The 144,179-nt window shown below is 44.8% G+C and overlaps 3 protein-coding genes and 1 long non-coding RNA gene across 8 annotated transcripts; 1 reads left to right on the top strand and 3 right to left on the bottom strand.

The window, feature by feature from the left end:
* Positions 1-17,353: 17,353 nt before the first annotated feature.
* On the top strand, positions 17,354-18,649 carry LOC129021054 (zinc finger protein 302-like). Of its 2 annotated transcripts, none has more exons than XM_063657740.1 (3): positions 17,354-17,453; positions 17,710-17,793; positions 18,516-18,649. In XM_063657740.1, the coding sequence occupies exons 1-3, from the start codon at positions 17,354-17,356 to the stop codon at positions 18,647-18,649; spliced, it is 318 nt and encodes a 105-aa protein (XP_063513810.1). The 2 variants fall into 2 exon arrangements, with proteins under 2 accessions (XP_063513810.1, XP_063513808.1); XM_063657738.1 differs by having other exon boundaries at positions 17,707-17,793.
* A 46,305-nt stretch (positions 18,650-64,954) lies between these two features.
* On the bottom strand, positions 64,955-69,486 carry LOC134738815 (uncharacterized). Its single transcript, XR_010124898.1, has 2 exons — positions 66,036-69,486; positions 64,955-65,833 (listed from the first exon to the last, which is right to left on the bottom strand). It is a non-coding gene; the product is annotated as an uncharacterized LOC134738815 (long non-coding RNA).
* Positions 69,487-70,577: 1,091 nt separating this feature from the next.
* Positions 70,578-90,319, bottom strand: WTIP (WT1 interacting protein). 3 transcript variants are annotated; one of them, XR_008495714.2, is made up of 9 exons: positions 89,360-90,317; positions 81,316-81,417; positions 78,696-78,763; positions 78,475-78,537; positions 78,178-78,308; positions 77,134-77,185; positions 76,000-76,068; positions 71,215-71,620; positions 70,578-70,816 (listed from the first exon to the last, which is right to left on the bottom strand). XR_008495714.2 is itself a non-coding variant. In XM_063657525.1 (9 exons), exons 1-8 carry the CDS (start codon positions 90,021-90,023, stop codon positions 71,480-71,482), a joined length of 1,290 nt encoding a protein of 429 aa, XP_063513595.1. In that variant the 5' UTR covers positions 90,024-90,319; the 3' UTR covers positions 70,578-71,351; positions 71,452-71,479. The 3 variants fall into 3 exon arrangements, 2 of the variants coding, with proteins under 2 accessions (XP_063513595.1, XP_054318868.2); XM_063657525.1 differs by having other exon boundaries at positions 70,578-71,351; positions 71,452-71,620; positions 89,360-90,319; XM_054462893.2 differs by having other exon boundaries at positions 70,578-71,620.
* An 11,892-nt stretch (positions 90,320-102,211) lies between these two features.
* Positions 102,212-143,519, bottom strand: UBA2 (ubiquitin like modifier activating enzyme 2). Of its 2 annotated transcripts, XM_054462892.2 has the most exons (18): positions 143,293-143,506; positions 141,674-141,767; positions 141,200-141,283; positions 139,935-140,005; positions 138,437-138,501; positions 136,849-136,949; positions 133,030-133,151; positions 127,899-127,966; positions 126,705-126,826; positions 121,424-121,523; positions 119,661-119,827; positions 117,458-117,551; positions 117,252-117,364; positions 113,213-113,368; positions 111,554-111,650; positions 108,050-108,155; positions 105,086-105,222; positions 102,212-103,060 (listed from the first exon to the last, which is right to left on the bottom strand). In XM_054462892.2, the coding sequence occupies exons 4-18, from the start codon at positions 139,937-139,939 to the stop codon at positions 102,879-102,881; spliced, it is 1,635 nt and encodes a 544-aa protein (XP_054318867.1). In that variant the 5' UTR covers positions 139,940-140,005; positions 141,200-141,283; positions 141,674-141,767; positions 143,293-143,506; the 3' UTR covers positions 102,212-102,878. The 2 variants fall into 2 exon arrangements, with proteins under 2 accessions (XP_054318867.1, XP_054318866.1); XM_054462891.2 differs by lacking the exon at positions 141,674-141,767 and having other exon boundaries at positions 143,293-143,519.
* Positions 143,520-144,179: the final 660 nt, after the last annotated feature.

Below are 144,179 nucleotides of genomic sequence, written 5' to 3'. Positions count from 1 at the left end.
ATTTATGACAAACCCACAGCCAATATCATACTGAATGGGCAAAAACTGGAAGCATTCCCTTTGAAAACCAGCACAAGACAAGGATCTCCTCTCTCACCACTCCTATTCAACATAGTATTGGAAGTTCTGGCCACGGCAATCAGGCAAGAAGAAGAAATAAAGCGTATTCAATTAGGAAAAGAGGAAGTCAAACTGTCTCCGTTTGCAGATCACATGATTGTATGTTTAGAAAACCTCATCATCTCAGCCCCAAATCTCCTTAAGCTGATAAGCAACTTCAGCAGTCTCAGGATACAAAATCAATGTGCAAAAATCACAAGCATTTCTATATACCAATAATAGACAGCCAAATCATGAGTGAACTCCCATTCACAATTGTTACAAAGAGATTAAAATACCCAGGAATACAACTTACAAGGGATGTGAAGGACCTCTTCAAAAAGAACTACAAGCCTCTGCTCAAGGAAATAAGAGAGGACACAAGCAAATGGAAAAACACCCCATGCTCATGGATAGAAAGCACCAATATCATGAAAATGGCCATACTGCCCAAAGTAATTTATAGATTCAATGCTATCCCCATCCAGCTACCATTGAATTTCATCACAGAATTAGAAAAAACTACTTTAAATTTCATATGGAACCAAAACAGACCCTGCATAGTCAAGACAATCCTAAGCAAAAAGAACAAAGCTGGAGGCATCACGCTACCTGACTTCAAACTATACTACAAGGCTACAGTAACCAAAACAGCATGTTACTGGTACCAAAACAGATATATAGAACAATGGAACAGAATAGAGGCCTCAGAAATAATGCCACACATCTACAAACATCTGATCTTTCACAAACCTGACAAAAACAAGCAATAGGGAAAGGATTCCCTATTTAATAAATGGTGTTGGGAAAACTGGCTAGCCATATACAGAAAACTGAACCTGGGCCCCTTCCTTACACCTTATACAAAAATTAACTCAAGATGGATTAAAGACTTAAATGTAAGACCTAACACCAAAAAACCCTAAAAGAAAACCCAGGTAATACCATTCAGGACATAGGCATGGGCAAAGACTTCATGACTAAAACACCAAAAGCAATGGCAACAAAAGCCAAAATAGACAAACGGGATCTAATTAAACTAAAGAGCTTCTGCACAGCAAAATAAACTATCATCAGAGTGAACAGGCAACCTACAGAATGGTAGAAAATTTTTGCAATCTATCCATCTGACAAAGGGCTAATATCTGGAATCTACAAAGAACTTAAACAAATTTACAAGAAAAAAACAGACAACCCAATCAAAGTGGGTGAAGGATATGAACAGATACTTCTCAAAAGAAGATATTTATGCAGCCAAGAAACATATGAAAAAAAGCTCATCATCACTGGTCATTAGAGAAATGCAAATCAAAACCACAATGAGATACCATTTCATGCCAATTAGAATGATGATCATTAAAAAGTCAGGAAACAATAGATGCTGGAGAGGATATAGAGAAATAGGAATGCTTTTACACTGTTGGTGGGAGTGTAAATTAGTTCAACCATTGTGGAAGACAGTGTGGTGATTCCTCAAGGATCTAGAACCAGAAAAACCATTTGACCCAGCAATCCCATTCGTGGGTATAAACACAATGGATTATATATCATGCTACTATAAAGACACATGCACACGTATGTTTATTGTGGCACTGTTCACAATAGCAAAGACTTGGAACCAACCCAAATGCCCATCAATGATAGACTGGACAAAGAAAATGTGGCACATAATACAGCATGGAATACTATGCAGCCATGAAAAAGGATGAGTTCCTGTCCTTTGTTGGGGCATGGATGAAGCTGGAAACCATCATTCTCAGCAAACTAACACAAGAACAGAAAACCAAACACCACATGTTCTCACTCATAAGTGGGAGTTGAACAATGAGAACATATGGACACAGGAAGGGGAACATCACACACTGGGGCCTGTTGGGGGGTGGGGGGCTATGGGAGGGATAGCATTAGGAGAAATACCTAATGTGTAGATGGCATGTTGATGGGTACAGCAAACCCCCATGGCACGTGTATAGCTATGTAGCAAACCTGCACATTCTGCACATGTATCCCAGAACTTAAAGTATAATAAAAAAAATTTTAATCTAAAATCCCTCATGGCCCCAAGGGCCATTGTGTCTACCAATGGCTTTTGCTGTGGTCTGAATATTTGTACCCCCCCAAAATTCCTATGTTGAAATCTAATCATCAATATGATGGTTTTGAAAGGTGTGGGCCTTTGGGAGATGATTAAATCACCAAGTTGGAACTCCCATGAATGCGATGAGTGCCCTTATAAAAGAGGCCCCAGACAGCTGTCTTGACCCTTCAGCCACATGAGGACACAGCTAGAAGACACCCTCTAGGAACCAGAAAGCAGCCCTCACCAGACTCTGAGTGTTCTGGCATCTGGATCTTAGACTTCTCAGCCTTCAGAACTATGAGGAATAAATCTCTGTTGTTTATAAGCAACTCAGTTTATAGTTTTTGTCACAACAGCCTGAACAGACTAAGACACCTTTACCTGGCATAAGTGTCTAAACAACTGGTTCTGATCATATAGCCAGAGAAACATAAAAGACTTGCTAGAAACTTTTGCTCTGAGCTCTTCCAAAGCCAAGATTGATTGAACAGATCTTGTTGGCTCAACCAAGAAATGAAGCATGTCATGTGTGAACATGAATGTTGGGGGTATCTTTTCTGGAGAATTTGAGAATCTAAGTAAATATTAATAGAATTGATTATAAGCCATTTAACAAATTAAGAATGAGCCTGATTTCTGCCTCAGGCCATGATCTAATGAAATGACCAGAATTTTTTCTTGCTTTCAACAAGAAGAAAACCAGATGTAATATATGAAAACAGTAACACAATTTTCAGGCATTGGACAAGAGGCAATGAAGGACTGGGATCTCAATGAAGAAGATACAAAGTATGTGTGTGATACCTAACCTTGTTTTAACCTGAATTCACTCTCCCTTAGCTGAGAGAGCCAGACAGACTCCATCTTGGCTCCTTCACTTACAGCCCTTTACCCACCCCCTTCCTCAAGGACTTAACTTGTGCAAGCAGACTCCCAGCACATCCAAGGATGCAATTAACTGATAAGATACTGTGGAAAGCTATATCTGGAGTTCCTAGGAATTCATCTGGTTGATACACCCAAAGCCCCACGTCTATCACCTTGTGATAGATTTAAAGCCCCTGAACCTGGAACTGTTTGATTTCCTATAATCCTTTATTCTTTTAACTTTTTGCCTGCTTTACTTCTGTAAGATTGTTTTAACTAAACTCCTCCCCTCCCCTTTCTAAACCAAAGTATAAAAGAAAATCTAGCCCTTCTTCAGGGCTGAGAGAATTTTGAGCACTGGCCATCTCTCGGTCACTGGGTAATAAAGGACTCCTGGATTCATCTCAGAGTGTGGCATTTCTCTGTACCTCACTCAGTTACAACATTTGGAGGTCCAAGCGAGATTTTTTTGCCATCAGGTGAGAGCTGGACTCGTTCCAGCTCCCCCAGACAGATGGCAGACTTATAGGGGAGATGCCACCCGAAGACGTTCCAGGGCCCCATAAGGCCCTGTCTTCCAGACGGGAACAGATCAACCACCGGTATGTGCCCACAAAAATTCAACTCCTGAGTTTTCAGTTTCTGGTCCTGGGATGGTAAGTCAGATCTGACTCTGTTTCTCTGGGAGGAAAGCGGCTCTGACAAGGCCCTCCCTTTTGACTCTGCCCACATTCCATGAGGCTGGAGGAGAGAGTCCTGGTTTTCTGTTAGGCACCTCTGTGTCTCTCTGGGAGGGAAGCGGCCCTGATGAGGCCCTCCCTTGACTCTGCCCATGTTCCAGGACACTGGAAGACAGAGTCCTGGTTTTCTGTTAGGCCTCTCTGTTAAGACTAGTCTCTCTCTCCCTCTTTCTCTGTCTCTCTCTCTCTCCCTCCCTCCCACTTTCTCTCTCTCTTCTCCTTCTCTCATTCAGGTCTCCCAGAGACCTCTGTTTTGGAAAGGGAATAAGAAAACTGTTATAAACTCTGTGTGAATGAGTGCATGAATGTGGAGTTCAAGGGCTTGCACTTGAATTTCCAGTTCGTAGCTCCACAGCAAAAGCTACAGAGTTTGAATGGGCCCTCACCTGCAGTTCCGTGGTGACTTCATAAGGCTTAAGGCAGCATCAGGCATAGCTCGATCTCATCCAGGGGTTTATACTGGCCTGCCAATGCTAAGAGGAGCCTAAGTCCCCTCAGGTGGAGTGGCCAGGCAGGCATCTGACTGATCCCATCATGGGCCCCCCTTCCTTTGTCTGTCTATTTAAAAATTGTCATAATTGTCTGTATGCCCCAGGGTCTATTGTCTTGTTTGGTAAAATTTCATATGTCAGGTCATCAATACTGCCCTAAACCCCAAGTTCTGACCTCACTGACAGAGCCCATGCTCCAGACTCACCGGCCCACCTGATGTGATTGTCAGCAACTCCTTTTAACCCTCTTCATCTCTGAAGAGAGGGATCATATCCGAAGAGAAGTCAGAAAGTATTTCCTTACATCAACCGGTAGACCAGAGGGGGAAGCCCAAAACCTCCTTGAGGAGGTTTTTCCCTCTGCCCGGCCTAATTGGGATCCTAACTCCTCAGGTGGGAGGAGAGCTTTAGATGATTTTCACCAGTATCTCCTTGTGGGCATCAAGGGAGCCACTCAAAAACCCATGAATCTGTCTAAGACAACTGAAGTTGTCCAGGGGCCTGATGAACCTGGAGCATTTTTAGAATGCCTCCAGGAGGCCTATTGAACTTACACCCCTTTTGACCCAGCAGCTCCCAAGAATAGCCATGCTATTAATTTGGTGTTTGTGGCTCAGGCAGCTACTGATAGTAGAAGGAAATTACAAAAGCTGGAGGGATTTGCTGGAATGAACATTAGCTAGCTTTTAGAAGTAGCCCAGAAAGTTTTTGACAATAGAGAATTTGAAAAACAAAAACAGGCAGCTGAGGCAGCTGAAAAAGCTGCTGATAAAGCATCCAAAAGACAAGTGAAAATCTTAGTGGTGGCCATCCAGGAAGCCAAAAAGTAAGGGCCCCCATCACAGAGGAATGGCCAGGGAACCCCAGGTCTCAGCCAAAAAGGCAAGAAAGGCGAGCGGGTTCCCCTGGAGAAAAACTAATGTGCTTATTGCAAGCAGATAGGACACTGGAAGAAGGAATGCCCATTAAAGCCAGAGGAAAAACCAGAAAAGGAAAAGGTCTTCACCCTCCCTGCAGCGGAGGAGTCTGATGACTGATGGGACTGGGGCTCCCTTTCACTCGGCCCCCAGGGGCCCATAGTGACCACTACAATGGGGGGCCAGCATGTATACTTCCTAACATATACTGGGGTGGAACACTCGGTACTGCAGACACCCTTAGGCAGTGTCTCTAATAAAAGAGTGGCTGTACAAGGGGCAACTGGAGCTATTCAGGAATATCCTGTCACCCACTCACAATAAGTGAGTTTAGGACAGAAAAGAGTAACTCACTCATTTCTTGTAGTCCCAGAGTGCCCTTTTCCCCTTCTCAGATGAGACCTGCTCCACAAGTTACAGGCTTCTATCTCTTTCTCAGCCCAGGAGGCTCACCTCATGTTAGGTGACACAATGCCCCCTACTGCCCAACTCCTACTAACTACCCCCCTGTCGGAGGAATATCTTTTGGTTTCACCATCACAACCACTGGAAAATAAAACTAATTCTCTCCTATTAGACCTACAGACTCTCTTTCCTCAAGTCTGGGCTGAGTCAAACCCCATGGGACTAGCAAAGCATCATCTGCCAGTAGTTGTAGAACTTCTGGCCACTGCCCTGCCAGTCCAGATAAAACAGTATCCTATGAGTCAGCGGGCTAGAGAGGGGATCAATCTCCATATTCAGCGACTGTTACAAGCTGGCATAGTCATACCATGTCAATCCACCTGGAATACTCCATTTTAGCTGGTCCAGAAACCTGGAACAAATGATTACCACCCTGTGCAGGACTTGAGGGAGGTTAACAAGTGGACAATTACCATCCATCAAACTGTCCCCAACCCTCATACTTTACTCAGCCTGCTCCCACCAGAACATACAGTATACACTGTCCTTGACTTAAAGAATGCCTTCTTTGCTGTTCCTCTGGCCCCCAAAAGCCAACCTATCTTTGCTTTTGAATGGACAGATCCTTGCTCAAGAGACACCACCCAATTAACTTGGACTTGGTTACCTCAAGGCTTTAAAAATTCCCCCATCCTTTTTGGGGAAGCCCTCCAACAGGATCTTATACTATTCTGAGCCAGTCACCCCAATTGTACTCTTCTTCAGTATGTAGATGACCTTTTATTGGCTATGAAACTACTGACAGCTGCCTGCAACATACTAGGGACCTACTTTACCTCCTTCAGGAGCTCAGGTATTGGATCTCAGCCAAAAAGGCCCAGCTTTGTCTTCCTAGAGTGTCCTACCTAAGGTACAAGATAAAGAAAGGAAAAAGGGCACTCACCAGTGTGAAGCCATCCTGTGAATCCCCACTCCCACCACCAAGAGGCAGACCTTACCACACCTGTCCATGACTGCCAAGAACTGTTGGAGACTATGGAAACTGGCCGAACTGATCCCCAAGAGGTGCCTTTAAAGGAGGCAGATGCCACCATGTTTACAGATGGTAGCAGCTTCCTTGAGCAGGGAGTTCAAATGGCTGGTGCTGCCATCACTACACAGATGAATATACTGTAGGCCCAAGCACTGCCAGCAGGTGGCTGTAATTCACTGCAAAGGACATCAAAAAGAAGACATGGCCATTGCCCATGGTAACCAAAAGGCAGACTCTACAGCATAGGAGGCAGCTTGTCTCCCTGTTGCACCTCTGACCCTGCTGCCTGCAGTGTCCTTTCTGCAACCTGACTTGCCAGATCACCCAAAATATTCCCCAGAGGAGGAAAAACAGGCTTCAGATCTTCAGGCCAGTAAAAATCAGGAAGTCTCTCCAACAGGCACAAGACATCATCCAGCCACTTGTCCGGGGAGCTCACCCCAATCCAGTTCCTGACCAGATGGGGCCCTGCCACTCTTTCCAGCTGGGTGTCCTCGTGTATGTTAAAAAGTTCCAGAAAGGACTCATTCCTGCCTGGAAAGGACTTCATACTATCATCCTCACCACACCGATGGCTCTGAAAGTGGATGGCATCCCAGCTTGGATTCATCACTCTCACATCAAAAAGGCCAACAGAGCCCAAAAAGAAATATGGGTCCCCAAGCCTGGGCCAGGTCCCTTAAAACTGCCCCTAAGTCAAGTGAAGCCATCAGATTAATTCTTTTTATTTACCTCTATTGTTTGTTTCTGCCTATTATGCCTTCTGCCCCATCCTACTCTTTCCTCTTCACTTCTTTCACAGCAGGATGTGTGTTTGCAAACACTACTTGGAAGGCAGGAACCTCCAAGGAATCTCTTTTGCAGTCAATTTATGTACTTTGCTCCCGGAGCCTGCCCATACCCATGAAGAACAATGCAATCTGCCAGTCATAGGAGCAGGTATCGTCGACCTTGCTGTGGGATTTGGACACTCCAGAAGCCAGACTGGATGTGGAAACTCCAAAGGTGCAGAAAAAGGACTTCAGAATGTTGACTTTTACCTCTGTCCTGGAAATCACCCTAACTCTAGTTGTTGAGATTCTTACTAGTTTTTCTGCCCTGACTGGACATGTGTAACTTTGGCCACCTACTCTGGGGGATCAACCCGATCTTCAACCCTTTCCATAGCTCGTGCTTCCCATCCCAAACTGTTGACTAGGAGAAATTGCAATCCTTTCACTATAAACATCCATAATCCTAATTTATCTCAATGGTATTATGTCATGTCTAGGGATTAAGGCTTTATATCCTGGGATTTGATGTTGGAACTATGTTCACCATCCAAAAAAAATCCTGGTCTCATGGAGCCCTCCTAAGCCAATCGGGCCTTTAACTGATTTAGGTGACCCTATGTTCCAGAAACACCCAGACAAGGTTGATTTAATTGTCCCACCGCCATTCCTGGTCCCCAAACCTCAGCTACAATGACAGCACCTCCAACCCAGCCTGATGTCCATTCTAGGCAGGGTACATCACCTCCTCAATCTCACCCAGCCTAAACTAGCCCAAGATTGTTGGTTGTGCCTAAAGAACAAACCCCCATATTATATTGGATTAGGAGTAGAAGCCACACTTAAAATTGGCTCTCTTTCTTGTCGTACATGCCCCCATGCCCTCCCATTAGGAGACGTGTCCGGAAATGCTTCTTGTCTAATTAGCACCGGATATAACTTATCTGCTTCTCCCTTTCAGGCTACCTATAATCAGTCTATACTTACCTCCTTAAGCACCTCAGTCTCCTACCAGGCACCTAACAATACTTGGTTAGCCTGCACTTCAGGCCTCACTCGCCACATCAATGGGACTGAACCAGGACCTCTCCTATGTGTGTTGGTTCATGTACTCCCCCAGGTCTATGTGTATAGTGGGCCAGAAGGACAACTTCTCATTGCTCCCCCTGAATTACATCCCAGGTTTCGCCGAGCCACCCCACTCCTTGTACCCCTCCTGGCTGGCCTTAGCATAGCCAGATCAGCAGCCATCAGCATGGCTGCCCTGGTTCAGGGAGAAACTGGACTAATGTCCCTGTCTTAACAAGTAGATGTTGATTTAAGCAACCTCCAATCAGCCATAAATATACTACATACCCAAGTAAAGTCTCTGGCTGAAGTAGTTCTTCAAAACCGCCGAGGCTTAGATCTGCTATTTCTCTCCCAAGGAGGGTTATGTGCCACTCTAGGAGAGAGTTGTTGCTTCTATGCCAATCAGTCTGGAGTAATAAAAGATAGTCTCCAAAAAGTTCGAGAAAACCTAGACAGACACCAGCAAGAATGAGAAAATAACCCCCCCTTGTACAAAAGCATGTTTAACTGGAATCCATGGCTAACTACTCTAATCACTGGGTTAGCTGGACCCTTTCTCCTCCTATTGTTAGGCTTAGTCTTTGAGCCTTGTATGTTAAATTGGTTTCTTAACTTTGTAAAACAACACATAGCTTCTGTCATGCTTATGTACCTTAAAACCCAATATAACCGCCTTGTTATAACTGAGGAATCAATGATTTGATTCCCCAAAAACACAAGTGGGGAATGTGATACCCAACCTTGTTTTAACTTGAATTGACTCTCCCTTAGCTGAGAGAGCCAGACAGACTCCATCTTGGCTCCTTCACTTACAGCCCCTTACCCACCCCCTTCCTCAAGGATTCAACTTGTGCAAGCAGACTCCCAGCACATCCAAGGATGCAATTAACTGATAAGATACTGTGGAAAGCTATATCTGCAGTTCCTAGGAATTCATCTGGTTGAAAACACCCAAAGCCCTGCATCTATCACCTTGTGATAGATTTAAAGCCCCTGAACCTGGAACTGTTTGCTTTCCTGTAACCATTTATCCTTATAACTTTTTGCCTGCTTTACTTCTGTAAGATTATTTTAACTAGACTCCCCCCTCTCCTTTCTAAACCAAAGTATAAAAGAAAATTTAGCCCCTTCTTTGGGGCCTAGGGAATTTTGAGCACTAGCCATCTCTCAGTTGCCAGCTAATAAAGGACACCTGAATTCATCTCAAAGTGTGGTTTTCTCTGTAACTCACTCGGTTACAACATGTGAGCCCTACAATTATTCCTGCTTACAGTGTAGAAGAAAAATAAGTATATATGGTGACCACCATGGGTATAATTTAGGTGGGATAATAGGAGAGAGGAGAGAGGCAAAGATTTGCAGAAGTATCCATGTAAATCTTTGGCTAAGTCCCGATCTGCACAAGCATGACCAGACACTACCTGAGGTTTAGAAAGGAACCTCTACAAATCAATATCCCAAACAATTATTTGATCTTATCCAGGGCTGGGAATTGTGTGTTCACCTGCCAGTGTGGAACACCTATTAGTATAGAAAACACCAGATAGAAAGGTATCACCTAAAGAATGGGGCTGACAGACTCAAGGCTGCTCTGGTCTTATACTAAAAAAGTTTAAAACAGAAAGACCTAGTGTCAAGCAGGCAAGAGGAAAATATGCTGCTAAGTAATTTTATTGAATGGCATACCAAGGTCCAACATTGTTTAAAGCAATACAAACAAATACAACATTCAACAATGTAAAATTCAGTGTTTATTTATTATCCAATAAATAATAACCATGCACACAAAGAAGTAGTGACATAAAAATCATTAACCAGAAGAGTGAATTGAGAAGCCCAAAAATGATGAAAATGATGAAATTAATCCACAAATATGCAGTATAGCTTTTATAACTATCCAGCATTTGTTTTGACAAAAGAATGTGGAAAATAAAACTTGATAATGAGAAATAGTACATATATATATATACATTTGTGGCTTCCACTCCAACATCTGAAGAGCTTGTTACTCCCATCCTCACAACAACAAAAAGTTGGACAAAATCAGTAACTCTTCTTAGATCCATCAGAGAATTGAGGCCATAAGGCAAAGCAATGTCCCCCCAAACTGGAGACACAGCAAATATAGGGGATCAGATTTTGAGGACAGAATCCTCTGGAGCCAGCAACTGACAGGTGAACAGTGATTAACAAATTGCTGGAGGCTAACGGTGGACAAGCCTTAGTCTTAAAAACTCCTGGGAGCCCAGTCTTATCATGGGAGCAGCACCTATATTTTCATGATATTTACCCCCAGGAGACCCACCAGATTCTCCTGATGAAGACTGGAGAACAATTATCTCATGCCTCAGGCAGGAGGAGGGGGGAAATAATCATTCTAAGACACACCCAAGGAAACTTAAGCATTTTGAAATAAGCCCAGAGTATTCTGTGCTACATAACAAAAGCCTGCCCTCAGGAAACAACCTTACCAAATCGTGTGTGACCTGTGAGAAGAACTATCAGTCGGTTCCATCTAGCCTTCCTATCTCAAATAAAAGAAGAAAAGAAAGCTAGGAAATTTTTCTGAAGGTCAGCCCAGGGACTCAGTCTCACTAATAAAACTCAGATGTAATTGTGAGATTAAAAAATGCTGCCTCGGCCAGGCATGGTGGCTCACCCCTGTAATACCAGCACTTTGGGAGGCTGAGGCAGGCAGATCATGAGGTCAGGAGATCAAGACCATCCTAGCTAGCACAGTGAAACCTCGTCTCTGCTAAAAATACAAAAAATTAGCCGGGCGTGGTGGCAGGCGCCTGTAGTCCCAGCTACTCAGGCGGCTAAGGCAGGAGAATGGTGTGAACCCGGGAGGCAGAGGTTGCAGTGAGCTGAGATTGCTCCACTGCACCCTAGCCTGGGTGACAGAGCGAGACACCGTCTCAAAAAAAAAAAAAAAAATGCTGCCTCTCCACAATACCTTATCACCACATCAACAGATCTGCAGTATAATAACAGCAGATGGGCCAGGCTCGGTGGCCCATGCCTATAATCCCAGCACTTTGGGAGGCTGAGGTGGGTGGATCACTTGAGGTCAGGAGTTCGAGACCAGCCTGGCCAACACGCTGAAACGCTGTCTCTACTAAAAATACAAAAATTAGCTGGGCATAGTGGCATGCATCTGTAATTCCAGCTACTTGGAAAACTGAGGCAAGAGAATCGCTTGATCCTGGGAGGCAGAGGTTGCAGTGAGCTGAGATTGCATCACTGTACTCCAGCCTGGGTGATGGAGGGGTACTTTGTTTCAAAAAATAATAAAACAAATAAAAATAATAATAAACAAAAAACAGTAGGTGGTAACTGATAGAGCTGCAAGAGACAGACAGGAATTTCTAGGGAAACCCACAGACAACAGCAGAGATACCAACAAGGATATTAGAAGAAATTTAATCCCCTGAAATCTACTGCTACAGCAAATAATAAACAGCCAAAATTCTAGCCAGATAAACATAAAACCTCACAGTAAAGTCCTGTTAACCTTAGTTCATATTACACAATACATCATGTCTGGCTATCAACAAAAATTGCATAACATGATAAAAGGTAAATGCTCTAGACCCACCAAATTCATATTAAAACCCTAATCCCCAGTGTGATTGCACTGGAGACAGAGACCTTAAAGAGGTAATTAAGGTTAAATGAGGTGTAAGGATGGATCCCTAAACAAATAAGACTAGATTCCTTATAGGAAAAGGAAGAGACACCCAGGGTGTGTGCTCACAGGCTGAAGGCCATGTCAGGACACAGCAAGAAGGCAGCTGCCTGCATGCCTGCAAGAGAGTCCTCACCAAAACCGACTCTGCTGACAACTTGATCTAGGCATTCCATCCTCCAGGATTGTGAGCAAATAAATTTCTCTTGTTTATGTCATTCAGTCTGTGGCTTTCTGTTAAGAAGAATAACCCAGGAAGACTAATGCAGCAGGAAGAAACACATTATGAAGAGACAAAGCAGCTATCACAACTAGACACTGGGGCAGAGAGGTTGGAATTATCACACCAGGATTTTAAACTATGGTTAATATGCTAAGGATTCTAATGGAAAAAGTGGCCAACATGTGAGAACACATGTGTAATGTAGGCAGAGAGATGCAAACACACACACACACACACACACAAATCAAAAGGAAATGCTAGAAATAAAAAACACTGTAACAGAAATGAAGAATGTCTTTGATGGGCTTATCAACAGAATACAGAAGGTCAAGGAAAGAATCTGTGAGTGTGAAACATGTTGATAGAAACTTCCCAAATTGGAAAGCTAAAAGAGAGAGAAAAGGAGAGAGAGAGGGAGGGAACTGAAGCAGAACATCCAAGAACTATGGACGTTATAAAAGATGTAACATGGGCATAATGAGAATGATCCTAGAGGAGGAGAGAAAGGAACAGAAAACCTATTTGAAGTGATAATGACTGAAAGTTTCCCAAACTTACTGACAGACATCAAAAAGCACAGATCAAGGAAGTTGAGAGAAGATCAAGCAAGACTGTGGTATGACATATATTTGGTCTTTGTCACCAGTTCCTCTCAGAGTGCTGAAACCCCTGGAATGTCCTGAGTGATAGGAGTGTCTTTTGTTATTAATAGTGAGCCCCACTGATGACACCTGAGTTTATGCTAATGAGGTACTTAAGTTAGAGCAACTGGATAGCTTCAGGATGGGCTATAAGATATTGATGCTTCACGTAGTTGAATTTCTATTTATAATGGTCTATTGCATTATTCATCACACAATTTAACAATGAAAGTACATGTTCACTTTTCCTTGTTCATGGTCTCTGCATTAATTCAACTCTCCCTCTTCCAACTCTCATACTTTGGGCATTAATTAATATGATACATTTTGCCCAGCTGTATATTTTAGTTTATTTTTTCATTTAGTTTATTTACTATCTTTTAAGTTTTTATTCTTCTCTAAACAGCATAAAATTCCTGATGGATTACTACACTTTCATGCCGTGGTCCCATCCATTGAGGCCTCCATAGCCAATAGCCAATATTATTAACATTGCTGATTCTATTCAGTCAACAACTGGTATATATTTTGCTCTTATAGACTTGGCTAACATGAGCTGTTTGGTGCCAATTTCAACAGCCTCTCTACTGCAATTTATCTCCACCTCTGAAGGCATGCAACACACTTTTCCCAGGCTACCCAGAGGGTAACTTGTTAGCTTTGGCATCATATACAATATCTGCAGACAAGATCTGAACTGCATCCATCATTCTTTCTCTAAGAGCACAGGTATGACATGATATTAATAACATCCTCCTCCCATGAATTAATAACATGCTCCTCCTCCTTAATGAATGTGAATTTGACACATTCATTAAGGACATATAAGTCCAATCTTTTAGTACATTTTGGGTTCTGGTGGTTACTTTCTCAGAAAAGCTTCCCTGAACGCCTAGCACTTTCACTCCTCCATCACTGCTTTCTTGTTTTCCACAGCGCATGTCACTCACTAGCTAATGTACTGTATGTTCAGTATATGCACGTGCTCATTGTCTTTTCCTGGTGGGAGGAATGTTTTTCCTTTTTTGTTGTCTATTATAGCTTCAGTACCCAGAGTGGTACCTGGCACCAAATAGATGCTTAGTAAGTAACTGTGGAGTTAATAAAATGAGTAATGAAGAACTGTTGGGGCAGAATCATAGCATGGAAGGTGAAGCTTGCATAGGAGGGGATGTGAGTAGCAGATGTACATGTTGAGTGAAGTATATTTTCTTGGAAAAAATAGATAATTAGAATTGAAAAAACTGGCATGGTGGTACATGTCTGTTGTCCCAGCTACTCGGGAGGCTGATGAGGTGGGAAGATTGCTTGAGCCCAGGGGTGTGAGGCTGCAGTGGGCTATGATTATGTCACTGTACTCCAGCTTAGCAACAGAGCAAGACCCTGTCTCTTAAAAAAAAAAAAAGTAAAGGCTAAAGTGAACTAATGCCAAAAACATTCATTGGCTCATCTTCTAAACACTTATGAAGTACCTGGTAGAAAGAGTTGTACATGGATTGTGGTGTACACTGACACACAGAACTTCATGATCTAGTGCAGTATTGTCTAAGAGAACTTTCTGCAGTGGTGGAAGTACTCTGCATGTGTACTGGTCAGTACAGTAGCCACCAGCCCCATATGACTATTGAGTACTTGAACTGTGGCTTAAGCAACTGAGGAACTGAATTTTAAATTTTATTTTTACATTTTAATTAATTAAAATGTAGGTAGCCAAATTGACTAGTGGCCCCTCTATTGAGGATTGCAGCACTGTAGAAAAGTAAGAAAGCATAAGAAATTAAAATAAGTGCTAGGACAGATAGCCTATGTTCTTTTGAGGACAGAGATAGGTGAACATTTCAAGCTGCCCAGGCAACTGCAGGGAAAGAAAGAAGCATTCCTGGCTCTAAGTTGTAATGACTTGTTTGTCATAAAGATATGAGAAATGTGATTTTTATTTAGGATAAAGGCAATTAACTAAGTGTCAACTCCAATTAATGGGTGAATTTAGGATAAATTATGTGTAGCAAATTGAACTGTCAGGTCTTACTTGGATAAGTTATTGTTTATTTGGAAAATGTATGTATTGGATTGTATCTGCTTGGTGATATAAAAGGATGAGAGAGATTTCTTCCTGTCCTTTTAATCTCATTAGTGGACTGCCTGTGAAGTGCATCAAGGTCTTATTTAATGCTTATTCAGTAATAAAACTGTTTTCTTTCTTTTCTATATTTGTGGAAAGCATTTTCTACCATTGGCAGGAGATTTGCATTTTAATTATTTTCCCAACACCTGACAAAAGTAAATTCTGCCTTTAAAACCAGAGACCAGTGTCACTGGTGAACCTGCATGCAAAAGATCCAAATAAAGTAATACAATTCTGAATTAACTCTCAGAGCCAAAAAATTACCACAGTAGAGCAGTCTTTCACAAATCAAAGACAGTAATAATGCTATATTAAATGGATGTATTTTTGCACATATAATTTGACTAGCCAATAAGCTATTATTGAATATTTAAGCTTTAAAGTTTTACAATTTTAAATAATACTTTGAAATGAGTACTACTGAGAGGAATTTCTAAGTACATCTGTGAGCATTTCCTTAGAATATTTTCTTTGAAATATACCCTTTTTTACCCCCTTAGTTTCAGGTCCTAGTTAAGGACTGTCTGTGGCAGGGGTGCCCAATGTTTTTGGCACCAGGGGTCAGTTTCATGGAAGACAATTTTTCCACGGAAGTGGGAGGTGGTGGTTTGGGGATGAAACTGTTCCACCTCAGATCCTCAGACCTTAGTTACATTCTCATAAGGGGTGTGCAGCCTCGATCCCTTGCATGCATATTTCACAGGAGGGGTTGCACTCCTATAAGAATGTAATGCCACGGCTGATCTGACAGGAGGCGGAGCTCAGGTGGTAATGCTAACTTGCACACCACACACCTCCTGCTGTGTGGCCCAGTTCCTAACAGGCCACAGACCAGTACCAGCCCATGGCCTTGGGGTTAGGGACCCCTGATCTATGACATGAAACCAGCCTTCAGTCTTTTCACCCAGGGGTCTCCTATTTTAGTTATTAAATGTCTATCAGTACAAAGTTTAAGTATACACCATAAATATATTTTTCTTTTTTATGAATCAGTTATGTGTATGTTTTAGTCCATTTGTGCTGCTATAACAGAATACCACAGACTGAGTAATTTAAAAACAATAGAAATTGACTTCTTGGCTGGGCACGGTGGCTCACACCTGTAATCCCAGCACTTTGGGAGGCTGGGGTGGGTGGATCACTTGAGATCAGGAGTTCAAGACCAGCCTGGCCAACATGTTGAAACCCTGTCTCTACTAAAAATACAAAAATTAGCCTGGCATGGTGGTGGGCACCTGTAATCCCAGCTGCTTGGGAGGCTGAGACAGGAGAATCACTTGAATCCAGGAGATGGAGGTTGCAGTGAGCTAAGATCACACCATTGCACTCTAGCCTGGGCAATAGAGTGAGACTCCATCTCAAAAAAAAAAAAAGAAATAAAATGAAATTGACTTCTCATGATTTTGGAGCCTGGGAAGTCCAAGATCAAGGGGAAGGTGTCTGGCAAGAGCCGTGTTGCTGTGTCCTTTTATGGTCGATGGGCAAAGAGAAGAGAGAGAGGTAAAAGGGACCCCAGACTCATTTTCTAAATAAGGAACACACTCCCTCGATGATGACATTAATCCATTCATGAGGGCAGATCCCTCAAGGCCTCATCATCTCCTAAAGTTCTCACCTCTCAATACTGTTAGAATGGAGATTAAATTCAATACATGCTTTTTGGGAGATACAATCAAACTGTAACAGTGTATGTCTATCAGTCTTTAATATAAAGATGTCTTTTTTCTGAACCCATTTTCTGTGAGCCTTAGTTGATCATCCTGAGTGTCCCATTTGAGAGACAACTGCTTTATCCTCATTTTTTAATTACTTACCTAGTACTTAAGCTATAAAAGATATAACCAAATACTTGACTCTGTGCTATCAAATGTTAAATGCTGATTTTTTTAAATTCATATAATTCTATAACTTTTAACAAAAAGTTAACTCTACTGAAGCAAAGCTCTCATATTTGTCTCTCACCCTTATTGTATAATAATTCTAAGCACATAACTGTCCCCCTTATTATGTAATAATTTCATCTACATAACTGTCCTATTATTACTTACCTGACATCACATTCCCAATCTTTGTCACAACTCCTGAATCTTGTTCCATTTCTTCCACAACCAGGCTAATTTTACCCTTCAGTGACAGAAGAGGCCTGGGCAATGGCTGAGCCTAAATATATTTGCTATTTCTGGTGACATTTAGTGATGTGGCTATGGACTTCTTTCACAAAGAGTGGGGATGGCTGGATTCTGCTCAGAGGGACTTATACAAGGATGTGATGGTCCAGAATTACAAGAACCTGGTCTCTGTAGGTAAGCATATCACCCCATCCACTCCAATAGGGGACACTTTCTTTTGCCACCTTGAATTGCTGGAGATCCTCCTAAGTAAATGGCTGAATTTCTGTAGCATGTTCCCAAGGAAATGTGCAGCTCTGTTGTGCCCTGCCTGAAGCTTATCTTTCCATTTCAATGAACACCCTTCATCCCTTCCTGTGGTCCCTCTTGTGATGGCCTCTCATAATAGAGGACCACGGCTTAAACAATTCTATATTCTTCCTGTAAGCAGGTCTTTCCATAACTAAGCCACATGTGATCACGTTGTTGGAGGATGGGAAAGAGCCCTGGATGATGGAGAAAAAACTATCAAAAGGTATGATTCCAGGTGAGTCATGGTGAATGAGACAAAGGGAGATTTGGTTAAAGATGTTTATAATGAGTGTGGAGGCATTTTAGGAATACTATTTTCAAATACCTCAAATATAAATGAAAAATTGAGGGATATTTAGCTTAGATTTTCAAAATAATTTTTCCTCTATCCCAAATTATTATCTGTATCACTCATGTCATCTAATCAAGGTTAGAGTTTTTTGCCATTATAATAATTCAAATTGTTACTCTATCATGACAAAGTAAGGCAAATTATTCTTTCTTAAATCTACATAAGGAAAAACATACTGATACTTTTAGGCTAAGAAAAACTGTCAATTAGATGGAAAATCACTTTTCTAAAGCTGAACTTTGTAGATGAAATATGAACATATTAGAGGAAGTAAGGAACATATAAAATACGTTCCTATGAATAATATTTTCTAATGTCCAATAAGTGATATGATTCACAGTTTCTTCATAACCTCAGAAGGCCTAAATCTTTGTCAGCTATAAAGAGCACTTAGATTATTTTGTTTTTACCACAACTGTTTAATGCAGTAGTATCAATTCTGTGTTTTAAGCATGTTAATCTGGCAGCAAATTGAGATTAATGGAAGGTTAGAGAAAAAAGCTATGAGACAAAATGCAATCTTTCACATATGAATATAGGCACAAAGAGATGGCTTGGAATCCAGAATGCCTTCCACATTTTATTTCTGATAGTTTCCTTCTTTTCACATACTGTTTTATCTATTATGTCTATTTTACCCATTTCTGTTATCACTCCTGCTGCTTCCGTGAACTCTGTATTCTCTGCTCCATTTGAGCATTGTTCAGAAATCATTGAAATATTTTAGTTGTCAGACTATGTGTTTTCTGGGGGCTTCATTTCTTATCCATTTCTCCTAATTCCACCATAGAAGGTTCTTTTCAAGAAGTAAAAAAAAGAAAAAAGCCATGCTGTGCTTTCTTGATATATTTTAGAATGGGAATCAAGATGGGAAAAAAAGGAATTATCAACAAAAAAGGATATTTATAAGGAAGATTCACCCCAAACAGTAATAATAGAAAAAGTTTTTAAACAAAGTTATGAATTTTCAAATTCTAATAAGAATTTGTAACATATAGAGAAGTTGGAAGGGAAGCATGGAATTCATGTAGAACATTTCAGACCAGCAACTCTCATCTCTAGAGAAAGCCCCACTGGGGACAGTTACAAATATGACACATTTAGAATCACCTTTCATTCAAAATCTACTCTTTCTGGAGCACAAAAAAATTCTGCTAAAGGGAATTCACACAAATATGATATATTAAAGAAGAATTTACCAAAAAAGTCAGTTGCAAAAAATCAGAGACTCAATGGTGGAAAGAAACTTTTGAATTCTAATGAAAGTGGAGCAGCCATTAACCAGAGCACATCTCCTCACCAGACTCATAATAGAGAGAAAATCTATACATGCAGTGAATGTGGGAAAGCCTTTGGAAAACAGTCAATCCTCAATCACCATTGGAGAATTCATACAGGAGAGAAGCCCTATGAATGTCGTGAATGTGGGAAGATGTTTAGCTATGGCTCATCTCTTACACAACATCTGATAAGCCATAGTGGAGAGAAACCTTACAAATGTATTGAATGTGGGAAGGCCTTTAGCCATGGCTCATCACTTACTAACCATCAGAGCACCCACACTGGAGAGAAACCATATGAATGTATGAACTGTGGAAAGTATTTTAGTTGTGTGTCCCTTCTCATTCAACATCTAAGAATTCATACTCAAGAAAAATGCTATGAGTGTCATATATGTGGAAAGGCCTTCATTCATAGGTCATCTCTCATTCACCATCAGAAAATCCATACTGGAGAGAAACCTTATGAATGTAGTGAATGTGGGAAAGATTTCTGCTGTAGCTCACACCTTACTCGACATCAAAGAATTCACACTATGGAGAAACAATATGAATGCAACAAATGCCTGAAAGTCTTTAGCAGCCTCTCATTTCTTGTTAGCATCAGAGTATTCATACTGAAGAAAAACCCTTTGAAGTTTAGAAATGCAGGAAATCCTTCAACCAGTTTGAACCACTGAATATGCATTTGAGAAATCACATTAGATTGAAACCCTATGAATGCAGTATATGTGGGAAAGCCTTCAGTCATAGGTCATCCCTGCTTCAACATCACAGAATTCATACTGGAGACAAAACTTATGAATGCATTAAATGTGGGAAGACCTTCAGCTGTAGTTCAAACTTTACTGTACATCAGAGAATTCATACTGGAGAAAAGCCATATAAATGTAATGAGTGTGGGAAAGCTTTTAGCAAAGGCTCAAATCTTACTGCCCATCAAAGAGTACATAATGGAGAGAAACCCAGTAGTGTGGTAAGTGTGGAAGAGCCTCTAGACCATATGAATCACTATACATGTGAGAAATTTTACAGAAGAGAATGTATATGAAGCAGTGTTTATCATGGTAAACTTCATTCATAGATCCTCATTTAACATCAGAAAAATTTATACTGGGGAAAAGTCTTATGAATGTAGCGAATATGGGAAGACTTTTAGCAATGATGCAGATGTTTTTATTTGTCAGAGTTTATACCATAGAGAAATCATATGAAGACCATAAATGTGGGAAAGGCTTTGTCAGTATTAGTCCCTTAATTGACCTAAGTATACTCACACTAGGATAAAACCCTGTACATGTAGCAAATATGGGAAAGACTATAGGCAATGAGAATCTCCAACAAACTCCTACAGGAGAGACACTGTATGAATGTAGAAAATTTAGAAATTGAGGCCGGGCACAGTGGCTCATGCCTGTAATCCCAGCACTTTGGGAGGCCGAGGCAGGTGGATCACGAGGTCAAGAGATCAAGACCATCCTGGCTAATGCATTGAAACCCTGTCTCAACTAAAAATACAAAAACAAAAAAATTAGCCGGGTGTGGTGGTGGGTGCCTGTAGTCCCAGCTACTCAGGAGGCTGAGGCAGGAGAATGGTGTGAACCCAGGAGGTGGAGCTTGCAGTGAGCTGAGATTGTGCCACTGCACTCCACCCTGGGTGACTGAGCAAGACTCCATCTCAAAAAAAAAAAAAAAAAAAAAGAAAAGAAAATTTAGAAATTGAGGGAAGTCTTCAGTTCCAAGTGCATCCCTTATTTTACAAAGAACTCAAACTGGAGAGAAATCTCATTTCAGAGATGTAGCAAAGTGTTCACTAAGAGTATTTATCTTGCTACACATCAGAAGATTAATGGTAGAACAACCTGAAGGATTTAGGAATTATGTGTAAATCTTTGCAGTGATGCTATTTGTAAACTGGATTCTACAGGAGAGCAAATAAGCATAATTATGCATTTCTTACAACAGTAGCTTGCAGTTTTACTTGAGTTCTACTTAGAAATTATTTTTAGCTAATGGGCATCTTCATATTTAGTCACCCAGAGGAGCCAGTAAATGTTATAATGTTAAAAATTAAAGCTGCAAAAGAAATAAAATGGTGTGAATGAAGGTTTTGGTATCTAATAAAATCATTTTGTATATCATGAACTCTTTCTCTGTGACTATTTCTGGCAAAAAATTTCACTAAGATGAGCCTTAGTGTAGCCTTTAGTGGGAGACCAGCAAACCTAGAGAAAAATGCCTGCTCTTTGTACTAAGAATAGCAGTATTTTGGTGAGGATTATTCAGAGTCCATTTCCAGTGGGCTTAAAACGTTTCAAGAAAATTTACTGAGCATCACTCATGTATATTACACAGTGATGGGATATAGGAATCCAGTAGTTCTGAGTTTTAGTGGTGCTCAGATACGTCAGAATCACTAGGAGGGCTTGTTAAAGCACAGATTGCTTTAGCCTCAAACTAGCCTTAGTTCTAGTTTCTGTATGAGTTGATATGAATTTGCATTTTTCACATGTTCTTAGGTGACACTAACACTGTTTTGTCCAGAAAGCACATTTTGATAACCATTGTAATAATTAACAACTGTGGTCTTTTTCTCACAGAGATGTTATCTGACAAGAGAAATGGATAGCAAATAAATTTGAAATAATCCTTTACAAGTGCTATGAGAAAATAACTAAGAAACAACATAATACAGGAGATCAGAGCAGGCTTAGCTGGATGTGATTTTTGAAATGAATCCTAAATGATGAACACTATGTAATGAGTACTACTCATGTAGCTGTGTGCATCCCTGCATGTGCCTGTGCGTGTGTGTATGTGGTGTGCTGGGTGTTAATCTAGGTAAAGCAGACAGTCGAGTTCTGTCATACTTGCTGCAGCTGGATTCCATGTTCCCATGTCTAGTTTCAGATTCTGTGGCTTTGAGGTAGTGCTGCCGGCAGCATCATTGGTTTCAGCAACTGTCATTTCTCCATCTCTGGGTCATAGTTATAGGAGTTTACCTTGAAGTCACTAGTCCAGAAGTGTTCTCATTACTTTTACAGCCCACCTACCAATTTTGAAAGCACTGATTTACTGCAATATATGTCTTGAAATAGTTAAGAGAGTTTTTGTTCTCTGCACTGAAACTTGACAGATAGTTATGGTTTGTAAGGAGGGAGGATGGCTTCAAATATTCTAAGTTCTAGATAAGAAATGGGGCCGGCAGCGGTGGCTCATGCCTGTAATCCCAGCACTTTGGGAGGCCGAGGCAGGTGGATCACCTGAGGTCAGGAGTTCGAGACCAGCCTGGCCAACATGGAGAAACCCTGTCTCTACTAAAAATACAAAATTAGCCAGGGATGGTGGTGCATGCCTGTAATCCCAGCTACTCAGGAGGCTGAGGCAGGAGAATGGCATGAACCCAGGAGGTGGAGCTTGCAGTGAGCCAAGATCGCACCACTGCACTCCAGCCTGGGTGACAGAGTGAGACTCCATCTCAAAAAAAAAAAAAAAGAAATAGAACAGTCTCACTGGCCCTGTGATTAGAATCCTATCTTGTGATTAGAAGGGTAATGCAGATCAATTTGATTTGGAGTGTATGGACACTGATGTAAGTGAAGCGCTGTGATATGGATTATGCTTCAGATTTTGTTCACTACGGCAGGTGAGAATCATAAGATATGTTATTATTTTTAAAAGGAACATTATATTATACATACAATAATTCTGATGTGGAATGAGTGATAAAGTTTCTGACTTTCAACAAAACGTACCTCCTCTGATACATGTACTACCTTAACTGAAAGCTAAAAGCATAGAGGCATATTCCAATAGCACTTTGGAATAGAGACGGTAGGTTTGGAATGGGGTGGTAAATTTTTACTATTTGGCAGGGATTTTATCTTTCATTTGATTTAATTTTAATCATGAAATTTATATTGAAATTCTATGAAACATTGAGGGATCTTAGACTTATAAGTAAGGAAAGGTCAGGCGCAATGGCACATATCTGTAATCCCAGAAATTTGGGAGGCTGGGGCAGGAGGATTGCTTGGAGCCAGGAGTTCAAGACCAGCCTGGGCAACACAGCAAGACTCAGTCTCTAAAACAAATATTTTTTAATTACCCAGGTGTAGGCACATGCCTGCAGTCCTAGCTATTCAGGAGGCTGAATGGGGAGGGATTGCTTGAGTACAGGAGTTTAAGGTCACAGTGAGCCATCATCACACCACTGCTTTCCAGCCTGGCAGCAGGACAACAATCTGACTCTAAAGTAAATATAATTAAGGAAGCATGATGTGGTATCAAACAGCTGTAATTATGGACAGTCTGGCTACCACATATATACTTATGGGATAATGACAGTAGCTTTCTTTTCTCTCATTCTCTGTCCTTCTTCAGCTCTCCCAAGGAACTGGTACCACAAAGATGAAGTAGTCCTATAATGCCCAGATTTTGTTTCCACTACATATAGTTTTATGCCACCATGTCACTTTGTTATGAGAAGATTCCTCCAAATACTTTGTCATTTAAAAAGCATGAGCATACACATATTAATGCTTTACATTTCTGGAATTAAAGTGCCTTCACAATAACAGAATTAGGAAAAAGAAGGCCATCTTTTTTTTTTTTTTTGAGATGGAGTTTCACTCTTGTTGCCCAAGCTAGAGTGAAATGGTGCAATCTCAGCTCACTACAACATCCACCTCTCAGGTTCAAGCAATTTTCCTGCCTCAGCCTCCTGAGTAACTGGGATTACAGGCACGTGCAACCACACCCAGCTAATTTTTTGTATTTTTAGTAGAGACAGGGTTTCACCATGTTGGCCAGGCTAGTCTTGATCTCCTGACCTCAAGTGATCTGCCTGCCTCGGCCTCCCAAAGTGCTGGGATTACAGGCATGAGCCACCACACCCAGCCAGAAGGCTATATTTTTAAATTAAGATAGTGAAGCTTTTAAGAGCAAAAATAAGAGACTATTACTTTGTTATGATAGAAGATTGGGCTGAGGTCATAATGATGTTACGATGTCACTGACATCATATTGTCTCCTCAGTCATACTTATTAACCATTTCTTGAGCATCCACTGTGGACCTAATAGATAAACATTCCATACCCTTTAATAGCTCCAAGGTGCATGTGTGTGAAGAGCATTAAGCTTTGGAGTCATGTTACCTGGGTTTAAATCCAAGTTGCATGTATACTGGCTTTGTGTGACCTTGGACAAACTACTTCACTATGTCATGTCTCAGTTTCTCCATCTATAAAATGGTAATAAAGCTATCTCACAGCATTATTATGAAAATTAGATGAGTTAATTGATGCAAAGTGTTTACAACAATGCCTGGCCTCTCAATAGCGTTCAATAAATATTAGCTATTGATTTCATCATCATTGTCTTCTCATGGTTGCTTCATCATTCTGGTTTCAGATGTCACATCTAATCACTTGTCACTCTTATGTATTTACTATTTCACATTTTTGAGGGACAGCTCTTACAAAATGCCCCCATTTCCTTACAACAAATCCTTTAGTATCTGAGCCATTTTGAGGGAATGTTTCTTGCCCAAAATAACCTGAGGAGAAACAAAGAGACCAGGTAGGAGATGAGATGAGAATTCAGCAGGTCTGTGAGAAGGAAGGAGGGTGCCCTACAGAGCTGGAAAAAGGGCAGAGTGAAGGAGGCTCTCAGGCTTCACATGGAGGAAAGGGGAGGCTTTACCCACGGAGACCAGAGGACTACAGGTCTTCAGCATCATCTCTGAGTACAGAGTTCCATGGGCTGGGTGCCACTGCCCTCACTCTTCCTGAGTGGAGGTTACAGCCTGTCATTGAAGATCACCAATGCCTGGAAAGTCAAAGTTTCCTTGTTAGCCTTGGGTTAGTCAGATATGATTAGAGCTCAGTTGTTGGTAAACATCTAGAAAGAACCAAGGCACATATCACTGAGCACTTCCTGGAATCTTAATTCTTTGCTGTTGAGGGGGAGTCAGTCTTTAAACAAATTGCAGTTGTGTTAGAGGAAAAAAGCTGTATATGCAGAAGTAATTGATGCAAGATACAAGACAATGACAAGATCGTATGGCCCAAGAGGTGCAGAGTGTAAGCACTCTGGCATTAAAGATAAACAGGGAAAAATTATAATGATCATAATACAATATTATTAATAGCAGCAGCAACCGAGGCTTGTGTTTGCACTGTGTGCTGCATTCAATTAAATGTTCTCAGCTCTGGACCCAAATTCCCAGGTGTGAATTCAGCCTATGGGGACTATCACTTGCTTACTATATAACCTTGGAGAAGTCACTTCATTTCCCGATTTCTCCATCAAAACAAAGACAATTCCCATCTTACCAGGTGGTTGTGAGAATTGAAAGATTTATAAAGCAAGCTACAAAGTACCTGCACATGGAAGTTTGTTGCTGTGCTTTTCCTGCTTTTAATCTTCCCAAATACTGTGAGATACATGTCATAATCATCTTCATGCTAGTGACCTGAGACTCAGGCAGTTCTAGCACGTCTCTTAGAGTCACACATCTTAGGAATATAGGCTAGATTTGAACATTCAGTAAAAGACCACACAATATTGCCCTCCTAGGACAAATCTCAGAAGACTGAGGTTTATCTTGGCAACCATACAGGCTCTCTTGCCTCCCTGAACAAAAAACATTTCCTTTGGCCATGCCGTTTCTTCTGCCTAGAATTTGTCCCATACTGCATTTACTACCATGCTTACCTAATGCTGAGGGAGGCCTGCCTACCTTGCAAAGCTCACTAGGTGTGTCAAAAATGAACAAAGCTGGACATTAATGACAGTGGTGAGAACGGACTTTAATTGGTAATAACTACTGCAATGGGGAAAGGAATTTGGCATGAACTGAACTCAGCTTCGATTTGTACAGAAGTGAATGAGTATGTTAAAGGGAGGGTGAGGAAATAGAGAGGGGGTGGAGAGCAGGGGCTCAGTAGAGTCAGAAAAATGAAAAATTACAAAACACAGGAAGGGAGGGGGCTGGTCTATGTGCAGTCTATCTGGGTTTGCTACTGGCACTTGAGTTAGGCTCCTATCCTCCCACAGAGGCTGGGAGGTAGGGACCTTATCTTCAGGTGCTAGCTGGAAGAAATCCTTTGGGCAGCCTTGAGTTTTTCAGGCCAGCACTTTAAGAGTCATTAGAAACTTTACTGTTGTTCAAGTCTTAATAGGCAAAACTTGACAGGCCTATTCAAGAAGGCTCAGAGGGGCCTGGCTACAGTTTGGTCAAAGAAAGAGAAAATCTTTGTCAGGTGTCACCCCAGGCTTCCCCAGCCCACTGAGGAGGAATGGTGGTGAAGAAGAAAGAACATAGGCTCAAGGGATCAACATACAGGGTGTAAGTTTCTGCCAAGAGTTGTGTGACCCTGAGAAGGTAATTTAATTTTTCCAAACCTCAGATCCTTTTTCTGTAAAGCAGGAATAATAGAACCTAACTGAGGAAACTGGAATTAAATGAAGTGCTACATAATAACTTACCCTCAGAGCTCAATAAAGGCAGCTATTATATTATTGTTATTGTTAGTGTTATTGTATTTTTCCTCTTTGCTTCCACACTATCCTGGAAAACCCAACAAAGTCCTGATCTCAACTTTTATAAGTGTGCCACATTCCCTGCACAAAGATTCCAGAAGATAAGAAATACTTAATGTAGAACTAGCAAGGCCAAAGGAAAAAAAAAATGTCTCTCCTAAGTCTCTTCTAGTAGGTGACATTGGTGCAGAACAGGAAAAGATGCAAGGGAGAGGAGAGAGAGAGACACTGCAGAGATCTGGACTCAGTGTCCCAGGCAGAAGGAAAGACTGGGAAGTGGGAAAGAGCTTGGAATGATCAGTACAGGTTGGCAGGAGAACAGTGAGCAAAGGAAGATGGAGTACAGGACAGATTTATAGGCTTAGAAATGTATCTCTCTAGAAATAACATCCAGAGGGATGGTCCCTGCATGGTGCTGGGCACTGGGAACACACATCACACATTAGCCATCTCTGATACTCTCCCCTTTAAGGCTTCCTTGAAAATGGAGGAGAAGGGTAGCAAGGTAGCTTGCACAAGGCCACAGCCCTGAGATAGGGTGCAGCATGATCCAAACATGTCTCTGGATTCTGCAGGCCATGCTGTCCCAAGGATCTGCACATGCCACTGTACACGAATGGAGGGTACTAAGAAGTTATGGTTCATACTTCCCCACCACATACCACTGATTTCCAGAAAGATGAATTTTCTCTTGTCTAGGACTCTGGACTGAGAGTAACCCTATCAGCAGGAAGAGAAGGCCTGAAGAAACCCAGGATTCCATGATCCTCCATGTCAGTGTGCCACAGCCATGTGGTTGAGAGTCCAAGAATGTGAGACTGGGGGATAGTTAACACACCTGTGCTAGGAGGGAAGTGACTGTATCAGTACTTCAGACTCAGCTGAACTCTCTCCCAGGCCCTACAAAGGTGTCTAGATGGTTCATATCCTCCTGACTGGCCTTCCTAGCTTGGTCCCAAAGAGTCATCTGCTTCCCCTGGGTGGTGTGAGCAGATAGGTCATGTGACAAATGAAAGTCCACCCTAGCAGTGCCAAAAGTCCAGCCCATGGCAATGCAGGCTGCAGGAAACACTCCTATCCTAGGCTGTCATTTGGGCCTATGAAGCACATCCTTCTGGGTAATGTAGCTCTTCACATTCTCTGAGGCAATGGCTAAGTAGCACCCAGAGAGGTGCTAGGAAGGAGCATCAAAAGACTCTTATGATCACATCTTAAAAATGAGTACCCAGTTTTCCATATTTTACTGTCTGCAACAGATCACATAAATATTTAGAGATATATTATTTCAGATGCTATGAAAGGCTACAAAACCAAATATGTGGAATGTGATGTCAGGGAAAATGACCAAGTAGGAAGTGATGTGAATCTGCCACTGTACCTGAACAACCATTCTGGCAGCTCTCTGAAGTGACTATTTTGGAACTCCAGAGTTTATTTGAATGCTTGTAATTTCCAGCTTGCCTAATAAATTACAATTGTGTTGATTGCAACCATCAGAGTGGTATTGGCTACCCATTCCTCACTCCCAGCTCCATGAAGCAGCTTTGGGGATGGGAATGTGATTCTGGTGCAGATTTCTGGAGCCAGGGTGGGCGATAAGTACCTAATCCCACAGATACTGAGGTTCTGTGTTCTGACTGTGGATTGGTGCTTCTGATCTTGTGGGCTTGTAGGCTAGTCATCATTGTTTCAACCCCCACAGGATGAAGTGACTTTCAGGGGATTTTAAAGACTTGTACCTATTTTTTTAAATTCAAAAACAACTACATATACAGAAGAATTCATAAAGCCACCTCATATGCTCATGGAAAGATACAAGCACTGAAAAAACCTTCTTCAGCTTTTACTTTAGGCTGATCTCTGGTGCAGTTATCTCATAATAATAAAAACAAAGGCAAAAGTGCAGCAAATCCAGGGGAAGAGGGGAAATATGATTTCCAGAGATATCATATTGTAAGATTCAAATGTCCAGTATTCAACAACAACAAAAACCTGAAGGCATGCCAAAAAACAGAAAAGTATGGCCCAATTAAAGGAACAAAATGAATTGACAGAAAACACACTTGAGGCAGCCAAATGTCAGACTCACTATAAAAAGACAACTGTCTTAAAGATGCTTTAAAAGCTAAAGAAATACATGAACAAAGGAAAAAGATGTATGAGCAAACTGAGGATAGAAATAATGAGATGAAATGATTTTTTAAAAGAATCAAAAAATCTGGTTAAAAAATTACAGTAACAGAAACAAAAAATATGAATACAATAGAGGGATTCAAAAGATAAGCAATTAGAGGAGAGATTCAGCAAACTTAAAAATAGGACAAATATAAATTATCAACATAAAAAAGAAGAGTGAACAGAGCTTAGTGGAACTGTAGCACAAACATCAATTTGGGAATCCTTGAAGGGGAAAAGAGAGAAAGGGGCAGAGAAACTATTTGAAGACATAATGGCTGAAAAACCTCCAAATTTGATGAAAGACATGAATTTGCAATCCAGCAAGCAGAATGAACTCTTAAGTAGGAGAACTGCAAAGAGACCCATACTGAGACACATAATCAAATGTCAAAAGCCAAAGACAGATAATCTTGAAAATAGCAAAAGAGAAGTAACTCCTGTCATACAAGGGATCCTCAAGACTATCAAGCAGGGTCTCATCAGAAACCCTGGAAGCCAAAAGGAAGCTGATCAACAAACATAAAATGCTGAAGAAAAAAAGCTGTCAATAGAGAGTTTATATCAGCAAAATGCTCTTGAAAAATTATGGAGAAATTCACATATTCCCAGATAAACAAAAGCTGAGGGAGTTGATTATCACTAGACCTTCCCTGAAAAAAAAAAAATGCTGAAGGAAGTCTATCAGGTTGAAATTAAAAGAAGTCAGACTGTAACTCAAAGCCATATGGAAAAGTAAAGTTCTCTAGTAAAGGTAAATACATGAGGAATTATAAAATGTAATACTATTATAGTTTTGGTTTGTAATTCCACTTTTTTATCTTCTACAGGATTGAAAAGACAAATGCATAAAAATAGTTAGCCTGTTATTGGTAACACAATGTATAAAGATCTAATTTGTAGCATCAATAATGGGGAGTGGTGGGGGTAGACTGGCAGAGTCAGAAGGACTGGCCTCTACCTCACCTAATTCAGATCTCAGACAGCAAGAAGCATCAAATACTACTTGGGAAAGCTGCAAGGACACTAAGACCTGTAGACACATAGAGTAAAAGAATACAGGTGGAGATACATATACACCATCTAAGTCTCCAAGACAACCCGGGGGGAGACTCTTTGGAAAAATAAGACATTTAAAATCAGCTGTGTATACAGAAGGATTGAAAAAAACACACACAGACCCAACCAAGAGATATGCTCAGAAAATACCCAAGAACCTTAAGCTTTTTCCTCATACTGATCCCAAGGCACAGAACATTCCTAGCTAATTATTAAAGGACTTTACTGAAACAGACCCAGTATGCAAAGACTGAGAGATGTGGCTGTTGTTTTCAAATGCCCAATTTTCACTTAAACAATCACAAGGCAATCAAAGAAATAGAAAAAACATGGTCCATTCAAAGGATGAATACAAAGTGGCACAAATCATCTCTGAAGACAGGCATTGGGTTTACTGGACAAAGACAACTGTGTTAAATATGCTCAGATATTAAAGTAACTGTATTAAATGGGCTCAGATACATAAAAAAACACAAAGAACTAAATGATATCAGGGAAATGATTTAAAACAAAATGAGAATGTTAACAAAAAGATATAGATACTATAGAAAGAAACCAAACAAATATTGTGAAGCTGAAAAATATATTTATCTATTAGTCAAGATGAAAAAATTAGGAGTTCAACAGCAGACTTCAGCAGCCAACTTGAAGACAAGACATTTTAAATGATCAGATCTCAGCAACAGAAAGTAAAAAGAATGAAGAATAGTGAATAAAACCTAAGAAACTTATGGGAAACCATCACTGGACCAATATATGTATTATGGGATTCCCAGGAAAATAGAGAGAGAAGGTAGTAGAATTACTTTAAGAAATGTTGACTGAAAACTCCTCAAATTTGAGGGAACACATGAATGTGTAGATTCAATACATTAGTGAACTCCAAGTAAGATAAACCCACTGAGATACATAATAGTGAAATGCCAAATGACAGAATCTCGAAAGCAGTAAAAGTAACATATCACCTGTAAAGGATCCTCAATAAGATCATCAAATCATTTCTCAGCAGAAACCCTGCACTCCAGAAGGAAGTGGTATGATATATTTAAAGTGATGTAAGGAAAAACCTGTTAATTAAAAATACTATGTCTAGCACAATGGTCCTGCAAAAGTGGGGAAAAATGAAGACATTCTCAGATAAGCAAAAGCCATGAATGTTCATTACCAGTAGACTTACCCTATGAGAAATACTAAGGGTCATTCAGATTGAAATGAAAAGACACTAGACAGTAATTCAAACCTATGTGAAGAAATAAAGTTCTCTGGTAAGTACATGGACAGATATAAAAACCAATATTATTGGCTGGGTGCAGTGGTTCACACCTGTAAATATATCTATATGCAAATATATAAATAAATATATATTCATTTATATATAAATATAAATGAATATATATACATATATATGTAAATATATATATAATTTAATTTTGCTTTGTAACTCCAGTTTTTATTTTTGACACAACTTAAAAAGACAAATGCATAAAAATAATTATAAACCACAGAAAGACAAATACCATATAATCTCACTTATATGTGGAATCTAAAAAAGTCAAACTCATGAAAATAGAGAGTAAAATGATGGTTAATAGGGACTAAGGGGTCCCAAGTTGGTTAAAGGATACACAACCTCAGTTAGATGGGAGAAATAAAAGAGAGTTATTGCACAACATGATGACTATAGTTAATGTATTATATTCTTGAACATTTCTGAGAGTAAATTTTAAGTGTTCTTACCACAAAAAAGGATAAGTATATGAGGTAGTACAATATCTCTCAAGATATTCCCTAATTTACCTTGTGATTTCTTCATTGACCTATATGTGATTTGAGTGTGCCATTTAGTTGCCATATATTTGTGAATTTTACTGTTTTCTGTCTGCTATTTGTTTCTGGTGTTTCATTACATTGTGATCAGAAGACACACTGTAGGATTTCAATCTTTAAAGTTATTAAGACTACCTCTCCCCAGTCACCCTGCCTCCAAGATGACAAAGAAAAGAAAGAACAACAGTCATGCCAAAAAGGGACACGGCCACAGCGGCCTATTCACTGCACGAACTGTGCCCGATGCATGCCCAAGGACAAAGCCATTAAGAAACTCGTCATTGGGGCCGGGCCCAGTGGCTCATGCCTGTAATCCCAGCACTTTGGGAGCCCAAGGTGGGTGGATCACAAGGTCAGGAGTTTGAGACCAGCCTGCCCAACATGGTAAAACCCCATCTTTACTAAAACTACAAAAAATTAACCCAGCATGGTGGCAGGCACCTGTAATCTCAGCTACTTGGGAGGCTGAGGCAGGAGAATCGCTTCAACCTGGGAGACGGAGGTTGCAGTGAACTGAGATCGTGCCACTGCACTCCAGCCTGGGTGACAAGAGCGAAACTCCATCTCAAAACAAAAAAAAATCGTCATGTGAAACATAGTGGAGGCCGCGGCAGTCAGGGACATTTCTGAAGCAAGCACCTTCGATGCCTATGTGCTTCCCAAGCTGTATGTGAAACTACATTACTGTGTGAGTTGTACAATTCACAGCAAAGTAGTCAGGAATCAGTCTCGTGAAGCCTGCAAGGACCCAACACTCCTCCCCGATTTAGACCTGCGGGTGCTTCCCCGTGGCCCCTACCAAGCCCATGTAAGGAGCTGAGTCCTTAAAGACTGAAGACAGACTATTCTCTGGGGAAAAATTAAATGGAAATTGTACTTAAAAAATAAAATTATTAAGACTTGTTTTGTGGCCTAATATGGTCTATCCTAGAATAGGCAAATTCATAGAGACAAAAATTAGAAGTTACCAGAGGCTAGAGGCAGAGAGGAAGGAAGAATTTTTGTTTATTAGATATAGACGTTTGGTTGGGGATGATTAAAAGTTCAGGAAATGGATAGTGCTAGTGGATCCACAAGCTTGTGAACGTACGTAATGCTACTGAATTGTACACTTGAAAATAAAGTGGTAACATTTATGTTATGCATATTTTATTACAATAAAAAATGAAATGAAAAAACCCTATACACTGCCTTTCTTTTTATTGGGAAATTAGATGCCTCATCTTTTGTTCTAATAGCAGTTTGGCAAGAGGGAGGGCCCCAACCATGTAAGTTCATGTATTTCTCAGGGTAATTTTCAGAGTGCCTCAAACCATACCTGCTAAGCTTAATCTCCCTTGAAGCTGAGATAACCTATTTCTATTAGAAGCCACTAGATAGAAAGTCAATGGAAATTACATGGCAAGATTGGAATATGTCAAGAAAAATGTAGACAGGACAAAGTTTGCAAGCGGTCACCACTTACACCGAGAAGAATGTGACTTTCTGGAAGGTGGTGGATCCCAATGTATAAACAAATTGCTTAATTGTTTGCAGCTTTATTTCTCCCTTAAAAATTTATTTTAGTAAAAATAATAGTATTATACAAAATTACTCATTGACAGTTAGTCATTATTTATGTGAGAAAATAACCAAACCTGCAATTATCTGTCACTGACCTTGGTTTGCTAATTTTGTAGTTATTTAAATCAGTTTAATATGAAATATACCAACCCATTTCCGGGTCGTAAAGCTTGGGAGAATTGAAGCAATGAAATAAAGTCCAAGACATAAACACAGGAAATGTTCAGAGAATATGTAAATTTTTATAGTAAGTGAATAAATCACTTATTACATTAAAATGTGTGGTCTCTATACCAGCAACATCAGCAGCACCTGGAAACCTGGAAGAAATGCAAATTCCTTGGAGGTTGTTCCTGGCAGAGAAGACATCTGAACAAAGGCCTGGCAGCTGAACGGACAAGGCTTTAGGGAGATCTGTTGGGTGGAGGTAGTTTGGGGTATAGTTGGAGAAGCATTCATCATGGCAGACAGGGGAAGGGTTGGAACCTAAGGAATCTTTCCAGACACACTAGGAGTTTGGATTTCGTACTGAGAGTAAAAGGGAACATGGAAACAAAGGGGCATCCTCTTCTTGCCCTAGGGAGAGATTGGGTCATAAATAAGGGAACCAGTATTGGTCATAGCTATGGCATACTGAAGGGTGGGTCTCCCCTACAGGGGACACTGTTGCAGGCATCCGGCCACTACTGCAGAGTCTTCCAGTCTCTGTAGGAGCCATGCCTGGAGCTATTATAAAATTGCCCAGATTCACCATGGTGGAAACTGATTCATACTTTTAGGTACAAACCCTTAGAGGAGCCTTAACCCACACCTCTAGGCTGGAGGTAGATGCCCAGGAAGTACCTGGTTAGAAACAGAACTCAAGGGGCTTGGAAGGGTAAAATCCTGAAGTCAAAGGACAGCCTGTTTTACAAGATGTAAAGGTTCTTTTTATGGTGGGATATAACATGCTGACACTCAGATACATGAAAAGCAGAATGCTTGGTTACTTACAGCTCCAAAGGGGAGAAGGCTGTCAGGCAAGGGTATGCAGGGGGTTGCACCCAGGGATGGGGTAACAGTAAGGAATAACTGTAGAGGGCTGCTTATGTATGGCAAGCAGGGTTAGTGGAGCTAGTTAGGCTTCAGGCTCCCTGTGAATTGGTGAGTTTGAATAATTTCACAGGCTTCGGGGAATAGGGGTCATCCCTAGCTGTCTGGTACCTGGCCCTGGAGTGATTAGAGCTTGTGCATAGTGACCCAGAGTGTGAGAGCCCATTAAAGGGAACTCACCAGCCTCTTGCCAGGGCTTCAAATACAGATTAAGATAGCATTAAAAAAAAAAAAAAGGTCATGCATGGTGGCACATGCCTATAATCTCAGCACATTGGGAGGCCAGGGAAAATTACCTTAGGACTGGAGTTCAAGACCAGCCTGGGCAAAAAAAGGAGATTGTGTCTCTACAAAAAAATAAAAATAAACAAACTAAGCTATATTATGTAGCCCTGGGATAGAAGCTCCAGCTTTGTCTTGTGAAGGCTTCTGATAATTTCCACATGAAAAGGAGATGTTGACAAAAGTATAGGGGAAAGAGAACTTGATAACAAGAAATAGAAAATATATATCTAGACTTCTGGTTTCCATTCCAGCATGTAAAGAGCTTGCTACTCCCATCCTCACAACAACAAAAGGTTGAACAAACTGAAAATCAATAGCCCTTCTTAAATCCATCAGATAATTGAGTTCGTAGGGCAAAGCAATGCCCCCCAAACTGGACAGATAGCAAATATAGAGGATCAGATTTTGATGAGTGGAAGCCTTGGGAGCTAGCAACTGATAGGAACAGGCGAACAGGAATTAAATTGTCAGAGGCTAAGGGTGGACAAGCTTGAGAATTAAAACCTGGGAACCCAGTCTCATAATGGAGGCAGCACCCATACTTTCATGAGATTTACCTCCAGGAGACACACAAAATTCTCATGATGAAGACTGGAGAAAAATTATCTCATGCTTCAGACAGGAGGAGGGGTGAAAATAATCATTCTGAAACACACCCAAGGAAACAAGCATTTTGAAATAAGCCCAAAGTATCCTGTGTTACATAACAAAAGCCTGCTCTCAAGGGAAACTACTTTACCAAATCACGTGTGATCTGTGAGGACAACTAGTCAGTCAGTCCCATCTAGCCTTCCTGTCTCAAACAAATTGAATCTGTAATAAAATGTGTCCTATCAAAGAAAAGCCTAGATGCCAGTGGCTTTACTGCAGAATTCTACCCAACATTCAGGAGAAAAACTCTCCCAGAAAACTGAAGAAATTCATTTTACAAGACCAGCATTATCCTGATACCAAAACCAGGGAAGCCACAGCAACAAACAGAAAACTATAGGCCAATATCCCTGATAAACATAGATGTAAACATCCTCCACAAAATACTAGCCAACCAAATTCAGCAGCACACCAAAGTGATCATTCCCACGACCAAGTGAGATTTAACCCAGGATGCAGGGATGGTTCCGGATCCACAAATCAATAAGTGGGACATACCACATCAACAGAGTGAGTACAAGAACCATATGATCATCTTGATAGGTGCAGAAAAAGCATGATAAAATTCAACAGCCCTTCATAGTAAAAGCTCTTAACAAACTGGGTATAGAAGGAATGTAGTCCAAAACAATAAATCAAGGTATGGCAAACCCACAGCCAATATCATAGTGAATAATGAAAAGTACAAAGCTCTTCCTCTAAGATCTGGAACAAGCCAAGGATGTCCATTTTCACCACTTTTGTTCAACGTAGTGCTGGAAGTCCTAGCCAGAGCAATTAGGCAAGAGAAAGAAATAAAGGGCATCCAGACTGGAAAGGAGGATGTCAAATTGTCTCTGCTTGCAGAGGACATCATCTTATATACAGAAAACCCCAAAAGCACCACCAAAATACTCTTAAAACTGACCAATGAATTTATTAAAGGGGCAGGATACAAAATCAACATACTAAAACCAGTACCATTCCTGAACATCAACAACAAATTAGAAAAGAAAGAAATTAAAGAGCAATCTCATATAAAATAGCTACCAAAAAAAGCTTCAGAATAACTGTAACAAAGGAGGTGGAAGACTTCTACCAAAAAAAAATTATAAAATACTGAGGAAACCAATTGAAGAGGACAGCAAAAAATGAAAAGATATTCCATGTTCAAAATTGGAAGGATCACTATTGTGAAAATGACCATGTTACCAAAAATGATCTGCAGATTCAATGCAATCCCTATCAAAATATCAATGATGTTGTCACAGAAATAGAAAAAATAATCCTGAAATTTATATGAAACCACAAATGACTCTGAGTATCCAAAGCAATCCTGAGCAAAAAGAACAAAGCTGGAGGCATAGCATGACTTTACTTAAAAATAGGCTACAAAGCTATAGTAAACAAAACAGCATAGTACTTGCATAAAAACAGACACACAGACCAGTGAAACTAAATAGACAACTCAGAAGTACATCCAAGCAATTACAACCAACTGATTTTCAACAAAGGCAGCAAGAACATTTACTGGTTCTTTAAATTTCCTGGAAGAGCTTTGTATTTTTCCCTGTTCACTATGATGTTGGCTGTGGGTTTGCCATACACTGATTTATTGTATTGGGCTGCATTCCTTCTATACCCAGTTTGTTAAGAGTTTTTATTATAAAGGGGTGTTGAATTTATCACACTTTCTCTGCACCTACTGAGATAATCATATGGTTCTTGTGCTCATTCTGTTGATGTGATGTGTCACATGTATTGATTTGAAACAAGACAAGAACGTCCATTATCACCACTTTTTTTTATTATTTATTTATTTATTTTTGAGATGTGTCTCACTCTGTCACCCAGGCCAGAGTGCAGTGGCATGATCTCAGCTCACTGCAACCTCCGCCTCCCAGGTTCAAGCGATTCTCCTGCCTCAGCCTCCAGAGTAGCTGGGATTACAGGCACGTGCCACCACACCCAGCTAATTTTTTGTATTTTTAGTAGAGATGGGGTTTCACCATGTTAGCCAGGATGATCTCGATCACCTGACATCGTGATCTGCCCACCTTGGCCTCCCAAAGTGCTGGGATTACAGGTGTGAGCCACCGTGCCTGGACTATCACCACTTTTATTTGACATAGTACTGGAAGTCCTAGCCGGAGCAATTAGGCAAGAGAAAAATAAAACTTCAATGAATGATGCCTGGAACATTAGATATCTGTATGCCAAAAAATGAAACTAGACCCCTATATCTCACCATATTAATAAAATCAACTCAAAATAGCTTACAGACTTAAATTAAGAGCTGAAACTATGGAACTACTCGAAGAAAGCAGGGGAAATGCTTCAAGACATTGATCTGGGCAAAGATTTTGTGGTGAAGAACTTGAAAGCACAGGCAATAAAAGCAAAAATAGGCTAATTGGATTACATTAAAGTAAAAAGCTCCTGCACAGCAAAGAAAACAATCAACAGAGACAAGAGACAACTTGCAGAATGGGAAGAAAACTGCAAACTATTCATTCAACAAGGGATTAATATCCACAATATATGAGAAACTCGAACAATTCAACATCAAAAAAATACAAATAATCTGATGTAAAAATGGACAAATTGGCCAGGTGCGGTGGCTCATGCTTGTAATCCCAGCACTTTGGGAGGCTGAGGTGGAAGGATCACCTGAGGTCAGGAGTTCAAGACCAGCCTGGCCAACATAGTGAAACCATGCCTCTACTAAAAATATAAAATTAGCTGGGCATGGTGGCCTGTGCCTGTAATCCCAGCTACTCTGGAGGCTGAGGCAGGAGAATCACTTGAACCCGGGAGGCAGAGGTTGCAGTGAGCCAAGATTGCACCACTGCACTCCAACCTGGGCAACAAGAGTGAAACTCCATCTCAAAAAAAAAAAAAAAAAGAAAAAGAAATGGACAAATTACCTGAATAAACATCTCTCAAAAGATGACATACATATGGCCAACTAGTATTTTTAAAATGCTCAACATCACTTATCATCCAGGATATGCACATCAAAATCACATTCAGATATCATCTCATCCCAGTTAAAATGGCTACTATGACAAAGACAAAAGATACCAAATGCTAGTGAGAAATCGAAGAAAAGAGAACTCTTGTATGCTGTTTGTGGGAACGTAAATTATTACAGCCATTAGGAAAAACACTATGGGGGTTCCTCAAAAAACTAAAAATAGATTGACCATATGGTCAAGGAATCCCATTACTGGGTACACATCCAGACAAAAGGAAGTCAGTATATCAAAGCAGTATCTGCACTCTCATGTTTATTGCAGCACTGTTCACAACGGACAAAACATGGAATCAACCTAAGTGTCCATGAACACACGAACAGATGAAGAACATATGGTATAAATACACAATGGAATATGATTTAGCTATGAAAAAGAATAAAATGCTGTCATTTGCAGCAACATAAATGAGCTTGGAGTCATTGTGTTAAGCAAAAGAAGCCAAGACACAGAAAGATAAATACTATATGTTCTAACTCACATGTGGAAGGTTAAAAAGTTGCTCTCATAGAAGGAGAGTGTAGACTAATGGTTACTGGAGGCAAGAAAGAGTTGGGGGAGGTGGGAGTACAGCCAAAGAGTGATGGATGGATACAAAAGTGCAGCTAGATAGGAGGAATAAGTTCTAGTGTTCTATAGGATTGTAGGGTGACTGTATTACACAATTTACTGTATATTTTCTTTTTTTTTTTTTTTTGAGAAGTCTCGCTCTGTGGCCCAGGCTGGAGTGCAGTGGCACAATCTCAGCTCACTGCAAGCTCCACCTCCCAGGTTCATGCCATTCTCCTGCCTCAGCCTCCTGAGTAGCTGGGATTACAGGTGCCCGCCACCACACCCTGCTAATTTTTTGTATTTTTAGTAGAGACAGGGTTTCACCGTGTTAGCCAGGACGGTCTCGATCTCCTGACCTCGTGATCCTCCCACCTCAGCCTCCCAAAGTGCTGGGATTACAGGCATGAGCCACTGCACCTGGCTTACTGTATATTTTCAAATACCTAGAAAAGCAGATACTGCATGTTCCCAACACAAAGTAATGATCAATGTTTGAGGTGTATATGCTAATCATCCTGCTTTGATCATTACACATTGTATACATATATTGAAATATCATACTGTACCCCATAAATATATACAATTATTATTGTGTCCATCTAAAATGATAAAAGCAAAAGAAGAAAAGAAAAAAAGCTACAATCTAATATCCACAATGAACATAGATTTTTTAAATCTTCAATAACATAGTAGAAAACCAAGTTCAAACACACATGAAGAGAATTACACAATATGACCAAGTAGAATTTATCCCTGAAATGAAAGATGTTTCAAAATATGCAAATCCATCAACATGGCACACCACATTAACAGAATGAAGAATAAAAACCACAGGATCATTTTAAAAGATGCAGAAAAACACCTGACATTACCCAACATCCATTCATATTAAAACCACCACCAAAATAGGTATTGAAGGAACTTACCTCAACACAAATATGGTCATATATAAAAATCCCATGCTACCATCATAATCAATAAAGAGAAACCAAAATTCTTTCTCTAAGAACAGGAACAAGATAAGGATGCCCACTCTTACCACTTGTATTTGACATGGAACTGTAAGTCCTACCCAGAGCAATGCAGCAAGAAAAGAAAAGACATCTAAATCAGAAAAAAATGAAGTAAAACTATATCTCTTACAAGATCACATGATGTTGACCAGGCGTGGTGACTCACGCCTGTAATGCCAGCACTTTGGGAGGCCAAGGCAGGTGAATCACTTGAGGTCAGGTGTTTGAGACCAGCCTGGCCAACATGGTTAGACCTGTCTCCACTAAAAATACAAAAATTATCCAGGTGAGATTGTGTGCACCTGTAATTCCAGCTACTTGGGAAGCTGACCAAGATCATGCCACTGCACTCTAGCCTGGGCAACAGAGCAAGATCCTGTCTCAAAAAAAAAAAAAAAGGCAGAGCCGGGAGCCAAGACGGCTGAATAGGAACAGCTCCAGTCTACAACTCCCAGCGTGAGTGATGCATAAGATGGGTGATTTCTGCATTTCCATCTGAGGTACCAGGTTCATCTCACTAGGGAGTGCCAGACAGTGGGTGCAGGACAGTGGGTGCAGTGCACCGTGCGTGAGCCGAAGCAGGGTGGGGCATTGCCTCACTCAGGAAGCACAATGGGTCAGGCAGTTCCCTTTCCTAGTCAAAGAAAAGGGTGACAGACGGCACCTGGAAAATCGGATCACTTCCACCCTAATATTGCACTTTTCTGACGGGCTTAAAAAATGGCATACCAGGACATTATATCCCGCACCTGGCTTGGAGGGTCCTACGCCCATGGAGTCTCACTGATTGCTAGCACAGCAGTCTGAGATCAAACTGCAAGGCGGCAGCGAGGCTGGGGGAGGGGTACCCGCCATTGCCCAGGCTTGCTTAGGTAAACAAAGCAGCCAGGAAGCTCGAACTGGGTGGAGCCCACCACAGCTCGAGGTGGCCTGCCTGCCTCTGTAGGCTCCACTTCTGGGGGCAGGGCACAGACAAACAAAAAGACAGCAGTAACCTCTGCAGACTTAAATGTCCCTGTCTGACAGCTTTGAAGAGAGCAGTGGTTCTCTCAGCACACAGCTGGAGATCTGAGAACAGGCAGACTGCCTCCTCAAGTGGGTCCCTGACCCCTGACCCCCGAGCAGCCTAACTGGGAGGCACCCCTGAGTAGGGGCAGACTGACACCTCACATGGCCAGGTACTCCTCTGAGACAAAATTACAGAGGAACGGTCAGACAGCAGCATTCGCGGTTCATGAAAATCCGCTGTTCTGCAGACACCGCTGCTGGTACCCAGGCAAACAGGGTCTGGAGTGGACCTCTTGCAAACTCCAACAGACCTGCAGCTGAGGGTCCTGTCTGTTAGAAGGAAAATTAACAAACAGAAAGGACATCCACACCAAAAACCCATCTGTACATCACCATCATCAAAGACCAAAAGTAGATAAAACCACAAAGATAGGGAAAAAACAGAGCAGAAAAACTGGAAACTCTAAAAAGCAGAGCATCTCTCCTCCTCCAAAGGAATGCAGCTTCTCACCAGCAAAGGAACAAAGCTGGATGGAGAATGACTTTCACGAGTTGAGAGAAGAAGGCTTCAGATGATCAAACTACTCTGAGCTACAGGAGAAAATTCAAACCAAAAGCAAAGAAGTTGAAAACTTTGAAAAAAATTTAGACGAATGTATAGCTAGAATAACCAATACAGAGAAGTGCTTAAAGGAGCTGATGGAGCTGAAAGCCAAGGCTTGAGAACAACGTGAAGAATGCAGAAGCCTCAGGAGCTGATGTGATCAACTGGAAGAAAGGGTATCAGTGATGGAAGATGAAATGAATGAAATGAAGCAAGAAGGGAAGTTTAGAGAAAAAAGAATAAAAAGAAATGAACAAAGCCTCCAAGAAACATGGGACTATGTGAAAAGAACAAATCTACGTCTGATTGGTGTACCTGAAAGTGATGGGGAGAATGGAACCAAGTTGGAAAACACTCTGCAGGATATTGTCCAGGAGAACTTCCCCAATCTAGCAAGACAGGCCAACATTCAGATTCAGGAAATACAGATAACACCACAAAGATACTCCTCGAGAAGAGCAACTCCAAGACACATAATTGTCAGATTCACCAAAGTTGAAATGAAGGAAAAAATGTTAAGGGCAGCCAGAGAGAAAGGTTGGGTTACCCACAAAGGGAAGCCCATCAGACTAACAGCGGATCTCTTGGCAGAAACTCTACAAGCCAGAAGAGAGTGGGGGCCAATATTCAACATGCTTAATGAAAAGAATTTTCAACCCAGAATTTCATATCCAGCCAAACTAAGCTTCATAAGTGAAGGAGAAATAAAATACTTTACAGACAAGCAAATGCTGAGAGATTTTGTCACCACCAGGCCTGCCCTAAAAGAGCTCCTGAAGGAAGCACTAAACATGGAAAGGAACAACTGGTACCAGCCACTGCAAAATCATGCCAAATTGTAAAGACCATCGAGGCTAGGAAGAAACTGCATCAACTAATGAGCAAAATAACCAGCTAACATCATAATGACAGGATCAAATTCACACAAAACAATATTAACTTTAAATGTAAATGGACTAAATGCTCCAATTAAAAGACACAGACTGGCAAATTGGATAAAGAGTCAAGACCCATCAGTGTGCTGTATTCAGGAAACCCATCTCATGTGCAGAGACACACATAGGCTCAAAATAAAAGGATGGAGGAAGATCTACCAAGCAAATGGAAAACAAAAAAAGGCAGGAGTTGCAATCTTAGTCTCTGATAAAACAGACTTTAAACCAACAAAGATCAAAAGAGACAAAGAAGGCCATTATATAATGGTAAAGGGATCAATTCAACAAGAAGAGCTAACTATCCTAAATATATATGCACCCAATACAGGAGAACCCAGATTCATAAAGCAAGTCCTGAGTGACCTACAAAGATACTTAGACTTCCACACAATAATAATGGGAGACTTTAACACCCCACTGTCAACATTAGACAGATCAATGAGACAGAAAGTTAACAAGGATACCCAGGAATTGAACTCAGCTCTGCATCAAGCAGACCTAATAGACATCTACAGAATTCTCCACCCCAAATCAACAGAATATACATTTTTTTCAGCACCACACCACACCTATTCCAAAATTGGCCACATAGTTGGAAGTAAAGCTCTCCTCAGCAAGTGTAAAAGATCAGAAATTATAACAAACTGTCTCTCAGACCACAGTGCAATCAAACTAGAACTCAGGATTAACAAACTCACTCAAAACTGCTCAACTACATGGAAACTGAACAACCTGCTCCTGAATGACTACTGGGTACATAACGAAATAAAGATGTTCTTTGAAACCAATGAGAACAAAGATACAACATACCAGAATCTCTGGGACATATTCAAAGCAGTGTGTAGAGGGAAATTTACAGCACTAAATGCCCACAAGAGAAAGCAGGAAAGATCCAAAATTGGCACCCTAACATCACAATTAAAAGAACTAGAAAAGCAAGAGCAAACACATTCAAAAGCTAGCAGAAGACAAGAAATAACGAAAATCAGAGCAGAACTGAAGGAAATAGAGACAAAAAAAAACCCTTCAAAAAGTTAATGAATCCAGGAGCTGGTTTTTTGAAAGGATCAACAAAATTGATAGACCACTAGCAAGACTAATAAAGAAAAAAAGAGAGAAGAATCCAATAGATGCAATAAAAAATGATAAAGGGGATATCACCACCGATCCCACAGAAATGCAAACTACCATCAGAGAATACTACAAACACCTTTACGCAAATAAACTAGAAAATCTAGAAGAAATGGATAAATTTCTCAACACATACACCCTCCCAAGACTAAACCAGGAAGAAGTTTTATCTCTGAATAGACCAATAGCAGGCTCTGAAATTGTGGCAATAATCAATAGCTTACCAACTAAAAAGAGTCCATGACCAGATGGATTCACAGCCGAATTCTACCAGAGGTACAAGGAGGAACTCGTACCATTTCTTCTGAAACTATTCCAATCAATAGAAAAAGAGGAAATCCTCCCTAACTCATTTTATGAGGCCAGCATCATCCTGACACCAAAGCCAGGTAGAGACACAACCAAAAAAGAGAATTTTAGACCAATATCCTTGATGAATATTGATGCAAAAATCCTCAATAAAATACTGGCAAACCAAATCCAGCAGCACATCAAAAAGCTTATCCACCATGATCAAGTAGGCTTCATCCCTGGGATGCAAGGCTGGTTCAATATGCACAAATCAATAAATGTAATCTAGCATATAAACAGAAACAAAGACAAAAACCACATGATTATCTCAATAGATGCAGAAAAGGCCTTTGACAAAATTCAACAACCATTCATGCTAAAAACTCTCAATAAATTAGGTATTGATGGGACATATCTCAAAATGATAAGAGCTATCTATGACAAACCCACAGCCAATATCATACTGAATGGGCAAAAACTGGAAGCATTCCCTTTGAAAACTGGCACAAGACAGGGATACCCTCTCTCACCACTCCTATTCAACATAGTGTTGGATGTTCTGGCCAGGGCAATTAGGCTGGAGAAGGAAACAAAGGGTATTCAATTAGGAAAAGAGGAAGTCAAATTGTCCCTGTTTGCAGATGACATGATTGTATATCTAGAAAACCCCATTGTCTCAGCCCCAAACCTCCTTAAGTTGATGAGCAACTTCAGCAAAGTCTCAGGATACAAAATCAATGTACAAAAATCACAAGCATTCTTGTACACCAATAACAGACAAACAGAGAGCCAAATCATGAGTGAACTCCCATTCACAATTGCTTCAAAGAGAATAAAATACTTAGGAATCCAACTTACAAGGGATGTGAAGGACCTCTTCAAGGAGAACTACAAACCACTGCTCAAGGAAATAAAAGAGGATACAAACAAATGGAAGAACATTCCATGCTCATGGGTAGGAAGAATCAATCTCATGAAAATGGCCATACTGCCCAAGGTAATTTATAGATTCAATGCCATCCCCATCAAGCTACCAATGACTTTCTTCACAGAATTGGAAAAAACTACTTTAAAGTTCATATGGAAGCAAAAAAGAGCCTGCATCGCCAAGTCAATCCTAAGCCTAAGCAAAGCTGGAGGCATCACGCTACCTGACTTCAAACTATACTACAAGGCTACAGTAACCAAAACAGCGTGGTACTGGTACCAAAACAGAGATATAGATGAATGGAACAGAACAGAACCCTCAGAAATAATGCTGCATATCTACAACTATCTGATCTTTGACAAACCTGAGAAAAACAAGCAATGGGGAAAGGATTCCCTTTTTAATAAATGGTGCTGGGAAAACTGGCTAGCCATATGTAGACAGCTGAAACTGGATCCCTTCCTTATACCTTATACAAAAATTAATTCAAGATGGATTAAAGACTTAAACGTTAGACCTAAAACCATAAAAACCCTGGAAGAAAACCTGGGCATTACCATTCAGGACATAGGCATGGGCAAGGACTTCATGTCTAAAACACCAAAAGCAATGGCAACAAAAGCCAAAATTGACAAATGCAATCTAATTAAACTAAAGAGCTTCTGCACGCAAAAGAAACTACCATCAGAGTGAACAGGCAACCTACAAAATGGGAGAAAATTTTTACAACCTACTCATCTGACAAAGGGCTAATATCCAGAATCTACAATGAACTCAAACAAATTTGCAAGAAAAAAACAAACAACCCCATCAAAAAGTGGGTGAAGGATATGAACAGACACTTCTCAAAAGAAGACATTTATGCAGCCAAAAGACACATGAAAAAATGCTCACCATCACTGGCCATCAGAGAAATGCAAATCAAAACCACAATGAGATACCATCTCACACCAGTTAGAATGGCAATCATTAAAAAGTCAGGAAACAACAGGTGCTGGAGAGGATGTGGAGAAATAGGAACACTTTTACACTGTTGGTGGGACTGTAAACTAGTTCAACCATTGTGGAAGTCAGTGTGGTGATTCCTCAGGGATCTAGAACTAGAAATACCATTTGACCTAGCCATCCCATTACTGGGTATATACCCAAAGGACTATAAATCATGCTGCTATAAAGACACATGCACACGTATGTTTATTGTGGCACTATTCACAATAGCAAAGACTTGGAACCAACCCAAATGTCCAACAATGATAGACCGGATTAAGAAAATGTGGCACATATACACCATGGAATACTATGCAGCCATAAAAAATGAGGCGTTCATGTCCTTTGTAGGGACATGGATGAAATTGGAAATCATCATTCTCAGTAAACTATTGCAAGAACAAAAAACCAAACACCACATATTCTCACTCATAGGTGGGAACTTAACAATGAGAACACATGGACACAGGAAGGGGAACATCACACTCTGGGTACTGTTGTGGGGTGGGGGGAGGAGGGAGGGATAGCTTTAGGAGATATACCTAATGCTAAATGATGAGTTAATGGGTGCAGCACACCAGCATGACACATGTATACATATGTAATTAACCTGCACATTGTGCATATGTACCCTAAAACTTAAAGTATAATAATAATAAAATTTAATTTAAAAAAAGACAATTACGTGATGTTATATGTAGAAAACCCTAAAGACTTAATATGCACACATAAAATTATAAACTAATAAACAAATCCAGTAATGTTGCAAAATACAAAATAAACCTACAAAAATCGGAGGTATTTCTGTATACTAACAAAGAACTACCCAATAAGGAAAATATGGCAACAATTACGTTTGCAATAATAACAAAAAGAATAAAATTATTAGGATAAACTCAGCCAAAGAAGTAAAAGACTTGTACACTGAAAACTATAAAACATTGATGAAGAAAATTAAAGAAGACACAGAAAAATGGAAAGACCTCTTACATTCACAGATTTGAATAATTAATAATGTTAAAATATCCACACTACCAAAGAATCTACAGATTCAAGTCAATCCCTAGGAAAATCCCAATGGCATTTTCTACAGAAATAGGAAAAAACAATGCTAAAGTGTTTATGGAATCACAAAAAAAGCCAAAATAGACAAACCAATCCTGAACAAGAAGACAAAGCTGGAGACATCAACCTACAGACCAGAGAAAGTATTTGAGAACCATGTATTTAATAAGAAGTTGATATCCAAAATATGTAATTAATTCATACAACTCAATAGCAAAAAAAAAATAAATAAACAATCCAATTGAAAATGAACAAAGGACCTGCATAGATATTTTTCCTAAAAGGACATACAAATGGCCAATAGATGCTTGAAAAGGTGTTCAACATCACTGATCATCAGAAAAAATGCAAACCAAAACCACGAGCTATCATCTCACACCCATTATCATAGCTACTATCAAAAAGGCAAAAAATAACAAGCATTCATGATGATGTGAAGAAATTGAAAACCTTGTGCACTGTTGATGGAAATGTAAAATTTTGCAGCCTCTATGAAAAGCAGTATAGAGTTGGAATTACCATATGACACAGCAATCCCACATTTGAATATACATTCAATGGAAATAAAATCAGTATCTCAAACAGGCATCTGCACTCCCCTGTTCATTGTAGCATTATTCACAATCACCAAGATATGGAAACAACCAAACTTTCTGTTAAAGGATGAATGGATCAAGAAAATGTGATACATACATTTTTCCATTCTATAAAAGATATGATGGACTACTGTTCAGTTTAAAAAAAAAAAAAGAAGGAAACCCTGCCATTTACAATAAAATGGATGAATCTGGAGGACACTATGCTAAGAAAAATAAGGTAGACACAGAAAGACAAATCAATGGGGCACTAATTAGAGAAAATGAGTCAGGCTGGTGGGAGCAGGGGAAAGCAAAAAGAGAAAGCAGATAAATTATCAGTCTGCCCTTCCTTACAGTCTGGAACATATAGCCCTCCTGCACAAATAATTCAAAATCCTCCTGCACCTGAATTATCATCAGACCCTCGGCTGATTGATAGGAAAATGCACGTTAGATCACTGCAACCTTGGCAATAGAGTACTGCACGTAGCCCTCTCCAGCACACAGTACAAGCACCACCCTATAAAATCCCCAGCAAGCCTTTATCTCCTGGCAGTCAGCACCTCTCTTGCTGACTTGCCCATTGCTTTCTTGCAACATAGTTTTATACATTTTCTAATAAGTCTGCCTTTCTTTACCTACAACTGTCTTGGTAAATTCTTTTTACCACCTGTGCACCAGCCCCACATACTCATGACTCATGACAAAAATCCTGTATGATCTGACTTCTATGTGGTATGTAAAATACTCAAACTCATAGAATCAGAGAGTAGAATGGTGGTTTCCAGGGGGCCCAGAAGAAGCAGGAGAGAGGATTGAGAAGTTACTGATCAAGGATACAAAGTTTCAGCTATGCAAGATGAATGAACTCTGGAGATTTAACAGACAGTATGACGACCATGATTCGTAATACTCTATAGTGTAGAGTAGCCCCCCATTATCTGCAAGGGATACATTCCAAGACCCCCAATGAGTACATTAAACCATTCATAGTACCAAACCTTATACACGATGTGTTATTTTTTCTATACATCCACACATATGATAAAGTTTAATTTCTAAATTAAACACAAGAAGAGATTAGCAACAAAGGCTAATAATAAAACAAAAATGTATACCAATATGCTGTAACAAAAGTTGTGTGAATGTGGTTTATCTCTCTTTCTCTCTCTCTCTCTCTCTCTCTCATATATCTTATATATCTTATTGTACTGCCTCATCTGTTTTCAGACCCCAGTTGACCATGAGTAAATGAAACTTTAAAAAACTTTTAACAGCTTTGCCTTTTCTGGAACTGCCTATAAATGAAATCATGCAATATGTAGCCTTCTGAGTCTGGCTTCCTTCAATACTTCCTTAATTTTAAGATACTAAATATGATGTTAAATCTATGATGCATATGTTCATAAGCTTGAGTATGATGATTATTTCACAATGTAAATGTATATCAAAGTATCTACTTGTGCACTTTATATATACAGAATTCCTATTTGTCAATTATACCAATAAAGCTGGAGGGGGAAAACAAATCTTATCTAGTAACTAAACAAAAATGTATATTAAATATATTGGCTCATAAGATTCAGATTTTTAAGAAATAAGATGAGTAATCTTATTTCCAGTAATTAAAACATCTGAAAAAATGAATATTCATAATGATATGTGATACCTTTAAAAATGTAAGATCCTAGTTAGAATGTGTAAATGATAAAATTATTGAAAGAAGACAGACTCAACAAGCTACTTATTGTATGACTGCATTGATAAGCAGTTCTAGAGAAGGCAAAGTTATTGGAATAAAGAACAAACCAGTGGCCACTCAGAATTAGATTAAGGGTGAAGAGAATATTTCACTACAAAAGCACAACACAAGAAATGTTTGAAAGTAAGAAAATAGCATCTCTATTGTGATGGTAGTATTTGAGATTCTAGACACCAATACAAAACCTACATAAGACATAGCTGTCAAAACTCATGGAAATGTACATCATAAATACTGAGTTTTGCCATCTGTAATTTTTTTAAATTTAACACTCAAAAAAGATATAAAGTATTCATACACATGACACAGATTAACCTAAAAGACCTCTCTTTGAGGAAACAATAACATTTCATGCTGTATGATTGAATTTACATAAAGCAAACTAATCTATACTGACATAAAACTGATCAGCAGTTGCCTAGAGAGGAGGAAGGGGTTGGCTGGGCACGGTGGCTCACGCCTGTAATTCCAGCACTTTGGGAGGCCAAGGCAGGTGGATCACCTGTGGTCAGGAGTTTGAGACCAGCCTGGCCAACATGGTGAAACCCCATCTCTACTAAAAATACAAAAATTCATCTGGCTTGGTGGCACATGCCTATAATCCCAGCTACTCGGGAGGCTGAGGCAGGAGAATTTCATAACCTGGGAGGCAGAAGTTGCAGTGAGCCAAGACTGTGCCACAGCACTCCAGCCTAGGTGACAGAGCAAGACTCTGTCTCAAAAAAAAAAAAAAGAGAAAGAGAGAGGAGGAAGGGGTTAAGGAGATACAAGAGAGAGTGTTACACACAGGCACAACAAAACTTTTGGAAGTGAGGGATGTGTTCATTATTTTGATCATTATGGCAGTTGTTCTGATTTTTACCACTGTCAAAAGTTACAAATTATATACTTTAGATTTACATACTTGTTATATGTCAATTATAATTCAGTGAAGGTATTATGACAAAAAAATTTAGTGAACATATACAAGATTTTTAAATACAATTAGAATTGACTTAATAGATTAGTGAAAAGAGGAACATTGAAAAGAAACATTTAGTTCATACTTTAAATCATAAGAGCCCTTCTCCAAAACTCAACTGTCTTTGTAAAGCTAATGAGAGACCATCAGGCTAGGAGGATAGAGGAGCCTTAACTTGGCCAAAGTACAGACACAAACAAAACTTACAAATTATATACTTTAGATATACATACTTGTTATATGTCAATTATACTTTAACAAAGCTATTAAAATAAAAAAATTAAATGTAATAAACATATTAAATAATTGCCAGCAATTATTCTGGAATTCACAGATATGCAACTTCCCCAATTACTCCTGCAGATACCATCGCTGTGGTAGAACCTGAGATTGGCCTTTTGAGATGCCTTCTTAGGTGTTTTTTTTTTTTAATGTCTAACACCAATGGCTTCACCTGGACCCACCAACTGTTCCTGTGGCCTCTAGAAGCAACTCCATGCAAAAAGACGGCTTCACTCCCTATGATTTAACCTCCAACCCAACCACTCAGCACTCATCATACCTGAGCTCCCTGTACATTAAGCATATTTGAAAAACACCTAGCCTCTGAGCTTTGGATGAGATTGCCTTGATGATAACTCTGTCACTGGTGTGGTTTGACCAGCCTCGCATCAATTAAACTCTTTCTTCACTGCAATGCCATGGTCTCCATGAATTGATTTGCTTGTGCAGCAGGCAGGAAGAACCTGTCAGGCACTTACACCACTCCAATCTTATACAAATTCTTCCAAAGCATAAACTATCAGGGTGCATTCCCTATACCAGTCAGTGTCCCTGTAGGAAGGAAATGACACACTCACATAGGATACGTGACAAGAGTTTAATAAATGGCCATAAACAAAAAATAAAATTCTAAGGCCCCTAACCATCTGAATGGACCTCTCCTCTTGGCCAAGGGCATTCCAAAGCTAACCTAAAAAACTAGTTCAGGTCATAATGGAAGGAGGGGTCAGATATGCCTCATTATACCCATCTCCCTTTTGGAATTCAGGAAAAGCCAACCAGGATTTAACATCAACACAGACCTTAAGTCTGATAAGAAACACTTACAATCTATTATTTCTGAAGCCTGCTACCTGGACGCTTCATCAGCATGATAAAACCTTGGTCTCCACAATCCCTTATCACAACCCAGACATTCTTTTCTATTGACAATCACTCTTTGAACCCACTGCCAATCAGAAAAATTTTAAACCCACCTAAGAACTGGAAGCCCCCCCAACCCCACTTCAAGTCATTCTGCTCTTCCAGATCAAAGCATTGTAAATCTTACATGCATGGATTGATGTATTATGTCTCCCTAAAATGTATAAAAGCAAGCTGTACTCTGACCACCTTGGGCACATGTCCTCAGGACCTACTGAATCTGTGTCATGGGCACATCCCTAGCCTTGGCAAAACAAACTTTCTAAATTGATCAAGACCTGTCTCAGATACTTTTGGGTTCACAGGCTTATGGTTCTGCTGTGAGAAAAGTTAAGGGAAACCAATAACAAAATGCCCAAGGCAAGTGAGAGCAAAATATCTAATGGGAGGCAAGGAAAGGAGCTGTTGCTATGATCCAGTGAGACTTGTACTTGTGGGAGGGTGAGCTCGCAGGACCTTTGGCCACCAGGAGAGGAACACAGCCATGGCCAATTTGTAGCCCTAAAGAAAGGCAGCTGGGAGTGAATCCCCCCATCTCACTCTTGTCTTCCCTCCCATGTCCTGCCCTATCTCCAATGTGTCAACCCACAGAAAACCAAAGGGCAACATAGCCCAATGATGTCATCCAGAAAATGCCAGGTCCTAGGTACAAAGCAGGCTATGAAAAGAAGAAGACTAGCTCTGTTGGAATAAATAGAAATCACCTCTACATCCCCCAATTCATAATGAGCTAGTATCCTGACACCAAAATCCAACCACTCAAAGACATAGACAAAATGTTCCATGCAAGATATTGGCAAAGTGAATGAAATTACAGGTAAAGAATACTATATGCTGATTAAGGAGAATTTACACCAGAAATGCAAGGTAGGTTTCAAATTACAAAATTATTTAATGTAATTTAACACATTCACAGAACTAAGGGAAAAAAAATTGCATGCACATTTCATTAAATGCAAGTGAGATGTGTTATAAAATTCATCTTTTCTGGATTTAAAAAATTATTTTACACAGGGGTCAGTGGCTCACATCTATAGTCCCAGTGCTTTGGGAGACTGGATGGGCAGATAGCTTGAGCCAGAAGTTTGACACTACATTGGGCAACATGGAGAAACCCTGTCTCTAAAAAATTACAAAAATTAGCTAGGTGTGGTGGTGCCCACCTGTAGTCCCAGCTACTCAGGAGGCTAAGGTGGGAGGATCACTTAAGCCCCAGAGGTTGAGGCTGCAGTGAGCCAAGACCACACCACTGCACTCCAGCCCAGGTGACAAAGCAAGACCCTGTCTCCAAAAAAAAAATTTAATTCTCTTAAAAATAGAAATAGAATAATATATCTTTTTTTTTTTTTTGAGACGGAGTCTTGCTCTGTCACCCAGGCTGGAGAGCAGCGGCACAGTCTCGGCTCACTGCAAGCTTCACCTCCTGGGTTCACACCATTCTCCTGCCTCAGCCTCCCAAGTAGCTGGGACTTCAGGCACCCACCACCATGCCGGGCTAATTTTTTGTATTTTTGGTAGAGACAGGGTTTCACCATGTTAGCCAAGATGGTCTCGATCTCCTGACCTTGTGATCTGCCTGCCTCAGCCTCCCAAAGTGCTGGGATTACAGGCATGAGCCACCATGCCTGGCCTAGAATAATATATCTTTAATCTAATAAAGAGCATCTACCAAAAAATCTTATATTAAACTTTCTATTTAATGGTGTTTAATGGTGAAATATCAAAAGCTATCCTTTTGAATCTGGATGAAGGGTATCCAGAAATACTTATAAAATGTTGCACAGCTTTCTTATAAGCCTAAAATTATGTGAAATTTAAAAATTTATATAAAACACAATGCTATCAAGAGCAAAAACAAAAAAAAAATCCTCTTGAGTTTAGAATAAAAATGCTTTCCTTCACCATTGCTATCCAACATTGTGCTAGAGATTCTACAAATGCAATAAAGCAAGACCAGTAAAATATATGAAGATTGAAGAGGAAGAAACAAATATGCATTAGATATATTTATATAAATAGTCTTAGAGAATCTACAGAGACTAAAGTGTTTTTGAATGTTAAATACAAAACAATATAAAATAATTAAAATGTTCTATACGGCAGCACAAACATTTATAAACTTACACTTTAAAGAATGTAACATTTACAATGGCATTAAAAATAAAAGATGCCTTGGAATAAATCAATTACTACATGTATAAGAGCCCCATAGAAATATATATGTAAAAAGTTATAGACAGAAAATAGGAAAGACCAAAATAAATGGCACCATGTACCAGCGTTATGGAGAGGAATACTCAATATTATCAAAACTTCAATTCTCTCCAGGTTGAATTCAAAAAGCTGTTTCTAAACTTATATGGGAATGCAGAGGACCAAAACCAGCAAAGACACTCTAGGAACAATGCCGAGACCAGCTCAGTCGGGGAGACCCTAACCCAGTGGCGCTAGAGGAATTAAAGACACACAGAAATATAGAGGTGTGAGGTGGGAAATCAGGGATCTCACAGCCTTCAGAGCTGAGAGCCTCGAACAGAGATTTACCTACGTATTGATTAACAGCAAATGAGTCATTAGCATTGTTTCTATAGATATTAAATTAACTAAAAGTATCCCTTATGGGAAATAAAGGGATGGGCCAAATTAAAGGAATAGATTGGGCTAGTTAACTGCAGCAGGAGCATGGTGGTGCAGGGTATGGAAGGCATATTGACAGTCAGTATAAATACTGATGCATAGTCCCTTTGCAAGAGTGAGGGCCTGAGTTAAGGCAATGAGTTTGGCTTGCTGAGAGGTGTTAGGGTCTGTCGGGTCAGCTAGGTTTGCTTTTGTGAGGATGGCAAAACTAGGTATCCAAAGGCGGAAGTACCTAACCATGCCTAGGAAGGAAAGGAGCTGCTGTTTTGGAGAAGGGATTGGGGTTTGGGAGATTAGCCAGACACGATCAGCAGGGAGAGCACGTGTGTTTTTATGAGAATTATGCTGAGATAGGTAACAGATGAGAATGAAATTTGGGCTTGACTGAAGTAATGGGGGCTGTCTGTGAAGGCTTGCAGCAGTACAGCTGAGGTAATTTGCTGAGGCTGATGGTTGTCAGGGTCAGTCCAAGTGAAAGCAAAGAGAGGCTGGGATGAAGTGTGCAAAGGAATAGTAAAGAAAGCGTGTTTGAGATCCAGAACAGAATAATGGGTTATGGAGGGGTTGGGGAGGGAGGTATTGAGAATAGAAGAGTATATGGCTTTGGCACCATGAGGTGGATAGGCAAGACAATTTGGTTGATAAGGTGCAGATCCTGAACTAACCTGTAAGGCTTTTCCAGTTTTTGGACAGGTGAAATGGGGGAATTGTAAGGAGAGTTTATGAGCTTTAAAAGGCCATGCTGTAATAGGCAAGTGATAAAGGTTTTAATCCTTTTAAAGCATGCTGTGGGATGGGACATTGGTGTTGAGCAGGGTAAGGGTGATTCGGTTTTAATGGTATGGTAAGGGGTGCATGATCAGTCACCAAGGAGGCAGTAGAGGTGTCCTATACTTGTGGATTAAGGTGCAGAGATACAAGGGGAAGATGTGAAGGAGGCTTTGAACTGGGGAAAAGGGTGGCAATGAGGTGCGGCCATAGCCTAGGAATAGTCAGGGAAGCAGATAATTCAGTTAAAATGCCTAGACCTAATAAGGGAACTAGGCAGGTGGGGATAACTAAAAAGGAGTGCATAAAAGAGTATTGTCCAAGTTGGCACCAGAGTGGGGGAGATTTAAGGGGTCTAGAAGCCTGGCCATCAATACCCACAACAGTTATGGAGGCAAAAGAAACAGGCCCTTGAAAAGAAGGTAATGTGGAGGGGGTAGCTTCTGTATTGATTAAGAAGGGGACGGACTTACCCTCCACCATGAGAGTTACCAGAAGCTCAGCATCCTGGATGGTCCAGGGGGCTTCCAAGGTGATCAGGCTGCATCAGTCTTCAGCTACTAAGCTGAGAAGATCTGAGAAGGAGTCAGTCAGAGAGCCTTGGTCCAGAGTTCCAGGGGCTCTGGGAGTGGCTGCCGGGTTGGGCAGTCTGATTTCCAGTGGGGTCCCACACAGATGGGACATGGCTTAGGAGGAATCCCAGGCTGCAGGCATTCCTTGGCCCAGCGGCCAGATTTCTGGCACTTGAAGCAAAATCCTGGGGCAGGCAGTCCTGAAGGAATATCTGGCCACTGCAGTTCAGGTGTTTGGAGTTCTTGTGTGCTGGAGATGTGGCTGGGGTTTCTCTCACAGTGGAGGCAAGGAATTGCAACTCAGAAATATGTTGCTACTTGGCTGCCTCTAGTCTATTACTGTACATCTTGAAGGTGAGGTTAATTAGTCCTGTTGTGGGGTTTGAGGGCTGGAGTTTAATTTTTGGAGTTTTATTTAATGTTGGGAGCAGATTAGGTAATAAAATGTATATTGAGAATAAGACAGCTTTTTGACCTTTTAGGGTCTAGGGCTGTAAAGTGTCTCAGGGTTGCTGCCAAATGAGCCATGAACTGGGCTGGGTTTTTATATTTGAGGAAAAAGAGCCTAAACTCTAACTGATTTGGGAGAGGTCAGATAAAGAAAAAGGAGCATTAACCTTAACTATGCCTTTAGCTCCAGCCACCTCTTTAAGAGGAAATTGTTGGGCAGGTGGGGGAGAGCTAGTCGTGGAATGAAACGGTAAGCTGGACCAGGTGTGAAGAGGGGACGTGATGAAAGGATTATAGGGTGGGGGAGCGGAGGCTGAGGAAGAATTGGGACCTGGCTTGGCCTGGCGAGGAGCAGCCTGGGGAGGAGGGGAGATGTCAGATAGGTCTGTAAAAAAGAAAGATTGGAAAGACGCAGCAACACTTGGGGTTGGGACTGAGGGGACAGGCAGGAGGGAAAGAAGGAAGATTTGGGATGAGTTGCATTGGGAACAGAGACTAGGGAGGGACCAGTGTGTAAAAGAATGCCTGGACATCAGGCACCTCAGACCATTTGCCCATATTATGACAAGAATTATCTAGATCTTGTAGGATGGAGAAATCAAAAGTGCCATTTTCTGGCTATTTGGAACCATTGTCAAGTTTGTATTGAGGTTAAGTGGCATTGCAGAAGAAAATGAGGCATTTAGGCTTTAGGTCAGGTGTGAGTTGAAGAGGTTTTAAGTTCTTGAGAACACAGGCTAAGGGATAAGAAGGAGGAATGGAGGGTGGAAATTTGCCTATAGTGAAGGAGGCAAGTCCAGAGAAGAGAGGGTAGAGACACGGAGAGAAGGGGAGGGGGTGCTTGTCCCCCTGGAAAGTGGAGAGAAAAGAGAGGGTAGAGACAGGGAGAGAAGGGGTGGGGGATGCTTGCCCCCCAGGAAAGTGGAGAAGGAGTGGGGAGTGCTTGCCCCCCAAAAAAGTGGAGAAAAGAGAGGGTAGAGACACAGAAGGGGTGGGGGGTTGCTTGCCCCCCAGAAAGTGGTGCTTGCCACTAAGGGTGAAGGATCAAGGCAGGCATCCCCACAGTGATCAGACACCTCTGAAACGTGGGTGAATAATCAAGCAGGCATCCTCACAGTGATTAAACACAAGGGAAGGCTGTCTTCCCGAGTCCTTGACTGGCACCGGAGTTTTGGGCTCACGGATAATACGCATCTTCTCTGTCTCTACCAGAAAAGGAAAGGAACTGAAATTAACGGAAGGGAGAGATTGAAGTGTGGCACCAAGACTGAAAGGAGAAAAAGGTTGAGGGATAGTGAGAGAGGTTGGAGAAGAGAGTAAAGAGAGGCCACCTACCCAATTTAAAATTGGCGAGATGTTCCTTGGGCTGGTTGGTCTGAGGACCAGAGGTCATAGGTGGATCTTTCTCATGGAGCAAAGAGCAGGAGGACAGGGGATTGATCTCCCAAGGGAGGTCCCCCCATCCAAGTCACGGCACCAAATTTCACGCGCGTATGTGTGAAGAGACCACCAAACAGGCTTTGTGTGAGCAACAAGGCTGTTTATTTCACTTGGGTACAGGCAGGCTGAGTCCGAAAAGAGAGTCAGCGAAGGGAGATAGGGGCTGTTTTATAGGACTTGGGTAGGTAGTGGAAAATTACAGTCAAAGGGGGTTGTTCTCTGGCTGGCAAGGGAGCTTTTGAGCCAGGATGAGCCAGGAGAAGGAATTTCACAAGGTAATGTCATCAGTTAGGCAGAAACAAGCCATTTTCACTTCTTTTGTGATTCTTCAGTTACTTCAGGCCATCTGGATGTATACGTGCAGGTCACAGGGGATATGATGGCTTAGCTTAGGCTCAGAGGCTTCACAGCTCTGACATACCCACCAACCCCAGTCCACCTCCTGCCAATGTGTTTGGCACAGGGGACACCCCCACACTGGCCCCATGGTGTGCCCTGGTGGCCCCGAGGCTGCAGCACAGACTTCCTGTCTGGCCCTGGACCTGCCCTGGGCCCTGCTCTCTGCCGCCACTCACAGGACAAACCTAAACAATTGCTGTCCTCCCTCTGAAATGGTGGCCATGGGGGTGCAGGGAAGGCCTCGCATCCCTCCTGTGCCCAGGCCCCTCACCCACACACTCTGGCTGGCTGCATCTGCTGTCCAGAGCCCTTGGTCACAAGGCATGCAGCCCGGACCACACTGATGACAAGGGAGGCCCTTCCTAAGCCTAGAGATGGTCTAAAGCTTCATGGAACTGCTGGTACCAGTGCCAGCCAGAGTCCCAGGTGAGGCTGAGGTGGCTCAAAGTGGTGCATGAGAGATGTGTGATATCAACCCTCTCCTGGAGGTAGATGATGTCTCCAGCCTGGTGACTTCCCTGGCCTCCAGCCACCACCACCCCCAGTGTCCCCAAGGCTGAAGGTGCAAGCTTGCCCTGGCACTGGCCCTGGCATAGGAAGTGCACGATCTGGTCATGTCATGCAGATGAGGATACCTGTGTGCCAGGTAACCTCAGGTGGGCATGGTGGTGTTTGTGGGACAGTCCTGTAACCTGCAGTATAGTGGGTGGGATGGAGGCATGTGACACAGGCAGGAACTTCCCCTCATGGTAGTTGAGGAACCATGTGTGTATCGGGTGGGGGGCAATGGGAAAGACAGGTGAGTGGCTGGGCACAGGCAGGTGAGTTAGTGACAGCTACACAAACCCCACCACTGAGCACATTCCTCCCAGGGCAAAACAGATCAGACCACAGGCCCAGCCCTGGGAGGCCCAGAGGGGCCTCAGGTCCTCAGGAAGCCTTCTGGCCCTCTCTGCCCTCAGAGGACCCCACTCCATCTAGAAAGCCCCCCGGTTGGCACCACCTGCAGCTGTGCAGGTGGCAGGGGGACACATTGCTATAGGGTCCAGAGAAAGAAGGATGATGGAGGAAGGGTGGCCCTCTGCTCCCAGGCCCTCTATTCCCTGACCCTGATGCTCAGCCCCCTGTGGCCCTCCTGGAGCCCACACCTTTCAGCTGCAGTCTCCCAGCCTCTCTCCCCAGGATGAAGCCCACTCTACCAGTGCTTTTCCACTGTAACTGGCTTTTCCCCTTGGGGAGGGTCCTCAGATGGTGTAAAGTGAGGAAGGGCCCCTGGCCCTGCCCTGCAGGGCCCCCACACCAGGCCTCCCCCATCTCTTCCTGTCTCTATCAGAGACAGAGGCAGCCACGTGCCCAGTCCCAGCAACAATCACACCCTCATATTCATATAATCACAGATCCCCACCCTACACAGTCACACACCCCAACAGCAGGTGCCACACACACACCCCACACGCTCCCACCAGTGCATTCCACTCACACACACACAATCCCATTCTCACATATGTGCTCCCAAGCCTCTTGCCCCACACACAACAGGACAGGCCACAGAGCAGGCTGAGAGTCTCAGAGGGCATGGACGCCTGCACCACACAGGGACCCACACAGGACCACGCCCAGCCAGGGGTCCTCGCCTGTACCGCAGCTGCCTGGATCCCGTGCCACAGGATGGGCTGGGGGTGGTCCTGAAATCACCTATGTGCCAGGGCTCTCTCTCACATGTGAAGTTTTTTCCACAGGAAGGTGCATGCTACACACAACACATAAGGCATTCTTGAGTTAAAGGAGAATTCCATTTATTCACTTTATCAAAGTACAATACCTGGGGTCCTCATGATGCCAACAGCCAATGCCAGACTCAAGGTGGAGTCTGGCCCTGACCCGCCTCTTGGCCTTCCCATTAGAGCCAGGAGAAAGGCAGCATGCCCAGCACCTCCACTACTGTCTCTTTAGCACAGTGGTGGAGTTTCTGGACAAGAAAACAGAGCCAGAAAAACAAGTAAGCCTTCTGAGGACCCTAATCCATAAAGCTCTACTGAGAGATGTAAAATAAAACTTCAGTGAATGGAGGAAACGCACCAGACCCTCAAAGCCAGGACTCAATATTAAAGGGTGTCAGCTCCAAATTAACATAGAATTTGAAAGCACTTCAAATCAGAATTCTAGCAAGTATTTTTTTCTTTCGTAATTTGAAATAAAAGTTCTTCACCAAATAAATGTGTAAGAATATTCAGTCCCAAACTAGTAAACTGGGAAAAGGACATTCACAGGCAACTCACAAAAGGGAAGCCCATGGCCAATGCATGCAAAAGATGCTGATTCTCACAGCTCATCAAATGCACACATTCAAATTATTTTCATCAAATTGATACAGACTTTGTTTTCTTATTGGCAATACCTAGGGTTGGTAAGGATGTGGGAAACGGTATTTTCCTATGATTGATGGGAACACTGCTTGGCACAGATGTTCTAGTGGGCAAGATGGCCATGTGCATCCAAAGGCAGGAACCCTTGGCCTGCCATTTTCACGTTCAGGTCTTGATCCTTGGTAAATAATGCAAGCCAGACCCAAACACTTAGCTACTTTTTTTTTTTTTTTTTTTTTTTTTTTTTGTAGAGACGGGGTCGGATATGGTTTGGCTCTGTGTCCCCACCGAAATCTCATCTTGAATTGTACTCCCATAATTCCCACGTGTTGTGGGAGGGACCCAATGGGAAATATTTTGACTCATGGGGGCAGTTTCCCCCATATTGTTCTCATGGTAGTGAATATGTCTCACGAGATCTCATGGTTTTATCGAGGGTTTCCGCTTTTGCACCTTTCATTTTCTCTTGCTGCTACCATGTACCTTTTGCCTCAAGCCATGATTCTGAGGCCTCCCAACCATGTGGAACTGCAAGTCCCATTAAACCTCTTTTTCTTCCCAGTCACAGGTATGTCTTTATCAGCAGCATGAAAACAAATATAGTAAATTGGTACTGGGAGTAGGGTGTTGCTGAAAACATACCCGAAAATGTGGAAGCGACTTTGGAACTGGGTAACAGGCAGAGGTTGAAACAGTTTGGAGGGCTCAGAAGAAGATAGGAAAATGTGGGAAAGTTTGGAACCTCCTAGAAATTTGTTTAATATTTGATAAAAATGCTGATAGTGATATGAATACTAAGGTCCAGGCTGATGTGGTCTCAGATGGAGATAAGGAACTTGTTGGGAACTGGAGCAAAGGTGACTCTTGTTATGTTTAAGCAAAGAGTGGTGGCATTTTGCCCCTGCCCTAGAGATTTGTGGAACTTTGAACTTGAGAGAGATAATTTAGGGTATCTGGTGGAAGAAATTTCTAAGCAGAAAAGCATTCAAGAGGTGACTTGGGTTTAAAAACATTCCATTTTAAAAGGGAAACAGAGCATAAAAAATTGGAAAATTTGCAGCCTGATGATGCAGTAGAAAAGAAACACCCATTTTTTGAGGAGAAATTCAAGCTGGCTACAGAAATTTGCATAACTAACAAGGAGGGGAATGTTTAACCCCAAGACAATGGGGAAAATGTCTCCAGGGCATGTCATTGGTCTCCCATCACAGACCCCGAAGCCTAGGAGGAAAAAATGGTTTTGTGGGCTGGACCCAAGGTCCCCATGCTGTGTACAGCCTAGGACTTGCTGCCTTGTGTCCCAGCCACTCCAGCCATTGCTAAAAGGGGCCAAAGTACAGCTCAGCCCATGGTTTCATAGTGCAAACCCCAAACCTTGTCAGCTACCATGTGGTGTTGAGCCTGCGGGTGCACAGAAGTCAAGAATTGAGGTTTGGGAACCTCCATGTAGATTTCAGAAGATGTATGAAAATGCCTGGATGCCCAGGCAAAAGTTTGCTGCAGGGGAGGGGCCCTCTTGGGGAACCTCTGCTAGGGTAGTGCAGAAGGCAAATGTGGGGTCGGAGCCCAAACACAGTATCCCTACTGGGGTACCGCCTAGTAGAGCTGTGAGAAGAAGGCCACCATCCTCCAAACACCAGAATGGTAGATCCACTGACAGCTTGCACAAGGTGCCTGGAAAAGCTGCAGACACTCAATGCCAGCCCGTGAAAGAAGCCAGGAGGGGAGCTATACCCTGCAAAGCCACAGGTGTGGAGCTGCCTAAGACAATGGGAACACACCTCTTGCATCACTGTGACATGGATATGAGACATGGAGTCAAAGGAAATCACTTTGGAGCTTCAAAATTTGACTGCCCCACTGGATTTTGGACTTGCATGGGTCCTGTAACCCCTTTGTTTTGGTCAATTTCTCCCATTTGGAATGGCCATATTTACCCAATACCTGTACCCCCATTGTATCTAGGAAGTAACTAACTTGCTTTTGATTTTACAGGCTCATAGGCGGAAGGGGCTTGCCTTGTCTCAGATTAGACTTTGGACTGTGGACTTTTGGGTTAATGCTGAAATGAGTTAAGAATTTGGGGGACTGTTGGGAAGGCATGATTGGTTTTGAAATGTGAGGACATGAGATTTGAAGGGGCCAGGGGCGGAATGATATGGTTTGGCTCTGTGACCCCACCCAAATCTCATCTTGAACTGTACTCCCTTAATTCCCACGTTTTGTGAGAGGGACCCAGTGGGAGAGAATCTGAATCATGGGGGCAGTTTCCCCTACACTGTTCTTATGGTAGTGAACAAGTCTCACAAGATCTGATGGTTTTATCATGGGTTTCTGCTTTTGCATCTCTGTCATTTTTCTCTTGCCGCCACCGTGAAAGTGCCTTTTGCCTCCCACCATGATTCTGAGGCCTCCCCAGCCATGTGGAACTGTAAATCCAATTAAACCTCTTTTTCTTCCCAGTCTTGGGGATGTCTTTATCAGCAGCGTGAAAACAGACTAACACAGGGTCTCACTGTGTTACCCCGGCTTGAGTGCACTGGCACAGTCATAGCTCACTGCAGCCTGGAATCCTGGCCTCAAGCAATCCTCCTGCCTCTGCCTCCCAGGTAGCTGAGACCACAGGCAGGAGCCAACCGCACCCAGATCTAACTGCCATATTGTTTATCACCACATGATTTATAAAAGCCAGGTCCAGTAGAAAAACAGATGATGTTTTGTAACAAATAAATCATTTAAATTTCCTAAATGTACCACAATGAGCGTATGTCATAGAAGAAAATTTTCACGTGGGAGTCATACTTACTTTTTTGAAAAGGAGAGCAAGGTCCTTGCACAGAAAATGTTTATACACCACCGTCACAGAGCAGATTTTACTAGAGGCGTCTCTCTAGATAACATCTCAATACAGATGGGTTGATGGGTGTTTCCTGGGGCCATGAGAAGCCTCCTGCAGCTCGGCGCTTCAGGACTCCTAGGAATTTCCAGTCCCAGAAGGCAGGGGGAGAGGCCTGGCGGGAGCGGAGGGACATAGCTGCTCCTGCATCCCAGGCTGAGCTGCTCCATACAGGGCAAGGAAGCAGCTACGGGGTTGGAGTCGGCCATCCTGGCCTCATCTCCAGGGTCCCGGCCACACAAAGTCAACACAAAGGTAACCTCAAATAAGAACATGTCCATGCAAAGGTACATGGGTCAACACACCTTTAAAAATAAAACCAAAGAGGCTTCTGCTTGCATAGGGTGGACTGGGACCTTCACTCATGTCCCCTCCTTCTGGTGACCAAACCAAGGCTAAGGGAGTATTGAAACTTCCCACCTCACAGGCCAGGTGCAGTGGCTCACACCTATAATCCTAGCACTTTAGGAGGCTGAGGCAGGCAGATCACTTAAGGTCAGGAGTTAGAGACCAGCCTGGCCAACATGATGAAACCCTGTATTCACTAAAAATATAAAAAATTAGCTGGGCGTGATGGCAGGTGCCTGTAGTCCCAGCTACTCGGGAGGCTGAGGCCGGAGAGTGACTTGAACCTGGGAGGCCGAGGCTGTAGTGAGCTGAGATCCTGCCACTGAACTCCAGCCTGGGCAACAGAGCAAGACTCCATCTCAAAAAAAAAAAAAAAAAAAAAAAAAAAAGTCCCACCTCACACTAACAAAGAGAATGAGGAGTGATCCTTAGAGGACCTGAGATTTCAACCACATGGAACAGGAGGAAGATGCTGTGACTGAAAGGGAGCTTGGTGGGTCTCAAGGGAAGGTGCTCCAAGGTGGAGTCAGGAAGAGGAAATCTATTTGCTCCTCAACCACCTACAGAGGCTGGGAATCAGGCTCTGCTCCAGGGGATGTGTGGGACCAGGACTGGAGGCTGAAGCCGTAGGATGGATTGAAATCTGTGCATCATTTATCATCTTCAGCAGGGAGCTCGGGCTTCCTCTGTGAAATAACCCAACAGCTTCTCCCATCACCACCACCATGAAAAATATCATCTGCCTAGTCCAAGTCTATAATGCAATGACTCACTCCTTACCCCATCCCCCTATGCAAAAGCCCATCCACTGACAAGCACTGTCCCAGACACCAGGGCTCCCCTCCAGGTCTCCAGCTCCCTGGTGACAAGACTGACAGACAAAACTAATGGAACCTGGTACCTAGAAGAGGATGAGAAGGATCCCCGTGAACCCTAGAGAAGACAAGGGGATGTGACCGGGCAGACCCTCAGGGGGCACAACACACAGATTCAACTGGCATCCAAAGGGGACAGTCAGGAATATTTTTTTTTTTTTTTTTGGTTTATGTTTGCTCTTTTGGACATCAAACACTGCATCCAAATATGAGCCATTCATCTTAAGACAACAGCTTTTGTCATAAGAATCCTGTTCTGATGTTTACAATTAACTCTGGACAACTTAAAACTTATTAGTGACACTGCTGTCTAATAATCAAATATTTCATTATAGGCTGAACATAATTTTTTTTTTTTTTTTTGAGACGGAGTTCACTCTTGTTGCCCAGGAGTGCAATGGCACGATCTCGGCTCGCCGCAACCTCCACCTCCCGGGTTCAAGTGCTTCTCCTGCTTCAGCCTCCGGAGTAGCTGGGATTACAGGCATGCGCCACCATGCCCAGCTAATTTTGTATTTTTAGTAGAGACAGGGTTTCTCCATATTGGTAAGGTTGGTCTCAAACTCCCAACCTCGGTGATCCACCCACCTCGGCCTCCCAAAGTGCTGGGATTACAGGCATGAGCCACCGCGCCTGGCCAGGCTGAACACAATTATTAAATGAAAAGAGCAAAGTTTCTCCCGCTCTTTCTTACCTTCAAACCAAACCAAAAAAGGAGTTTTCACGTGGAAAGAGCACCTACTTCAGGGAGACTCAATTTTTAACCAGTTTTATTTTTATTTATCTATTTATTTATTTATTTTTGAGATAGCATCTAGCTCTGTCACTCAAGCTGGAGTGCAATGGCACTCCAGCTCGGCTCACTGCAACCTCAGTCTCCCCAGTTCAAGCAATTCTCGTGTCTCAGCCTCCCCAGGACCACAGGTGCCCACCACCACACCTGGCTAGTTTTTGTATTTTTAGTAGAGACGGGGTTTCGCCATGTTGGCCAGGATGGTCTCGAACTCCTGACCTCAAGTGACCTATCTGCCGCGGCCTCCCAAAGTGCTGGAATTACAGGCATGAACCACCATGCCTGGCTGTTAACTAGTTTTATTAAACCCTACAAGCTCTAAAACACGAGACAAGGCTTTCCAGAGTAAATAGGATGATAAAAAGTTAAAATTCCCCGGAAGAGTCTGTTTTCACCAACTTCCAAAATGTGAGAGAGCCGATTTCTTTCTGTTTATTCTTTAAAAGGTTTGGCCTGCACCCTCAGTGCACACTGTGGAAGGACAGCCCCATAGTCACAAGGGCTGTTCAGGGACAGAGCTTCCCAGCCATCCAATCCACAGCCAGGAATCTTGACGGCAGCAAAAGAAAAGTCACTCATCACCTTCGAGAGAGGCTCCATGAGAGACACAGCCAACTTCTCATCAGAAACCATGAGCATCTAAACACGCGGAGTGCACATTCAGAGCACAGAAGAGAAAGGGAACTAGGCTGGGCAAGCTGATGGCAGGGCTGGTCCAGGGACAGGCTGGGACTCCCAGCCCCAATCTGTTCTCAGGGACAAGAAGTCCTGGCTGAGATCCACACAGCTCAGGAAGGTGGCGACCCCAGGCCATGGGTCCCGCTGAGGATGCCTGGAAATCCACATCAGCCCAGCTGGCTCAGGTGGAGATGGAGGCTCCGGGACAGTGTGGGATGGGAGGAGGGTGAGTAAACGCCAGGCCCGGTCCAGCGCCTCTCCCTGGCCTCCAGCCTGCAGCCCACCCTAACCCTTCCTCAGCAGGGCTGATAGTGGATGGGGGCACGGATGGCCCAGGTGCTGTCAGAGAAGAGGGTGAGCCAGATGTGTCCTGCATACCTGTGACAGGTCCCAGTGGCAGGAACTTCAGGCAGGAAGGCAGAGATCCCACACAGTCCCGTCACCATGGCAGGGCAGGTGCGTGACCCGGGCGGGTTCACGTGCGCAGCGTGGAGGGGAGTGTGTGCTGGGTGTAGGACAATGGGCGTGGCAGGTTGGGGGAGGCACAGGTGGGCGGGTGTGACAGGCACACAACCATCACTGCTGAGCACCTCCCTACAAAGCGCCAGGGGGCCCAGGGCGACCAGTCCTGAGGGCCCACAGGGGGCCTGGCATCCCTGGGGAATCCTTGGGCCCTGTGCCCTCCTGGCAGCCCTGTGACACATGCCCCAGGTCTGGGATGGTGGCCCAGCAATGCCCTCAGGGCCGGGGAAGTGGGTGGAAGGAGAGGAGCCGTGTCCACACTCCTCCTGAGTTTCCCGTGCACTCTCCAGGATCCCAGGCCATCCTGGGGTATCCGGCCAGGTACTAGGAACCTGGCGAGGGCCAGGGCTTGAGATAGGTGAGCTCCTTCCGCCACCTCAGGCCTCAGGGCCCCTCCCACCTCTGAGCCCCCATCCAGGCTGGCTCCCAGAATCCCCCACTATCCCCATGAAATGTGTGCACATGCCCCTCTCCCAGGTCCCCACCAGCCTCTAGGGAGCACGTCTGCCATGGGGGCGGGGTGGGGGCAAAGCCTCCAGAGCTGGGCTGGGTGGAGGCTGCAGGTGGCCCTGGTGCTCCCCCTTCTCTCAGACCTGTTCTTGTTCCCCACCCCAGGGCTCTCCTGGGCCCCACAGGCTGCACCTACTCCTAACCCTGCAGCCAGCAAAGCCCTCACCCCTCCCGTGTGTGACACCGGAAGTCCTTGCTGGCCGCCTGGCTAGATGAGGGCTGCCAGACACGGAGGAGACAGGACCCCATGATCAGGAAGGGCCTTCTCTCGGCCTCTGCTCACGAGCTGGAGACCAGCCTCAGGGTGGGGCTGGGTGGGAGGGGTGAGCACAGCCGCACCCCACCCCACTCACCCCAATCCCCAGTCACCCTCTGGCCCACACTGCTCCCCACACCTCTGCCTAGCCCTGCCCAGGTCCCATAAATCCTGCCCAGTGGCCCCTCCCCACCCAGCTCCCCAAGAGCAGTTCCACTTGGGATTGTCATGGTACCTGCAGCTCAGCAAGCTGACATCTGTGCTTCTCACCCCAACAGGGGCAGGGAGCCTAGATGAAGAAAGAATGAGGGCAGAGGGCACTACATGCCCAAGACCCACCCGCCCCAGGACCCTCCAAGAGGCCATCAGGGCGACGCCAACACACACACAGACACACACACACACACAAACACACACACAATTACACCCCACAGTCTGGTCACTTACAGGAGGTGAGCCTTTTCCACTTGTGGGTCAGGCCTCAGTGGGGTCACTGAGAACCCACCAAATCCTCCCAAATCATCCAGCATCAGGGCTCTGTTGGTCTCACTCCAGTTCAATCCCTCTCTCTCTCTCTCTCCCTGCAGCTTATCCTGTCTCCGTATCTTTCCCCCTCATTCTCGGAGTCACTCAGTCTCCCTCTTAAACAACAGGTCTCTCTCCCACTCCACCTCCCACCATCTCTCCCAATCTCTCTCATTCATTTTCTGAAATATTCAATCCCTTTCACACACAACTTTCTCCATCTCTCTCATTGATACACACACTCCCCCCATCCGTCTCTCTCTCTCTCGCTCTGTCTCACACACACACACACACGCACACACACACAGGCAGACTCAGCCCTCCAGGGTCTATGCCTCTGAGCTGAGCCCCACTGAGAGGCAGGCTTGTCTGGGGATTCCAGGGAGCACTCACGCCCACATGGGATGTGCCCATGTGGACAGCACTTGGCCCTTTATGTACCCACTGTGGATCCTTCACTAGGCAACCAGGCTGGACTTGGACCAGTGCGGGTGGAACGAAGCCAAGACCCTGAAGGCCAGGGCAGGGTCAGCTCCAGCCTCAGCACTCGCCCTAAACCAGGCACAGTGGAGAGGAGCGTGAGCTACCAGGCGGGCCCAGGCTGGAGAGCTCACTGCATAGCGGGGACAGGGATGGCAGGAGACTTGCCACTCAGACCAGGGAAGGATGACAGGGACCCCAGGCACAGGCGCAGGTGTCAGCAGAGACCACATCAGTGGGGGTCCCCTAGGGCAGGTGGGGGGTGGCACCCAGGGCTGGAGGGTCACAGGCCACTGGCATGGCTCAGCCCAGTTCTCACACAGCATCGTCCATCTCTATAACCATGGGGTCAGTGTCACCCCTGGGCATGAAATGGAGATACTGCTGTTGGCAAATGAGCTTAGAGAGCAGGGGCCAAGACTTGTGGGTGTCAAGTGAGGTGTCACAACTGGGGCCTGACTTCACAGTGACCAAGATGAGAAGGTTCTGAGGAGAAACAAACCCCGGGAGAGAGTGGCTCCCACGGAGGGAACTGCCATGCACAGCTCCCGGGGGAGAAGGTGGAGCAGCGGCCACCAGCCCTGATAGAAGGCAATGCAGGGCCCAGGGGCCCAGAAAGAAAGGGCAGAGTGTGGCCTGGTGAGGCCACTGCGCCAAGGGCCATGCAGTCCCTTGACTGTGACCTTTGACAAAGTGTGTTCCTTGGGTGGGGTTGGGGGGACTCCAAGCTGTGATGACTGAGGCCAGCTGGCAGGAGCATGCATGGTGACCGGGATGGAGCAGGGTTCAGTGAAGCAACCCCATGGATGTAAGCACAGGGCCCACCATGGCACACTCAAAGGAAGGGGAGGAGAAGGACCGGGTTGGCAACAAGGAGAAACCCGCTCAAAGCAGGTTTGAGGGAGGAGGCAGAGAGGACAGTTCAGAGGACAGCTTTGCAACTGACCAGTTTGAAGGCAAAGCAGCCCAGGCCAGGCGCGGTGGTTCATGCCTGTAATCCCAACACTCTGGGAGGCCAAGGTGGGCTTGCTTGAGGTCAGGAGTTTGAGACCAACCTGGCCAACATGCTGAAACCCTGTCTCGACTAAAAATACAAAAAGTAAGGCCAGGCGCAGGGGCTCACGCCTGTAATCCCAGAACTTTGGAAGGTTGAGGCGGATGGATCGCTTGAGGCCAGGAGTTCCAGACCAGTCTGGCCAACATGGTGAAGCCCCGATTCTACTAAAAATACAAAAATTAGCCAGGCCTGGTGGTGCACACTTGTAATCCCAGCACTTGGGAGGCTGAGGCAGGAGAACGCTTGAACGTGGGAGGAAAAGGTTGCAGTCAGCCCAGATCACGCCACTGCACTCCAGCCTGGGCGACAGAGCTAGATTCTGTCTTAAAAAAAAAAATAGCTGGGCGTCATGGGGCACACCTGTAGTCTCAGCTACTCGGGAGGCTGAGGCATCAGAATTACTTGAACCCTGGAGGCAGAGGTTGCAGTAGGCCCAGATCGTGCCAATGCACTCCAGCCTGGGCGACAGAACGAGACCCTGTCTCAAAAAAAAAAAAAAAAAAAAAAAAAAAAGCCGGGCGCGGTGGCACACACCTGTAATCCCAGCACTATGGGGAGGCTGAGGTGGGTGGATCGCCTGAGGTCAGCAGTTGGAGACCAGCCTGACCAACATGGTGAAACCCCGTCTCTACTAAAAATACAAAATTAGCCGGGCGTGGTGGCGTGCACCTGTAGTCCCGGCTACTCGGGAGACTGAGGCAGGAGAATTGCTTGAACCCGGGAGGCGGAGGTTGCAGTGAGCCAAGATTGCGCCACTGCACTCCAGCCTGGGTGACAGAATGACACTCCGTCTCAAAAAAAAAAAAACAGCTCAGCTCGCAGGAGAGAGCCAGCACCAGAGCCTCCACGCCTGGACTTTACTCTCTGGCCCCAGTGGGATCACCTCCTCCAAGAAGTGGCTCCTGGTCCTGCTGAAGGCCCCACTCTGAGATGCAGCGCTCTCCACGCTGTGGAAGTCCCTGGTTAAGGTTCCCTGACCGTCCCTGTACTTGCCGGCTCAGCCCACCAGGTGGCGCCCGCGCCATGCTTCGGCCCTGCTGGACTCCGGAGCCGCCACTTCCCTGCGGGCGCCTCCTGGTGTTCCCTTGGGCTCGGCCTGGACAAGCCAGCTGGTTCCCGGCGTGTGGCCCAGCCCCGCGAGTGATTCACAGACCTCACACCTGACGGTGGGGAAGGAAGGGGAGAGCAGCAGCCAAGAGGCGGGTCCAGGCTCTCCCAGGGGCGAGTGACTTCAGTCCAGATGTCCCCTGAACCCGTGGGGATTCCGCATCAGGACCAGGGCCCCCTACTTCCAGACCCCACATTCCCGTTAGTGTGTCCCGGGGAACACGGAGGGACCTCCACACTGCATTTCATGGGGCGGCCGCCCGTAACACCCGGACACACACGGAACCCCATACTACTCTAAAGTCTGAAAGGTGGACACACGTGGCGAGGTTTTAGAGGAATTTATACAAAAGTCCTGAAACCACAAGGTTCTTACCACCTGAAAACCAGCTCCATAACAGACAAATTAGACACTTGTGAGTTTGCTGGAATTTGCTTTAAAAATAACAAGGCTGGTCCAAGATATTGGAAGAAAATTATATTCTTTTAAAGAAAATGAAAATATCCTCAAGGGAAAAACTTAATTTAAGTCAAATCCTGTCCTTTTGTCGTGGAGCCCCGTGCCCCGCGCGTAGACACAGGCTTTCCTGAAGCGCGGCCAGGGCGCCCCTCTCATCGCTCCTGAGCGAGACCTGGGGCTGGACCCGCACGGGGATTTTCCCGAGCTGAGCAGGGGGTTGGGGGGGGCCCAAGCCAGGAGCCCTGTAAGAGGGAGCAGGGCAACAACTGGGGCCGCAAACACCCATCAAAGTCCCCAGGACCAATTCCCACAGAGACCACGTGGCCACAGGCAGTGCCGTTTGCAAGCCCCCTCCCCAAGGGTGTCATTCCTCATCCCCTCCTGGGACCCCGCCTAAGCCAGGCACCCTTCCACCCACCAGCAGGCACTGCGCTAGGAGATGCAGGAACACCCATGTCCCCACCAGCCCCGCCTTCCAGACCACACCCTGCCTGGGAGTGCGCTTTGCGAGGTGGGGGCGGGGGGCGGGTCCCAGGCCCCTGAACAACGGACAGCAGCTCCCACCCAGGAATGCAGCCAGGTCACCTCGCACCCCTGGCCAGGGAAGGGGCCATCTCCAGCCTGGTGACCCACAGCCTACCCTGAGGCTGCAGGGCGCAGGGGGCCTCCAAGTGGAAAGCTGGTGATGGGGTGGGTAGGAGGCAGGGCCCGCAGGGAAGTGACTTGAGCAGGCACAGACGGTGAATAAATAGAAGCTTCCACGCGGGGATCCGGCCCCTGCAGACAGCAGCTCGGTGGGAAAGTGGGATTGGAGGGAGCTCCCCCGACACTGACCGGGGCCACCCACGCGGGGCCGTCCCTCCACACCCACACCCACCCCGGCCCAAGGACGGGTTTTCCCCTGCTCAGAGCTCAGTGACGTGCACAGTGGGTGAGGGAAGAGGCCCAGGTTGGAGGCGCCGCAGGTGGCAACGACGACACAGCAGGTGGCCTGCCAGGGGGTAGCAACGGCGTCCCTCCTCCCCGCTCAGCTGCAGCCCGCAGTCCTAGGGAAGAACACAGCCCCCAGCCCCAGAGTCAGCAGACAAGCACACATCAGAGGTCACGAGGAGGGGGGAGGGACGGGGGAGGTGGGGGGCACAGATCTGCAGGGTGCCGCATGACAACATAAAGACTCTTCCGCCGGGCGCAGGGGTTCACACCTGTAATCCCAGCAATTTGGGAGGCTGAGGCGGCTGGATCATCGATTCGGTCAGGAGTTCGAGACCAGCCCAGCCAACGTGGTGAAACCCTGTCTCTACTAAAAATACAAAATTAGCCGGGCATAGTGGCACATGACTGTAATCCCAGCTACTTGGGAGGCTGAGGCTGGAGAATCGCTTGAACCCGGGAGACAAAGGTTGCAGAGAGTAGAGAGCCTGCCATTGCATTCCAGCCTGGGTGACAACAGCGAAACTCCGTCTCAAAAAAAAAAAAAAAAAAAAAGACTCTTCCTCTGCCAGAGAGGGGATGGGAAGCCCGGCGTGGAGCACTGGAGACTGCTGGAGCTGCCTCTCAGGCATCCAAGAGGAAGTCACTGGATATAAGTCAGACTGCGGGGAGAGGGCTGGGCAGTCAACGTGGGTGTCAGCATAAAAACCTGATGGTTTGGGTGTTTTTTGTTTATTCGTTTGTTGTTGTTTGTTTGAGACAGGGTCTCTCACTGTCGCCCAGGCTGGAATGCAGTGTCTGGATCCCGGCTCACTGCAGCCTCGACCTCCAGGGCTCAAGTGATCCTCCCACCTCAGCCTCCTGAGTAGCTGGGACCACTGGCGCACCCTGCCATGCCCTGTGAATTTTGTTTATTTTTTGTAGTGATGGGGTTTCATGTTGCTCAGGCTGGTCTAGAACTCCTGACCTCAAGTGATCCTTCACCTCGGCCTCCCAAAATGCTAGGATTACAGGCATGAGCCACCGTGCCTGGCCTGTTTTTTCTTTATTAGACAGGGTCTCACTCTGTCGCCCAGGCTGGAGTGCAGTGGTGCGATCTCAGCTCACTGCAGCCTCAAACTCCTGGGCTCAAGCAGTCCTCCCACCTCAGCCTACCAAGTAGCTGGGACTACAGACACGTGCCACCACGCCCGGCTAATTTTTTTTCCCTTGTATTTTGTAGACATGGCGTCTTGCTATGCTGATCAGGCTGATCTTGAACCCCTGGCTTCACAACCATCCTCCCACCTCGGCCTCCCAAAGTGCTGGGATTGTAGGCGTGAGCCACCGCACCCAGCCAAACGTGTTTTTTTTTTCTTTTTTTTTTGAGACGGAGTCTTGCTCTGCTGCCCAGGCTGCAGTGCAGTGGCACAATCTCAGCTCACTGCAAGCTCCACCTCCCGGGTTCACGCCATTCTCCTGCCTCAGCCTCCGGAGTAACTGGGACTACAGGCGCCCGCTACCACGCCCGGCTAATTTTTTGTATCTTTAGCAGAGACGGGGTTTCACCATGTTAGCCAGGATAGTCTCCATCTCCTGACCTCGTGATCCACCCGCCTTGGCCTCCCAAAGTGCTGGGATTACAGGCGGGAGCCACCGCGCCCGGTCACGTGATGGTTTTTAAAAACAAAACAGGAGACTACCTCTTCCAGGAGGTGCAGATCACTAGAAAAGAGAAGAGGGCAAACAGCAGAACCTTCCATGAGGAGGTGGGAAGAGAAGAGGCCTGGGCAGAAGAGATTCAAGGAGAAACGAAAGTGAAGAAAACCACAACCTGGCAGCCCCCAGGGCAAAGTGAAGCAAGTGCATGGAGGAGGGAGCGGCCCTGTGCTCGAAGCTGCTGGGGGGCCCAGAAGGAAGTGTCCACCAGTTCCCGCCACACAGGGGTCCCTGGAGCAGGGTGAAGGGATGAATGCCACCCCCAGGTGGTCTGAAGAGGCAATGGTGAGAGGACCTGGAGACACCAGGGGAAGCAGGGGGCTGGCTTCAAGTACCTTATCTCACAGTTTTTACCTTTGTGGGCTCGGGGCTGGAATGCTGGCAGCTTTGACCCGTTACCCAGAGCCCCTGACACCAACACCTGGCCCGCCCTGCACAGGGAAGGGAGCTGGGCTGCTGCAGTGGCACCACATCACTCCTTTCCCTGGTCTCGTGTCTGTCCCACCACAGGCCACTGGCTGGGCCCTGCTACCAACCGCTGCACACCAGGCCAGGGACGAGTGTGGGTCCCGGAGGTATCAGTCCCCATCCAACAGCCTCGCCGCAGCACAGCAACGCCACCAGCCGCCTGCCCTGCTCTGACTCTCAGCGTCAACCTTTTGCTGCGCTCGGTACTGGACAATCCCCAGGGAACCGCACAGTCTACAGAACGGCCCAGCAAGTGGAGGGACGCAGAGGTCCTGTTAGTGCTGGAGGGGAGCCCTAGCCCCTCTGCAAACCATCCCTGCTCCTTGTCCTCCTTCCTGGGTACCCTGACACAATCGGTGCTCCCATGGGGCCACTCGCCTGCACCCAGCAGACCTTGTCACCCAAGGGATCCCTGATTGCTACTGCAGATTCCCCACTGCCACTTGCTCTGCTCTTCCTGGGGCACGGTTGCTGGCAGCCTTCTGGTTCTCCTACCCAGGCCTCCTCAGCCTCCCTTTGTGGCCACTTCACCTGTGTGTGTCCTTAAGTGACGGCGCTCCCTGAGCTATCCTGACCCCCACTCCTTCTTTTCCCCTGGCTTCAGCTGCCATCCCTGCGTCCATCATGGGACCCTTGCTTCCCGCCAGAATGGAGGAACAGAAATTGGATTTCCCCTCCCACCTTCAACAACGAGAGCAACAGGCTAAACAGATGACAGTGACTCTCAGACCCCGGACAACAGACCAGGGAGGCCCATAATCTCTCAGAGAAGAGAAATCTGGCAAGTGTACCCCACAACACCCGACTGACCGCCTGGAGACTGCTCCGGCTGCCCAGGGGAGCCCCGTGGTCTCCTTGAGTTGAGAATCTGGGGAGACCAAGGCAACTGGAATTCCCAGGGCCAAGATTCAGAGAAGGCCTGGTGTGTGGCTCAAGCCTGTAATCCCAGCACTTTGGGAGGCCAAGGCGGGTGGATCACTTGAAGTCAGGAGTTTGAGACCAACCCAGCCAACATGGTGAAACCCTGTCTCTACTAAAAACACAAAAACTAGCCGGGTGTGGTGGTGGGTGCCTGTAGTCCCAGCTACTCAGGAGGCTGAGGCAGCAGAATTGCTTGAACCCAGGAGGCGGAGCTTGCAGTGAGCTGAGATAGTGCCACTGCACTGCAGCCTGGGCAACAGAGTGAGACTCGTCTCAAAAAAAAAAAAAAAAAAAAGATTCAGAGAAGACAGCGCCACACACCAGTGACCCCAAATTCCCACAGCTGTTGGCAGGGTCGCTGAACCCCTGCCCACTTACAGGTCTACTGGACATCTCCAGCTACCAAAAACGAGAGCATCTCATCCCCTCTTCCCCCCGCCCTCACTCTTTGCTGAGGTTCTCATGAACACCTCCCAACCCCCAACCCCCAACCCCCAACCCCCAACCCCCCACATCCAGACACTTGGCAAATCCCATCCTTTCTATGGCCTAACCATCACTCAACTCAGCCCACTTCCGTGAACCTAGGCCCCAACCCTGACTCCTCCAGCTGCTCAGGGAGCACCTGCCTTCACTCCCTCCCCCGGTTCACTCGCTACAGGGCAGGAAAAGGACAGGTAGAATGGGGTAGACGCCATAAAATAGGTGAGGCCGGCACGGTGGCTCACGTTGCAGTCCCAGCACTTTGGGAGGCCAAGGCAGGTGGATCGCTTGAGCCCAGGAGTTCAAGACCAGCCTGAGTAACATGATGAAACCCCATCTCTACTAAAATTAACTAAATTAGCTCAATGTGGTGGTGCGAGCCTGTGGTGATAGCTACTCAGGAGGCTGAGGTAAGAAGATAGCGTGAGCCAGGAGGTTGAGGCTCCAGTGAGCTATGATCATGACATTGCACTCCAGTCTGAGTAACAGAGTCAGATCTTGTCTCTAATAAATAAAAATTAAAAAAAAAATTTTTTTTTGAGACAGAGTCTCACTCTTGTTGCCCAGGCTAGAGTGCAATGGCACAATCTCGGCTCACTGCAACCTCTGCCTCCCAGGTTCAAGCGATTCTCCGACCTCAGCCTCCTGAGTAGCTGGGACTACAGATGCCCGCCACCATGCCTAGCTAATTTTTGTATTTTTAGTAGAGATGGGGTTTCACCATGTTGGCCAGGCTGGTCTCAAACTCCTGACCTCAGGTGATCCACCCGCCTCAGCCTCCCAAAGTGCTGGGATTACAGGTGTGAACCACCGAGCCCGGCAAAACTAAAATTTTGATAAGGTGAGCCCACAGAACACCCGGAGAGGAGAGCCCTGTGGGAGGAGGCCCGCCCCAGTTGCCAGCCTCCTGGGGGCCCAGGCTCACCTCACAGTGGTAACACGCCACGTGGTAGTCTCTGTCCATGGACACCACACGGATGGTTGTCTCGCAGCCCTGGAGGAAGAGAAGTTCACACACGATGAGCATGCGGGGACTGGAGGCAAACTGTGTGAGTGTGCGCTCCCACATACCACGCTCCTGTCCCAGCAGAGGCGCACGCCTGCCCCAGGGAGCACTGCCACGCTGCTTCCATGGGGCGGGACAGGCACCAGCAGGTGCACACACACAGACACATCCGGGCCTTAGGCGTCCTCCACGGCCACAGCCACAGCACACACAAAGGCCCACAAGAGTGTCACGTGGATGTCAATGGATGTGGACATTATTTTCACCTCATTGATTCTTTTCTTTTTTTTTTTTGAGACAGGGTCTCTCTCTGTTGCCCAGGCTGGAGTGCGGCAGTGCAATCACAGCTCACTGCGGCCTCAAACTCCTGGGCTCAAGCAATCCTCCTGCCTTAGCCTCCCAAGTAGCTGGGACTACAGGCGTACACAACCACACCCAGCTAATTTTTTATTTTCTTTGTAGAGATGTGGTCTCACTAGGCGGCCCAGGCTGGTCTCAAACTCCTGGCTTCAGGCAATCATCCCACCTCGGCCTCCCAAAGTGCTGGGCATTACAGGCGTGGGCCCCTGTGCCTGGCCTGTTTTCACTTCCTTGGAGTCTCGAAAGGGTACTGCCAGTTCTGCTTCACCAGGCACACCAGCCTGGGACAGAGCCAGCACTGTGGGAAGACCCCAGGCCAGGAGAGCTGCAGCACCCATGGGTGGCTCCGCACAGACCATGTCCATCTCTCATCTGCTCCCCCAGCACCCCCATCTCAGCCTGCAGAGCTGAGAAGACCCAGGGAACAGCCCTTCCATCAGTGAAGAATGGAGCGGAGGCTGGCAGTGGGGCAGCCGAGCAGCAGGGGCCACCACTTCCCTCGACCTCATGCCAGGGGACAGCTGTACCTCACGTGCACAAGCACGACACACATCCCTCAGCCCTGAAGGATCTGCAGAGAAGCACCTGCTCATCCCTCCCACTGTGGCCCAAGACCTGGGCTAGACTCAGGCTGGACATGGAAGCAGCCAGCTGGGCCAGGCACCTGATCATCTCTGGGTGAGTGGCTCCTACCTGTGCAGGGAGGATAGGACGGGCACAGGAGGCGCATTTTGGTGCAAAAACCCTAGAGAAATAAAGGAAACCAGAAGTGATCAGCTGAGTGACCAGAGGCCAAGGGCACAAGCACAGGTGCTCCTACAGGAACCCCCTGACGTGGCCCAAGCATCAGGCCCTCTCTCCCTATGTGCACACCTCGGGGCAGACAGGGAACAGCTTCTGCCATGCCTTCCTGTACTGACCTCTTCTTTTTTTTTTTAATAGAAATGGGGTCTTACTATGTTGCCCAGGTGAACTCAAACTCCTGAGTTCAAGCGATCCACCCACCTGGACCTCCCAAAGTGCTGGGATTACAGGCATGAGCCACCACGCCCGGCCCTGGCCTCTTATCCGACTGCCTATTTCATCTCCACCCAATCACCTCCTCCAGGATGGCTTCAGGTTCTGCTCTGCCATCCGCCCCCATATTTCCTGTGAGTTCCCCCTTCTCCCTAATGTCCACGTCTGGGACACCACTAGCTAGGACCACTGTGAGACCTGGCTTCACCCTGAGTACCAGGGATCTCTGCCCAGGACTCCAATCCCATGGAAGGCCCCGCTCAGAACCAGAGCTCCCAGGAATAAACCTGGAGTAGCTCCCAGGAATAAACCTGGAGTCACAGTAGGAGGAAACAGATCGGGGATCAGACAGGCAGGAAAAGGGGGCTGCAGAGATCCCAAGCCCCTGCCCCAGCCGGAAGAGGCCTGGCCTGGCAGGAGATGGAGGGAGGAGGGGGAGAGACGGTGGCTACTGCAGCCAGGAGGGTCCCCTGTGCCAGGAGTAGAGAAGCACGCAGGCCACGATAGGGAGAGAAGAGGCAAAAGACAGCTGGTGGCCGGACCACCGGGAGAGGGGATGCAGGCAGAGACACATGCCTGCCCCAAGCCCGGGTGCACAAGGGGAGGTGGAGGGCAAAAGGCCAAGAATGAAGGGCAGTCAGTCCAGCAGGAAAAAATGCTTCCAGAGGAGCCAGGGAGGACAGCCCGAGTCCCGCCTGCTCCACAGCGCCAGCAACTTACGTGTGATAGTCTCGCACGCAGTAGATATTGTTCTCCACGTCCACGGTGAAGGGAACCCCATCCAGGCACTCATTGCACACAGAGCACCGGAAGCAGCCTGGGTGGTAGGACTTGCCCAGGGCCTGCAGGATCTGCGGGTGGGGCGCACTGAGGGATCAGCACGGGCAGCAGGCTCAGCACCACCCCAGGAGAGGCTCTGGCTCTGAACCCCTGGCAGGTCTGGAGCAGGGGAGAGGGCAGGGTCCTCAGACTCCACCCACGTCAGAGGGGCTCCAGGAGGCTAGGGCAGGGACTCACCATTTCCATGATGAGATGTCCACACACGCTGCACTTGTCAGCCGTCTGCTGGAACCCGGAGTACTGGGAGGGGACACAGGATCCACGACATTGTGTGACAAAGGGGCACTTGCGGCACAGCTAGCACCTGCCTCCTGGCCTCAGGTCCCCACTTGAGTCAGAATGAGGGTCCCTGCCCCACCTCCCACCCCTGGCACTGCCAGGGCACAGCTTGGACTCACCAGGAAGTCCTCCTGGCAGTATACTTTCTCACCCACGTTGTAGAACGCCTTCCCACGGAGTCGTCTCCCTGCAAGGGTGAGGGTTGAGAGGGGTCCCTGGAACGCTAGAGACCAGGGATGGAGCCGCTCTTCCAGCTCTCAGCACCCTCCTCCAACAGATGAGACACTGGGTTATGGGTGGTTTTCTAAATTTCCCTTTAATATTATGTTGTTATTGTTATAATAATAAAATTTCAGAAAAAAATAAACAGAACACATTGTCGATAGATTATTGCAAAAGGTTGACAAATCAAATATATGAAGAAATATTTTGCTAATGTAAATACATGTGTTGGTTAATAAACACATTCACTTTAAGATCAGTTGAATTCAGAGCAAATTTTCGAGAATGAATTTTTTTTTTTTTTTTTTTTTTTTTTTTTGAGACAGAGTCTCACCGTGTCACCGTGCCACCGTGTCCAGGCTGGAGTGCAGTGGCGTGATTTCAGCTCACTGCAACCTCTGACTCCCGGGTTCAAGCGATTCTCCTGCCTCACCCTCCCAAGTAGCTGGGACTACAGGTGCCCAGCTAATTTTTGTATTTTTAGTAGAGACGGGGCTTCACTATGTTAGCCAGGCTGGTATTTTTTTTTTTTTAAGACAGAGTCTCGCTCTGTCACCTAGGCTGGAGTGCAATGGCACAATCATGGCTCACTGCAGCCTCAACCTCCCAAGCTCAAGTGATCCTCCCAGAGGAGGCTAAGGCAGGAGGATCGCTTGAGCCCAGGAGTTCAAGACCAGCCTGGGCAACATAGCAAGACCCTGTCTCTAGGACAAAAAAAAAAATTAGCCAGTCGTGGTGGTACATGTCTGTAGTCCCACTAGTCATTGTAGGGCTGAGGCAGGAGAATCACTTGGGCCCAGGAGGTCAAGGCTGCAGTGAGCCGTGATTGGGCCACTGCACTTCAGCCTGGATGAAGACGTAAGACCCTGCTTCTTAAAAAAAAAAAAAAAAAGACATTGAACAAAAGATCAGCCATTAAAGAGTATGCACTATAGGAATGCATTTATATGAAGTTCTAGAATGGACAAAACTCTTCTACAGTGGTAGAAATCAGAATACCAGTTGGGCAAATGTGATGGGGGACATACAGGGATCAACTGAAAAAGGGCAAGATAGGGCCAGGCGCGGTGGCTCATGCCTGTAATCCCAGCACTTTGGGAGGCCAAGGCGGATGGATCACGAGATCAGGAGACCATACTGGCTAACATGGTGAAACCACACCTCTACTAAAAATACAAAAAATTAGCCGGGCATGGTGTTGCGTGCCTGTAGTCCCAGCTACTCAGGAGGCTGAGGCAGGAGAATCGCTTGAAACTGGGACATGGAGGTGGCAGTGAGCTGAGCTCTCGCCACTGCACTCCAGCCTCAGTGACAGAGCGAGACACTGTCTCAAAAAAAAAGGGGGGGCACAAGATAGAAGTTTCTAGGGTATTTTACTGGGTGAGGTGACTCACACCTGTAATCCCAGCACTGTGGGAGGCCAAGGCAGGTGGATCACGAAGTCAGGAGATCGAGACCATCCTGGCCAACACGGTGAAATCTCGTCTCACTAAAAAAATACAAAAATTAGCTGGGAGTGGTGGCGCATGCCTGTAATCCCAGCTACTCAGGAGGCTGAGGCGAAGAATCGCTTGAACCAGGGAGACGGAGGTTGCAGTGAGCTGAGATCATACCACCACACTCCAGTCTGGCAACAGAGTGAGACTGTCTCAAAACAAAAAAAAATTAAAATTAAAATTTAAAAATGTGCAAATACATAAAAGATGTCTGATTAAGGCAAGGTCTGGAAGAACAGTGGGCAAACCAAGAGTGGATATTTATTAGGGTGGTTGGATTACAGTTCCTTTTTTTCTTGTTATAACTTTGTCTAGGTTAAACTATACTTATAGTTTACGTTGGGTGTAAAATTGTGATCAAAAATAAATTGTAGGCCAGGCGTGGTGGCTCACACCTGTACTCCCAGCACTTTGAGAGCCCGAGGCAGGCAGATCACCTGAGCTCAAGAGTTTGAGACCAGCCTGGCCAACATGGTAAAACCCCATCTCTACCTAAAAGTACAAAAAAAAAAAAAAAAATTAGCCAAGACTGGTGGCATGTGTGCCTGTAATCCCAGCTACTTGGGAGGCTGAGGCAGGAGAATCTCTTGAAACCGGGAGGCAGAGGCTGCAGTGAGCCGAGATCACTCCACTGCACTCCAGCCTGGGCAATAGATTAAGACTGTCTCAACAACAACAACAAAAATAGATTACAGGAAAAAGAAATATTAGTCGTATGTCCAGACAGGCAGAAGGTCCTTCATGGGCTTCTGACGCTGCTCCCAGGCAGCTGGGTGACATTAGTGCCCTGCGTGGCACAGAGGCTCCACAGCTGACGACCAGGAGGCAGCCTGCCCTACAGCCAGCAAAAGGCTCCTCAGGGGCCCCACGCCTCCTCCCCAGACAGAGTCCTCCACAGCCCAGCCTGGGCCAGAGTCGAGTGGTCCATCTGCCTGGACTCAGGTGCAAGGGGGTTTGAGGGGAATGGGGATGATGTGGCAGGTCCCCTTCACAGAGCTACCCAGGGCACGAGGTTACCTACCACACGAGTCACAGGTGAAGCAGTCAGTGTGATAAAGACTCCCCATTGCCTGGCACGCCTGCCGGGCTCCATAGATGCCAAGCCCACACTTGATGCAAATGCCTAGGAGAGGAGAGGCAGGAGAGAGCAGGGGTTAGCGCCACAGCCTATGCCACACCGACGGACTCCCCGTCTTGACATCGCCCACCTGCTTGACCTTGGGGATGCTAACTTTCCTAGGCCAACATCACTCGATTACTGATGACCGACATGGGCACCATCAGCGTGGCCACGACCCAGGGATTGCTGCTGCTGCTCTCTGAGGACTCAAGGGCTTGGCTGAACACCCAGTGCAGAGTCGGAGCTAATCAAAGCTGTCCATCACAAACTGTTCTGACAGATTCTTTTGGTTTTTGATTTATAAATAGGGACAGAGTCTTACTATGTTGCCCAGGCTGGTTTCAAACTCCTGGGTTAAAGCGATCCTCCCGCCTTGGCCTCCCAAATTGCTGGCATTACAGGCATGAGCCACTGCACCCGACCACTTTTAGGTTTTTTTTGGGAGGGAGACAGGATCTCGCTCTGTCCCACAGGCTGGAGTGCAGTGGTGCAATCACAGCTCACTGCAGCCTCGACCTCCTACGCTCAAGCGATCCTCCAGCCTCAGCCTCCCAAGTAGCTAGGACTTCTGGCACATGCCATTACGCACAGCTAATTTTTTCTTTTGTAGAGACAGGGTATTGCTATGTTGCCCAGTTGCCCAGGGTGCGCTCAAGCAATTCCTGGGCTCAAGCAATCCTCCTGCCTGGGCTTCCCAAAGTGCTGCAATTACAGGCGTGAGTCACCACACCCAGCCTATCATGGTATCTTTATACTGAGACAGTTGTTTTAAGCCCTTTCATCCATGGCCTGCTCTTGGACTGAGGGAAAATCCTTCATGCTGTTTGTGAACCAAATCCTGTTCTTCAACATGTTTTGTGACCCAGACACAAAGAATGAAGACCACACGGGCACTCTGGGGCAGTCACTACCCCTCTGCAGCCACTCTGTCCTCCTCTGTACCCACTCTGTTCTCCTCTGTACCCACTCTGTCCTCCTCTGTACACCAGGGTCCACTTATTCTCTTGGTCAGTCAGCACACAGATGAATCACATGCCCCTAAGGTCAGGCACCACTCAGTCTGCAATGCACCCAGGTCCCCACCCTCAAGAAGCTTGCATCCAGTGGAAGGGGGCAGAGAACAGCAGTCAAATAACGTCAGGCAGAGACAAGTGCTACGGCGTTGGATGCAGGATTTTTTTTTTTTTTTTTAGATAGAGTCTCACTCTGTCGCCCAGGCTGGAGTGCAGCGGTGCGATCTCGACTCACTGCAACCTCCACCTCCCAGGTTCATGCGATCCTCCTGCCTCAGCCTCCCGAGTAGCTGGGATTACAGGCATGTGCCACCACACCTGGCTAATTTTTTGTATTTTTAGTAGAGACAGGGTTTCACCATGTTGGCCAGGCTGGTCATGGACTCCTGACCTCAGGTGATTCACCCACCTTGGCCTCCCAAAGTGCTGCAATTACAGGTGTGAGCCACTGCTCCCAGCTTTTTTTTTTTTTTTTTTTTTAAGAGTCTTGCTCTGTTGCCTAGGCTGGAGTGCAGTGGTGTAATCATAGCTCACTGCAGCCTTGACATCCTGGGCTCAAGCAATCCTCCCACCTCGGCCTCCCAAGAAGCTGGGATCACAGGCAAGTACTGCTATGCCTGGCCAAGAATGTGTGATTTTTAAACCGGGTATTCACAGAAGCCTCACTCACAAGGTGATATTTGAGCAAAGGTCTGAAGGAAATAAGGAAGGGGGCTGGGTGCAGTGGCTCACGCCTGTAATCCCAACACTTTGGGAGGCCGAAGCGGGAGGATCACTTGAGCCCAAGAGTTCCAGACTAGCCTGGGCAACATAGCAAGATCCTCATCTCTACAAAAAATTTTTTAAATATCCAGGCATGGTGGCATGCACCTGTGGTCCCCGTTACTCAGGAGTCTGAGGCAGGAGGATCACTTAAGCCTGGGAGTTTGAGGCTGCAGTGAGCTATGATCATATCACTGCACTCCAGCCTGGGTAAGAGAGTGAGATGTCTCCAAAAAAAAGAAGAGGCCAGGCGCAATGGCTCACACCTGTAATCCCAGCACTTTGGGAGGCCGAGGTGGGTGGATCAGGAGGTCAGGAGTTCAAGACCAGCCTGGCCATGATAGTGAAACCCCGTCTCTACTAAAAATACAAAAATTAGCCGGGCGAGGTGGCAGGCACCTGTAATCCCAGCTACTTGGCAGCCTGAGGCAGCAGAATCACTTAAACCTGGGGGGCGGAGGTTGCGGTGAGCCGAGATTGCGCCACTGCACTCCAGCCTGGCTGACAGAGTAAGACTCTGTCTCAAAGGAAAAAAAAAAAAAAAAAGGAAGAAGAAAGACATGAGGGTCGCTGCTGTGCAGGTGCCTACGATCAGTGGATAGAATCAGGGACCATACCTGTGTACTCAGCATGCAGCGGGGAAAGTGGAAAGGAGAGGGGTGACCAGCAACGCCAGGGCCAAGCCTGGCTCTAGCCTCAGGGCACTCCCTGGCCAGCCCTCCTGGAAACCCAGACAGTAGGCAAGTAGCCCACACATCTCGTGTCCCCTTTACAGGGTCACCCAGGGCCTCCCTTGCCACACAGGACATGAAGATGGCCTCCACCTGCCCTCTGGACCGTAAATCTGCCAGCTCCAGGCCATGCTGCCCTGCCCCGACCCTGCTTTCTCCTTTCATCTCTCTCCTTAAATAACCTCCTCCACCAGCCGCCCCATTCCCCGCCTTCCCTCAGTCAACAAAGAGAGCATGGCCCACACTTGGTTATCTCCTAGCCGTCCCCATCTACGGACTTTCCACTCTGATCTTGCTAGTGGGTGGCCCACCCCCTCCTCTCTGGTGTCCAGGATGCAGCCTGCACCCAGCTTTCTGGGTCTTCATCTCCCTTCCTGCTTTCCTGGGTACCCCCTGCTCTGCCCAGGGCCTCCCATGCCTCACTCCCACTTGGTAGAGAGAAGGTCAGTTCAGATGCCTTCAGAACCAGGCAGGGGCCGGGCGCAATGGCTCACGCCTGTAATCCCAACACTTTGGGAGGCCGAGGAGGGTCGATCACTTGAGGCCAGGAGTTTCAGACCAGCCTGACCAACATAGTGAAACCTCATCTCTACTAAAAATATAAAAATTAGCCGGGCGTGGTGGTGCACACTGTAATCCCAGTTGCTTGGGAGGCAGAGGTGAGAGAATCGCTTGAATCTGGGAGGCGGAGGTTGCAGTGAGCCAAGATCACACCACTGCACTCCAGCCTGGGTGACAGAGCAAGACTCCATCTCAAAAAAAAAAAAAAAAAAAAAAAAAGCAGGCAGGGACCAGGCTTGGTGGCTCATGCCACTTTGGGAGTCTGAGACAGGAAGATCACTTGAGGCCAGGAGTTCAGGCTGCAGTGAGCTGTGATCGCACCACTGCACTCCAGCCTGGGCAACAGAGCTAGATCCTGTCTCTAAAAAAAAAAATTAAAAATAAAAAGAAACAAAGGGAAGGGGCCAATGAAAAGAGGAGAACTGAAGGTGCAGGAGGTGGAGGTTGGTGATAGAAGGACCCTTGTCCTCTCAGACGGCAGGAGAGTCAGACCCACATGTACTGGAGCACCTACAGGGGAGGGGCAGGACGGTGGTGGAGACAGACTGCAACTGCTGACCTCAAGATTCCAAGTGAAGTCAAAAGCAAAGGTAGGGGTCCCAGGTGGGAGGAAGGTTGTTGAGAAAATAAGCGAGGAAACTGACAAAGGCGGCCAGGCACGGTGACTCACGCCTGTAATCCCAGCACTTTGGGAGGCCAAGGTGGGTGGATCATGAGGTCAGGAGATCGAGACCATCCTGGTTAACATAGTGAAACCCTGTCTCTACTAAAAATACAAAATATTAGCCGGGTGTAGCGGCGTGCACCTGTAATCCCAGCTACTTGGAAGGCTGAGCCAGGAGAATCGCTTGAACCTGGGAGGCAGAGGTTGTGGTGAGCTGAGATCTCACCATTGAACTCTAGCCTGGGCAACAAGAGCGAAACTCTGTCTCAAAAAAAAAAAACAAACAAACAAACTGACAAAGCCTTAGGGTGTCAGTGGTGCCAGGCTGCGCGGTGAGGATGACAAACCTCCCACGGTCCTGAGGGCTTCCTCAGAGCCCTTCCCAGCCTGGTATAGTGGCCGCAGAGGGGGTCAAAGCATGGGCTCAGAATCGGGGTTCTGCTGGGCAGATGGCGATTACAGGAATGAGAGGAACTGCTGAGAAGCAGACCGGGGTTACCACTAAAGACTGCTGGAGTGAAGGGAAAACAGGGCGTGGCCCTGGGAGTGGGTGGCTGAAGAGAAGGCAAGGAGGTCACCAAAGTTGAAGAGGTTCCGGAAGCCCGAGGCTGTTGGCTGGCTAATGGCAGCGGAACTTGGGGAGGGGAGAGGGGAAAGTTCCAAAGACATCAGTGAATGGCAGAGAGTGACCAAGAGGTCAGCTGGTACCAGGGCCAAGGACAGGAAGGGATGAGGGGTTGGACAGAGGAAAAAAAAGCTCTGGCCAGACGTAGTGGCTCCCGCCTGTAATCCCAACACTGGGAAGCCAAAGAGGGAGGATCGCCTGAATCCAGAAGTTCAAGACCAGCCTGGACAACAAAGCAAGATCTCAGCTCTACAAAACATAAAAAAATTTAGCCGAGCATGGTGATGCACACCTGTGATCTCAGCTACTCAGGAGGCTGAAGCAGGAGGATTGCTTAAGCCCAAGAGTTCAAGGCTGCAACGAGCGCTGATCTCACCACTGCACTCCAGCCTAGGTGACAGGGTGAGACCCTGTCTCTAAAAAAAAAAAAAAAAAAAATTTAATTTAAAACAAAAAAGCCACCCTCTGAGGACGAGGTTTATCAGAGATCACTCGAGCTTATGCTACCTGCAGACTTCCTTTTGTAAAATGCTGTGTATTATTCTGGTTGAACTCTACGAAACTGCGAATTTTGTAGCTCAACAAAGTCAAATATCATCAGAACCATATAGTTCAAACAAATAGTTGCCCATATTTTTTAAAATCAGGAAAGTGGGCCGGGCATAGTGGCTCACGCCTGTAATCCCAGCACTTTGAGAGGCCGAGGCAGGTGGATCACCTGAGGTCAGAAACTCGAGACAAGCCTGGCCAACATGGTGAAACCTCATCTCTACTAAAAATACAAAAATTAGCCGGGCATGGAGGTACGCACCTGTAATCCCAGCTACTGAGGAGGCTGAGCCAGGAGAATCACTTGAACCCGGAGGTGGAGGCTGCAGTGAGCTGAGATTGCACCATTGCACTCTAGCCTGGGCGACAGAGCGAGACTCCGTCTCAAAAAAGTTTAAAAAAATAAAGTAAACAAAATCAGGAAAGTATTACTAAATCTCAATTTCTAGCTTTTCTTGAAAACAAAATAAAAAAGGTCTATCATCACTCCTCTAACACTCTCACAGCGCTACAACAGCCCGATCTGAGCAGTTTTTTTTTGTTGTTGTTGTTGTTTTTTCAAAAAGACAAGACAGGATCTCACTCTGTTATCCAGGCCAGAGGGCAGTGGCACGATCATAGCTCATTGCAGCCTGGAACTCCTGGGTTCAAGTGATCCTCCCACCTCAGCCTCCCAAGCAGCTGAGAACACAGGTGAGTGCCACCATGCCCAGCTGATTTTTAAAATTTTTTGTAGAGACAAGGTCTCACTATGTTGCCCACACTGGTCTCAAACTACTGGGCTCAAGTAATCCTCCCACCTCAGCCTCCCAAAGTGCTGGGATTACAGGTGTGAGCCACCGTGCCTGGCCTAGCAGCTCCTCCTTAGAAAAAAAATGTGCTACCACACCCTACCGTCTTGTACCATCTCCACATTACCTGCCTGGGACCTCAGCCACCCCTATATCATATAAAGATTCAGGGGTGTCTACAGAACACCCACCTCCCCCAGGCTCTGCAGTACACAGGGGCTGGGAAATGGGCCCTCTCCCCTGCAGAGGGCACCGGAAAGCGTGCCCTTCAAAAGTCAGCCCCAGCCTCTATTCCTGGCACCTGCCTGGCACGGGAGATGACAGCTTCTGGCACATCTCCCTGCTCCCAGGCCATCCAACAGGCGCCACGAGACCTGCCCAGCCACAGAGTCTCACTATGACCTCACAGATGGGAGGCGCTCTCCATCCCAAAGCAGGCGCACCTCCTCTTAGCCCACACACGCCCTCGACCACCTGAGCCCTCTGGGCTGCAACCCCTGGGGGGAAGAGCGGGGCAATCTCTCATCCCGCCTGGCCTCCTCTGCTCATTCTTCCCTCTCTCTGGAATGCCCCCACCTGGCCCCTCACTGACAGCCTCCTCACCCCTCAAGATCCAGTTCAGGGCCGGGCACGGTGGCTCACGCCTGTAATCCCAACATTTTGGGAGGCAGAGGCAGGCGGATCATGAGGTCAGGAGAGCGAGACCATCCTGGCCAACATGGTGAAACCCCGTCTCTACTGAAAATACAAAAACTAGCTGGGCGTGGTGGCGCATGCCTGTAATCCCAGCTACTGAGGAGGCTGAGGCAGGAGAATCGCTTGAACCAGAGAGTCGGAGGTTGCAGTGAGCCAAGATCACGCCACTGCACTCCAGCCTGGCGACAGAGCGAGATTCCGTCTCATAAAAAAAAAAAAAAAAAAAAAAAAAAAAAGATCCAGTTCAGGGCAGCTGTGAGCTGCTGACACCATTGAACGCTCAAAGACACAAACCCCAGGACGGCCACGGTCCCAGGCATGGTGACCATCCATCCACCAAAGCCAGGTGCTTAATACAGAAGGCGGGTTGGGAAGTTCTCTCCCCAGGCCCCACAGTATACCTCTGCCCCGCTCACAATCTCACCCGAAGAGCTGTCCTAAGAATTAGAGATCAGGGGGCCTGGGCCACACTGGGAAGTGGAGGCTGTCAGGCTGCTGGGCTTTGCAGATGCACCTGCAGCAGGATTCCTTTAGGAAACATCCTATGTCTGCAGCAGGATTCCTTTAGGAAACATCCTATGTCTACAGCACAGTCCGGGCGAGGGCAGCCCCGTGTGACTGGCACGGTTCCCCTCTCCCGCAAAGTGGGCTTTTCTTCCCTCACACAAGTCTCCCTCTCCAGCCGATACCATCACCAAAGCCTGGGTCAGGCGGTATCCGGTGGTACCTGGGCCACTCCACCTCCCGGTTGCTGTCCACACCCATACCGTGGCGGGGCAGAAGGGGAAGCACCCCTTTCTGCCCATCACGAAGCATGAAAGGATCAGATAGGATGAGAGCGCCAAATGTAAAGAACAAAAGATCAGGCCGGGCACACTGGCTCAAGCCTGTAATCCCAGCACCTTGGGAGGCCGAGGAGGGCGGATCGCTTGAGCCCAGGAGTTTAAGACCAGCCTGGGCAACATAGAGAGACTCTGTCTCTACAAAAAAAAAAAAAAAAAAAAAAAGAAGAAGAAGAAGAAGAAGAAAAGCTGGGCATGGTGGTGTGCACCTGTAGTCCCAGCTTCTAGGGAGGCTGAGGCGAGAGGATTGCTTAAGCCTGAGAGGCGAAGGCTACAGTGAGCCGAGAACGCGCCGCTGCACTCCAGTCTGGGCGACAGAGAAAGACCCTGTCTCAAAAAAAAAAAAAGAACAAAGAAAAAAGAAAAAAAAAGAAGAAAAAAAATTATCAGAAAATGGCTCAGTGTGCCCATGAACCTGACTTGCCCGTTAAGTTAGGAACCGCGCATCAACTCATTCGGCCAGAACCCCTCGTGTGTCAGGGAACCCAGAGGCAGGCGTGAAGCTGGTGCTGGGGATCCAGGCGCACTCACTCACCCTCTGCGCTCCCCAGTCCCCGGGGGATGCACCTTCCTCGTCCCAACCCCGTGTGCCGCTGCACCCCCAGCCAGCCCGGTGCTCTCCTCCGCTGATCCGGCCGCCTACCCGAGGCCGTCTCGGAACCCCGGACCCCAGCCGTGCGCGCAGGGAACTGCGGGGCCGAGCTCGCTCACCGAAGTAGTCCCGCGCCGTGCGCGCCTCGAGCGCCCGCTCCAGCTCCCGGGTGAGCGCCTCCAGCCGCCGCTCGGCCGCGCTTGGGCCGCCCTCCCGGCCGGGGGGCAGCGGGAGTGCAGGCAGCAGGAAGGGGGCCGGCCCCGCAGGCTCCGGGGAGCGAGCGGGCGCGGGGCAGGCGCCGGGCGGGAGGAGGTCAACGTAGGCGCCGGCCGAGCCCCGGGAACCGAGGCTGGACACGCTGGAGCGGGCGCTGCCCACCGACGGCGGCCCGAGGCCGGGACGCGGGTCCGAGCGGCCGGAGCGCGGGCTGCCGTGGCGTTGGTCGTAGCCCAGGCTGATGCCGCTGGAGCGGGCGCTGCCGCCGCCGCCGCCGTCGGACCCCGCCAGGCTGGCCCGTGGGCTGCCCGCAGGCTGCGCGCTGAGCTCCGGGACCGCCGCGCGCCGGGGACCCCGCTCCCCGCGGCTCAGTCCGTCCGCCCCGGCCTCGGGGCCGCCGCCGCCCTTCCCTCTGCGGCCCAGCGCGGGCGCCGCCTCGTCTCCAGGCCCAGGCCGCGGCCCCCGCCGCCCCCGGCCCGGAGAGCCGCACCCGGGCTCCAGCTCCCGCAGGGCCAGCCCGGCCAGGAGCAGGGCCGCCTCGTCCGCGCCCGCCCGGGAGCGCTGCATGGCCCGGCCCGCCGGCCCTGGCGCGTCACCTCCGCCTCCGCTTCCCGCCGCCGCTCCGGCCGGGCCGCCGCATCGTCCGCCCGAAGCCCGGAGCCCGCCCCGGGACCCCTGGGCGCGGGGCGGGGCGGGGCCGGCGCCGGGCCGGGGTCGTTCCGGCGGCCACGCGCGAGCCGGGGGACGCGGCGCCCTGCTCGGCGGCGCGCGCGGCGGAGGAATGTAAGCTCCTAGGCGCCGGGCCGCGCCCCCTCCTCGCCGCGGCCTTGCGCGGGGCGGAGGGACTCCTTTGCGGGGGCAGGAATGCGAGGAAGGAGACGGCGCTGCGGCCTCTGGAATGTGGGGGGAGTGGCGGCGGCCGCGCTGCGCCGGGACCTCGGAGGGGCGGGGAGGCCAGGCCAGGACGCAGGGGCGGGCGGCGGAGGCACCGCGGGGAGAGCCCGGGGTCTGCGGGGCGCCCGGGCCGTCGGGCCGCTGAGAAGAGCTCGGATTTCCGCAGGCTGAGCTGGAGGCAGCTGCCGCCATCCGAGCCGGAGAGATCCAAGTAGTCGACAGCGTTCCCCACATCCTGCCCCATCTCCCTTCCCTGCGCCGCCTCGCTCTCCGGCCCTGCAGGGCCGACCCAGCTCAGCTTGGAGCCCACGGCGCTGCGCCCGTCCCACGCCCGGGAACACTGTGCGCCTGGCGCAGATGCGTCCCCACGACTCCCTGCCTGGCCCGGGGCCATGTGGCCGCACACGGGCCTCTGGAGCCCCCATCTGACTGCTGGGGAAGGCGCCCAGAGCTAGGAGCGGGTTGGTTAGGGACTGGTCCTCGCGCTGGGTCGCTTCGCCCAGGCCCCCAAGGCCAGGCCAGAAGCAGGCCTCAGGCTGAGAGCCGGTGGGCGGCGAGGCTCCCCTGTGGCCATCACAGGCAGTCCCCGTGAAATATGGGGACTCCTCCCTTTTCCAGCAGCTGCACCCAGGATGGTGGGTGAGGCTTCGAGGGGAGGTCCTGAAACCGGCGGGGCCATAGGGGCCACATAGGTGGGGAATCGAGAGGTGACTAGGGCTTCGTGCCCAAGGACACAACTAAAATCCCTTGTACAAGTCACACGGTTCTAGGGAAGAAAACCAAACCGTTATCTGTCAGGGCCTGATGGATCCAGGAAAAGTGTTGCCTGAAAGAGTACTGTTTTCCAGGCCCTCTCTGCTCAGAGATTTTCGGGAAGGCGCCTACAGTGGCTCAGCGCGCAGGGAGCCCGCACGGGGAACTGTCCCGGCCAGACCGCCCAGGGCAGTGTGCCCTCAACACCACTGAGCACCCGCTGGGGCCGCTAACCCCAGCACCTTCCCATAGCCTGCGGAGTTCCAGCCCCTGCCCCACCAAGGTATGGGAAGTGGAAGCAAGCATTTCGTGTGCGCGGAGGGTGGGGGAGTTGCGCTGTTTTGTTTTTTTGAGACAAGGTGTCGCTCTGTCCCCCAGGCTGGAGTACAGTGGTGTGATCACAGCTCACAGTGATCACACACACCCCACAGTCTTGACCTCCTGGGTTCAAGCAATCCTCCCACCTCGGACTCCTGAGTACCTAGGAGTACAGGCGCACACCACCACACAAAATGCTGAGATTACAGGCATGAGCCTCCGTGCGGGGTCTAGAAGCCAGCATTTGGGAGAGCAAATACCCAGGGAAGCCACGACATGAAAAATGGTCTACCTTTCTAATGAGAAAGGAAAAGCCAGTTCAGTCATATCACATTTCATGGACTGCATTATCTACTATTTAAAAATTACAATATTGGCAGGACTGTGGTGAAACAGTTGCACATATGCTACTGGTATGAGTGCAAATTGGGATATCCTTTTGGGAAGAGCAGTTTGGTGGTGTCAGCATCCGCACAAACGAACACGAACACTTAGAAGCAGTAATACTGCTGCTAAAAATCTATTCAAGGGAAGTTATCAAAAATGCAGACAATAATCCAATCACAACCGTGTCATATAATCCCAACATCATTTAGGTAATCTACAGCGGTCCCCAACCTTTTTGGCACCAGGGACTGGTTTTGTGGAAGACAGTTTTTCCACAGACAGGGATAGGGAGGGTGGGAATGGCTTCAGGATGATTCAAGGGCATTATATTTATTGTGCACTTTATTTCTATTATTATTACATTGTAATATGTAATGAAATAATTATACAACTCACCATACCATAGAAACAGTGGGAGCCCTGTGCTTGTTTTTCCTGCAACTAGACGGTCCCATCTGGGGGTGATGGGAGACAGTGACAGATCATCAGGCATTAGATTCTCATAAAGAGCACACAGCCTAGGTCCTTTGCATGCACAGTTCACAATAGGCTTCGTGCTCCTGTGAGAATCGAGGTGGGACTCAGGTGGTAATGCTCCCTTGCCTCAGCTCACCTCCTGCTGTGTGGCCCAGTTCCTAACAGGCCGTGGTATACTGGTCTGTGGCCCAGGGGTTGGGGACCCCTGATCTATTCTGTCCTAGGATCTCCAGCCTTCTGAAAAGACACTCAAAGGGAGCTCTCTGCATTTAAAGGCAGCTGTTGGGCTGAGTGTGATGTAATCCCAGTGCTTTGAGAGGCCAGTATGGGAGGATCGCTTAAGGCCAAGAGTTCAAGACCAGTCTGGGAAACATAGTGAGATTCCATCCCTACAAAACACTAAAACTTAGCTGCTAACGGTGGCACATGCCTGTAGTCCCAGGTATTTTGGGAATCTAAGGTGATGCTTGAGCCCAGGAGGTCAAGGCTACAGTGAGCAGTGATGGCACCACTGCACTTCAGCCTAGATGACAGAACGAGATTCATCTCTACAATAAAAAATAAAAAATTAAACTGGTGCGGTGATGGGCACTTGTAGTTCAGCTATTCGGGAGACAGAGGCGGGAGGATTACTTGAGCCCAGGGGTCTGAGGTTACAGTGAGCTATAACTGTGCCACCATACTCTGGCCTGGGTGACAGAGCAGGACCCTGTCTCTACAAAAACAATAAAGTCAAATATTTAATAACTGTTCTGGGTGGGCACAGTGGCTCACTGCTGTAATCCCAGAACATTGGGAGGCTGAGACAGGCGGATCACTTGAGCTCAGGAGTTCGAGACCAGCCTGGCCAACATAGCGAAAACCTGTCTCTATTAAAATAAAAATTAAAAAATTAGCCGGGTGTAGTGGTGCACGCCTGTAATCCCAGCTACTTGGGAGGCTGAGGCACAAGAATCGCTTGAACCCAGGAGGCAGAGGTTGCAGTGAGCCAAGATGACACCACTGCATTCCAGCCTGGGTGACAGAGCAATACCCTGCCTCCAGAATAATAATAATAATAATAATAATGGAGGAGGAGGAGGAGGGGGAGGGGGAGGGGGAGGGGGAGGGGGAGGGGGAGGAGGAGGAGGAGGAGGAAAGAAGAAGAAGAAGAAGAAGAAACTGTTCTTTCCCCACCTGCCCATTTAGAGCTTTCAAGATTTAAACTATATTCACATCCAGGGTCAGCTAAAACCTATTACTTGCTCTACTAGTAATAAATGACAACCACAAAACCTAGAAACAACCTAAAATGTTTGATATTTACCATTAGAATAGTTTAAGTACATCCTTGAAGTGGGAAATACATTAAGCAGTTATATTCAAAAGATTTAATGAATGGCTTGGGAATCAGACTATTGCGATGTTAGGTGGATTCGAAGCAGTCTGCAGAATTGTGGGGTCTCATCTCTACATTACCCAAATGTCCCCCTGACCCCATCTTCTGTCTCCTCACTCCAGGGGTATTGAGTGATCTCAACAGACTGGCTCCTTCTGTCTGAGATGCACAGTCCAGGAGAAGGAAGGGGATGGGGCTCTCTCAAGAGATTTAAAGCACTGTCCATGGACTCAATGTCCAGCCCCCATTGATGCCCCCTCTGTCCTCCCCTGTTGCAGGAATGTTCTTTGTGTTCACCTCTCTCTGGGCATTTTCCTCCTGAGTCCAGTGGTATGCTGGTAAATGTCTAACAACCAGCTCTCTGGAGAGGAATTTGTATAAATCAGGAGCCCTGATGTGTAGCATTTGCCAATTACCATAGTGTAAATACTCCCAGCATGGCCAATTTCAAGCTATAAATATGGGGCCACTGAACTGAGCTGGAAAGAAATGGGTATAACCAGTTCTTACAAGCTGGGATAAGCTGGCTCCACACACCACTGCCTGAGTCCCACTGTTCCAAAGGAGGGGTTTCACTACACTGTGGCTTCCAGTTTATCATCCTCTCAGGTTAACTGGTCTTCCCTTTGTTTAAGCAAAGACACACTTGGAGGCTGGAACAGGACATGTTCAATCTAGTCTTGCACCATGTCCTGAACCACCATCATCATCATCTTCCCAGAACCCAGGAGCTAACCCTACCCAGACTCTGTCCACGCCATGGTGATTTTTTGTTTGTTTGTTTTTTGTTTTGAGACGGAGTTTCACTCTTGTTGCCTAGGCTGGAGTGCAATGGCGTGATATCGGCTCACCGCAACCACTGCAACCTCCACCTCCCAGCCAGGTTCAAGCCATTCTCCTACCTCAGCCTCCCAAGTAGCTGGAATTACAGACATCCACCGCCATGCCTGGCTAACTTTTGTGTGTGTGTGTGTGTGTGTGTATGTGTGTGTGTATATGTATATACGTGTATATATATGTATGTGTATATATGTATGTATGTGTATATATATATTATGTATGTGTGTGTGTGTGTGTGTGTGTGTGTGTGTGTGTGTATATATATATATTTTTTTTTTTTTTTTAGTAGAGACAGGGTTTCACCATGTTGGCCAGGCTGGTCTCGAACTCCTGACCTCAGGTGATCCACCCGCCTCGGCCTCCCAGAGTGCTGGGATTACAGGTGTGAGCCACCATGCCCGGCCTACAATGGTGATTTTTTAAGGAGCGCCCCCCCCCCGCCATGCCCCTCCTTGTAATCTAGCTTCCATCAGACCTCCTTAATTGTCTGTACTGTATGGACCCCAGGTATTGACAGAATTCAAGGGTTTTCTCATGGAGTCCTAGGCCACTTGTCAATCAGCTGTGACTGGATAATGGGTTTTGAGGGAAGGGGAATGGCAGCCAAATTCCACATGAAGTTTCTGGGACCCATACTTCTTTCTCCTTAGCCTATGACAGTTTTTACCCTTGTCGAATTTCCGGCACCAGTCTCTCTCCTGAAGCACACACACCTTTCCAGCTCAGCTCCTGGGGGCCACTCCTCCCACACACAGCACCAGGCTCAAGATGCACGTTCTGTCCTATCCACTGGGAGGGCTTTTTCCATCCCCTCTTCTCTGAGCACCCACCCTGTGTGCTGCCAGGCTGAGAGGCAGCTTCCAGGAGCTCTAAGAGTCATAGAAACCAACCTCATACTCAAAAATGTAATACCAGGCTGGGCACCCAAGGGAATTTTTCCATCCCCTCTTCTCTGAGGCCCCACTCTTTCTGCCAGATTGAGTCTAACTTCAATCTCTCCTGGTCCTGTTATCCCCTTTAGGCCTCTCTGAGGATGCAAGAAGATTCAAAGCATTGATCATTGAAGCCCTGGATAGATTGGGGAACCAATCTAAGAATTAAGGCTAAGACATGATACTTGCAGCTTGCTTCCTTCCTGTTTCCGTGGGGGTTTTTGTTTTTTGTTGTTGCTGTTTGGTGTGTGTGTGTGTCTGTAACATGATCCCACTCTGTCATCCGGGCTGGAGTGCAGTAATGCGATCATGGCTCAGCTCACTGCAGCTTCGAACTCCTGGTCTCCAGTGATCCTCCCACCTCAGCCTCCAGGTTAGCTAGGACTACGGCGCATGCCACCATGCCAAACTAATTTTTTTTGTATTTTTTTTTTTTTTCGTAGAGTGAGGTTTCACCATGTTGCCCAAATTCCTGGACTCAAGCAATCCTCCTGCCTTGACCTCCCCAAGTGCTGGGATTACAGGTGCAAAGCACTGCATCTGGCAAAGGCCCTCTTTTCTTGTCTTGAAGCCTTACCATGCATGCAGGAATGGGAATTTCTGCCCAAACTTTGTACCGTGGTAAAAACCCCCAGCCAATCTACAGCTCAATGGTGAGGACCTATTTGGGGATGCCCAGATTAATGGAGCTTTTGGTATTATTATTTTTTGAGACAGGGTCTCACTCTCTTGGCCAGGCTGCAGTGCTGTGATCACACCTCAGCCTCAACTTCCTGGCTTAAGTGATCCTCCCACCTGAGCCTCTCAAGTAGCTGGGACCACACACACATGCCACCATGCCTGGCTAATTTTTTACTTTTTGTAGTGATAGGGTCTCACTATGTTGCCCAGGCTGGTCTTGAACTCCTGGGCTCAGATGACCCTCCTGCCTCAGCCTCCCAAGGTGCTAGGATTACAGGCATGAGCCACCATGCCCAACCTGGCATTATGCTTTTCAGTATGAGGTTGGTGTTTATGACTTCCAAACCTCCTGGAAGCTGCTGCTGTAACCAACTGGGACATCTGCCTCTCAGTGTGGCAGCACAAAAGGTGTGGGTACTCAGATCTCCAACTTACCACCTACTGCTGTCAAAATGACATGAGGAGTTGGGTTTTCACGCACACCAGTCTTTAGTTCATTGTGCTTTCAAAGGTTTCTACCCAGGCTGGCAACAGCGGTAACATTTTCCACCGAGTGCAACACTGCACAGGGCAGGGATGTAATTTGTGTTGACAGAATGGCTGAATGACATCGTCTGCACAGTGCCTAAATTTCCTAAGATTGGTTGATCTGAGAACCAAAGTAAACCATTGAAAGACTCTGAAGTGCAAAGCCTGAGGACCTTCTCAGACGCTATACGTTCTGGTAAAGCTTTTGCTCAGAATCTTCCCCGATCTGTGAGTCATCACTTGTTGCTAGACTTAAAATTTTTAAAACTGGCATGAGTCAGAGACATTTAGCAAAACTTCCTAAAATGTTACTTTACCAGGAGATAATTGTCTTCAAAACATAGCCAAACTACACAGTGGCGTTGTAGCCCTGTAGCTCAACTGTTGATTTTTAATTTTTTTAGTTTGAGTTCTGAAATTTCTCAAATAAGCTTTTGGATGCAATGTGTTTTGAATTGGATGCAGGAAAAAGAAAATGTTCCTTCTGTGAGCAGAATGCAAATAATGTGCTCCCAGTGTGAAATAAAAATACTTCTCTAAATATATCCTCCCTCAAAATGGTCAAACAGACCTCAGGAATACTGCTTTAAAATGCAAAGAAACAGGAGGTCCTCCCTACCTCTACATGTCACAATGACTAGAAACAACTGCTGACATTTTTTCTTATCTGATCTTTTTGGGTTTTCTTTACTTTTCACATTTTGTTTATTCATGTATTTATTTTTTTGAGACAGTCTCACTCTGTCACCCAGGCTGGAGCGCAATGACACCATCTCAGCTGACTGCAACCTCTGCCTCCTGGGTTCAAGCAACTCACATGTCTCAGCCTCCCAAGTAGCTGGGATTACAGGTGTGCACCACCACACCCAGCTAATTTTTCTATTTTTTTAGTAGAGATGAGGTTTCACCATGTTGGCCAGACGGGTCTCGAACTCCTGGCCTCAAGCGATCTATCTGCCTTGGCCTCCCAAAGTGCTGGGATTACAGGCATGGGCCACCTCACCTGGCCCACATTTTTGTTTTTTGTGTATTACAAAAGGCTGGTAAGTGGCTTACATTTGCCCATGTTCCTTGGGTGTAGGCCAAGTCCACGTCAGACATGTATGCCACTGATGGACAATTTTCAGGAACATCTATCATCAACTAAATGCTGTCTGGCAGCCTCTGAGTGGGCCATTTATCTGGTGGGAACCACCTGGCTTAGTTCTCTGGAGGCTCAAATGAAAGAGAATCCTTCCTAAGTCACAGCCTAGCAACAAGAAGGATGGGTAAAGCTGACTTCAACAGTGTTGAGCCTGGAATCCCACTAGCACTTTCTCTTTCCACCTTATATGTTTAATAACCTTTATTGTCTTTCTGACTTTAATCATAGGACATACTCAATATAAAACTTGGAAAAGTCAAATAGGCACAAAAGGAAAATAGACTGCCTGTGTATGTACATATGCATTTGTGTGTGTGTGCATATATATATATATTCACTTCTATTATGAAAGTTTTCAAAGCTGAATGGTACAATGAAACACACACAATACCTAGGTTCAATAAATGTTAATTTTGCTGTTTTCCTCCCCATATAGTCTGAGACAGGTGCAGCGGCTCACAACTGTAATCCCAGCACTTTGGGGGAGGCCAAGGAGGGAAGATCGCTTGAGCCCAGGACTTTGAGACCAGCCTGGGCAACAGAGCAAAACCCCCTCTACAAAAAATTGAAAAAATTAGCCAGGCGTGGTGGCGTAACACCTGCAGTCCCAGCTACGTGGGAGGCTGAGGGAGGAGGATCGCTTGAGCCCAGGAGTTTGAGGCTGCACTGAGCTATGATTATACCACTCTACTCCAGCCTCGACACCAGAGCGATTCCGTCTCAAATAAAAAAGGTGCTGGTATTGAAGCTTTGCCCATGATACACTAAAAAGAAGAACATAATTACAATCACATTATCGTACTGAAGAAAACAATTCTATATTACCTATATTCGTTCCATTTTCAAATTTCCAATTGTTACAAGAATTGTTATAGTCATTTATTTTGTTGAACTAGGATGCAAAAAAATTATTCATACATTGTGTATTGGGTTGTCTCTTAAACGTCTTTTAACCCAGAATGCCTACTCCTTCCTTTTTTGAAATGACACTTACTGAAGAGCCCTGGCAGTTACGGAGTATCACACATATTCTGCTCACCTGATTTGTTTCTGAATGTTAACTTGTTCCTCTACCCTCTCCATTTCCTGTCAGCTGGAGGTCTAGATGCTTGGTTAGATTCCAGTCAATAATTTCTTGGTGAGATACTGCTGTGTTCTTGGTATCATCTTAGGAAGCACAGAAACATCAGGCCGTCCCATAAGTGACACTAGGTTTGATCACTTGATTATGGTGGCAGCAGTCAGATCTGTCCATTGTGAAGATTTGTGTTTTCCAAATTAGTTAGGCGTGGTGGCTCACACCTGTAGTCCCAGCTACTCGGGGGGGCTGAGGTGGGAAGATCACTTGAGTCTGAGAAGTCGAGGCTGCAGTGAGCTGTGATCACGTCACTGCACTCCAGCCTGGGGGACAGAGCGAGACCCCGTCTCTAAAATAAATAAAGATTGATGTTTTCCTTTTGCAAGTGACCTGTGCAGCAACATTTGAGTGTTGTGCTAAAATTCTGTTCCTCAGCAGCCTTTTACCTGAAAGGTTTTGGCATCCAGTGATCTTTGCCTCGTCAGTTATCTCATTAATGGGTTAAAATGTTGGAACCTCTCATGGCACATGCTGAGTAGCCACTAGTCTTTAGGACAATGGATTCTCTAGGTAAACTTGTCACCACACTGTTCCCAGTGAGGCTGGAAGACAGTTTGTCAACACCATATTTCAGGCTGGAGGTGAAAAGAAGCTGTTGAAGAAACTCCCTTTGCAAGCCCTACTCCCAGCCCTACTCCCAGCTCCCAGCTGGTGAGACAATTTACATGGAAAAACCATGAATACAACACAAGATCTGAAGTGTCTCCACCCTCTAGGGACTTGGGGAAAGCTTGGATATGCTTTGGTTCACTGTCTAGTTGTACAGGATCCCTGCAACTAGTAGTCAGACCTGCCTTCCTAACAAACCTGCTGAAAAAGGTAGTAATAGTTAATGCAAAGATGAAAAACACTGGTCTGCCAAATTAGAAACAACTCCGCAGACCTAACTGGCACTTATCATCATGCGCTATACATTCAAATAGGAAAGAACAAAAGAACATACACAAAATATCAGAAACACATTGTTAACTGTGTCTACAAAGCAGGGTGAGGACAGGGCACGCGGCTCAGGGCCTGTAATCCCAGTACTTGGCAAGGCTGAGGTGGGAGGATCGCTTGAGGCCAGGAGTTGGAGACAAGCCTGGGCAACATGAGACACTGTCTCCACAAAAGAAGTTTTAAAAATTAGCTGGGCATGGTGGTGAGCTCCTGTAGTTCCAGGGACTTAGAAGGCTGGGGAGGGAGAATTGCTTGAAGCCAGGAGGTCAAGGCTGCAGTGACGTATGACGGCACCACTGCAAAAATAAAGGCAGGCAGGATGATGTGTAAAGAATGGACAGAATTTCAAAATCAAATTTCTGGAGAGCTTTTCAGAATAAAAAGTTTGAAGAGTGAGATGGCATCCTAAGATATTTCATTTTATATTACATATTTCTGTTAAGTTTCCAATTATTTTCTGGAGGAAAATTAAACACCTTCTAAAAACCTAAAGGCAGATGAAGCTCACAGGTGAAAGTCACTCCACTCTGGGGCTCCAGAAGGCTGAGTCTTAGTCAACCTGACTTTTTTTTCTTTTCAGAGACAGGGTCTCATTCTGTCACCCAATCTGAAGTACAAGGGTACAATCTTGGCTCACTGAAAACCCCGCTTCCCAGGCTCAAGCGATCCTCCTCCATCAGCCTTCCAAATAGCTGGGGCTATAGGCAAGTGCCACCACGCTCAGCTACTTTTTGTATTTTTTGTAGAAATGGGGTTTTGCCATGTTGCCCAGGCTGGTCTCGAACTCCTGGGCTCAAACGATCCTCCTGCCTCAGCCTCTCAAAGTGCTAGGCTTATGGGTGTGAGCCACCACACCCAGTCTTCAACATGGTTTTTCTGAAAGCTCTGATTACATGCTGAATTTACAAATGGTGGAAAACAAGGAGTAATGGTTAATAAGCTGAATGGTACAGTACAAATTACACAAAGTAGAACAATACATGAATTAGAAATTTAAAATTTAGTTGAAATATAAAAGAAATTATTGCCAGAAACACAAAGGGCACATGAATACAATAGGGGAAACAGCTTAATAGGTTTCTGTTCTCTGAAAACTCAAGGCCCATCTCTGAGTGATAAGAGTACCCTAAGAGGCAAAGCCCTCTGAGGTCCGGCACCAGGAAGACAGTGCTACTCCACCTACTGGCGGTCTGGCACTACCTGTAGGCTGGAGTTGGGCTGGGGTGGTACATTCAAAATGGACTTTGGTAAACTAGGGGACAACCCAGACAAACACTGCAGAAAGGAGGAAGGACTCCCTCTCCAGCATCTCAAATCCAAGGCTCCAAGTTACTAGGCTTGGGCAAAGTCACACACTTTCTCAACAACGGCCAACTGCTGACAATCCAAATTTTAAAAACACTGCCATTAGGCCAGGCGCGGTGGCTCACGCCTGTAATCCCAGCACTTTGGGAGGCTGAGGCGGGCGGATCACAAGGTCAGGAGTTCGAGACCAGCCTGGCCAACGTAGTGAAACCCCATCTCTACTAAAAATACAAAAAATAGCTGAGCGTGGTGGTGGGCGCCTGTAATCCCAGCTACGGGGGAGGCTGAGACAGGAGAATCGCTTGAACCCGGGAGGCGGAGGTTGCAGTGAGCCAGGATCGTGCCACTGCACTCCAGGCCAGATGACAGTGTGAGGCTTCATCTCAAAAACGAACAAAAAACCCACTGCCATTAAAAGCTTTCTTTTATTTATTTTTTAGAGACAGGGTCTTGCTATGTTACCCATGCTGGACTTGAACTTCTGGGCTCCAGCCATCCTCCTGCCTCAGCCTCCTGAGTAGCTGAAACACAGATGTGCACCACCACCACACGCAGGAAGAGCTTTATTTTACAAAGTACTCTTCCTACATGTGAAGTCTCCAAGAAAAAAGAAAAGAAAGTACTCGTCTTTGGCAAACAGTGGAGATCTTCTGAACCTTTTTTGAGATGGAGCTTCACTCATCGCCCTGGCTGGAGTGCAATAGCACAATCTTGGCTCACTGCAACCTCTGCCTCCCGCGTTCAAGCAATTCTCCTGCCTTAGCCTCCTGAGTAGCTGGAATTACAGGTGCCTGCCACGAGGCCCGGCTAATATATATATATATATATTTTTTTTTTTTTAGTAAAGATGGGGTTTCACCATGTTGGCCAGGTTGGTCTTGAACTACTGACCTCAGGTGATCCACCTGCCTCAGCCTTCCGAAGTGCTGGGATTACAGGCATGAGCCACCGTGCCCGGCCGAGTTCTTTTTTTAATGGAAAGAATTTGGCATTCCTGCAGTAGATATAAGGCAGCAGAAACAGAAACTGTGCAGGCATGTGTAACAAGAATGCAGATGCCATTTATTTGGTCCATAAGTATAGTCGTTATTTGAGTTTTACAAAACATCGAATATAAATAACCTGAAACTGTAACAATACACAAAAATTGGCTTCTTACACAGACATACCAGGCAGTATAAACTGAAAACTTGAGTAAATTAACATTGTTTTACATTAATATACATAGTGCCATTTAACATTTAAAAACAAGTTTCAATGCATAGCACTTGATACTTTGAATCTGTTTCAATCAGTTAAGAGTATGAAAATGGTTAGATCTAGGCTAAAAATAATTCTTCTTCTAGCCAAAAATAAAGGCATAATATTTATAACCAGGTATCAACTTTACTAAACCACAATATTTTGAAACTATTAATGATACCTAAGGGTATTTACATTAAAAAGGCAGCATGCATTGTATTGTTTTATCTCATGACTGGTTATGCACACACTTTGTTCAAAGGGTTTTTAAAACTATATTCCTACTTTCAATACAGCATACTGCAATGTGTCTAACAGTTCTAGCAAAATGAATGCTTTCAAAGGGAGCAGAATCATTTTCAAGTCACTGGTGTCAATTTTTTCCCTTTGGAACAAAGGACATAACAATCTGGTTCCGCCCAGATAAACTAAATAGTAAGAAGGTTCTGTTTAGAGGCATTTCTGTTCAATCTAATGCTATGACATCATCAAGCTCTTCCTTCTGTTCTATACGTGACCTCTTTGCACTGAGATTCTCTTTCTCATCTAATTTTCTCTTGCGGCTTCTCTCTTCTTCACTGACGTCGGCATTATTTGAAGAATCTTCTTCATCTGAATCAACTATGAGAACGTCATCTTGCTCTTGAGCTTATTTCAGAAAAAAGGAAAAAAGAAAATGGGTAAAAGCGTGGGAGTTACCTGTGCTCACCAGTATTTTCTATAATTGAAAGCTGACTCTTCTAATATACACCAAACTTAAGAATGGCTGCATTTTCACTTTACACATTACGTATTTCCATACTGTTTTAAATGTTTTATATGATAAGAACCTATTTATTTTCTAATCAAAACAAAAAATTGTGACAAGCATTATGTAACTCAAAGGACTCATTACACATCCTTGATTCTACCTCTACATTCTCCAACAGAAAAGCAGAGGGTACATATTCTAATAATGGTGGTAGTGGTAACAATAACAACAACAATACAGCACTTACAATGTGCCAGGAACTGTTCTGAGCACTGTGCATATGACAACTCATTTAATCATCACAACCCTATAAAGAAGATCACATGATTATCTGCTTTCCAGGAAAGGAAACTCAGTGAATGACTTCCCAAGCTTACATGGTAGCAGGGGATGAAGCCAGGAACCATCCCCAATGCAGAACTGATACTAAAGGTGGTTTTATCTCCTCGTCCAACAAAATCAAAGGCAGAATACCTATCTTACTCATGGCTGTAAACTTGGAAACCTACCCACAGTAGAGAATCAATAAATGTACATTTCAAATTGTGATTTTGGAAAATCTACCAAATAGTGTCTTCCTCAAAGGAGGATGATGGACCTTTCTAATTTCAGTAAGGGGAAAAAAACAGGTTATAAACCAATGACCCAGGCCATAATATGAATGTTCGTCTCCAAAATTCTCAAGAGAACATTAGAGCCAAGAGTAAGCATATTCCAAAGAATGCTACAGACATAGGGTCAAAGAAATGAAAACAAAGAAGTAAAATTTTGGTAACCTTTAGTTTCCTAATTAAAGGAAGAAAGGGAGAGGAGTAAATATTCAAATCAGAATACAGTAAAGAATCAGTTATTTGGAAAAATACCAAGCACTAGCACTGAAAATCCAGGGGAAAGGACTATACCCAAGTCATATTGGTGACAAGGAAACTCTAACATGCCTAAATTCCATACTTACCAAGCACCTGTTCACTCAAAATAGTTAGATGCATGGATTTATTGCTCCTTAAGCAGACAAAACCCCAACCTGCTACTACATAGGCTGACTTTGTGCACTAGTAAACTATTATTTCAAACTGTAAAAAACAATTAACAAAAAATAACAAAGTGTTCCTATTTTCTGTAAGAAATTTCCATAAGAATTTCCCCCAGTCTTAAATGACTTTTTGTTTGTTTTGAGCTGGAAGTTTCGCTCTGTCACCCAGGCTGGATGGAGTGCAGTGGCGCGATCCCAGCTCACTGCAACCTCCGCCTCCTGCCTCAGCCTCCCGAGTAGCTGGGACTACAGACGTATGCTGCCACGCCCGGCTAATTTTTTGTATTGTTAGTACAGATGGGGTTTCACTGTGTTGCCCAGGTTAGTGTCGAACTCCTGAGCTCAGGCGATCTGCCCGCCTCGGCCTCCCAAAGCGTTGGGATTACAGGTGTGAGCCACGATGCCTGGTCTTAAATGACTTTTTTTTTTTTTTTTGAGACATGGTCTTGCTGTTTGCTGTTGCCCAGGCTGCAGTGCAGTGGTGCGATCATGACTCACTGCAGTGTTGAACTCCTGGGTTCAAGTGAACCACTTCAGCCTCCTGAGTAGCTGAGACTACAGGTACACGCTACCATGCCTGGTTAATTTTTTTTTTTGTAGAGATGGGGGTCTCTCATTGTGTTGCCCAGGCTGTTCTCCAACTCCTGGCCTCAAGTAATACTCCCATCTTGGCCTCTCAAAGTGCTGGGATTACACGTGTAAGCCACCACACCCAGCCTTAAATGTCTTCATGGTTCATAAATTCAAAGCTCCATTACAACAATCAATACCAAACCAATACACACCTCTAGTCGTTTTATGGATTTATGGTCAATGTTCCTAATAATCAGTTTGTTTTTACTCCTGCTTGGTGAGCATTTAACAACCTGCTGGCTGGGGCCATACTCACCTGTGGAGGTGGAGGGCTGAGCTCCATCATCACTGCCATTGGTTATGCTTTTGGCAGCATCTTCAGCTTGTTTGGGCCCCACTTTTTCCGGGGCATCACCAACAACTTCAAATTCAACATCCTTTCCTAGGTCTTCACTGTAGGAGAATCACACAGGTCACTGCTATGACTATTTACAAAGCAAAGGAGCACCAGAGAAATCCTGTTGTTCCTCAAAGCATACACCATGTACACACCAAATATGTGGATTCTAATTTTTTGTTTTAATTTTTATTTAAAAAAAAAAATTAGAGATAGGGTCTCGTAATGTTGCCCAGGCTGGTCTTGAAATCCTGGGCTCAAGCCATCCTCCCACCTTGGTCTCCTAAAGTGCTGGGATAACAGGAGCGAGCCAACCATACCCACCTTGGATTCTAATTTTCAAAACGCTAAACTTAACAATAAAAAAGACGGTACACAACAAATTTCTGTGATAATCAAAAACTCTACATGCACTTTCAAATCAGGGCAAGGTTTTGGTTTTTTGTTTCTTTAAAACAGTAAATAACTTTTATTGCTAAAGCATAAAACTGGGTCCAAAACTTGGTGGCCTAAAGCAACTCTTAGACATTATTTCTTCAGCTACTATGCCAAAAAAAGGTTACTACATCCTCCACTTACAATGTGATCTTTTTCTTTTTTTCTATTTTTTTTGTTTGTTTGTTTTTTTGAGATGGAGTCTCACTCTGTTACCCAGGCTAAAGTGCAGTAGCGTGATCTCGGTTCACTGCAACCTCTGCCTCCCAGGTTCAAGCTATTCTTCTGCCTCAGCCTCCCAAGCAGCTGGGACTACAGGCGTGCCACCACGCCCAGCTAACTTTTTTTGTATTTTTAGTAGAGACAGGGTTTCACCATATTGGCTAGGCTGGTCTTGAAATCCTGAGCCTGTGATCCGCCCGCCTCAGCCTCCCAAAGTGCTGGGATTACAGGTGTGAGCTGCCGCGCCCAGCCTACAATGTGATCTTAACTATAGTAATGTGGTGTCTTATGTGCAGAACTACATGATTTCTGGGTCCCCCCATCTTTACAAGCTACACCATGCTTCTGTATATGAACTCCCAAAAACATGTAAGTCAAACAAAAGACACACATGTTTTAAGGGGTGGGGTTCTGTTCCCAGAGAGCTAAAAAATATGATTAAAAACCCTAATTATGCCTCCTCTTTTAGATACCATGTGTTATTTCCACTTTATTGTACATGTCCTTCCACTGTCTTTTCTTTCACAAGTGAAAAGAAGCATGCCACTTACATCTGACTAGTGTCCAACTGAAGCAGGACCACTTTGACTCCATTATGTAACTGTGAAATACACTACTTACTAATAACTCACATTCAGTCCTTCCTGTCATTTCTTTTTTTTTTTTTTTTTTTTTTTCTGACACGGAGTCTCCCTCTGTCGCCCAGGCTGGAGTGCAATGGCGCAATCTCGGCTCACTGCAAACTCGGCTCCCCGGTTCAAACAATTCTCCCGCCTCAGCCTCCTGAGTAGCTGGGATTGCAGGCACGTGCCACCACACCCAGCTAATTTTTGTATTTTTAGTAGAGACGGGGTTTCACCATGTTGGTCAGGCTGGTCTTGAACTCCTGACCTCATGATCCACCCGCCTCAGCCTCCCAAAGTGCTGGGATCACAGACATGAGCCATCGCACCTGGCCTCCTTCCTGTCATTTTATGCTTTTTATAAACAAAGTCTGAAATGTAGTTCTCTCCAAATAACCACACCAACACTATGCATGTTTGTATACTCATGAAAATATTGACAAAATAACTGGACGCAGGTGGCAGCACCACTAAACCCTTTATGTTTGTTAGATGCTACCCAAAAATCTCAAGTCAGGCACAGTTCCACCATGTCAATGAGCATGAGCAAAAATGCACCCTGGTCAACACATGAATATATCAGAGTAGGGGGCCATGTCTATCTTAACTGTGCTATAGACTCAGGAATCTGTACAGACAATTCTTTTTTTTTTTTGAGATGGAGTTTTGCTCTTGTCACCCAGCCTGGAGTGCAATGGCGCAATCTTGGCTCACTGCAACCTCTGCCTCCTAAGTTTCTGGGATTACAGGCGTGCGCCACCACCAGCCTTTGGCCAGGCTGGTCTCAAACTCCTGACCTCAGGTGATCCACCCGCCTCGACCTCCCAAAATGCTGGGATTACAGGTGTGAGCCACCACGCCCAGCCAGTACAGACAATTCCCAATATTCTTTTGTTATTGCCACAAAATCACAAACGAAATGATTTGTTTTATGGGAGAAATATTTTTTTCTAGAGAACCTTGAAAAATAATTAATAGTTTCATTCCAGTTCAATTACTACAATGAATTTGCCTGTTTAAACTATTCAAACACCTGGACTCTAGGTCCTTCTGATCAGCCACCACTGATGACAGTTACTCTCAAATATTTCTTGCTTATTTCTTTTATTTCTGGGTTTCTTTTTTTTTTTTAAGTTGGAGTCTCACTCTGTCGCCCAGGTTGGAATGCAATGGCGCGATCCCGGCTCACTGCAACCTCCACCTCCCGGGTTTTCAAGGGATTCTCCTACCTTAGCCTCCCAAGTAGCTGGGACTACAGGCACCTGCCACTATGCCCGGCTAATTTTTGCATTTTTAGCAGAGACGGGGTTTCACCATGTTGGCCAGGTTGGTCTCGAACTCCTGACCTCAGGTGATCCACCTGCCTCGGCCTCCCAAAGTGCTGGGATTACAGGTATGAGCCACCACACCCCGCCAATTTCTGAATCCTCAAATTTTTCTGTAGGTCAAACATCACGGAACTCAGTGACCAACTCGACCAAATATACTATACAGTTTCAAATGAACAGCAGGGTTTAAGGATAAGAAAACACTTTTCCTCCATTTTGTCTAAAGTTTATATATTCAAATAATTTCTTATAATTAAAATATTAATAGCTCTTACCTATGAAGGATGTTGATCAATAAAGTATAGTCTTGGAGGAAGTCATCTGCTTGAAGCCGGCTGCCATTTCTAATTCCAAATTCTGACAACTTCTTGTGATTATTAGCTAGGAAACGTGAGTAATTTAGATACTTCAGTTACATCTTCATAGAGCAGTCAGATTCATTTTTTAAAAAGCTAAATCTCTGTTATGAGCTGAATTGTGTCCCGTTCACCAAAATCCAAAGGTTGAAACCCTAATCCCCAGTATCTCAGAGATCTGATTGTATTTGGAGATAGGACTTTTTAAAGGAATGATTAAATTTAAATGGGGCAAGTAAGGTGGGCTCTAATCTGATCTGACTGATGTCCTTATAGGAGGAGGAAGGCAGGCACAGTGGCTCACATCTATAATCTCAGCACTTTGGGAGGCCAGGGCAGGATTGATTCCTGAAGCCCAGGAGTCACACAGCGAGGCGTGTGATTGCACCACTGCACTCCAGCCTGCTAGGCAACAGAGCAGCAAAAAAAATTTTTAGGACTCTGTCTCCAGTCAATCAATCGATCAATCCCAAAATCTTGACAGAGACATCAGGGATGTGCACCCCTAGAGGAAAGGCTATGTAACACAACAGAAAGGCAGCTATCTGCAAGCACATGAGAGAGGTTTTAAAATAAAACAAACCTGCCAGCACGTTCATCTTGGTCTTCCAGCCTCCAGAACTGTGAGAATGTAAATTTCTGTTGTTTAAGCCACCTGGGTTGTGGTATTTGTTATGGAGGCCCTAGCACCCTAAAACATTAAAACACTGGGAATTCAGTCTTAAAACACTTAACTACCGAAACTACTTCAAGGGGACCAAACTGAGAAATTCTGAAAACTTTTCCCCCATTCAAATCAATTTTTTTTTTTAAGACAGGGTCTCACTGTGTCACGCAGGCCAGAGTGCATCCCAGACTTGAGCAGTCTTCCTACCTCAGCCTCCAGAATAGCTGGGACTACAGGTGTGCACCACCATGCCTAATTTTCTTTCTTTCTTTCTTTCTTTTTTTTTTTTGAGACAGAGTCTCACTCTGCTGTCCAGGCTGGAGTGCAGTGGCACCATCTTGGCTCACTGCAACCTCCACCTCCCAGGTTCAGGCGATTCTCCTGCCTTAGCCTCCCAAATAGCTGGGATTAAATGCACCCCCCCACCATGCCTGGCTAATTTTTGTATTTTTAGTAGAGACGGGGTTTCGCCATATTGGCCAAGCCGGTCTCCAACTCCTGACCTCAGGTGATCCACCCACCTCGGCCTCCCAAAGTGCTGGCATTACAGCTACAACACCCGGCCTAATTTTTGTATTTTTACAAGAGATGAGGTTTTGCCATGTTGGCCAGGCTGGTCTCAAACTCCTGGCCTCAAGTGATCTGCCCGCCTCGGCCCCTCAAAGTGCTAGGATTAGAGTTGTGACCCAGTGCACCAAGCCCAATTTTCTATATAATCTCAATTTTCAATCCCCCCCCCTTTTTTTTGGCTTTTTAACATTTATTTCATTGTTTATAAGGAAAACGCTTACAAAGGCCTTCCCTACGTTGACACCCAGAAAATACTAACAGTTTCTCCTAGTTTTTTTCCAGATCTGTTGCTTAGTTTACCATTTTAATCTACCAGGAATGCCCTTGGCATTCTTACCCAGATTTCCACCTCCAAGCGCTTTCACACATCTCCACTGACTGCAAACCTCTTGGAACCATCACATTCAAAAGGAAAACCAGTTAATGTGGGTTCACATTTTGGTGAATTAGCATCACCTGTGAAGTCTTGTGCTCGCCTAACAACGCTGCTAACACTGTAATGCTATTCCTCAACTGGGCTCCAAGTTCTGACTTTGAAAATCTCAAATCTATCACCTGCCTCTGCCTTAGTAAAAATCCCTCAATCCCCTCCTCCCTAACTAGCTCCCTGCTACTCCCCTGTTGAAACCCTGGTGGCAGGTGGCAGTGAAATACTGCCCCTTCCTCTGGAGGGCAGGGGTCAAGGGAGAGGAGGAAGACACACACTGCACATATGACAAGACTTCAACCTCACCACTGCTGCCAATCCCTCAACACCCCAACTTCCAGTGAAACCAAATAATGGGCCACTCCAAGGCAGTTTAGGTTGTTTCACAAGTTCACACCTTTGTAGACAGATGTTCATTCTGTCTAAATGCTCTCTTCTTTGTCCAGGGAGTCCTTACTACTTCAAACACTGACCCAAGAGTACTCCCTCTCCTATTACTTCCCCTCCCTTTCACAGAGCTGAATATACTTTCCTTAGATTCGTACTGTGTACACACTCTTTCTACAGTTTTCCTTGGACTATGCTGAATCCAGCTGTTGACAATCTCCCTTCTCCTTCCAGGTTGCAAGGCACTTCAAGCCAAGGTCTGTTGTCTTATTCATCCTTGACTTATGAACACCCAAAACTATGCCTGTCATACAGGACTCCACACATATTCTGGTAAGTGCTGTCTCACCCTCCATACCACATGTATTCCGTACAGAAGGGTCACGCTGAAGCCACTGAGATTCCTGGCCAGTTTCCATTTTTAAGCTAGCATTTGAAAGAGCTGGCTACAACTAACGGACAGCAAATAATCACAAACAAACATTTTTTTAAAAGTCAGCTGGCTAGAATGAGGCTTGAATACTCAAGTAGACTCCTAAAATAGAGCACCACACAGCCAAAACATGGCCTCCAATTACACATGACCTAATAGCCCAAACAATTTCTCAACAAGCAACTACAACCAAGAAGAACCCTGACACTAAACCTGAATTTAAAGAAGGCTTAACATCTGAATCGCCATCAGGACCTCACAAAGTATGAATAAATGACCAATGGACAAATAGGTATGAATTAAGTCAATATACAGGGAAAACACAGGGCCTAGAACCTTTGAAAATAACAGTACACTGGCAAAAACTGGGACATGGAAAAACGAGAACAGCAACTCAAGAAATGAGCTGCAAAAGTGACCAAGGAGGTATGGGATCAACGAGTACAGTCTGAAGGAGGAATAACTATGATGCAATCCTTACTGTGAAAGCTTCAACAGAATCAAATGTATTGTACCTTGTATAGCAAATGTGTTAGCAAAAGGGATGAACTGCTTGAACTTTTGAAAGGAAAGATCAGAAAGCCAAAACCAGGCACTGAATTTCAATAATCTTTCTGCTACATAGTAGGAACAGGCTACCAAGGCTTCCCCACTCTTGGAGAAAAATCTCCAAATGCCTTAGAACCCTCCCCACTGTGATATGACAGACAGAACAGTCTTCTCATCACAAGGTTAGCTCCCAGGATCCATGATACCGGCAAGGAGGTTCCTTGGAAGTGTGATGACCCCCAGCAATGTCACCTTGAAAGAGCACTTCCATGACCAAACACTGCCACTCTCTGTAATACTGAGTATCACATACAGTAAATGAATCAACTAATGTGCACTCTTCAAGCAGTCTCCTCAATGAGAGGAGTGAATAAATACAATGTATGATACCTTCCGTCTCTCCCTCTTCGGAAGATATTAGGATTGTTCCTTTCCCATCTTCAATTTGGACATCTGGTGCTACCATAGCAAATTTTTCTTTCACTATCTACAAAAAAAAAAAAAAAAAAAAAAAAAAGATTCAAAATATTAACGTAGGTAATTAAAGATCATAAGAAATCCTAGACTTCTATAAAGGCTCTTACTTTCCCCTTCTATTTATTGGAAACCGACGAAGTCACTCTTCAAGATCCCTTAGAGCAAGCAGGAAAGCCATGGGGATTCACCTGAATTCCATCCCCACATCTGACCACTGATGCAGATCAGATCCAACTTCATCCCAACAGGGGACTAGGAACTCCCTGGCTGGCGCTTGCTACTTTGTCTTTCCCTGCAGATTAGGTAGTGAGCTACACACACTTGACATATTTCATTTCAGTCTCTGTGCCAACCCTGTAATGGCAGGGGTTTGATAGATGGAATCATTTCTCATTAACCTGACTCTCAGATAAGTCTCCCCGTTCCCTGCATTTAGAGAAGTGATAATATTCTGTTAAATCCTACCAGCTCCTAAAAAAGAAAGAAGGAAAAAAGAAAGGAGGAACTCTCTATAGGTCTAAGAATCCTACAAATAGAGGAATAACCTTTAAGCTCAAGAATCAAGAGGTACCAAAGATAATTATTTCCTAGAAAAGAAACTGGGGCAACCACCCACTGCTGTACCTGCCACTTCCTTGACCAAAACATAAGCTCAAATCAATCCGTCCTGCCTAACCAGTTTCTGGAAGAAAGGCCATTCCCTATCAGGCAGCACTGCTATTTGAGAAGGGCCACTTCCTCCTCTCTCAAGAGGCGTGTAAATATGTAGCATTATGATGGTCACAACCAGAGAACAATAGGAAGTGATCCCAAAGTGGAAAGTGACACTTTCAGGTCATAAAAAAAGAAAACCTCCCCTAATACACAAATCTAGCCAATTTAACAGGAACTTAAGGACCAGACCATGTCCTAAATCCCCATTTCTTCCCTCACTTCAGCTCCAGAGGTGAATCCAGGTGTGCAAATGCCCTATGTGCTCAGGGACTAACTTACCATACCAGCATCAGGTCATATTAGATAAGTGTGTACCACCACTTAGCCTCAACTCAGACCTCAGAAATAACAAAAGCCCCCTAATTTCCTGGGAGTGGGCACTGTCCAACATGCAGAGAAACCAAAACTCTGCAAGTTACTTATACCCTTTAATACAAAGCTGGTAACTGGGGCTTTGCTCTACTGGAAATGCAAACTTTGCACTGCATGCAAATACTTATCTGCTCACTGCCATAGTGAGGACCATTCAAGGATACCTGTTATTTGTCAAAAAATACAGAATTTACCCACTGCCTGGGAAGCAAAGAGCAAAGAAGTCCTCTGCTTGCTGTGATACTGTGCCCCCACTGTGCTGCAGATTCCAGTCAAATACTCCTACTCCGTTCTGGGAATGTGAGGCACTTATTCTGGAACCACAGACAGAAAAGCCTGCAGGAATCCAGAAGGCAAAATAACCCAGTAAATCACAGCAACACATCTCTGCAGTTGGACCTTTTCAGAGTCACCAGCTAGTGTTTGCTTGTTATCACAATAATACTGTAAAAGCAAAAGGAAAAGAGACCCAGGCCTTGCACTGACCTTGTCTTGTAAGGTGAGAACAGTCACTTTATGGACATTCAGCCGCACAGTCACCTCTGGCTTGCTGGCACATACGTAACAATTGGGGTTGGGAGGATCCAGTGCACAAGGCACAAGAAGCTTCTTTCTTGGGTTTGGTTGTTTATTCAAAAAAATCTTTGGAGGAGAAATAACAGGCAGAAATCAGAAACGTGTGCTATAATTTTATACACCATACAATCTAAAATCTCGTTTACCAGATATCCAATAAAAAATGACTTAAAAATTCCCTTCCAGATGGCAAAATGGATCAGGAAAATCATGACCTTTTTAGGAGCCTGGTTTTTCAACCTTCTTTTCTAATCAGCTAAAGGCTAGGCTTGCTAGGCTTGCTGAAAAGACATCTCCTTGTATTATATAAGACCGCGTTCTTCTGCAACCTAATTTGGCAAGAGTAAGGGCACAGGCATGTTCATCTGTGGTGCCATCATTGTATCACCAGCTGCTGTCCCTCCCTGAGGCTATTCTTATCAACCAAGCAATCTCCTGACAAGACCAACACATTAATTTCTCCAGTTAACGGTAGTGCCTTTCACAGATGTCTAGAATCAATGTCACTGCCTTCCCAAATTTTCTGATTATAACAACATTTATATAATGAGGGAAAAAAATGTATTTCTGGCAGTATGTGTACCTATTTACCATTTCTCTAATACTAAACAAAAAAAAATTAAGAACCAAGGCAAATATACAAATTACACTGAAATTAAGAAAAGCTCCAAGCTCCTGCTTCTACTAAAGTTTAGAAAACACTAGCAAGATCCAACAGAAACAACAAATGTCAGAAGACAAGAAGCTGAGACACAAATCTTTATCTTGTGACTACAATGCAGTGTTGAGTCTGCTAAGAGGAATGAATTCTAAAGGAGTACTCTATGGATTCCCCTGAGAATACAGAACTAAATCCCTCAAGAGACACTAAAGCCCTCCTCTGTAAAATAGCTTCTCCGTACAATGAATACTGGTAGGTGGAAGGGCTAGAAGCAAACTGCCCAGGCCAAGCAGGCTACAGAGGGAGAAAGATTCATTTGATTTTGGGCTTCACCGGGAAGGTAAGTGTGCTAAGGGAAACTGACAATAATAAAAGCAATTGCTACCACTATTAATACCTGGGCTAACATTAATCCAGGCTGGAATTCATTTGCAAATGTAAAGAAATGAAATCCAGATATATCACTATTTTTTTTCTTTTTTTTTTTTTTCTTTTTTTGAGGCAGAGTTTCGCTCTTGTTGCCCAGGCTGGAGTGTAATGGAGCGATCTCGGCTGAACGCAACTTCCGCCTCCCAGGTTCAAGTGATTCTCCTGCCTCAGCCTCCTGAGTAGCTGGGATTACAAACATGCACCACCATGCCCAGCTAATTTTATGTGTGTGTGTATATATATATTTTTTTTTTTTTTAATTTTATTTTTTTTTTAGTAGAGACCGGGTTTCTCCACGTTAATCAGGCTAGTCTCGAACTCCCAACCTCAGGTGATCCGCCCGCCTCGGCCTCCCAAAGAGCTGGGATTACATGTGTGAGCCATCGTGCCCGGCCAGATATATTACTGCTAATAGTCCAAGAGTGGCATGGAGCTAAGCAGGCAAAGAAACCAGAAGGATGTGATGGGAAATAATAGACATTTTAATAAGTTCAGTAATTAGTACTGTTGGTGAGCTCAAAGGGATACCACAGCTTCAGGCTGCTATAAAGAAAAATTAAAAAATAATTTAAAAACTGGGTATCGGCCAGGAGTGGCAGCTCACTCCTGTAATTCTAGCACTTTGTGAGGCCAAGGCGGGCAGATCACCTGAGGTCAGGAGTTTGCAACCAGCCTGGCTAACATGGTAAAACCCTGTCTCTCCTAAAACTACAAAAGTTAGCCCGGCGTGGTGGTGCCCGCCTGTAATCCCAGCTACTGCAAAGGCTGAGGCAGGAGAATCGCTTCAACTTGGGAGGTGGAGGTTGCAGTGAGCTGAGATCAGGCCACTGCACTCTAGCCTGGGTGACAGAGCAAGACTCCATCTCAAAAAAAAGATACCAAAAAATAAAGTTCTTAGAAATTAAAAATATAACATATACAATAAAAGTTTAAATAGAAAACTAAATCAAGATGGCAGACTGGGCAATTTGATTCTGTTCCTTCAAACTGAAATTTCATGAAAATAAAATATTTTAAGAGTGAATTGAGGCTGGGCGCAGCAGCTCACGCCTGAAATCCCAGCACTCTGGGAGGCTGAGGAGGGCGGATCACTTCAGGCCAGGAGTTTGAGACCAACCTGGGCAACATGGTGAAACACTGTCTCTACTAAAAATACAAAAATTAGCCAGATGTGGTGGCATGTGCCAGTAATCCCAGCTACTCAAGAGGATGAGGCAGGAGAATCGCTAGAACCCAGCAGGTGGAGGTTGCAGAAAGCGGAGATCACATCACTGTACTCCAGCCTGGGTGAGAGCAAGATTCCACCTCAAAAAAGAAAAGGAAAAAAAGAGTGCATCGGGCCAGGTGCAGTGGCTCACACCTGTAATCCCAGCACTTTGGGAGGCCAAGGTGGGAGGACTGCTTGAGCCCAGGAATTTGGGACCAACCTGGACAACATAGCAAGACCCCGTCAGTTTTTAAAAAAAAAAAGGTCGGGCGCAGTGGCTCATGCCTGTATGCCTGTAATCCCAGCACTTTGGGAGGCCGAGGTGGGCGGATCATGAGGTCAGGGGTTCGAGACCAGCCTAACCAACATAGTGAAACCCCGTCTCTACTAAAAATACAAAAATGAGCCGGCGTGGTCGCGTGCACCTGTAATCCCAGCTACTCAGGAGGCTGAGACAGGAGAATCGCTTGATCCTGGGAGGCGGAGGTTGCAGTGAGCCAAGATTGTGCCACTGCACTCCAGCCTGGACAACAGAGCTAGACTCCGTCTCAAAAGAAAAAAAAAAGTAAGTGTGCATCAATGACACCGCAAAATAACAGTACCATTGCAAACTAGATATTTTTTGAAATTTCTGAAGGTAAACAGGTCTTTTTATTTCAACAATAAAAAGGAGAACCTAAACAACAGTCAAAGTATTGGCTAGTATTTCCTAGGAAGCCTTCTTGAGCTGGTAAGAAAGCAAAGTGTCTGCAGACACAACATCGAAGGAAGGAATCCAAAGAGAACATCCAAGTAGTATTAGTCTTAAGAGATGCACCTACCCCACCCACCACTAAGGTAGGAACTCTTAAAATAGGAGACCCTTACACAAAGCAAGGACCTGAAAAGACAGGGGCAAAATACTTTCTCCAGAAAAATGATCTTAAACTTGGTGCTTAGTGGAGGGGGAGGAGTATCTTCCCATATAATTCATGACAATAACATAGGGCACGTGCTGGTTTTTGGTCTGAATACATATGTACTGAAAATCCTAATTTAAAAGTGGTCCTGTATTGGCAGTGCCCCAAGCACCCAAATATAATAACCACAAATGCTCTTTGAAGAAATACATCTACAATGGGTCCCTAAAGAATTACCAGACACAATTCTAATACATATTCAGTTTTTAAAAAAATCATAAACCACACAAGCAAATCACTATGAGAAATAGCAGAAATGACAGTAGACTCACCCATAAAGATCTCAGACATTAACATTATCAAAAACTATAAAATAAAATTGAAAAGAATGACTCAACAGGAGAATGACTGAACAGGGGACTATAAAATGACCAAGCAAATTTTAAAACCCATATAGCACTCTCAGAATTGAAAAACAGTTGAAACATCTTAGTATAAGGACCGCACAATGAATTCTTCCAAGAATTCAGTAAAATTGGAAATGTTAGAAGCAAAAGCAACTTCTTAATTTTCCCTTTTTGTTGCAATTTTCAGGAAGCTTAAACACACACTCACTTGGTAACTAGAAAAATCACTTTTCCATTGCTTTAAACCAATTTTATTGTTTTCATTTTAAAAATTATCTGTTTAATGTACTTTTTATTAATGATTTTTTAAGGGGGGTTGCATAAAAATGCAAACAGCAATACTCACTGTTCTGCACTGGTCTATTTTTCCTGATAAAATCTTCAATCCTTCCAATACTATCAACCCAGCAATCACTGCATTAGTAGTAGCAATAGCAGGAATAATGTTCCCTGCCATTGCTGGGGAAAAAATAAAAAAGGATGAGTATGTTTCACTGTTTAAAAAAACAACTTCAAGGTTTTAGTGATACAACTTTAGTACAAATAACTTACATTTGATATCAAATCTACTCTTCATATTCATACTGAAAATATGCATCCTGAGGTTTGCAGCAGAGGTGACAAAATCCATTGCAGATGGGTCATCCTGCCAATAATTTAAACAATTTAACAAGTTTCTCCACAAATTTACTATTTTGAAGCATTACTTTCAGAACAATACTTTCATGTGTTTATAACACTGTAGACTTTCGACTAGAACAAGAGGGTGCTGAGGGAAAGACCAGTCAGCTAGGACCTCACAGTAGCATGGAGGTGGGTTCTCATCATCAGCTCCTCTGGTCCAGTAATGAGTCTGACAAGAACATCAAGAATCACCAGCTTCTAGGAACTCACTCCAGCCTAAACAAAGGCACCGGAGACTCAGTGTATACACCGGAATCTCAATTCCACTCACTGACAATGGCAACCCCTTCCTGGGTCCATTCATCAGTAATGAGAAGGTTGCTGGACGAACACAGAATCCAGGCCAAAAGAAGGGCAATTTAAGAAAACTGTTTCAGGCTGGGCATGGTGGCTCACGCCTGTAGTCTCAAGCAATTTAGTAGGTTGAGGCAAGCAGACTGCCTGAGCTCAGGAGTTTGTGACCAGCCCAGGCAACGTGGCAAAACCCCATCTCCACCAAAAACACAAAAAAATAGCCAGGCATGGTGGCGCACACCTAAAGTCGTCCCAGGTACTCGGGAGCCTGAGGTGGCGGGATCACTTGAACCCGGGACGCAGAGGCTGCAGTGAGCCAAGATCATGCCACTGCACTCCAGCCTAGGTGACAGAGTGAGACCCTGTCTCAATTAAAAAAAAAAAAAAAAAAAAAAAAAAAAAGCTGTTTCATTAACACTTCAGAAAAACCTGGATGACTCTTTTTCGCTCCCCTTTGCCAAACTATCTTCATATGCACCACTCTCTCATACATGCTGCTTCTTCAGATAAGGCAATACAATCCAAGTTTTTCCTGTTACTATTTGTATTTTTCCTGAGAATATATCCTAGTCTCTAGATTTCAGCAAGGCTTCCTGCTTTGAACTGAGAAGATATTACCCTGGTCTAAAATTCAGAGGCATCACAGAACAGAAGAAAAAATACTGAGAGCATAGCTCTTTATGTACTTATTGGTTGGCTGTGAATCCTCAGGCAAGTCAAATTCCCTGAGTCAAAATCTCTTAATCTATTAAATAGGGGAAATTATATCCCCATCTCATAAGGTGTGGTGAGGACTAAGAATACTGAATACTCAACACAGTGTCTTCCCTAAGCAGCTGTCTTATCACACTCATTACATGTGGACTTTACTCAAGAGGATAACAATTCCCATTCCAAGGGCTCTTTATTTAGCCTCTGTGCACTAATGAAAACTTCCCAAATCACTAGCATAAAAATAACAATAACAATGAAAATATGAAAAGTTACCCTTTAAATATCACAAAACCCAAGAGACTAATGTTTATAAGAATCCCAAGAATCTAAATATACTAGCTTCATTTTAGTGTATTTAGATGTCTGATTCAACCGAAGTTTCAAAATCTGTACACACAAATTTTTCTTAGGTTTCTAAAATTGGCCTTTATGCCTTAAGACCCATGACTAATCTTTACCACCATAGGAACATACAAACTTTATGAGATAGAACACTTTTAGCCATAGAAAATACTGATTACAATTAAAATTAAGTAAAATTAGTTCATAATATCAAATCCCAAAATATGACGTAACTGCAGAGTACTATTAAATATGATTTTAACTTCTAAGAATAATTACATCTCATTTTTGTATCAAGAGCTCTGTCTTTCAGACCTCTGAAATAGTAATAACTATTTCAATTCAAAGACAATCTTACTATTTTCAAGGGCAAATGAGGCCAATGAAATGTTTTCTCCAAATGATTTTATGACTTCTATGAATACATCTACTCTACACAAGAAACATTTCACTTTAATATATTCACGTTATTTTTCTAGTCAACATAATTATAAACCCTGAACACATCACTAGAATCCCAAATGAAGTTTTATGATATTGCTTGAATTCATGTACAGAAAATTCAGCTCCATACAGCAATTAGAGCTGAAAATATCCAAGCCAAATTCAATATATTTCCTCAAAATCTAAATATTCAAAAAATGACTAGCTTCTATTACATCTCAAGAACTAAAACACACTTTTGACATGTAAGTACTTGCCACACATTGTCAAAACAAACCTTATCCCATATGAGCTCAGCTCCATCCCCCTTTTCTGCTAAATGAACTCTCAAAGTCTCGATGCTCTTTGAAAAAAGACGTGCATAGCTCTTTACATCTAGAACCTGCTGGTCTTTCAGGCCTAACTGGGGTTCATTCTGTTGATCCGATGCATTCGTTTCTTCTCCTACAGAAAAAAAATTTATATTAGAAATTTCACTAATTAACATCATTCCTCTACTGTGCTGTTTAACAAGTTCAATCCCCGACCATTAAGAAATCAAAAATGAAATAAATTCCATTAAAATAATTATCGTGGGGCCAGGAACGGTGGCTCACACCTGTAATCCCAGCACTTTGGGAGGCCGAGGCGGACGGATCATGAGGTCAGGAGATCGAGACCATCCTGGCTAACACGGTGAAACCCCGTCTCTACTAAAAATATAAAAAATACCCAGGCGTGGTAGCGGGTGCCTGTAGTCCCAGCTACTCGGGAGGCTGAGGCAGGAGAATGGCGTGAACCTGGGAGGCGGAGCTTGCAGTGAGCCAAGATCACGCCACTGCACTCCTGCCTGGGCGACAGAGCAAGACTCTGTCTCAAAAAAAAAAAAAAAAAAACTGTTAAAGCTGAGATAGGAAAGGTACAAGACCACCTCAGTACCTCATAGGATTACCGGGAGATTTGAAGATATAATGTAGGTAAGATGATAAATAAGCATTAGGCCCAGCACCTAGTGAGAATGAGAACTGAGTAAGCAGACACTATTAGAGTCATAATTAAATCTGTTTGATAACTGTCCCCGATTATTGAGAACTGCTCCAAAATGATATCCCAAGTCTCCCGGGATCTTTTAAGTTTCAATGGGTGCTATACTGCTGTGCATAAATTAATCCTAATACAGTTCAGATAAAGGAGAGACAAGAAGTGTTAAAGCGGAGTGGGATGAGAAAGCAGCCACTACAATAGTTTTCCTACATTCAAAATTTTAAAATGTGCTGGGCACAGTTGCATACAGTCCCAGCTACTCAGGAGACTGAGGGAAGAGGATGGCTTGAGCCCAGGAGTCCAGGGATGCCTTGCGCTATGACAGCCTGTGAACAGCCACTGCACTCTAATCTGGGCAACATAGCAAGACTATGCCTCAAAAAACTTTTCATTTCTAAACATTAAAAAAATTTTAAATTAAAAATGTGTTTCTAGATTAAATCTTAAAGAGATATTCACAAGGGTACAAAGGTGTACATAAATAGGCTAGGCGCAGTGGCTCATGCCTGTTATCCCAGCTACTCGGGAGGCTAAGGCAGGAGAATCGCTTGAACCCAGGTTGCGGTGAGCTGAGATCATGCCACTGCGCTCCAGCCTTGGCAATAGAGCAAGACACGGTCTCAAAAAAAAAAAAAAAAGATATACATAAATATATAGCGATTTCAAAACTTTATTTCAGGGAAAATATGAAAACACTACATGTTAATAAGAGACTAGTTAACTATACTGACTGACAAAAGCAAGTCAAAGCTTATCAATAGTATGATTCCATTTACGCAGCGTATACACAAATGCCTGCATCTGCGTGCATAGGGCGGACCACCAGAACACTCCTGAAAATGTTATTAGTGGCAATTTCTGAAGCGTGGGACTTCAGTGACTTTTGTTCTTTATACTTTTTTGCACTGTTTGAATATATGAAGACATACCATTTTCAAGCAACAACAGGGCCATACACAGACTTTAGGCGAGGATATTTCCAGCCTAGGTGTTCCAAGACTAAAATGTATTCTTTACCTTGACTTTGTACTTCAGCCCAGTCCAACGGAACTGGAGGTTTCCTTTTCCGCCATAGTTTGTCCATTGTCAACAGATACCTGATGTCATCTTTAAAAAGCTTACAAAAGAAAGATAGATCCCATGAACCCTACAATCCCTAATTGATAAGATACAAGAAAATTCCATTGCTGATCTATTATATTACACTATGAAATCTGATTTAAAGATACGCGTCATATACCAGCAGCATAACAATTTTCAAAAGAAAAAACATTTGTAAAAGGAAGTTCTAACACAATCTCTACATTGAAAACAGTGAAATGCAGAAGTGCTCTGAGGAATGCAGGGTAAGGGAGCCCTGAACTGCTGACTGCCCCTGCCTTCCTAAGTCACCTCTCCAAAAGCTCCCCTAAATTTAGCTCCAAAGATCAGTCTGAAGCACAATCATACGAATAAACATACACATACAAATAAATGTACATTATGCAGTTGTAAATAAATGTACAACTACAGACAATCACTGAGCCTAGGGATGCCAGTCAGCAATGCCTCCAAGCTCATGGGGACATGCAAATAAAGTATACAGATTTTTAAACTAAAGTGCTTCACAACAGAACTTCTGAACTGTGATATCTTTAAAATGTGCCCTCCCCTCCAAAAACAACCCACAGAAACACGAGCAAAAATAAAATGTAAAAACCCCCAAACACACAATTATTACAAAAACAAAAACATTACAAGTAGACTGAGAAACTATCATATGAAAAGATGTGTTAGAACTTCAAGTGATTTTAATATTTTTTTCTTTTTCCTTATCTGCATTTTCTATTGTTGATTAATTTATTCAACACATTTATTGCTGGTACCAGGTAAGAACAGAAATTTGGCTATGTTTAAAAATCACAGCCATTTCTATCAAAATATACTTAATCCATCAATACTAACTGAGCATCCTTAATCTTTAGAGAATAAGCCAAACATACAAATAATCAGAATACAATTTAGTGTGAATATCACAAAGCCTTGAGTAATATAAGGATTTCTGGCCAGGCGTGGTGGTTCACACCTGTAATCCCAGCACTTTGGGAGACCAAGGCGGGTGGATCACGAAGTCAAGAGATGGAGACCATCCTGGCCAACATGATGAAACCCCATCTCCATTAAAAATAACAAAAATCAGTTGGGCGTCTTGGCGCGTGCCTGTAATCCCAGCTACTCGGGAGGTTGAGGCAGGAGAATCGCTTGAACCCGGGAGGCGGAGAGTGCAGTGAGCTGAGATCGCACCACTGCACTCCAGCCTGGCGACAGAGTGAGACTCCATCTCAAAAAAAAAAAAAAGATTTATATTTTATCTAAGAAATAAGGAAAGAGTCTCCTTGTGACAGCAACATGTAGAATGGGTACAAAGCCAAGGAGATGAATCCACTATGACTTGGGTAACAAATGTGGCTGGAAACATTTTGTAGAGGATCTTGAAGGCTTGAACCAACAGTTTTCTAAGCCTAAGCTCCATCTCTTTCTCTTTTATTCAACTATTACTAAATATCAGGAGCCCCTCAGATTTCTGTACCGAACCATCTTTTCATTCTGTCCTCTGTGGTGTATCATGTCCATTTCCAGTAGTTAACCACATCTATAAACCTAGGAATCCCAACCATATCCCTAGTTGAAACCTCTCTACTTATCTACAAAACCACTTCTCTAATGTTCCAAAAGAATCTCAAATGAGTTCAAAATTGATTATATCACTTTCTCCTACCCTCCCTCAACCCCTATACACACATCTGCCTCCCAGCTCACTTATATCGGAGAACACCACCTCTGTTCTTTGACCTGCCCAGGCTGAAGTGCAATGGTGTGACCATAGCTCACTGAAGTCTCAACCTCTTGGGCTCAAGCGATATTCCTGTCCCAGCCTCCTGAGTAGCTGGGGACTGCAGGCTCAGGCCACCACACCTGGCTTTTTTTTTTTTCTTTTTAGAGATGGGGTCTTGCTATATTGCCCAGGCTGGTCTTGTGCTCCTGGCCTCAAGTGATCCTCCCACCTCGGCCTTCCAAAGTGCTAGGATTACAAGTGTAAGCCACAGTGCCCAGCCAGGTACCATTTTTTATTCCAGTGATCTTCACCATATACATCCGAAGTCCTATTGAGTCTACTCCTCCATGCTCCAGTGGGAGTACAGACGGCTGTACTCCAGATTATTCTGGCACTGCACAACTCCAGGGGCACTATCCCAGATTGGTTATAATATGAACATCAGATCCTAGGGTAGTGCGTGCATCCCCTCTATCCCCTTATAGTGATCCTGTAAGACCACCTTTCAATGGATTCCCACTGTCTTGATATAACATCCTTAACAAGGCCTAGAAAGTCTGCTTGATCTGACTCAACTTCTCTCTCCAGTCATCTTTTTCCACTCTCCCCCTTAATGGGATTTATGTCAATTTTCCAACTGATAGTTTCCTTGTACGTACTGTACCCTATTCAGAGAGTTTCCTTGTACATAGTGTACCCTATTCAGAGAGTTTCCTTGTACATACTGTATCCTATTCCGACTCTTATTCTTTCAAGCCTTGGGCTTAAATGTCACCTGCTCTAGAAAGCCTCTTCTGAAGCCTCTCCCTACCAACATCTGAAATGCAGGCCAGGAGATGAGTCCATTAGATGAAACTTATTATTAAAGGGCTGCAAAGCATCTGAACTTAATGTCATTAGGACTCTGAAGCTGAAATTTATTGTTCAATGTTTGACTTCTCATCTAGACTGTGAACTCCCTCTAAAGAGCAAGGACTGTATCTTCTTTCTTGTTCACAACTAAATCCCCTGTACTTAAAGAGGTGTCTGGCACACAGCAGATGTTTAAAATTATCTGCTAAACAACAGATTGGAGATGCACTTCAGATTTTTCTGGCTTTCAAGTCTTGCTCAGATTGGAATGGAAATAAGGATACTGGTTTGGAAGATACTGCTGTTGACTATATCAAAGTTTACTGCATCTTAAGTATAATCAAAATAAAAATCATTATGATGCTTAATACTGAGTGTCAACTTGATTGGATTGAAAGATGCAAAGCACTGGTCTTCGGTCTGTCTGTGAGGGTGTTGCCAAAAGACATTAATACTTGAGTCAGTGGACTGGGAAAAGCAAACCCACTCTTAATCTGGGTGGGCACCATCTAATCAGCTGCCATTGAGGCTAGAATATACAGCAGCCAGAAAAACATGAAAAGACTAGACTGGCCTAGTCTCCCAGCCTACATCTTTCTCCCATGTTACATGCTTCCTGCCCTCAAACATCAGACTCCAAATTCTTCAGTTTTGAGACTCAGACTGGCTCTCCTTGCTCCTCGGCTTGCAGATGGGCCTATTGTTGGGACTTGTGATCGTGTGAATTAATACTCTATCAACTCCCCTTTGTATATATCTATCCTATTAGCTCTGTCCCTCTAGAGAACCCTAATACAATCATGTTTTAGAAAAGGGCTGTAGTGAGGAAATAAATGCAATAGAGATAAGAAAGTCAACCTGTGGGCTGGGCACGACGGCTCACGCCTGTAATCCCAGCACTTTGGGAGGCCAAGGCAGGCAGATCACCTGAGGTCAGGAGTTCGAGACCAGCCTGGCCAATATGGTGAAACCCCCTATCTACTAAAAATACAAAAATTAGCCAGGCATAGTGGTGGGCACCTGTAATCCCAGCTACTCAGGAGGCTGAGGCAGGAGAATAGCCTGAACCAGGAGGCAGAGGTTGCAGCAAGCTGAGATCATGCCACTGCACTCTAGCCTGGGCGACAGAGCAGGATTCTCTCTCAAAAAAAAAAAAAAAGAAAAAAAAAGTAAACATGTGACATCTGTTACCACTGAGGAAATAAGACGAAATACAAGCTGGGGAGAGCAGTATGCCATTCGATTAAGAGAGCAGAACCTGTGCATGTTGGAAAGCAGACAAAAGAAACCAAGAAAAAAGATCCGAGACACAGGACAGAGACGAAAATCCTGTGTGAAGAATGGAAAGCAAAACGCCACATGCAAAATTCAGCCTTTACCGAAAGTGGCTTCTCTCCAGCAGAAAGAAAAAGATAAAGAGTTTTTGGTTATGTGGAACATTCTCTCAACAGGTAAATTATGTCCAATGGCTTCAAACCTGTTATTATATCCTTAAGGTCATCTGCTTAGTGAGAGTTGCAAGAATACTGAGGCAGTTTGATAAGAGCTGAGAAAGTTTTAAGCTCTGTGATAAACTTGCTAGGGACTAGGCTCAGTGGTTCATGCCTGTAATCCCAGCACTTAGGGAGGCAGAGGCTGGAGGATCACTTGAACCCAGGAGTTTGAGACTTGAAACCGGGAGTATGAGATCTGCCTGGGCAACATGGTGAGACCCCATTCTCCACAAAAAGGAAAAAAGAGTCAAAAAAACCTACACACATACAACTTGCTAGGGAGTCAAGACAGAACAAAAAAACTTTTAAAACTCGGACCTAAGGGTCTAGATGAACAATAATTAGGTAGACCCAATAAAAACAATTTCACAGATTTCTCTAGAAATATTTAACAGGCAAATAGTATATACTACTGATGAAGAGGGATTTCACCAAGAAAAAGGGGCTTATGGGATTCAAGGGCAATTTAGGACACATGTCAGTCAAACTGCTAATAGAAGATATGAGCAGGAAATAAAAGTGAACATGAAGCCAGGAGCGGTGGCTCACGCCTATAATCCCAGCATTTTGGGAAGCCAAGGTGGGCAGATCACTTGCGGTCAGGAGTTCATGACCTGCCTGGCCAACATGGTGAGACCCTGCTTCTACTAAAAATACAAAATTAGCCAGGCATGATGGTACACACCTGTAATCCCAGCTACTTGGGAGGCTGAGGCAGGAAAATCGCTTGAACCCAGGAGGCGGAGGCTGCAGTGAGCCGAGATCGTGCCACTGCACTCCAGCCTGGGCGACAAGAGCGAGACTCCATCTCAAAAAAAAAGATAAGAAGCAGCAGGAAAACGAACGAAGAAGTTCTGTTCTGTAAAAAGTGAGAGAAGGAAAGACAACCAAGAAGGTATACAAGCCACCTCTCATTTTACCTCCTATTTAGATGTTATACTGATAGATTTAGTGTAGATGGTAACATTTTAAAACTTGCATATCCTGACTGCATCAATCATTTTATTAGGACATCACGAGGCATATACATAGAAGCTTAATTCAATTTTATGGACTATTTTAAAACAAGCAGAACTAGAACAATACGTCTATGCACAACAATACATCTATCCATGATTATAAAGAAAGTAAATCTAACCTTGGTAAAAAGTTTAACTGGATCATATCCAGTTGATTTAGCCCATTCCTTAGTAGAAATACGTTTAATGTCACCATCTTCATTAGATGCTCTAGCTCTGGCTTCGGCTTCCGTTGGTTCCCCTATAAAACAATCATCATTTTATTTTCAACTGTAATAAATGTAGAACTGAACTCTTTTCACTCACCTTTAGGAATAAAAAGAAAGTCACTCATGGAAATCCCCAAATGCAACACATTCTGAGTTCAAGGAAAAAGAAAGTAACACATTCATCAGCATCTTTTTGTATCCCAGTTTCTTTCTTTCTTGTTTTTGGAGACAAAGTCTCACTCTGTTGCCCAGGCTGGAGTGCAGTGTTAAGATCTCGGCTCACTGTAGCTTATACCTCTTGGGCTCAAGCCATCTTCCTGTCTCAGCCTCACGAGTAGTTGGGACTACAGGTACGCACCACCACACCTGGCTGATTTTTATATTTTTGTAGAGACGGGGTTTTGCCATGTTGGCCAGGCTGGTCTCAAACTCCTGACCTCAAGCAATCCAGCTGCTTCAGCCTCCCAAAATGCTGGGACTACTGGCGTGAGCCACCTTGCCTGGCCTGTTGTAACTCAGTTTCTGAAAGCTACACATATAACAGTTCAAAGTACAGACCAGTCATGAGATCTAGGAACAACACGCAGCTCCATTTACTAGACTTGTGAAATTTCTCTTAACCTTGATTTCCTCATCAGTAAAAGGGAGTCATATTTTTTTTGTAAAACATTGTTTTGGACAGGCACGGTTGCTTACGCCTGTCCCAGCACTTTGGGAGGCCAAGGCGGGTGGATCATCTCAGGTCAGGAGTTCGAGACCAGCCTGGCTAACGTGGTGAAACCGTCTCTACTAAAAATGCAAAAATTAGCTAGGCGCAGTGGCAGGTGCCTGTAATCCCAGCTACTCAGGAGCCTGAGGCAGCAGAATCATTTGAACCCAGGAGGTGGAGGTTGCAGTGAGCCGAGATCGTACCATTGTACTCCAGCCTGGGCAGTAAGAGAGAAACTCCACCTCTGAGGAAAAAAAAAAAATTAAATAACCCATGTTAAACACACATTACCTAGCACATATAGGAATTATTTTTTTCCCTTAAGCTACCAAAATTAAATTAACAAAATAAAGATAATAGTCTCTAATAAGACATATGCCAAATAATTTACTCACAGGCAGCTTCAGGGTCAGCTCTGTCAGGAGATACTTCTTGATCAGCATCTTCTTCCCCAAACAACTGGCTATAATTTAAGAACAGTAAATACTTATGTACAACAAAGCATTCCGAACAAACATGTAATTTAGAATATTCCAAATATTTAGCAGAGATAAAGACTGAACAACTGGCTGGGCGCAGTGGCTCACATCTTTAATCCCAACATTTTGGGAGGCCGAGGCAGGCAGATCACAAAGTCAGGAGTTTGAGACCAGCCTGACCAACATGGTGAAACCTTGTCTCTACCAAAAATATAAAAATTAGCCAGGCATGGTAGCGCACTCCTGTAATCCCAGCTACTCGGGAAGCTGAGGCAGGAGAATCGCTTGAACCCAGGAGACGGAGGTTGCAGTGAGCCGAGACTGCACAACTGCACTCCAGCCTGGGCAACAGAGCAAGACTCCGTCTCAAAAAAAAAAAGTGAATAACTGATAAATGACTATAAACTTAAAAGTTTAACACAATGTGCTTGGACAGCTTGCATCCCAATTTCAACAGCAATGTAAGCAAGGTTAAATTTTAGCAGACCTACATCCATTCCTATCAGCGAGGCTCTGCACATTTCAATGTTAAAACCTCTGCTCAAGAAACAGGTGAGTGGTTTTCACTTACAACCTGGATAACATTCTAACACCACAATAATGTTTGTAAGTACAACTGCAGCTACCTGTTCAACGAACATTATTATATACCTCAGGTGCAGAGTCCCCATCTAGGGGATAGAAATTCAGCAATGAACAAGATTAACTTTTTTTCATGGTAGAATGGCTCTTTACTGCTGAGTCTTAACAAACAATTTGAAAGTATTAAGCTGAGATTCTCTTTTATTAATAAATTTATCCTAAAAACTGTTTAATAACTCATGGATATAAAAGTTTCCAGTATTTTCTCAAGTATATGACTAATGAAAGTTATCTTACAGAAATCCTTTGTACAACCCCCCACCCAACTGTAATTTCAAAGCTCTGATAGTCACTCCCAACAATGGCACGTTAACACTTCCCAAAATTAACGCTTTGCCAACTAGTGAGTGCAAAATAGTAGACAGCCCCTAATTTAAAATGGTTCCACCAATGATTTTTCACCTTTCCAACAGGTTTATTGAGGTTATATTAAAATGCATTTTTGGCTGGGCATGGTGGCTCACACGTGTAATCCCAACACTTTGGGAGACCGAGGCGGGTGGATCAACGGAAGTCAGGAGTTCAAGACCAGCCTGGCCAACATGGTGAAACCCTGTATCTACTAAAATACAAATATTAGCTGGGCGTGGTGGCAGGCGCCTGTAATCCCAGCCACTTGAGAGGCTGAGCAGGAGAATCACTTGAACCCAGGAGGCAGAGGTTGCAGCTGCACTGCACTCCAGCCTGGGCAACAAGAGTGAAACTCCATCTCAAAAAAACAAAAAAAAAAGCAGCATTTTTTACTTAATGGTATTTTTTATTTATGATGAGTTTATCGGGAAGTATCTAAGGAGCATCTGTAGCTTACTGTGGCCTTATACTTAATTTTCCAAGTAAGTCTTATGATTAAAACATAACTTGCTTATTGCCTATTTAGGTTTCCCTTTGAGTGAAAAATGCTGCTCATATTAATTTTGCCAGATTATCTTTTTTTGTGTATGACAGGGTCTCACTGTCCCCAAGGCTAGCGTGCAGTGGTGTGATCACAGCTCACTGCAGCCTCGACCTCCTAGGCTCAAGTGATCCTCTCACCTCAGCCTCCCAAGTAGCTGGGACCACAGGCACGCGCCACCATGCCTTGCTAATTTTTAAATTTTTTGTAGTGATGGGGTTTCACTATGTTGCCCACACTGCTCTCAAACTGCTGGGCTCAAGCAATCCTCCTGCCTTGGCCTCCTAAAGAGCTGGGATTATAGGTGTGTGTCACTGCACCTGGCCACATTATCTTTTTTTTTTTTTTTTTTTTTTTTTTGTCTTTTTCTGAGACACAGTCTCGCTCTATTCCCCAGGCTGGAGTGCAGTAGCATGATCTCCACTCACTTCAACCTCCGCCTCCCAGGCTCAAGTGGCTCTCATGGCTCAGCCTCCCGAGTAGCTGGGACTACAGGCGTGTGCCACCACACCCCGCTAATTTTTCTATTTTTAGTAGAGACAGGGTTTCGCCATGTTGCCCAGGCAGTTCTCAAACTCCTGGCCTCAAGTGATTCACCCACCTCAGCCTCCCAAAGAAAAAAAATCTTTGCCAAATAAATAAAGCTTCCAAGTGTAGTTTTTGTGAACACTTATCAAGTTGACACTGTTATGTATACTTTTCTGACTGCAAAAATTAAAGACAATGTTTGCTGAAGGTTTCTACAAAATACCCTTTATCAGGTTGAGAACATTCTCATTTTAGTAAGAAGTTTTTTTAAATCTATTTATTTACTTATTTTTATTTTTTTTGAGACAGAGTATCGCTCTGTCGCCCAGGCTGGAGTGCAGTGGCGCAATCTCAGCTCACTGCAACCTCGCCTCCTGGGTTCACGCCATTCTCCTGCCTCAGCCTCCCGAGCAGCTGGGACTATAGACACCCGCCACCATGTCCGGCTAATTTTTTTTATTTGTAGTAGAGATGGGGTTTCATTGTGTTAGCCAGGATGGTCTCGATCTCCTGACCTCGTGATCTGCTCGCCTCGGCCTCCCAAAGTGCTGGGATTACAGGCATGAGCCACCTCGCCCGGCCTAGTAAGAAGTTTTTATTTCTGTTGTAGTAGAAACTTTCATCATGAAAGGCCGTTTGCTAAATTTTACCAAATGCTTTCTCTGTTATCTATGAAAACTATATAGTTTATCTTTAATTTCCTAATGAGTGAATGACCTTTACAGATTTTCTAGTTTAAACCATGCTTGTATTCCTGAATAAACACATGTGGTCAAGACATACTTTTTATTTTATATGATTCTAGATCCATATGGTAATTTTTGTTTTTTTTTTTTTTGAGACGGAGTCTTGCTCTGTTGCCCAGGCTGGAGTGCAGCAGAGCGATCTCAGCTCACTGCAGACTCCACCTCCTGGGTTCAAGCAATTCTCCTGCCTCAGCCTCCCAAGTAGCTGGGATTACAGGCGCCCGCCACCATGCCCGGCTAATTTTGTATTTTTAATAGAGACAGGATTTTGCCATGTTGGCCAAGTTGGTCTTGAACTCCTGACCTCAGATGATCCACCCGCTTCAGTTTCCAAGTGCTGAGATTACAGGCATGATACACTGCGCCCGTCCCCAAGATATGCTAATATTTTACATAGGATTTTTGCATCTATTATTTAGGTGTGAGACTGACTAGCAATTTTTTCTTATGCCATAATGGCCTTGACAGGTTTTGCTATCAAAGACATTGTTAGCCTCATAACACGAGCTAAGTAGTATTCCCTTTTAAAAATTTCTCAGGGAGAGTTTAGCTAATATTACAATATACTCCTTGCAAGTTTCATGAAATGAATCTGTAAAAATAACATAGGTTTGGTGCATTATTTAGAAGAATTTAAACTACTTACATTTCTCTAAGGTATAGTGCTAAATTCAGGCATTCTATTTTCCTTTTTTTTTTTTTTTTTGAAACATCATCTCACGCTGTCCCCCAGGCTGGAGTGCAGTGGCCCAATCTCCACCCACTGGGTTCAAGCGGTTCTCATGGCTCAGTCTCCCAAGTAGCTGGGACTACAGGTGCCCACCACCACGCCCGGTTAATTTTTGGATTTATAGTAGAGACAGGGTTTCGCCATGTTGGCCAGGCTGTTCTCGAACTCCTGGCCTTAAAGTGACCCACCCACCTCAGCCTCCCAAAGTGCTGGGATTGCAGGCCTGAGCCACCGCACTGGGCACTTAGTAAGTTTTTAAAAATGTATTTACCCAGATCATTTAAATTTTTTATGTACTACCATGGTCTTATCATCATCCCTTTTTTTTTCTTATAGCCTATTTAATCTCTGCTATCTATGTTCCCCATTTAGTTCTCACTTACTCCTATTTTGTAATCAAATGTGCTCTTACTTCAATTAATGTCCTTCCTTCTCATTCCTTTTTTCTTTCTTTCTTCATTTTAAGACAGGATCTCACTATCACCCAGGCTGGAGTGCAGTGGCACAATCTCAGTTCACTGTAGCCTCAACCTCCCAGGCTCAACTGATCCTCCTATCTCGGCCTCCCAAGTAGCTGGGAGTACAGGTATGCCTGGCTCATTTTTCTATTTTTTGTAGAGACACTGTTTTACCATGTTTCCCAGGCTGGTCTCAAACTCCTGGGCTCAAGGGATCCTCCCATCTCAGCCTCCCACAGTGCTGGGATTAGAAGCATAAGCCACCATGCCCGCACCATTCTCATTTCTTGAAGTGTATTCTGTGGTTCATTTTCTAACTTAAATTGGATTCTTAGTAAAGATTTACTAATTAATGTTCGGCCTTTCTTCATGTATGTAAATCTGTAACTTTTTGCCAACCACCACATTCAATACATTCTGGTATAGCATTTTCATCATTATCAGTACAGAGTATTTTTAACTTCCACTGTAATTTCTCTTATAACCAATGGGTTATTTGTAAGTATATGTTCACATTTCCAAATATAAAGATTTTTATCGCTTAGTTACATGGCTGTCTCCAATATAAGACTAAGTTTCCTGAACAGTCATGGCCACATTTAATTTTTTTTTTTTTTTTTGAGACAAATTGTCACTCTGTTTCCAAGCTGGAGTGCAGTGGCGCAATCTCGGCTCACTCCAACCTCCACCTCCTGGGTTCAAGCAATTCTCTTGCCTCAGTCTCCCGAGTAGCTGGGATTACAAGCACTCGCCATCACGGCCAACTAATTTTTGTATTTTTAGTAGACCATGCTGGCCACGCTGGTCTCAAACTCCTGAGCTCAGGTGATCCGACCACCTCAGCTTCCCAAAGTGCCGGGATTACAGGTGTGAGCCACCGCACCCAGCCAGCTGAATTTAACCTAAGAAATACCGCAAGAAAGCTATTAAAGCATCCCTTCAGCATATTTAAACAGCCTAAGTTCAATCTCTTCAAGGTAATTAAATAAAAATGACTCCATTTTCCATCATCAGTACCGAAAAGCATGCCAAGAAATAGACACACTCTTACTTGAACAAGTACTTTGCCCAAACGATGCAATGTATAGGTTCTGAAGGTGTGTTACGAATTGTACAGCCAGGAAAGGTTCTCTGGGTCGGCTTAGGATGACACTCATAACACTCGGTCACACCCTAGGAAGTCAGGATATGAGAAAAAAATATTTACTCCACGATGGCAGTTTCTCAACATTATAAGGTAATATAAACACTTCATTCATCTATATTCCAACTGCGTTTTATGTTGTCAAGGAAATTTTAAAATATTAGTGACTCCAAAATCCTTACTTTATGATAAACTAACACAAAAGCTAACTGAATCTACCAGTCATAGCTAAGGCTGTGCCAGGACGCCGACTCCTGGCTCAGTGAACATGACTTACAAGCCCAAATAAAAATTACTACACCTGAGTGTCAAATATGAGTTTACCTTGATCACACTAAACAGAAAAACTACTGGAAAGACAAACAGCAGCTTTCCAAGAAATTATTTCTCAAAGTTGTAAATGTTATTTAAATATTATTCACAGCCATTTCCTTATATATATATATATATTTTTTTTTTTTTGAGCAAAACTAAGTGGGTCTGGGGAATACAGCCATATCCTTATAATCTCCTGAAATTAAGTAAACTAAAAGATTAATTTCAAGATATATCTACCTACACAGAAAAATCTTAGGTGTTACTAAACCAAATACTCTTCATTTTATTGATATACATTTCTTTTTGGCGGTGGGGAGACGGAGACTCGCTCTGTCACCCTGGCTGGAGGACAGTGGCATAATCTTGGCTCACTGCAACCTCCGCCTCCCAGGTTCAAGCAATTCTCCTGCCTCAGGCTCCCAAAGAGCTGGGATTACAGGCATCTCCCACCACTCCCAGCTAATTTTCATATTTTTAGTAGAGACGGGGTTTTTCCATGTTGGCCAGGTTGGTCTTGAACTCCTGACTTCATGTGATTCGCCCGCCTTGACTTCCCAAAAGTCCTGTGATTACAGGCATGAGCCACTGCGCCCAGCCCATTTTATTGATACACATTCAAGCTTAAAATTACAATTTAAGGAATTTATACCTTGGAAGAAGTACATGACACCTGAGACAACTTTTCAAAACTATCAAATGAATCATCTTTCATTATCTCAGATACTCCTAACCTCAGTCTCTTCTTTTTTTCTTTTTGTCTGAGACGGAATTTCACTCGTTGCCCAGGCTGGAGTGCAATGGCATGATCTGGGCTCACCACAACCTCTGCCTCCCGGGTTCAAGTGATTCTCATGCCTCAGCCTCCCGAGTAGCTGGGATTACAGGCGCGCACCACCACACCCAGCTAATTTTGTATTTTTAGTAGAGATGGGGTTTCACCATGTTGGCCAGGCTGGTCTCGAACTCCTTACCTCAGGTGATCCGCCCGCCTTGGCCTCCCAAAGTGCTGGGATTACAGGCGTAAGCCACCACGCCCAGCCACCTTCAGTCTTAATACACAGTGGTGTGTCAGAATCACAGTAACAAGGATATAAAAAGCAATGTCTGGCTGGGCATGGTGGCTCATACCTGTAATCCCAGCACTTTGGGAGGCCAAGGCGGGCAGATCACCTGAGGTCAGGAGTTTGAGACCAGCCTGGCTAACATGGCAAAACCTCATCTCTACCAAAAATGCAAAAATTAGCCAGGCTAATTGTTCACGAACCAAAACTCTCAAATACTGTTTTAATATAAATTGCAGCAGATTTAGAGTTTTCTCCAAAACACCATTTCTGATGCCCTCAGCCTTCCAATATGCTTTCTTGAGGGTAGCCACATGGCAAGCAGTCATAAGACTCATATTGCAATGCAGACAGAGAACTTCCGTCTTGATCTGTCAACAGATACTGAAGGCCTCCACTTATTCAACAACTTAATACACTGACATACACAACAGTCTTTTGTAGAATGGTATTCAATAAGGTTCCAAGAATAACATTTAACAGTTAAAACAAATAAAGACACAATTTCTAACATGAATGAGCTGCCAAAAAAATATCAGACACAACCAGCAAATGTTAAGTACATTATAATTCTCCTTCTATAGTTTCAAAACATGGAAAACAACTCTTCAAATGTATCTACAATATTTAACTTCAAAAGAAAAAATATCTGAATAGCAAATGAAGCTGTGTTGAGGTTTTAAAAACTGAGATATGTGCCAAGCATGGTGGCTCACGCCTCTAATCACAGCACTTTGGGAGGCCGAGGCAGGTGGATCACCTGAGGTCGGGAGTTCTAGACCAGCCTGACCAACATAGAGAAACCTCGTCTCTACTAAAAGTACAAAATTAGCTAGGCGTGGTGGCACACGCCTATAATCCCAGCTACTCGGGAGACTGAGGCAGGAGAATTGCTTGAACTCGGGAGATGGAGGTTGCGGCGAGCCGAGATCACGCCATTGCACTGCAGCCTGGGCAACAAGAGGGAAATTCTGTCTCAAAAAATAAATAAATAAATAAATAAATAAACCAAAACAAAACTGAGGTATGAGCACACAGGTATTTTGTTCTATTATCCTCTAGTTGTATTTAAATGTTTGAAAGTACTTCACAAATACACCCCTAAAAAGTTTTCAAAGTTCCCTTCCACATTATAAGCCCAGACTCTTTTAGACAATAGAATGTTTTGGTTTTTTTTTTTTTGAGACAGAGTTTCACTCTTGTTGCCCAGGCTGGAGTGCAATGGTGTGATCTCAGCTCACCGCAACCTCCGCTTCCCCAGTTCAAGGGATTCTCCTGCCTCAGCCTCCCAAGTAACTGGGATTACAGATGCACATCACCACACCCGGCTGATTTTTGTATTTTTAGTAGAGACAGGGTTTCGCCATGTTGGGCAGGCTGGTCTCAAAATCCTGACCTCAGGTGATCCTGAGGTCAGGAACTCGCCTCGGGTTCCCAAAGTACTGGGATTACAGGCATGAGCCATCATGCCTGGCTTTTTTTTTTTTTGAGACGGAGTCTCACTGTTGCCCAGGCTGGAGTGTGGTACCATCTTGGCTCACTGTAACCTCCACCTCCGAGGTTCAAGCAATTCTCGTGCTTCAGCCTCCCAACTAGCTGGGATTACAGGTGCACGCCTCCACACCCAGCTAATTTTTGTATTTTTTGTAGAGACATGGTTTCACTACATTGGAGAGGCTGGTCTCAAACTCCTGACCTCAAGTCATCTGCCCGCCTCAGCCTCCCAAAGTGCTGGGATTACAGGCACGAGCCACTGCACACAGCCGACAAAAAGAAATTTTTGATGCCTGGTATATCATGCTTACCAGTCTAAGGATTTTAATACAAAAGTCAAATGAAACAAAATGGCAGAGCTGAAAGATTTCCTTGCCCATAGTCTTTTGAGCACCTTTATAGCATTTTAAGTTTGTTTTTTGAGAGAGTCTTGATCTGTAGCCCAGGCTGGAGGGCAGTGGTGCAATCTCAGCTTACTGCAACCTCTGCCTTTCAGGTTCAAGTGATTCGCCTGGCTCAGCCTCCCAAGTAGCTGGGATTACAAGCGCTGGCCACCATGTCCAGCTAATTTTTGTATTTTTAGTAGAGATGGGGTTTCACCACGTTTGCCAGGCTGGTCTCAAACTCCTGACCTCAGGTGATCTGCCCACCTCGGCCTCTTGAAGTGCTGAGTGCTGGGATTACAGGCGTGAGCCACCGCACCTGGCCACATTTTAAGTTTTATATAAGCATAAAAGTCCTTACATTTTGGATGTTCACCTGCTCATTTTATATAAATACAAAGTTTATTTCCTCCTGCTCCAACGTCTCAAATATATATTTGGGAAGTTAAAAAAATAAAACTTTTCTTTACCTTTTTGATAGTAGTTACTTGTCCAAGATACCCAGCTGTTCCACTTTCAATAAGAGGAACATCAGCTGCCAGGCACATTCTATTAACATGGTTTCGGGCAGCTGGAAGTAAAAACACAGTATGAGTTTTTGGGGAAAAAAAAATTAGTTATCTTTAATTAGGATGACACAGACCCAAAACTATCTTACTGGCTTCATTTTTTGTACAATTTTCTTATAGCTATGGCCAGAATAATACAACTGTTAATTACAGACATTTAAGAGACATTCACTTAGCAAAATATCAAATAGAAGTTATATCACAAATTTACTCCAGGAGAAGTACCCACAGAAACACATACTTTTAAAAATCCAAAGTGCCATATTTCTCTTCTATTGCTGTACCTTACACAAAACACTGTTTCAAGGTGTTCCTTAACTCACCACTATTCTAATATAATTAGCAGATAATACGTGATAGAAATAAAGGCAGAATGTGGAATATCAACTTGGAACTATTAAAGTAGTTTAAGGCTAGGAAAAAAAGATGAGTCAGGTTAAGAGAGTAATTTCACGCCGGGAGCAGTGGCTCATGCCCATAATCTCAGCATTTTGGGAGGCTGAGGTGGGAGGACTGCTTGAAGCCAGGAGTTCGAGGCCAGCCTGGGCAACAAAGCAAGACTTCATCCCTACAAAAATAAACATAAAAAAAGTAGCCAGGTATGGTGGCACATGTCTGCAGAGTAGCTGCTGCAGAGGCTGAGGTAAGAGTATCACTTGAGCCCATTTGAAGGCTTCAGTGAGTTATGATCACACCAGTGCTGGTGTGACCAGTGCCCAGACACTCTAGTCTGGGCAACAGTGAGACCCCCAAACCTTAAAAAATATATAAACATAATTTTGACTTTTCCTTGTGTTTTTTATTTAGATATTTCTGGCCCAACTTGTTGCAAACTCACTTGATAGATATACTTTTACATGTGGAAGTAATTACAGACAAAGAATATCACTCAAGCATTCCCCACTCCACCCTCCAGTCATAATTTTTCTTTTTTTGAGACAGGGTCGCACTCTGTCACCAAGGCTGGAGTGTAGTGGTGTGATCTAGGCTCACTGCAACCTCTGCCTCCTGGCTTCAAGCGATTCTCCCACCTCAGCCTCCGGAGAAGCTGGGACTACAGGTACATGCCACTACACCGGTTAATTTTTGTGTTTTTTGGTAGAGACAGGGTTTCACCATGTTGGCTAGGTTGGTCTCGAACTCTTGACCTCAAGTGATCCTCCTGCCTTGGTCTCTCAAAAAGTGCTGGGATTACAGGCGTGAGCCACTGTGCTGAGCCACAGTCACACTTTTTGAGAGCTTTTCACTTCACTTCTATTTATACCTTTTGGTAGAAATGCAGAGAGTATGATAGCTAAATTCCCTCCTGGAATAAGTCATTTCTATATAAAACTGCAATCAATGGGCATGCTTTAAACTCGATCATTTCTCTTATGTCTTTTAAGTTCTAAATCACAAGTAAATAGTCTAATAAATACTAAATTTGTAAACAAACTTGATATGGGAGAGAGGAAATACTAAGAAATTAAAAGTATTAAAATAATCTCACCTCTGTTATCTAAAGCATTCATAACCAGTATAAACTGTCGGAAAAATTCCACATTATAGTCAGGGCTACAAAACAAAATAAAAAAAGGTCACCAAAATAACTACCCTTCCACATGATCTTTGCAGTATAATAAACAGTTCTGAAAAAAACATAGTAACTGTAAACAAAACTGATATTAGGATTATATGCCATATAGATAGTAAGGTTTGACTCTTTCAAAACATAAGGAGATTTTAAAGAAATTATTTCCCTCAAATTCCTATCCTTTTTGGCCAGCTAGGGCACAAGAGAAAGATCTCAAACTGGCAGAAAGATGGCATGACTTCACTAGTCCCAGTAGGCCTTCTTTGGGCAGCAAGTGCCTGGGAACGCATAAAGAACACATTCCCAGGATCTGCCTGGCCTCTGACTTCACCTCACATGATCAGGATCAGGCAGGGTTCAGGCCCCTAGGGTCTCTGCTTTTAGCAGCACTGGGAAAGCAACACAGGGTAAGGAGGTTATAGGGCTATAGGCAGGTTCACAGAGTAAAAAACTAAAAAACAAGCCAGAGATACAGGCCGGATGCAGTGGCTCACGCCTGTAATCCCTGCACTTTGGGAGGCCAAGGCGGGTGGATCACCTGAGGTCAGGAGTTTGAGACCAGCCTGGCCAACATGATGAAACCCCGCCTACTAAAATACAAAAATTAGCTGAGTGTGGTGGCGTGTGTCTGTAATCCCAACTACTCAGGAGGCTGAGACGGGAGAATCGCTTGAACCCAGGAGGCGGAGGTTGCAGTGAGCCGAGATCATGCCACTGTACTCCAGCCTGGGCAATAAGCGCAAAACCCTGTCTCACCAAAATAAAAAAAAAAACCACAATCCGGAGATACAAATACCCTGAGAAAGTGTTAAGTACCTCAATTCCAGTACCTCAAACAAGGACTATTTTTAACACTATTTACTTGTGAGCTAAACCACCATAGATAAAGGACAATTTCGGCCCACAGCTCCTTTGCTCCAACACCTCCAAAATTATATATTTACTCTATCTTTACTGAGATAAATATATTTATGTACTGTCAATACTACTGCCCTACCACAATTCTAAGTGTTATATTACAGAAGTCAGAGTCATACTACAGATTATTTTAGGAGGGAAACTTTTAAACAAAAAAAGGCAAACACTTCAGAAAAGTCTGAATCATCATAAATAAGGATATTTCATAGTTTAAAATATCTTCTTACTTAAGGCAAGCATATAAGGTCTTTATAAATTTCCAAGTAACTTACTTAGTAAAAGTATTAAACTATCTCCCCACTTATCTAAATCATTCAAACCATGTATTTATGAACTGGTAAAAAGAATGCCACTTTGTGAGCAGAAACTACCACTGTTTAATAATTCTAGAAAAATCATTTTTTTTAAAAAAAGCTGAATGACTTTGAGCTCATATATTTGGCTTACAAAACCCTTATACTTTACACAACTTTGCAATGTAATCACTAGAGCATACTTCATGATGCTGTCATGGTAGGCAATGATATTAGCTTTCGGGTAAAACTGCAGTACACTTTCCTTGGCAACCTGGAAAAATAAACAACACTGAATTACTACAATATTTCTGTTCCTATCTGAAATCTGCTTCTGGAAGCCACAATGCTGTTATCTACTTACATAGTACCTTATTTATATTAAACACCAAAGAAGTCCAAAAATGTGAGAAAATTGCATTAGGGTTAAGCTACACTTATAAAATTATACTTTCATACTTATAAAATAACCAGAGAGCCCCCCCGACCCACGTACCACCAAACACACTTCTACATGATGGCAAGCTTCAGCAAAAATACAAGATGAAGTAACCAAGTGTCATTCATTCATTCACTTAACAAGTATTTACTGAGCATCTTGCATGTACCAGGAACTATACAACGTACATGTCAAGCAAGAGAGACATTAATCAAATAGCAATTCAAATTAAGTTCAACTACAAACTCTGATAAATGCCATGAGAATGATAGGAAAAGGCCAGGCATGGTGGCTCATGACTGTAATCCCAGCACTTGGGAGGCCAATGTGGGAGGATCCCTTGAGGCCAGGAGTTCTAGGCTGCAGTAAGCCATGACCGCATCACTGCACTCCAGCCTGGGGCGACAGAATGAGACCCTACCTCAAAAAAAAAAAAAAAAAGAAAAGAAAATGATAGGAAAAGTAAAGGTTGTTATGAGAAAAAAACCAACCTGACTTAGTCTAAAAGGTTTAGGAAAGTACTCCTGGAGAAGGAAGCCAAAATATGAAAGAAGAAAAAGAGAAACAAGAGGGGGTTTGCCAAACAGGTTGGGAGACAGGCAAAGGGAAAAGATGTTTTAAGACTCTGAATCACCAAGGAACACTAAAAAAACTAAACAAAGATCAGAGGGAACTGTCTTGTTTCAACTAGGACAGCAGCATAAAGCTCCTCTAGCCCCCAAACATAGCAGTAGTCAACCTCTAGGGGGTGTAGGAACACAAGGTGCATCCTAAGCAAACCATCAGAAACTTAAATATAGAGGCCACAAAAGTTACACCATTCACGGGATTATTTCCTTTTTAGAACAAAAAAGGAGGGCTTAATCTTTAGTCCTTTACTTGATATATCTTTATCCCTCACAATCTCACAGCTGAAATGAGAGAGCTTCACCCTTTTTTTCCCTCCTATATGACAGGCAGGATTAATCTGTTATCACAAATAGAAGCTCCATCAAAGAATTATAGAAATGGTATGAGAAATATAGTTACCTGTGCCTTTGATCTTCCAACATGTTTCTTTTGAAACAAAAACTGTCTGTTGAGGTTGCTTACATCAATAGTATCCAGATCAATCTACAAATGCATAAACCCCAGATAAATGACAAATGTTTACGTATGTTTGAGCTGTATCACTACTCTCAGCACCTATAATCCAGAACTTTTGATATTTGCTACATTAGTGGAGAAAACGTTTTTCGAATCCGCCATATCAAAATTGTTAAACTGATAAAGAATAATTTAATGCATGTAAGAATCTAAATTTAATGTCAGAGATAAACTTCTCAAAAATACTTTGAAAGAATGGCATATTGTATTTGTTTAATCATCCTGGCAAATATTTCAGGAAATTCCCTGGATGCCATAAAAATATGTGAATTTATTAAAACTATATGTGCTGTCGAGGTAAACACTAACTGAAAATATATTAATATATTTCTCTACACCGGGAGTGGTGGCTCATACCTGTAATCCCAACACTTTGGGAGGACAAAGTGAGAGAATCGCTTGAGCCCAGACCTTCAAGACCAGCCTAAGCAAAATAGTGAGACCCTGGTGGCTACAAGAAATAGAAAAAATAAAATTAGGTGGCACATGCCTGTAGTCACAGCTACTCGGGAGGCTGAGGTGGGAGGATCACTGGAGCCTGGGAGACGGAGGTTGCAGTGAGCCGAGATCGGGCCACTGCACTCCAGCCTGGGTGACAGGGCCAGACCCTGCCTCAAAAAATACTCAAAAAGTATTTCTCTTTCAATCGAATTACTCTTTCAAATACAAAATATTAAATTTAACTATGCCCTGTTCTTTTTCTTTGTTTTTTGAGACAGGGTCTCGCTCTGTTGCCCAGGCTGGAGTGCAGTGGTGCAAACACAGCTCACTGCAGCCTCGACCTCCCAGGCTCAAGCGATCCTCCTGACACAGCCTCCTGCGTAGCTGGGACCACAAGCGCACACCACCACGCCCCGCTAATTTTCTTTTTTTGTAGAGACGGGGTTTCTCTATGTTGCCCAGGTTCTGTTCTTTTTCTTAAATGACACATGGCAAACGTTTATTGAGTTTTTGCTGCCTCCCTTAATTCAAGCCTTCATCCATACACAATTTCATTTACTATTAACCTAAAAACTGTGAAAGGAAACTTTTACACATGGTTAAAAAAGTATCAAGTTTTAAGTTTTATCTAATTTTTGCTTAAATATATAATACATAAAGGAAAGAAACAATGATTCAGTCGGCCACCTGTAGTTTTTTGTTCATTCCATGTTTCCACTAGCCCTTAAGACACTTTAAACTCACACCCAAGGGCCAGTAACATTTCCAATCTCTAAAAAGTTTGCATTAGTAGAAATAACGATTCAAAATAGCACTGGCTTGTCAACGTACACCAATGCAAAAGGCACAATCCTAACGTCTTTAATGAAACAAGCGAGTGTACCGACTACTGTGAGAGCAATGACAGTCACGCAGCCTGCGGGAGCCCTGCCACTCGCTCCGTGACCCAGGGTAAGTTACTCAACCCCACTGCGTCTCCCTTTCCTCATCTGTTAAAAATAAAGCAGGGTGGAAACAGCGTTTGCACTCCTCGAGTGGTATGAAGATGGTGCGCGTTCCGTGTGTAAACCCGCTCGTGACCAGCGCTCGGGACGCGTTGGTCGCTATCATCGCCATCCTCCGCCCCGGGTCGTTACTTCGGAGTTACGACGGGGATCTCCAAATTAAAGTCACAACATCCGCGAGGGACTCACTCCTCTCCCGCATCTCCTAACAGCCGGGAATTTGTTTTGAAGGGAGGATACCAGGCGGCTTCACGCCCTCGAAGCGCCACACATTGGAGCTGCCGGGGAGGCGGGGGCCCGCGGCCTCCTCGGCGTCCGGAGCCGGCCCAGCGAGCGGAGGCCCGCCCCGTGCCCAAGTAACAGTCTCCTCCCGCGGGGGGGCACAACCCGAGCGTCTCAGCCTGCCCCCGCCCCGCAACTCCGGTCCCGGGCTCCGGGCCCTGAGCCTCAGAGCCCCTCGAGCCCCGGAACCCCCGAATCCCAGCCCCCGCACCACAGCCCGCCATTCACGCGCGCGCGCCCGGCCCTCACCAGGTCGATGTGGGAGAAACCGGTGAGCACGAGATTCTTGAGGAGCTCGCAGCCGATGCCGCCCGCCCCCACCACCAGCACCCGGCCCCCGGCCACCGCCTCAGCCAGCTCCCGGGGCAGTCCCCGCGACAGTGCCATGGCGGGACAACCACGAGCCGCGGCGGAGGCGGAGGCGGGAGAACCGAGCCGCGGCCGGAAGCGGGTGGGGGAAGGGCGGCCCGGTTTCCGCTCCTGCGCACTACAACCTCCGGCAGACACAGGGCACAGCGCCCCGGGATGTTCTGCTGCCCGCGGGGACCGGCCGGCTCTTGCAAAGGGCTGGCGACCTCCAGCTGAGACCGGCGGTGTTATTCCCACACCAGCATAGGCCCGTCATCAGACCTAAAAGGTCCAAGGGTCGCATTCTAGCCTGGGGTTTCAGCTCCCAGCCAAGACTTCCTTACAGGTTAGAAAACTGATGTCCCTATATGTAAAGAGCTCTTACAAATTAACAAGTGTCACCCCCCAAAAAAATAGGCAAAGGATGTGAACAGGAAACTCACAAAAAATTGGACAATATGATCAATAAGCGTATTAAAATGTAAACCATGAAAGAATCGCTTGAACCCTGGAAGTGGAGGTTGCAGTGAACCAAGATCGCACCACTTCACTCCAGGCTGGGTAACAGAGCAAGACTTCGTCTCAAAAAAATAAAAAAAAAAAATGTAAACCATGCCAAGTGGTAAGATTTTCGCCTTGCCGGGCGCGGTGGCTTACGCCTGTAATCCCAGCACTTTGGGAGGCCGAGGCGGGTGGATCACGAGGTCAGGAGTTCTGAAACCAGCCTGACTAACATGGTGAAACCCCCGTCTTTACTAAAAATACAAAAATTAGCCGGGCGTGGTGGC

Source organism: Pongo pygmaeus, chromosome 20, assembly GCF_028885625.2.
Source record: "Pongo pygmaeus isolate AG05252 chromosome 20, NHGRI_mPonPyg2-v2.0_pri, whole genome shotgun sequence".
In the NCBI taxonomy this organism is placed as follows: domain Eukaryota; kingdom Metazoa; phylum Chordata; class Mammalia; order Primates; family Hominidae; genus Pongo; species Pongo pygmaeus.
This window is presented reverse-complemented; position numbering and strand designations above follow the sequence as displayed.

Coding starts and splice junctions, on each gene's coding strand:
- UBA2 (XM_054462891.2), bottom strand. CDS start 143,430: ATGGCACTGTCGCGGGGACTGCCCCGGGAGCTGGCTGAGGCGGTGGCC. Junction 133,152..136,848: donor AAGTAACTACTATCAAAAAG/GTAAAGAAAAGT, acceptor CTGACTTCCTAG/GGTGTGACCGAGTGTTATGA. Junction 127,967..133,029: donor TGGGCAAAGTACTTGTTCAA/GTAAGAGTGTGT, acceptor CTTAAATTATAG/CCAGTTGTTTGGGGAAGAAG.
- WTIP (XM_063657525.1), bottom strand. CDS start 90,023: ATGCAGCGCTCCCGGGCGGGCGCGGACGAGGCGGCCCTGCTCCTGGCC. Junction 81,418..89,359: donor CACGGCGCGGGACTACTTCG/GTGAGCGAGCTC, acceptor CTCCTCTCCTAG/GCATTTGCATCAAGTGTGGG. Junction 76,069..77,133: donor GTCCTATCCTCCCTGCACAG/GTAGGAGCCACT, acceptor CTCTTCCTCCAG/GGCTGCGAGACAACCATCCG.
- LOC129021054 (XM_063657738.1), top strand. CDS start 17,354: ATGGACTTCTTTCACAAAGAGTGGGGATGGCTGGATTCTGCTCAGAGG. Junction 17,454..17,706: donor CAAGAACCTGGTCTCTGTAG/GTAAGCATATCA, acceptor TCTTCCTGTAAG/CAGGTCTTTCCATAACTAAG. Junction 17,794..18,515: donor GGAGAAAAAACTATCAAAAG/GTATGATTCCAG, acceptor TATTTCTGATAG/TTTCCTTCTTTTCACATACT.